General features: G+C 42.0%; 1 protein-coding gene across 1 annotated transcript; it reads left to right on the top strand.

Annotated features, from left to right (window-relative positions):
- The first annotated feature begins 139,594 nt into the window (after window positions 1-139,594).
- Window positions 139,595-141,102, top strand: bhlha9 (basic helix-loop-helix family, member a9). Its single transcript, XM_015960618.3, has one exon. The coding sequence runs from the start codon at window positions 139,784-139,786 to the stop codon at window positions 140,645-140,647; it is 864 nt and encodes a 287-aa protein (XP_015816104.1). The 5' UTR covers window positions 139,595-139,783; the 3' UTR covers window positions 140,648-141,102.
- The last annotated feature ends 3,077 nt before the right edge of the window (window positions 141,103-144,179 follow it).

Below are 144,179 nucleotides of genomic sequence, written 5' to 3' on the forward strand. Positions count from 1 at the left end.
AACACCACGAATATTCACACATCTTCAGAGTCCTCCACAGACTGCTGGTCTGTCCCGGAGGGGCATTCGAGAGCCCCTTCTCCCGTTCTCATCGTTGAAAAAATTTCATCAACCGCGTTGATTGACCAACTGACGAGATCCGTTTGAGTGAATTTCAGTTTCCAGAAAAAATGCAGAAGCAGCCGTGCGCCCAGCACACACGGACAGACAAAGGCCTTTATGATAAGACATGGAGGAGAGGAGAAACAAAGCGTCTGCACCCTCGAAGAGCCGGAAGAAGGGAATTTCAGGTCATTCTAAACATTATTCTATGGTATGTGTATTTAATACTATATCTGGTCATTCTAAACATTATACTATAGTATGTGTATTTTAATGCTATTTCAGGCAATTCTAAATAGTACACTATAGTGTGTGTATTTTAACACTTTTTCAGGTCATTCTAAACATTATACTATAGCACGTGTATTTCAATATTATTTCAGGTCATTCTAAACATTATACTGTAGTATGTGTGTTTTAATGATATTACAGCTAATTCTAAACAATATACTATAGTGTGTGTATTTTAATGCTATTTCAGGTAATTTGAAACAATATACTATAGTGTGTGTATTTTAATACTTTTTCAAATCATTCTAAACATTGTACTATAGTATGTGTATTTTAATGGTATTTCAGGTAATTGTAAATATTATACTATAGTATGTGTAGGGATTTCCCATTCAGCTTCCATTAATTTTCCAACAAATTAAAGGACCTGTTACTTCTATACAATGGCTTTAGAGCAAATAATCATTTGACTTCTCTCATTCTACAGATGAAAAATTAATTTCAACTTCAAATGCAAATGCTATTTTGCCAGTGGAAATATGAAACACAGACCCAGCTATATGCGGCTTGCTGAAATTAAAAACATGCAGATGCAACTTTTCAATCTGCAACAGGAAGTCACAAAAGTCCAAGCCATTGGAGATGACTCCCAGGTGGGAGGGGCTCAAATCCTGTGCTCCGCTGATTTGCCTCCAGATAAGATGGAAACGCTGCAACCGAATGTACTGATTGGCTCTGAACTACAGGAAACGCACAACATGTCCCATATCGCTCCATCCACATTGATGATAAGTGCAACCTCCACGGATAATGGCCCGGTGCCCCCTGGCGTAGAGCCTGACAAACTACTGTTGGGACCTCTCCTGCTACAGGGTGGTAAGCCCACAGTATCTCATGTTGCAACAGGGGCATCCCTGCAACGCACTTTAGATACAGGTTCAGATTTTACAATCATGAGCAAGTCTGTTTTCGACTGCGTCTGCTTGGATGTAGGGGGAGGCGTAAGTCCTCCAGAATTGATTCCCTGTGCATTAACTATCCATGTTTTCTCTGATTCTACAGTGCTCTTCTAAGACTGCTCCAATTCACGATCGGTCCCATGAGCTTGACACACCCCGTGTACATCTGTGAGAGTGGAACCATGCCTTTGCTCATTGGCATAGATGTTTTGAAGTGCTTTGATGCTTTTATCGATATTGGACAAGGGGAACTGAAGGCAGGTGTTAGAAGACCTCTGCCGTTCACTCCACCTTCTTTCCCCGACTCACGCTGCCTTGCGGTAGGTGATTCTGAGCATGGGGGAACTGCATGCTCACTGCCGAGCTCAAAGCCATCAGAGACTCCCTCCGATGTTTTCTCTCGGATTGAACAGGTCGTGGACCAAGAAGATGCTCTTACCAACGATGTCGAGCAAGACAAACTATGACAACTATTGTTTAAATACAAAGATTTTCTTTCACTCGACTCCCTGGACTGTGGTCTAACCACTATCCATGAGGTCAGGATTCCTACACTGCCACATGCTGCGCCGACTTTTGTGCGTCCATACAAGATTCCCCTGGCATCAAACGGGCCAGTCCAGGAAATCATTGAAAGCCTCTTGGCTAAAGGGATCATCCGACCCTGCAACAGCGTCTACTCGGCTCCATTGTGGCCAGTAAAGAAGCCTAATGGTAAGTGGCGACTAACCATTGACTACAGGAAACTCAACAAACAGGTTCCCTCTTCTAGGTAGCCGATGGCGCGCCTGGAACAAGAACTCCCAAAAGTGAAATACGCTAAATACTTCTCCACCCTTGACATTGCGTCTGGATTCTGGACAATTCCTGTCCATTAATCGGACCAACACAAACTAGCCTTCTCCTTTGCCAACTGCCAGTACACCTTAACTCGGTGTCCTTTTGGTTATTCCAACTCACCAGCAGAGTTCAACATCTTCTTGGACAAAGCCTGTCCTGATGCTCGAGAGTGAGGTACCCTCATCTATGTCGATGACAATATTGTTCGTAATCGTACCTTGGATGATAAACATACTATAATATGTGTATTTTAAAACTATTTCAGGTAAGTCTAAACACTATATCATATAATGTGTATTTTAATGCCTTTTCTGGTCATTCTAAACGTTATACTATAGTATGTGTATTTTAAAACTTTAAGGTCATTCTAACCATTATACTATAGTATGTGTATTATAATACTATGTGAGGTCATTCTAAACATTATACTTTACTATGTGTATTTTAAAACCATGTAGGTCATTCTAAACGTTTTACTATAGTATGTGTATTTTAAAACTTTGAGGTCATTCTAAACATAATACTATAGTATGTGTATTATAATACTATGTGAGGTTGTACTAAACATTATACTATAGTATGTGTATTTTAAAACCATTTCAGGTCATTCTAAACATTATACTATAGTATGTGTATATCAAAACTATTAGGGATCATTCTAAACATTATACTATATTATGTGTATTTAATTACTTTTTCAGGTCATTCTAAACATACTATAGTATACTGGGATAGGATACAGAGTTGATTTGCTGTAGCGGCAGCACATTCCACATATTTTCTGAGGGGGGAGTTTTTGTTGTAGCCTTGCAGACTCAAGGGCGCCAGATTCCGATTAGAAATTGTTTTGGGGCCAGACAGAGATAATTTCCTCTCTGTCTTACAGTTTGTTGGTCCTCAACCTCTCAAAATCCCAATAATGGACATTAAACTATCCCAATCCATGCTGATTCATCCACTCTATCATTCATGGCATCCATCTTCTGTGCCAATGAATGAATCTGAGCCAAAGTTCCAAGCTTATATTCATCTCGGCAATAATGTGAGTCTGTGAATTCACAGCGCGGTGCAAGCCATCTCTGAGTTCGGGGATCAGGCCAATATTTCTCTACAGCTCGTTAATTTTCCGGGAAGACAGGAAGCCTCCAAGGCCGATCGGCAGGAAACCCGACACCAACACCACGAATATTCACACATCTTCAGAGTCCTCCACAGACTGCTGGTCTGTCCCGGAGGGGCATTCGAGAGCCCCTTCTCCCGTTCTCATCGTTGAAAAAATTTCATCAACCGCGTTGATTGACCAACTGACGAGATCCGTTTGAGTGAATTTCAGTTTCCAGAAAAAATGCAGAAGCAGCCGTGCGCCCAGCACACACGGACAGAAAAAGGCCTTTATGATAAGACATGGAGGAGAGGAGAAACAAAGCGTCTGCACCCTCGAAGAGCCGGAAGAAGGGAATTTCAGGTCATTCTAAACATTATTCTATGGTATGTGTATTTAATACTATATCTGGTCATTCTAAACATTATACTATAGTATGTGTATTTTAATGCTATTTCAGGCAATTCTAAATAGTACACTATAGTGTGTGTATTTTAACACTTTTTCAGGTCATTCTAAACATTATACTATAGCACGTGTATTTCAATATTATTTCAGGTCATTCTAAACATTATACTGTAGTATGTGTGTTTTAATGATATTACAGCTAATTCTAAACAATATACTATAGTGTGTGTATTTTAATGCTATTTCAGGTAATTTGAAACAATATACTATAGTGTGTGTATTTTAATACTTTTTCAAATCATTCTAAACATTGTACTATAGTATGTGTATTTTAATGGTATTTCAGGTAATTGTAAATATTATACTATAGTATGTGTAGGGATTTTCCATTCAGCTTCCATTAATTTTCCAACAAATTAAAGGACCTGTTACTTCTATACAATGGCTTTAGAGCAAATAATCATTTGACTTCTCTCATTCTACAGATGAAAAATGAATTTCAACTTCAAATGCAAATGCTATTTTGCCGTTGGAAATATGAAACACAGACCCAGCTATATGCGGCTTGCTGAAATTAAAAACATGCAGATGCAACTTTTCAATCTGCAACAGGAAGTCACAAAAGTCCAAGCCATTGGAGATGACTCCCAGGTGGGAGGGGCTCAAATCCTGTGCTCCGCTGATTTGCCTCCAGATAAGATGGAAACGCTGCAACCGAATGTACTGATTGGCTCTGAACTACAGGAAACGCACAACATGTCCCATATCGCTCCATCCACATTGATGATAAGTGCAACCTCCACGGATAATGGCCCGGTGCCCCCTGGCGTAGAGCCTGACAAACTACTGTTGGGACCTCTCCTGCTACAGGGTGGTAAGCCCACAGTATCTCATGTTGCAACAGGGGCATCCCTGCAACGCACTTTAGATACAGGTTCAGATTTTACAATCATGAGCAAGTCTGTTTTCGACTGCGTCTGCTTGGATGTAGGGGGAGGCGTAAGTCCTCCAGAATTGATTCCCTGTGCATTAACTATCCATGTTTTCTCTGATTCTACAGTGCTCTTCTAAGACTGCTCCAATTCACGATCGGTCCCATGAGCTTGACACACCCCGTGTACATCTGTGAGAGTGGAACCATGCCTTTGCTCATTGGCATAGATGTTTTGAAGTGCTTTGATGCTTTTATCGATATTGGACAAGGGGAACTGAAGGCAGGTGTTAGAAGACCTCTGCCGTTCACTCCACCTTCTTTCCCCGACTCACGCTGCCTTGCGGTAGGTGATTCTGAGCATGGGGGAACTGCATGCTCACTGCCGAGCTCAAAGCCATCAGAGACTCCCTCCGATGTTTACTCTCGGATTGAACAGGTCGTGGACCAAGAAGATGCTCTTACCAACGATGTCGAGCAAGACAAACTATGACAACTATTGTTTAAATACAAAGATTTTCTTTCACTCGACTCCCTGGACTGTGGTCTAACCACTATCCATGAGGTCAGGATTCCTACACTGCCACATGCTGCGCCGACTTTTGTGCGTCCATACAAGATTCCCCTGGCATCAAACGGGCCAGTCCAGGAAATCATTGAAAGCCTCTTGGCTAAAGGGATCATCCGACCCTGCAACAGCGTCTACTCGGCTCCATTGTGGCCAGTAAAGAAGCCTAATGGTAAGTGGCGACTAACCATTGACTACAGGAAACTCAACAAACAGGTTCCCTCTTCTAGGTAGCCGATGGCGCGCCTGGAACAAGAACTCCCAAAAGTGAAATACGCTAAATACTTCTCCACCCTTGACATTGCGTCTGGATTCTGGACAATTCCTGTCCATTAATCGGACCAACACAAACTAGCCTTCTCCTTTGCCAACTGCCAGTACACCTTAACTCGGTGTCCTTTTGGTTATTCCAACTCACCAGCAGAGTTCAACATCTTCTTGGACAAAGCCTGTCCTGATGCTCGAGAGTGAGGTACCCTCATCTATGTCGATGACAATATTGTTCGTAATCGTACCTTGGATGATAAACATACTATAATATGTGTATTTTAAAACTATTTCAGGTAAGTCTAAATATAATATGTGTATTTTAAAACTATTTCAGGTAAGTCTAAACACTATATCATATAATGTGTATTTTAATGCCTTTTCTGGTCATTCTAAACGTTATACTATAGTATGTGTATTTTAAAACTTTAAGGTCATTCTAACCATTATACTATAGTAAGTGTATTATAATACTATGTGAGGTCATTCTAAACATTATACTTTACTATGTGTATTTTAAAACCATGTAGGTCATTCTAAACGTTTTACTATAGTATGTGTATTTTAAAACTTTGAGGTCATTCTAAACATAATACTATAGTATGTGTATTATAATACTATGTGAGGTTGTACTAAACATTATACTATAGTATGTGTATTTTAAAACCATTTCAGGTCATTCTAAACATTATACTGTAGTATGTGTATATCAAAACTATTAGGGATCATTCTAAACATTATACTATATTATGTGTATTTAATTACTTTTTCAGGTCATTCTAAACATACTATAGTATACTGGGATAGGATACAGAGTTGATTTGCTGTAGCGGCAGCACATTCCACATATTTTCTGAGGGGGGAGTTTTTGTTGTAGCCTTGCAGACTCAAGGGCGCCAGATTCCGATTAGAAATTGTTTTGGGGCCAGACAGAGATAATTTCCTCTCTGTCTTACAGTTTGTTGGTCCTCAACCTCTCAAAATCCCAATAATGGACATTAAACTATCCCAATCCATGCTGATTCATCCACTCTATCATTCATGGCATCCATCTTCTGTGCCAAGGAATGAATCTGAGCCAAAGTTCCAAGCTTATATTCATCTCGGCAATAATGTGAGTCTGTGAATTCACAGCGCGGTGCAAGCCATCTCTGAGTTCGGGGATCAGGCCAATATTTCTCTACAGCTCGTTAATTTTCCGGGAAGACAGGAAGCCTCCAAGGCCGATCGGCAGGAAACCCGACACCAACACCACGAATATTCACACATCTTCAGAGTCCTCCACAGACTGCTGGTCTGTCCCGGAGGGGCATTCGAGAGCCCCTTCTCCCGTTCTCATCGTTGAAAAAATGTCATCAACCGCGTTGATTGACCAACTGACGAGATCCGTTTGAGTGAATTTCAGTTTCCAGAAAAAATGCAGAAGCAGCCGTGAGCCCAGCACACACGGACAGACAAAGGCCTTTATGATAAGACATGGAGGAGAGGAGAAACAAAGCGTCTGCACCCTCGAAGAGCCGGAAGAAGGGAATTTCAGGTCATTCTAAACATTATTCTATGGTATGTGTATTTAATACTATATCTGGTCATTCTAAACATTATACTATAGTATGTGTATTTTAATGCTATTTCAGGCAATTCTAAATAGTACACTATAGTGTGTGTATTTTAACACTTTTTCAGGTCATTCTAAACATTATACTATAGCACGTGTATTTCAATATTATTTCAGGTCATTCTAAACATTATACTGTAGTATGTGTGTTTAAATGATATTACAGCTAATTCTAAACAATATACTATAGTGTGTGTATTTTAATGCTATTTCAGGTAATTTGAAACAATATACTATAGTGTGTGTATTTTAATACTTTTTCAAATCATTCTAAACATTGTACTATAGTATGTGTATTTTAATGGTATTTCAGGTAATTGTAAATATTATACTATAGTATGTGTAGGGATTTCCCATTCAGCTTCCATTAATTTTCCAACAAATTAAAGGACCTGTTACTTCTATACAATGGCTTTAGAGCAAATAATCATTTGACTTCTCTCATTCTACAGATGAAAAATGAATTTCAACTTCAAATGCAAATGCTATTTTGCCAGTGGAAATATGAAACACAGACCCAGCTATATGCGGCTTGCTGAAATTAAAAACATGCAGATGCAACTTTTCAATCTGCAACAGGAAGTCACAAAAGTCCAAGCCATTGGAGATGACTCCCAGGTGGGAGGGGCTCAAATCCTGTGCTCCGCTGATTTGCCTCCAGATAAGATGGAAACGCTGCAACCGAATGTACTGATTGGCTCTGAACTACAGGAAACGCACAACATGTCCCATATCGCTCCATCCACATTGATGATAAGTGCAACCTCCACGGATAATGGCCCGGTGCCCCCTGGCGTAGAGCCTGACAAACTACTGTTGGGACCTCTCCTGCTACAGGGTGGTAAGCCCACAGTATCTCATGTTGCAACAGGGGCATCCCTGCAACGCACTTTAGATACAGGTTCAGATTTTACAATCATGAGCAAGTCTGTTTTCGACTGCGTCTGCTTGGATGTAGGGGGAGGCGTAAGTCCTCCAGAATTGATTCCCTGTGCATTAACTATCCATGTTTTCTCTGATTCTACAGTGCTCTTCTAAGACTGCTCCAATTCACGATCGGTCCCATGAGCTTGACACACCCCGTGTACATCTGTGAGAGTGGAACCATGCCTTTGCTCATTGGCATAGATGTTTTGAAGTGCTTTGATGCTTTTATCGATATTGGACAAGGGGAACTGAAGGCAGGTGTTAGAAGACCTCTGCCGTTCACTCCACCTTCTTTCCCCGACTCACGCTGCCTTGCGGTAGGTGATTCTGAGCATGGGGGAACTGCATGCTCACTGCCGAGCTCAAAGCCATCAGAGACTCCCTCCGATGTTTACTCTCGGATTGAACAGGTCGTGGACCAAGAAGATGCTCTTACCAACGATGTCGAGCAAGACAAACTATGACAACTATTGTTTAAATACAAAGATTTTCTTTCACTCGACTCCCTGGACTGTGGTCTAACCACTATCCATGAGGTCAGGATTCCTACACTGCCACATGCTGCGCCGACTTTTGTGCGTCCATACAAGATTCCCCTGGCATCAAACGGGCCAGTCCAGGAAATCATTGAAAGCCTCTTGGCTAAAGGGATCATCCGACCCTGCAACAGCGTCTACTCGGCTCCATTGTGGCCAGTAAAGAAGCCTAATGGTAAGTGGCGACTAACCATTGACTACAGGAAACTCAACAAACAGGTTCCCTCTTCTAGGTAGCCGATGGCGCGCCTGGAACAAGAACTCCCAAAAGTGAAATACGCTAAATACTTCTCCACCCTTGACATTGCGTCTGGATTCTGGACAATTCCTGTCCATTAATCGGACCAACACAAACTAGCCTTCTCCTTTGCCAACTGCCAGTACACCTTAACTCGGTGTCCTTTTGGTTATTCCAACTCACCAGCAGAGTTCAACATCTTCTTGGACAAAGCCTGTCCTGATGCTCGAGAGTGAGGTACCCTCATCTATGTCGATGACAATATTGTTCGTTATCGTACCTTGGATGATAAACATACTATAATATGTGTATTTTAAAACTATTTCAGGTAAGTCTAAATATAATATGTGTATTTTAAAACTATTTCAGGTAAGTCTAAACACTATATCATATAATGTGTATTTTAATGCCTTTTCTGGTCATTCTAAACGTTATACTATAGTATGTGTATTTTAAAACTTTAAGGTCATTCTAACCATTATACTATAGTATGTGTATTATAATACTATGTGAGGTCATTCTAAACATTATACTTTACTATGTGTATTTTAAAACCATGTAGGTCATTCTAAACGTTTTACTATAGTATGTGTATTTTAAAACTTTGAGGTCATTCTAAACATAATACTATAGTATGTGTATTATAATACTATGTGAGGTTGTACTAAACATTATACTATAGTATGTGTATTTTAAAACCATTTCAGGTCATTCTAAACATTATACTATAGTATGTGTATATCAAAACTATTAGGGATCATTCTAAACATTATACTATATTATGTGTATTTAATTACTTTTTCAGGTCATTCTAAACATACTATAGTATACTGGGATAGGATACAGAGTTGATTTGCTGTAGCGGCAGCACATTCCACATATTTTCTGAGGGGGGAGTTTTTGTTGTAGCCTTGCAGACTCAAGGGCGCCAGATTCCGATTAGAAATTGTTTTGGGGCCAGACAGAGATAATTTCCTCTCTGTCTTACAGTTTGTTGGTCCTCAACCTCTCAAAATCCCAATAATGGACATTAAACTATCCCAATCCATGCTGATTCATCCACTCTATCATTCATGGCATCCATCTTCTGTGCCAATGAATGAATCTGAGCCAAAGTTCCAAGCTTATATTCATCTCGGCAATAATGTGAGTCTGTGAATTCACAGCGCGGTGCAAGCCATCTCTGAGTTCGGGGATCAGGCCAATATTTCTCTACAGCTCGTTAATTTTCCGGGAAGACAGGAAGCCTCCAAGGCCGATCGGCAGGAAACCCGACACCAACACCACGAATATTCACACATCTTCAGAGTCCTCCACAGACTGCTGGTCTGTCCCGGAGGGGCATTCGAGAGCCCCTTCTCCCGTTCTCATCGTTGAAAAAATTTCATCAACCGCGTTGATTGACCAACTGACGAGATCCGTTTGAGTGAATTTCAGTTTCCAGAAAAAATGCAGAAGCAGCCGTGCGCCCAGCACACACGGACAGACAAAGGCCTTTATGATAAGACATGGAGGAGAGGAGAAACAAAGCGTCTGCACCCTCGAAGAGCCGGAAGAAGGGAATTTCAGGTCATTCTAAACATTATTCTATGGTATGTGTATTTAATACTATATCTGGTCATTCTAAACATTATACTATAGTATGTGTATTTTAATGCTATTTCAGGCAATTCTAAATAGTACACTATAGTGTGTGTATTTTAACACTTTTTCAGGTCATTCTAAACATTATACTATAGCACGTGTATTTCAATATTATTTCAGGTCATTCTAAACATTATACTGTAGTATGTGTGTTTTAATGATATTACAGCTAATTCTAAACAATATACTATAGTGTGTGTATTTTAATGCTATTTCAGGTAATTTGAAACAATATACTATAGTGTGTGTATTTTAATACTTTTTCAAATCATTCTAAACATTGTACTATAGTATGTGTATTTTAATGGTATTTCAGGTAATTGTAAATATTATACTATAGTATGTGTAGGGATTTCCCATTCAGCTTCCATTAATTTTCCAACAAATTAAAGGACCTGTTACTTCTATACAATGGCTTTAGAGCAAATAATCATTTGACTTCTCTCATTCTACAGATGAAAAATTAATTTCAACTTCAAATGCAAATGCTATTTTGCCAGTGGAAATATGAAACACAGACCCAGCTATATGCGGCTTGCTGAAATTAAAAACATGCAGATGCAACTTTTCAATCTGCAACAGGAAGTCACAAAAGTCCAAGCCATTGGAGATGACTCCCAGGTGGGAGGGGCTCAAATCCTGTGCTCCGCTGATTTGCCTCCAGATAAGATGGAAACGCTGCAACCGAATGTACTGATTGGCTCTGAACTACAGGAAACGCACAACATGTCCCATATCGCTCCATCCACATTGATGATAAGTGCAACCTCCACGGATAATGGCCCGGTGCCCCCTGGCGTAGAGCCTGACAAACTACTGTTGGGACCTCTCCTGCTACAGGGTGGTAAGCCCACAGTATCTCATGTTGCAACAGGGGCATCCCTGCAACGCACTTTAGATACAGGTTCAGATTTTACAATCATGAGCAAGTCTGTTTTCGACTGCGTCTGCTTGGATGTAGGGGGAGGCGTAAGTCCTCCAGAATTGATTCCCTGTGCATTAACTATCCATGTTTTCTCTGATTCTACAGTGCTCTTCTAAGACTGCTCCAATTCACGATCGGTCCCATGAGCTTGACACACCCCGTGTACATCTGTGAGAGTGGAACCATGCCTTTGCTCATTGGCATAGATGTTTTGAAGTGCTTTGATGCTTTTATCGATATTGGACAAGGGGAACTGAAGGCAGGTGTTAGAAGACCTCTGCCGTTCACTCCACCTTCTTTCCCCGACTCACGCTGCCTTGCGGTAGGTGATTCTGAGCATGGGGGAACTGCATGCTCACTGCCGAGCTCAAAGCCATCAGAGACTCCCTCCGATGTTTACTCTCGGATTGAACAGGTCGTGGACCAAGAAGATGCTCTTACCAACGATGTCGAGCAAGACAAACTATGACAACTATTGTTTAAATACAAAGATTTTCTTTCACTCGACTCCCTGGACTGTGGTCTAACCACTATCCATGAGGTCAGGATTCCTACACTGCCACATGCTGCGCCGACTTTTGTGCGTCCATACAAGATTCCCCTGGCATCAAACGGGCCAGTCCAGGAAATCATTGAAAGCCTCTTGGCTAAAGGGATCATCCGACCCTGCAACAGCGTCTACTCGGCTCCATTGTGGCCAGTAAAGAAGCCTAATGGTAAGTGGCGACTAACCATTGACTACAGGAAACTCAACAAACAGGTTCCCTCTTCTAGGTAGCCGATGGCGCGCCTGGAACAAGAACTCCCAAAAGTGAAATACGCTAAATACTTCTCCACCCTTGACATTGCGTCTGGATTCTGGACAATTCCTGTCCATTAATCGGACCAACACAAACTAGCCTTCTCCTTTGCCAACTGCCAGTACACCTTAACTCGGTGTCCTTTTGGTTATTCCAACTCACCAGCAGAGTTCAACATCTTCTTGGACAAAGCCTGTCCTGATGCTCGAGAGTGAGGTACCCTCATCTATGTCGATGACAATATTGTTCGTTATCGTACCTTGGATGATAAACATACTATAATATGTGTATTTTAAAACTATTTCAGGTAAGTCTAAATATAATATGTGTATTTTAAAACTATTTCAGGTAAGTCTAAACACTATATCATATAATGTGTATTTTAATGCCTTTTCTGGTCATTCTAAACGTTATACTATAGTATGTGTATTTTAAAACTTTAAGGTCATTCTAACCATTATACTATAGTATGTGTATTATAATACTATGTGAGGTCATTCTAAACATTATACTTTACTATGTGTATTTTAAAACCATGTAGGTCATTCTAAACGTTTTACTATAGTATGTGTATTTTAAAACTTTGAGGTCATTCTAAACATAATACTATAGTATGTGTATTATAATACTATGTGAGGTTGTACTAAACATTATACTATAGTATGTGTATTTTAAAACCATTTCAGGTCATTCTAAACATTATACTATAGTATGTGTATATCAAAACTATTAGGGATCATTCTAAACATTATACTATATTATGTGTATTTAATTACTTTTTCAGGTCATTCTAAACATACTATAGTATACTGGGATAGGATACAGAGTTGATTTGCTGTAGCGGCAGCACATTCCACATATTTTCTGAGGGGGGAGTTTTTGTTGTAGCCTTGCAGACTCAAGGGCGCCAGATTCCGATTAGAAATTGTTTTGGGGCCAGACAGAGATAATTTCCTCTCTGTCTTACAGTTTGTTGGTCCTCAACCTCTCAAAATCCCAATAATGGACATTAAACTATCCCAATCCATGCTGATTCATCCACTCTATCATTCATGGCATCCATCTTCTGTGCCAATGAATGAATCTGAGCCAAAGTTCCAAGCTTATATTCATCTCGGCAATAATGTGAGTCTGTGAATTCACAGCGCGGTGCAAGCCATCTCTGAGTTCGGGGATCAGGCCAATATTTCTCTACAGCTCGTTAATTTTCCGGGAAGACAGGAAGCCTCCAAGGCCGATCGGCAGGAAACCCGACACCAACACCACGAATATTCACACATCTTCAGAGTCCTCCACAGACTGCTGGTCTGTCCCGGAGGGGCATTCGAGAGCCCCTTCTCCCGTTCTCATCGTTGAAAAAATTTCATCAACCGCGTTGATTGACCAACTGACGAGATCCGTTTGAGTGAATTTCAGTTTCCAGAAAAAATGCAGAAGCAGCCGTGCGCCCAGCACACACGGACAGACAAAGGCCTTTATGATAAGACATGGAGGAGAGGAGAAACAAAGCGTCTGCACCCTCGAAGAGCCGGAAGAAGGGAATTTCAGGTCATTCTAAACATTATTCTATGGTATGTGTATTTAATACTATATCTGGTCATTCTAAACATTATACTATAGTATGTGTATTTTAATGCTATTTCAGGCAATTCTAAATAGTACACTATAGTGTGTGTATTTTAACACTTTTTCAGGTCATTCTAAACATTATACTATAGCACGTGTATTTCAATATTATTTCAGGTCATTCTAAACATTATACTGTAGTATGTGTGTTTTAATGATATTACAGCTAATTCTAAACAATATACTATAGTGTGTGTATTTTAATGCTATTTCAGGTAATTTGAAACAATATACTATAGTGTGTGTATTTTAATACTTTTTCAAATCATTCTAAACATTGTACTATAGTATGTGTATTTTAATGGTATTTCAGGTAATTGTAAATATTATACTATAGTATGTGTAGGGATTTCCCATTCAGCTTCCATTAATTTTCCAACAAATTAAAGGACCTGTTACTTCTATACAATGGCTTTAGAGCAAATAATCATTTGACTTCTCTCATTCTACAGATGAAAAATTAATTTCAACTTCAAATGCAAATGCTATTTTGCCAGTGGAAATATGAAACACAGACCCAGCTATATGCGGCTTGCTGAAATTAAAAACATGCAGATGCAACTTTTCAATCTGCAACAGGAAGTCACAAAAGTCCAAGCCATTGGAGATGACTCCCAGGTGGGAGGGGCTCAAATCCTGTGCTCCGCTGATTTGCCTCCAGATAAGATGGAAACGCTGCAACCGAATGTACTGATTGGCTCTGAACTACAGGAAACGCACAACATGTCCCATATCGCTCCATCCACATTGATGATAAGTGCAACCTCCACGGATAATGGCCCGGTGCCCCCTGGCGTAGAGCCTGACAAACTACTGTTGGGACCTCTCCTGCTACAGGGTGGTAAGCCCACAGTATCTCATGTTGCAACAGGGGCATCCCTGCAACGCACTTTAGATACAGGTTCAGATTTTACAATCATGAGCAAGTCTGTTTTCGACTGCGTCTGCTTGGATGTAGGGGGAGGCGTAAGTCCTCCAGAATTGATTCCCTGTGCATTAACTATCCATGTTTTCTCTGATTCTACAGTGCTCTTCTAAGACTGCTCCAATTCACGATCGGTCCCATGAGCTTGACACACCCCGTGTACATCTGTGAGAGTGGAACCATGCCTTTGCTCATTGGCATAGATGTTTTGAAGTGCTTTGATGCTTTTATCGATATTGGACAAGGGGAACTGAAGGCAGGTGTTAGAAGACCTCTGCCGTTCACTCCACCTTCTTTCCCCGACTCACGCTGCCTTGCGGTAGGTGATTCTGAGCATGGGGGAACTGCATGCTCACTGCCGAGCTCAAAGCCATCAGAGACTCCCTCCGATGTTTACTCTCGGATTGAACAGGTCGTGGACCAAGAAGATGCTCTTACCAACGATGTCGAGCAAGACAAACTATGACAACTATTGTTTAAATACAAAGATTTTCTTTCACTCGACTCCCTGGACTGTGGTCTAACCACTATCCATGAGGTCAGGATTCCTACACTGCCACATGCTGCGCCGACTTTTGTGCGTCCATACAAGATTCCCCTGGCATCAAACGGGCCAGTCCAGGAAATCATTGAAAGCCTCTTGGCTAAAGGGATCATCCGACCCTGCAACAGCGTCTACTCGGCTCCATTGTGGCCAGTAAAGAAGCCTAATGGTAAGTGGCGACTAACCATTGACTACAGGAAACTCAACAAACAGGTTCCCTCTTCTAGGTAGCCGATGGCGCGCCTGGAACAAGAACTCCCAAAAGTGAAATACGCTAAATACTTCTCCACCCTTGACATTGCGTCTGGATTCTGGACAATTCCTGTCCATTAATCGGACCAACACAAACTAGCCTTCTCCTTTGCCAACTGCCAGTACACCTTAACTCGGTGTCCTTTTCGTTATTCCAACTCACCAGCAGAGTTCAACATCTTCTTGGACAAAGCCTGTCCTGATGCTCGAGAGTGAGGTACCCTCATCAATGTCGATGACAATATTGTTCGTAATCGTACCTTGGATGATAAACATACTATAATATGTGTATTTTAAAACTATTTCAGGTAAGTCTAAACACTATATCATATAATGTGTATTTTAATGCCTTTTCTGGTCATTCTAAACGTTATACTATAGTATGTGTATTTTAAAACTTTAAGGTCATTCTAACCATTATACTATAGTAAGTGTATTATAATACTATGTGAGGTCATTCTAAACATTATACTTTACTATGTGTATTTTAAAACCGTGTAGGTCATTCTAAACGTTTTACTATAGTATGTGTATTTTAAAACTTTGAGGTCATTCTAAACATAATACTATAGTATGTGTATTATAATACTATGTGAGGTTGTACTAAACATTATACTATAGTATGTGTATTTTAAAACCATTTCAGGTCATTCTAAACATTATACTATAGTATGTGTATATCAAAACTATTAGGGATCATTCTAAACATTATACTATATTATGTGTATTTAATTACTTTTTCAGGTCATTCTAAACATACTATAGTATACTGGGATAGGATACAGAGTTGATTTGCTGTAGCGGCAGCACATTCCACATATTTTCTGAGGGGGGAGTTTTTGTTGTAGCCTTGCAGACTCAAGGGCGCCAGATTCCGATTAGAAATTGTTTTGGGGCCAGACAGAGATAATTTCCTCTCTGTCTTACAGTTTGTTGGTCCTCAACCTCTCAAAATCCCAATAATGGACATTAAACTATCCCAATCCATGCTGATTCATCCACTCTATCATTCATGGCATCCATCTTCTGTGCCAATGAATGAATCTGAGCCAAAGTTCCAAGCTTATATTCATCTCGGCAATAATGTGAGTCTGTGAATTCACAGCGCGGTGCAAGCCATCTCTGAGTTCGGGGATCAGGCCAATATTTCTCTACAGCTCGTTAATTTTCCGGGAAGACAGGAAGCCTCCAAGGCCGATCGGCAGGAAACCCGACACCAACACCACGAATATTCACACATCTTCAGAGTCCTCCACAGACTGCTGGTCTGTCCCGGAGGGGCATTCGAGAGCCCCTTCTCCCGTTCTCATCGTTGAAAAAATTTCATCAACCGCGTTGATTGACCAACTGACGAGATCCGTTTGAGTGAATTTCAGTTTCCAGAAAAAATGCAGAAGCAGCCGTGCGCCCAGCACACACGGACAGACAAAGGCCTTTATGATAAGACATGGAGGAGAGGAGAAACAAAGCGTCTGCACCCTCGAAGAGCCGGAAGAAGGGAATTTCAGGTCATTCTAAACATTATTCTATGGTATGTGTATTTAATACTATATCTGGTCATTCTAAACATTATACTATAGTATGTGTATTTTAATGCTATTTCAGGCAATTCTAAATAGTACACTATAGTGTGTGTATTTTAACACTTTTTCAGGTCATTCTAAACATTATACTATAGCACGTGTATTTCAATATTATTTCAGGTCATTCTAAACATTATACTGTAGTATGTGTGTTTTAATGATATTACAGGTAATTCTAAACAATGTACTATAGTGTGAGTATTTTAATGTTATTTCAGGTAATTTGAAATAATATACTATAGTGTGTGTATTTTAATACTTTTTCAAATCATTCTAAACATTGTACTATAGTATGTGTATTTTAAATGTATTTCAGGTAATTGTAAATATTATAATATAGTATGTGTAGGGGTTTCCCATTCAGCTTCCATTAATTTTCCAACAAATTAAAGGACCTGTTACTTCTATACAATGGCTTTAGAGCAAATAATCATTTGACTTCTCTCATTCTACAGATGAAAAATGAATTTCAACTTCAAATGCAAATGCTTTTTTGCCAGTGGAAATATGAAACACAGACCCAGCTATATGCGGCTTGCTGAAATTAAAAACATGCAGATGCAACTTTTCAATCTGCAACAGGAAGTCACAAAAGTCCAAGCCATTGGAGATGACTCCCAGGTGGGAGGGGCTCAAATCCTGTGCCCCGCTGATTTGCCTCCAGATAAGATGGAAACGCTGCAACCGAATGTACTGATTGGCTCTGAACTACAGGAAACGCACAACATGTCCCATATCGCTCCATCCACATTGATGATAAGTGCAACCTCCACGGATAATGGCCCGGTGCCCCCTGGCGTAGAGCCTGACAAACTACTGTTGGGACCTCTCCTGCTACAGGGTGGTAAGCCCACAGTATCTCATGTTGCAACAGGGGCATCCCTGCAACGCACTTTAGATACGGGTTCAGATTTTACAATCATGAGCAAGTCTGTTTTCGACTGCGTCTGCTTGGATGTAGGGGGAGGCGTAAGTCCTCCAGCATTGATTCCCTGTGCATTAACTATCCATGTTTTCTTTGATTCTACAGTGCTCTTCTAGGACTGCTCCAATTCACGATTGGTCCCATGAGCTTGACACACCCCGTGTACATCTGTGAGAGTGGAACCATGCCTTTGCTCATTGGCATAGATGTTTTGAAGTGCTTTGATGCTTTTATCGATATTGGACAAGGGGAACTGAAGGCAGGTGTTAGAAGACCTCTGCCGTTCACTCCACCTTCTTTACCCGACTCACGCTGCCTTGCGGTAGGTGATTCTGAGCATGGGGGAACTGCATGCTCACTGCCGAGCTCAAAGCCATCAGATACTCCCTCCGATGTTTTCTCTCAGATTGAACAGGTCGTGGACCAAGCAGATGCTCTTACCAACGATGTCGAGCGAGACAAACTATGACAACTATTGTTTAAATACAAAGATTTTGTTTCACTCGACTCCCTGGACTGTGGTCTAACCACTATCCATGAGGTCAGGATTCCTACACTGCCACATGCTGCACCGACTTTTGTGCGTCCATACAAGATTCCCCTGGCATCAAACGGGCCATTCCAGGAAATCATTGAAAGCCTCTTGGCTAAAGGGATCATCCGACCCTGCAACAGCATCTACTCGGCTCCATTGTGGCCAGTAAAGAAGCCTAATGGTAAGTGGCGACTAACCATTGACTACAGGAAACTCAACAAACAGGTTCCCTCTTCTAGGTAGCCGATGGCGCGCCTGGAACAAGAACTCCCAAAAGTGAAATACGCTAAATACTTCTCCACCCTTGACATTGCGTCTGGATTCTGGACAATTCCTGTCCATAAATCGGACCAACACAAACTAGCCTTCTCCTTTGCCAACTGCCAGTACACCTTAACTCGGTGTCCTTTTGGTTATTCCAACTCACCAGCAGAGTTCAACATCTTCTTGGACAAAGCCTGTCCTGATGCTCGAGAGTGAGGTACCCTCATCTATGTCGATGACAATCTTGTTCGTAATCGTACCTTGGATGATAAACATACTATAATATGTGTATTTTAAAACTATTTCAGGTAAGTCTAAACACTATATCATATAATGTGTATTTTAATGCCTTTTCTGGTCATTCTAAACGTTATACTATAGTATGTGTATTTTAAAACTTTCAGGTCATTCTAACCATTATACTATAGTATGTGTATTATAATACTATGTGAGGTCATTCTAAACATTATACTTTTCTATGTGTATTTTAAAACCATGTAGGTCATTCTAAACGTTTTACTATAGTATGTGTATTTTAAAACTTTGTGGTCATTCTAAACATAATAATATAGTATGTGTATTATAATACTATGTGAGGTTGTACTAAACATTATACTATAGTATGTGTATTTTAAAACCATTTCAGGTCATTCTAAACATTATACTATAGTATGTGTATATCAAAACTATTTGGGATCATTCTAAACATTATACTATATTATGTGTATTTAATTACTTTTTCAGGTCATTCTAAACATACTATAGTATACTGGGATAGGATACAGAGTTGATTTGCTGTAGCGACAGCACATTCCACATATTTTCTGAGGGGGGAGTTTTTGTTGTAGCCTTGCAGACTCAAGGGCACCAGATTCCGATTAGAAATTGTTTTGGGGCCAGACAGAGATAATTTCCTCTCTGTCTTACAGTTTGTTGGTCCTCAACCTCTCAAAATCCCAATAATGGACATTAAACTATCCCAATCCATGCTGATTCGTCCACTCTATCATTCATGGCATCCATCTTCTGTGCCAATGAATGAATCTGAGCCAAAGTTCCAAGCTTATATTCATCTCGACAATAATGTGAGTCTGTGAATTCACAGCGCGGTGCAAGCCATCTCTGAGTTCGGGGATCAGGCCAATATTTCTCTACAGCTCGTTAATTTTCCGGGAAGAAAGGAAGCCTCCAAGGCCGATCGGCAGGAAACCCGACACCAACACCACGAATATTCACACATCTTCAGAGTCCCCCACAGACTGCTGGTCTGTCCCGGAGGGGCATTCGAGAGCCCCTTCTCCCGTTCTCATCGTTAAAAAAATTTCATCAACCGCGTTGATTGACCAACTGACGAGATCCGTTTTGAGTGAATTTTAGTTTCCAGAAAAAATGCAGAAGCAGCCGTGCGCCCAGCACACACGGACAGACAAAGGCCTTTATGATAAGACATGGAGGAGAGGAGAAACAAAGCATCTGCACCCTCCAAGAGCCGGAAGAAGGGAATTTCAGGTCATTCTAAACATTATTCTATGGTATGTGTATTTAATACTATATCTGGTCATTCTAAACATTATACTATAGTATGTGTATTTTAATGCTATTTCAGGCAATTCTAAATAGTACACTATAGTGTGTGTATTTTAACACTTTTTCAGGTCATTCTAAACATTATACTATAGCACGTGTATTTCAATATTATTTCAGGTCATTCTAAACATTATACTGTAGTATGTGTGTTTTAATGATATTACAGGTAATTCTAAACAATATACTATAGTGTGAGTATTTTAATGCTATTTCAGGTCATTTGAAACAATATACTATAGTGTGTGTATTTTAATACTTTTTCAAATCATTCTAAACATTGTACTATAGTATGTGTATTTTAATGGTATTTCAGGTAATTGTAAATATTATACTATAGTATGTGTAGGGGTTTCCCATTCAGCTTCCATTAATTTTCCAACAAATTAAAGGACCTGTTACTTCTATACAATGGCTTTAGAGCAAATAATCATTTGACTTCTCTCATTCTACAGATGAAAAATGAATTTCAACTTCAAATGCAAATGCTTTTTTGCCAGTGGAAATATGAAACACAGACCCAGCTATATGCGGCTTGCTGAAATTAAAAACATGCAGATGCAACTTTTCAATCTGCAACAGGAAGTCACAAAAGTCCAAGCCATTGGAGATGACTCCCAGGTGGGAGGGGCTCAAATCCTGTGCTCCGCTGATTTGCCTCCAGATAAGATGGAAACGCTGCAACCGAATGTACTGATTGGCTCTGAACTACAGGAAACGCACAACATGTCCCATATCGCTCCATCCACATTGATGATAAGTGCAACCTCCACGGATAATGGCCCGGTGCCCCCTGGCGTAGAGCCTGACAAACTACTGTTGGGACCTCTCCTGCTACAGGGTGGTAAGCCCACAGTATCTCATGTTGCAACAGGGGCATCCCTGCAACGCACTTTAGATACGGGTTCAGATTTTACAATCATGAGCAAGTCCGTTTTCGACTGCGTCTGCTTGGATGTAGGGGGAGGCGTAAGTCCTCCAGAATTGATTCCCTGTGCATTAACTATCCATGTTTTCTTTGATTCTACAGTGCTCTTCTAAGACTGCTCCAATTCACGATTGGTCCCATGAGCTTGACACACCCCGTGTACATCTGTGAGAGTGGAACCATGCCTTTGCTCATTGGCATAGATGTTTTGAAGTGCTTTGATGCTTTTATCGATATTGGACAAGGGGAACTGAAGGCAGGTGTTAGAAGACCTCTGCCGTTCACTCCACCTTCTTTCCCCGACTCACGCTGCCTTGCGGTAGGTGATTCTGAGCATGGGGGAACTGCATGCTCACTGCCGAGCTCAAAGCCATCAGAGACTCCCTCCGATGTTTTCTCTCAGATTGAACAGGTCGTGGACCAAGCAGATGCTCTTACCAACGATGTCGAGCGAGACAAACTATGACAACTATTGTTTAAATACAAAGATTTTCTTTCACTCGACTCCCTGGACTGTGGTCTAACCACTATCCATGAGGTCAGGATTCCTACACTGCCACATGCTGCACCGACTTTTGTGCGTCCATACAAGATTCCCCTGGCATCAAACGGGCCATTCCAGGAAATCATTGAAAGCCTCTTGGCTAAAGGGATCATCCGACCCTGCAACAGCATCTACTCGGCTCCATTGTGGCCAGTAAAGAAGCCTAATGGTAAGTGGCGACTAACCATTGACTACAGGAAACTCAACAAACAGGTTCCCTCTTCTAGGTAGCCGATGGCGCGCCTGGAACAAGAACTCCCAAAAGTGAAATACGCTAAATACTTCTCCACCCTTGACATTGCGTCTGGATTCTGGACAATTCCTGTCCATAAATCGGACCAACACAAACTAGCCTTCTCCTTTGCCAACTGCCAGTACACCTTAACTCGGTGTCCTTTTGGTTATTCCAACTCACCAGCAGAGTTCAACATCTTCTTGGACAAAGCCTGTCCTGATGCTCGAGAGTGAGGTACCCTCATCTATGTCGATGACAATCTTGTTCGTAATCGTACCTTGGATGATAAACATACTATAATATGTGTATTTTAAAACTATTTCAGGTAAGTCTAAACACTATATCATATAATGTGTATTTTAATGCCTTTTCTGGTCATTCTAAACGTTATACTATAGTATGTGTATTTTAAAACTTTCAGGTCATTCTAACCATTATACTATAGTATGTGTATTATAATACTATGTGAGGTCATTCTAAACATTATACTTTTCTATGTGTATTTTAAAACCATGTAGGTCATTCTAAACGTTTTACTATAGTATGTGTATTTTAAAACTTTGTGGTCATTCTAAACATAATAATATAGTATGTGTATTATAATACTATGTGAGGTTGTACTAAACATTATACTATAGTATGTGTATTTTAAAACCATTTCAGGTCATTCTAAACATTATACTATAGTATGTGTATATCAAAACTATTTGGGATCATTCTAAACATTATACTATATTATGTGTATTTAATTACTTTTTCAGGTCATTCTAAACATACTATAGTATACTGGGATAGGATACAGAGTTGATTTGCTGTAGCGACAGCACATTCCACATATTTTCTGAGGGGGGAGTTTTTGTTGTAGCCTTGCAGACTCAAGGGCACCAGATTCCGATTAGAAATTGTTTTGGGGCCAGACAGAGATAATTTCCTCTCTGTCTTACAGTTTGTTGGTCCTCAACCTCTCAAAATCCCAATAATGGACATTAAACTATCCCAATCCATGCTGATTCGTCCACTCTATCATTCATGGCATCCATCTTCTGTGCCAATGAATGAATCTGAGCCAAAGTTCCAAGCTTATATTCATCTCGACAATAATGTGAGTCTGTGAATTCACAGCGCGGTGCAAGCCATCTCTGAGTTCGGGGATCAGGCCAATATTTCTCTACAGCTCGTTAATTTTCCGGGAAGAAAGGAAGCCTCCAAGGCCGATCGGCAGGAAACCCGACACCAACACCACGAATATTCACACATCTTCAGAGTCCCCCACTGTCTGCTGGTCTGTCCCGGAGGGGCATTCGAGAGCCCCTTCTCCCGTTCTCATCGTTAAAAAAATTTCATCAACCGCGTTGATTGACCAACTGACGAGATCCGTTTTGAGTGAATTTTAGTTTCCAGAAAAAATGCAGAAGCAGCCGTGCGCCCAGCACACACGGACAGACAAAGGCCTTTATGATAAGACATGGAGGAGAGGAGAAACAAAGCATCTGCACCCTCCAAGAGCCGGAAGAAGGGAATTTCAGGTCATTCTAAACATTATTCTATGGTATGTGTATTTAATACTATATCTGGTCATTCTAAACATTATACTATAGTATGTGTATTTTAATGCTATTTCAGGCAATTCTAAATAGTACACTATAGTGTGTGTATTTTAACACTTTTTCAGGTCATTCTAAACATTATACTATAGCACGTGTATTTCAATATTATTTCAGGTCATTCTAAACATTATACTGTAGTATGTGTGTTTTAATGATATTACAGGTAATTCTAAACAATATACTATAGTGTGAGTATTTTAATGCTATTTCAGGTCATTTGAAACAATATACTATAGTGTGTGTATTTTAATACTTTTTCAAATCATTCTAAACATTGTACTATAGTATGTGTATTTTAATGGTATTTCAGGTAATTGTAAATATTATACTATAGTATGTGTAGGGGTTTCCCATTCAGCTTCCATTAATTTTCCAACAAATTAAAGGACCTGTTACTTCTATACAATGGCTTTAGAGCAAATAATCATTTGACTTCTCTCATTCTACAGATGAAAAATGAATTTCAACTTCAAATGCAAATGCTTTTTTGCCAGTGGAAATATGAAACACAGACCCAGCTATATGCGGCTTGCTGAAATTAAAAACATGCAGATGCAACTTTTCAATCTGCAACAGGAAGTCACAAAAGTCCAAGCCATTGGAGATGACTCCCAGGTGGGAGGGGCTCAAATCCTGTGCTCCGCTGATTTGCCTCCAGATAAGATGGAAACGCTGCAACCGAATGTACTGATTGGCTCTGAACTACAGGAAACGCACAACATGTCCCATATCGCTCCATCCACATTGATGATAAGTGCAACCTCCACGGATAATGGCCCGGTGCCCCCTGGCGTAGAGCCTGACAAACTACTGTTGGGACCTCTCCTGCTACAGGGTGGTAAGCCCACAGTATCTCATGTTGCAACAGGGGCATCCCTGCAACGCACTTTAGATACGGGTTCAGATTTTACAATCATGAGCAAGTCCGTTTTCGACTGCGTCTGCTTGGATGTAGAGGGAGGCGTAAGTCCTCCAGAATTGATTCCCTGTGCATTAACTATCCATGTTTTCTTTGATTCTACAGTGCTCTTCTAAGACTGCTCCAATTCACGATTGGTCCCATGAGCTTGACACACCCCGTGTACATCTGTGAGAGTGGAACCATGCCTTTGCTCATTGGCATAGATGTTTTGAAGTGCTTTGATGCTTTTATCGATATTGGACAAGGGGAACTGAAGGCAGGTGTTAGAAGACCTCTGCCGTTCACTCCACCTTCTTTCCCCGACTCACGCTGCCTTGCGGTAGGTGATTCTGAGCATGGGGGAACTGCATGCTCACTGCCGAGCTCAAAGCCATCAGAGACTCCCTCCGATGTTTTCTCTCAGATTGAACAGGTCGTGGACCAAGCAGATGCTCTTACCAACGATGTCGAGCGAGACAAACTATGACAACTATTGTTTAAATACAAAGATTTTCTTTCACTCGACTCCCTGGACTGTGGTCTAACCACTATCCATGAGGTCAGGATTCCTACACTGCCACATGCTGCACCGACTTTTGTGCGTCCATACAAGATTCCCCTGGCATCAAACGGGCCATTCCAGGAAATCATTGAAAGCCTCTTGGCTAAAGGGATCATCCGACCCTGCAACAGCATCTACTCGGCTCCATTGTGGCCAGTAAAGAAGCCTAATGGTAAGTGGCGACTAACCATTGACTACAGGAAACTCAACAAACAGGTTCCCTCTTCTAGGTAGCCGATGGCGCGCCTGGAACAAGAACTCCCAAAAGTGAAATACGCTAAATACTTCTCCACCCTTGACATTGCGTCTGGATTCTGGACAATTCCTGTCCATAAATCGGACCAACACAAACTAGCCTTCTCCTTTGCCAACTGCCAGTACACCTTAACTCGGTGTCCTTTTGGTTATTCCAACTCACCAGCAGAGTTCAACATCTTCTTGGACAAAGCCTGTCCTGATGCTCGAGAGTGAGGTACCCTCATCTATGTCGATGACAATCTTGTTCGTAATCGTACCTTGGATGATAAACATACTATAATATGTGTATTTTAAAACTATTTCAGGTAAGTCTAAACACTATATCATATAATGTGTATTTTAATGCCTTTTCTGGTCATTCTAAACGTTATACTATAGTATGTGTATTTTAAAACTTTCAGGTCATTCTAACCATTATACTATAGTATGTGTATTATAATACTATGTGAGGTCATTCTAAACATTATACTTTTCTATGTGTATTTTAAAACCATGTAGGTCATTCTAAACGTTTTACTATAGTATGTGTATTTTAAAACTTTGTGGTCATTCTAAACATAATAATATAGTATGTGTATTATAATACTATGTGAGGTTGTACTAAACATTATACTATAGTATGTGTATTTTAAAACCATTTCAGGTCATTCTAAACATTATACTATAGTATGTGTATATCAAAACTATTTGGGATCATTCTAAACATTATACTATATTATGTGTATTTAATTACTTTTTCAGGTCATTCTAAACATACTATAGTATACTGGGATAGGATACAGAGTTGATTTGCTGTAGCGACAGCACATTCCACATATTTTCTGAGGGGGGAGTTTTTGTTGTAGCCTTGCAGACTCAAGGGCACCAGATTCCGATTAGAAATTGTTTTGGGGCCAGACAGAGATAATTTCCTCTCTGTCTTACAGTTTGTTGGTCCTCAACCTCTCAAAATCCCAATAATGGACATTAAACTATCCCAATCCATGCTGATTCGTCCACTCTATCATTCATGGCATCCATCTTCTGTGCCAATGAATGAATCTGAGCCAAAGTTCCAAGCTTATATTCATCTCGACAATAATGTGAGTCTGTGAATTCACAGCGCGGTGCAAGCCATCTCTGAGTTCGGGGATCAGGCCAATATTTCTCTACAGCTCGTTAATTTTCCGGGAAGAAAGGAAGCCTCCAAGGCCGATCGGCAGGAAACCCGACACCAACACCACGAATATTCACACATCTTCAGAGTCCCCCACTGTCTGCTGGTCTGTCCCGGAGGGGCATTCGAGAGCCCCTTCTCCCGTTCTCATCGTTAAAAAAATTTCATCAACCGCGTTGATTGACCAACTGACGAGATCCGTTTTGAGTGAATTTTAGTTTCCAGACAAAATGCAGAAGCAGCCGTGCGCCCAGCACACACGGACAGACAAAGGCCTTTATGATAAGACATGGAGGAGAGGAGAAACAAAGCATCTGCACCCTCCAAGAGCCGGAAGAAGGGAATTTCAGGTCATTCTAAACATTATTCTATGGTATGTGTATTTAATACTATATCTGGTCATTCTAAACATTATACTATAGTATGTGTATTTTAATGCTATTTCAGGCAATTCTAAATAGTACACTATAGTGTGTGTATTTTAACACTTTTTCAGGTCATTCTAAACATTATACTATAGCACGTGTATTTCAATATTATTTCAGGTCATTCTAAACATTATACTGTAGTATGTGTGTTTTAATGATATTACAGGTAATTCTAAACAATATACTATAGTGTGAGTATTTTAATGCTATTTCAGGTCATTTGAAACAATATACTATAGTGTGTGTATTTTAATACTTTTTCAAATCATTCTAAACATTGTACTATAGTATGTGTATTTTAATGGTATTTCAGGTAATTGTAAATATTATACTATAGTATGTGTAGGGGTTTCCCATTCAGCTTCCATTAATTTTCCAACAAATTAAAGGACCTGTTACTTCTATACAATGGCTTTAGAGCAAATAATCATTTGACTTCTCTCATTCTACAGATGAAAAATGAATTTCAACTTCAAATGCAAATGCTTTTTTGCCAGTGGAAATATGAAACACAGACCCAGCTATATGCGGCTTGCTGAAATTAAAAACATGCAGATGCAACTTTTCAATCTGCAACAGGAAGTCACAAAAGTCCAAGCCATTGGAGATGACTCCCAGGTGGGAGGGGCTCAAATCCTGTGCTCCGCTGATTTGCCTCCAGATAAGATGGAAACGCTGCAACCGAATGTACTGATTGGCTCTGAACTACAGGAAACGCACAACATGTCCCATATCGCTCCATCCACATTGATGATAAGTGCAACCTCCACGGATAATGGCCCGGTGCCCCCTGGCGTAGAGCCTGACAAACTACTGTTGGGACCTCTCCTGCTACAGGGTGGTAAGCCCACAGTATCTCATGTTGCAACAGGGGCATCCCTGCAACGCACTTTAGATACGGGTTCAGATTTTACAATCATGAGCAAGTCCGTTTTCGACTGCGTCTGCTTGGATGTAGGGGGAGGCGTAAGTCCTCCAGAATTGATTCCCTGTGCATTAACTATCCATGTTTTCTTTGATTCTACAGTGCTCTTCTAAGACTGCTCCAATTCACGATTGGTCCCATGAGCTTGACACACCCCGTGTACATCTGTGAGAGTGGAACCATGCCTTTGCTCATTGGCATAGATGTTTTGAAGTGCTTTGATGCTTTTATCGATATTGGACAAGGGGAACTGAAGGCAGGTGTTAGAAGACCTCTGCCGTTCACTCCACCTTCTTTCCCCGACTCACGCTGCCTTGCGGTAGGTGATTCTGAGCATGGGGGAACTGCATGCTCACTGCCGAGCTCAAAGCCATCAGAGACTCCCTCCGATGTTTTCTCTCAGATTGAACAGGTCGTGGACCAAGCAGATGCTCTTACCAACGATGTCGAGCGAGACAAACTATGACAACTATTGTTTAAATACAAAGATTTTCTTTCACTCGACTCCCTGGACTGTGGTCTAACCACTATCCATGAGGTCAGGATTCCTACACTGCCACATGCTGCACCGACTTTTGTGCGTCCATACAAGATTCCCCTGGCATCAAACGGGCCATTCCAGGAAATCATTGAAAGCCTCTTGGCTAAAGGGATCATCCGACCCTGCAACAGCATCTACTCGGCTCCATTGTGGCCAGTAAAGAAGCCTAATGGTAAGTGGCGACTAACCATTGACTACAGGAAACTCAACAAACAGGTTCCCTCTTCTAGGTAGCCGATGGCGCGCCTGGAACAAGAACTCCCAAAAGTGAAATACGCTAAATACTTCTCCACCCTTGACATTGCGTCTGGATTCTGGACAATTCCTGTCCATAAATCGGACCAACACAAACTAGCCTTCTCCTTTGCCAACTGCCAGTACACCTTAACTCGGTGTCCTTTTGGTTATTCCAACTCACCAGCAGAGTTCAACATCTTCTTGGACAAAGCCTGTCCTGATGCTCGAGAGTGAGGTACCCTCATCTATGTCGATGACAATCTTGTTCGTAATCGTACCTTGGATGATAAACATACTATAATATGTGTATTTTAAAACTATTTCAGGTAAGTCTAAACACTATATCATATAATGTGTATTTTAATGCCTTTTCTGGTCATTCTAAACGTTATACTATAGTATGTGTATTTTAAAACTTTCAGGTCATTCTAACCATTATACTATAGTATGTGTATTATAATACTATGTGAGGTCATTCTAAACATTATACTTTTCTATGTGTATTTTAAAACCATGTAGGTCATTCTAAACGTTTTACTATAGTATGTGTATTTTAAAACTTTGTGGTCATTCTAAACATAATAATATAGTATGTGTATTATAATACTATGTGAGGTTGTACTAAACATTATACTATAGTATGTGTATTTTAAAACCATTTCAGGTCATTCTAAACATTATACTATAGTATGTGTATATCAAAACTATTTGGGATCATTCTAAACATTATACTATATTATGTGTATTTAATTACTTTTTCAGGTCATTCTAAACATACTATAGTATACTGGGATAGGATACAGAGTTGATTTGCTGTAGCGACAGCACATTCCACATATTTTCTGAGGGGGGAGTTTTTGTTGTAGCCTTGCAGACTCAAGGGCACCAGATTCCGATTAGAAATTGTTTTGGGGCCAGACAGAGATAATTTCCTCTCTGTCTTACAGTTTGTTGGTCCTCAACCTCTCAAAATCCCAATAATGGACATTAAACTATCCCAATCCATGCTGATTCGTCCACTCTATCATTCATGGCATCCATCTTCTGTGCCAATGAATGAATCTGAGCCAAAGTTCCAAGCTTATATTCATCTCGACAATAATGTGAGTCTGTGAATTCACAGCGCGGTGCAAGCCATCTCTGAGTTCGGGGATCAGGCCAATATTTCTCTACAGCTCGTTAATTTTCCGGGAAGACAGGAAGCCTCCAAGGCCGATCGGCAGGAAACTCGACACCAACACCACGAATATTCACACATCTTCAGAGTCCTCCACAGACTGCTGGTCTGTCCCGGAGGGGCATTCGAGAGCCCCTTCTCCCGTTCTCATCGTTAAAAAAATTTCATCAACCGCGTTGATTGACCAACTGACGAGATCCGTTTTGAGTGAATTTTAGTTTCCAGAAAAAATGCAGAAGCAGCCGTGCGCCCAGCACACACGGACAGACAAAGGCCTTTATGATAAGACATGGAGGAGAGGAGAAACAAAGCATCTGCACCCTCCAAGAGCCGGAAGAAGGGAATTTCAGGTCATTCTAAACATTATTCTATGGTATGTGTATTTAATACTATATCTGGTCATTCTAAACATTATACTATAGTATGTGTATTTTAATGCTATTTCAGGCAATTCTAAATAGTACACTATATTGTGTGTATTTTAACACTTTTTCAGGTCATTCTAAACATTATACTATAGCACATGTATTTCAATATTATTTCAGGTCATTCTAAACATTATACTGTAGTATGTGTGTTTTAATGATATTACAGGTAATTCTAAACAATATACTATAGTGTGAGTATTTTAATGCTATTTCAGGTCATTTGAAACAATATACTATAGTGTGTGTATTTTAATACTTTTTCAAATCATTCTAAACATTTTACTATAGTATGTGTATTTTAATGGTATTTCAGGTAATTGTAAATATTATACTATAGTATGTGTAGGGGTTTCCCATTCAGCTTCCATTAATTTTCCAACAAATTAAAGGACCTGTTACTTCTATACAATGGCTTTAGAGCAAATAATCATTTGACTTCTCTCATTCTACAGATGAAAAATGAATTTCAACTTCAAATGCAAATGCTTTTTTGCCAGTGGAAATATGAAACACAGACCCAGCTATATGCGGCTTGCTGAAATTAAAAACATGCAGATGCAACTTTTCAATCTGCAACAGGAAGTCACAAAAGTCCAAGCCATTGGAGATGACTCCCAGGTGGGAGGGGCTCAAATCCTGTGCTCCGCTGATTTGCCTCCAGATAAGATGGAAACGCTGCAACCGAATGTACTGATTGGCTCTGAACTACAGGAAACGCACAACATGTCCCATATCGCTCCATCCACATTGATGATAAGTGCAACCTCCACGGATAATGGCCCGGTGCCCCCTGGCGTAGAGCCTGACAAACTACTGTTGGGACCTCTCCTGCTACAGGGTGGTAAGCCCACAGTATCTCATGTTGCAACAGGGGCATCCCTGCAACGCACTTTAGATACAGGTTCAGATTTTACAATCATGAGCAAGTCCGTTTTCGACTGCGTCTGCTTGGATGTAGGGGGAGGCGTAAGTCCTCCAGAATTGATTCCCTGTGCATTAACTATCCATGTTTTCTTTGATTCTACAGTGCTCTTCTAAGACTGCTCCAATTCACGATTGGTCCCATGAGCTTGACACACCCCGTGTACATCTGTGAGAGTGGAACCATGCCTTTGCTCATTGGCATAGATGTTTTGAAGTGCTTTGATGCTTTTATCGATATTGGACAAGGGGAACTGAAGGCAGGTGTTAGAAGACCTCTGCCGTTCACTCCACCTTCTTTCCCCGACTCACGCTGCCTTGCGGTAGGTGATTCTGAGCATGGGGGAACTGCATGCTCACTGCCGAGCTCAAAGCCATCAGAGACTCCCTCCGATGTTTTCTCTCAGATTGAACAGGTCGTGGACCAAGCAGATGCTCTTACCAACGATGTCGAGCGAGACAAACTATGACAACTATTGTTTAAATACAAAGATTTTCTTTCACTCGACTCCCTGGACTGTGGTCTAACCACTATCCATGAGGTCAGGATTCCTACACTGCCACATGCTGCACCGACTTTTGTGCGTCCATACAAGATTCCCCTGGCATCAAACGGGCCATTCCAGGAAATCATTGAAAGCCTCTTGGCTAAAGGGATCATCCGACCCTGCAACAGCATCTACTCGGCTCCATTGTGGCCAGTAAAGAAGCCTAATGGTAAGTGGCGACTAACCATTGACTACAGGAAACTCAACAAACAGGTTCCCTCTTCTAGGTAGCCGATGGCGCGCCTGGAACAAGAACTCCCAAAAGTGAAATACGCTAAATACTTCTCCACCCTTGACATTGCGTCTGGATTCTGGACAATTCCTGTCCATAAATCGGACCAACACAAACTAGCCTTCTCCTTTGCCAACTGCCAGTACACCTTAACTCGGTGTCCTTTTGGTTATTCCAACTCACCAGCAGAGTTCAACATCTTCTTGGACAAAGCCTGTCCTGATGCTCGAGAGTGAGGTACCCTCATCTATGTCGATGACAATCTTGTTCGTAATCGTACCTTGGATGATAAACATACTATAATATGTGTATTTTAAAACTATTTCAGGTAAGTCTAAACACTATATCATATAATGTGTATTTTAACGCCTTTTCTGGTCATTCTAAACGTTATACTATAGTATGTGTATTTTAAAACTTTCAGGTCATTCTAACCATTATACTATAGTATGTGTATTATAATACTATGTGAGGTCATTCTAAACATTATACTTTTCTATGTGTATTTTAAAACCATGTAGGTCATTCTAAACGTTTTACTATAGTATGTGTATTTTAAAACTTTGTGGTCATTCTAAACATAATAATATAGTATGTGTATTATAATACTATGTGAGGTTGTACTAAACATTATACTATAGTATGTGTATTTTAAAACCATTTCAGGTCATTCTAAACATTATACTATAGTATGTGTATATCAAAACTATTTGGGATCATTCTAAACATTATACTATATTATGTTTATTTAATTACTTTTTCAGGTCATTCTAAACATACTATAGTATACTGGGATAGGATACAGAGTTGATTCGCTGTAGCGACAGCACATTCCACATATTTTCTGAGGGGGGAGTTTTTGTTGTAGCCTTGCAGACTCAAGGGCACCAGATTCCGATTAGAAATTGTTTTGGGGCCAGACAGAGATAATTTCCTCTCTGTCTTACAGTTTGTTGGTCCTCAACCTCTCAAAATCCCAATAATGGACATTAAACTATCCCAATCCATGCTGATTCGTCCACTCTATCATTCATGGCATCCATCTTCTGTGCCAATGAATGAATCTGAGCCAAAGTTCCAAGCTTATATTCATCTCGACAATAATGTGAGTCTGTGAATTCACAGCGCGGTGCAAGCCATCTCTGAGTTCGGGGATCAGGCCAATATTTCTCTACAGCTCGTTAATTTTCCGGGAAGACAGGAAGCCTCCAAGGCCGATCGGCAGGAAACCCGACACCAACACCACGAATATTCACACATCTTCAGAGTCCTCCACAGACTGCTGGTCTGTCCCGGAGGGGCATTCGAGAGCCCCTTCTCCCGTTCTCATCGTTAAAAAAATTTCATCAACCGCGTTGATTGACCAACTGACGAGATCCGTTTTGAGTGAATTTTAGTTTCCAGAAAAAATGCAGAAGCAGCCGTGCGCCCAGCACACACGGACAGACAAAGGCCTTTATGATAAGACATGGAGGAGAGGAGAAACAAAGCATCTGCACCCTCCAAGAGCCGGAAGAAGGGAATTTCAGGTCATTCTAAACATTATTCTATGGTATGTGTATTTAATACTATATCTGGTCATTCTAAACATTATACTATAGTATGTGTATTTTAATGCTATTTCAGGCAATTCTAAATAGTACACTATATTGTGTGTATTTTAACACTTTTTCAGGTCATTCTAAACATTATACTATAGCACGTGTATTTCAATATTATTTCAGGTCATTCTAAACATTATACTGTAGTATGTGTGTTTTAATGATATTACAGGTAATTCTAAACAATATACTATAGTGTGAGTATTTTAATGCTATTTCAGGTCATTTGAAACAATATACTATAGTGTGTGTATTTTAATACTTTTTCAAATCATTCTAAACATTGTACTATAGTATGTGTATTTTAATGGTATTTCAGGTAATTGTAAATATTATACTATAGTATGTGTAGGGGTTTCCCATTCAGCTTCCATTAATTTTCCAACAAATTAAAGGACCTGTTACTTCTATACAATGGCTTTAGAGCAAATAATCATTTGACTTCTCTCATTCTACAGATGAAAAATGAATTTCAACTTCAAATGCAAATGCTTTTTTGCCAGTGGAAATATGAAACACAGACCCAGCTATATGCGGCTTGCTGAAATTAAAAACATGCAGATGCAACTTTTCAATCTGCAACAGGAAGTCACAAAAGTCCAAGCCATTGGAGATGACTCCCAGGTGGGAGGGGCTCAAATCCTGTGCTCCGCTGATTTGCCTCCAGATAAGATGGAAACGCTGCAACCGAATGTACTGATTGGCTCTGAACTACAGGAAACGCACAACATGTCCCATATCGCTCCATCCACATTGATGATAAGTGCAACCTCCACGGATAATGGCCCGGTGCCCCCTGGCGTAGAGCCTGACAAACTACTGTTGGGACCTCTCCTGCTACAGGGTGGTAAGCCCACAGTATCTCATGTTGCAACAGGGGCATCCCTGCAACGCACTTTAGATACGGGTTCAGATTTTACAATCATGAGCAAGTCCGTTTTCGACTGCGTCTGCTTGGATGTAGGGGGAGGCGTAAGTCCTCCAGAATTGATTCCCTGTGCATTAACTATCCATGTTTTCTTTGATTCTACAGTGCTCTTCTAAGACTGCTCCAATTCACGATTGGTCCCATGAGCTTGACACACCCCGTGTACATATGTGAGAGTGGAACCATGCCTTTGCTCATTGGCATAGATGTTTTGAAGTGCTTTGATGCTTTTATCGATATTGGACAAGGGGAACTGAAGGCAGGTGTTAGAAGACCTCTGCCGTTCACTCCACCTTCTTTCCCCGACTCACGCTGCCTTGCGGTAGGTGATTCTGAGCATGGGGGAACTGCATGCTCACTGCCGAGCTCAAAGCCATCAGAGACTCCCTCCGATGTTTTCTCTCAGATTGAACAGGTCGTGGACCAAGCAGATGCTCTTACCAACGATGTCGAGCGAGACAAACTATGACAACTATTGTTTAAATACAAAGATTTTCTTTCACTCGACTCCCTGGACTGTGGTCTAACCACTATCCATGAGGTCAGGATTCCTACACTGCCACATGCTGCACCGACTTTTGTGCGTCCATACAAGATTCCCCTGGCATCAAACGGGCCATTCCAGGAAATCATTGAAAGCCTCTTGGCTAAAGGGATCATCCGACCCTGCAACAGCATCTACTCGGCTCCATTGTGGCCAGTAAAGAAGCCTAATGGTAAGTGGCGACTAACCATTGACTACAGGAAACTCAACAAACAGGTTCCCTCTTCTAGGTAGCCGATGGCGCGCCTGGAACAAGAACTCCCAAAAGTGAAATACGCTAAATACTTCTCCACCCTTGACATTGCGTCTGGATTCTGGACAATTCCTGTCCATAAATCGGACCAACACAAACTAGCCTTCTCCTTTGCCAACTGCCAGTACACCTTAACTCGGTGTCCTTTTGGTTATTCCAACTCACCAGCAGAGTTCAACATCTTCTTGGACAAAGCCTGTCCTGATGCTCGAGAGTGAGGTACCCTCATCTATGTCGATGACAATCTTGTTCGTAATCGTACCTTGGATGATAAACATACTATAATATGTGTATTTTAAAACTATTTCAGGTAAGTCTAAACACTATATCATATAATGTGTATTTTAATGCCTTTTCTGGTCATTCTAAACGTTATACTATAGTATGTGTATTTTAAAACTTTCAGGTCATTCTAACCATTATACTATAGTATGTGTATTATAATACTATGTGAGGTCATTCTAAACATTATACTTTTCTATGTGTATTTTAAAACCATGTAGGTCATTCTAAACGTTTTACTATAGTATGTGTATTTTAAAACTTTGTGGTCATTCTAAACATAATAATATAGTATGTGTATTATAATACTATGTGAGGTTGTACTAAACATTATACTATAGTATGTGTATTTTAAAACCATTTCAGGTCATTCTAAACATTATACTATAGTATGTGTATATCAAAACTATTTGGGATCATTCTAAACATTATACTATATTATGTGTATTTAATTACTTTTTCAGGTCATTCTAAACATACTATAGTATACTGGGATAGGATACAGAGTTGATTTGCTGTAGCGACAGCACATTCCACATATTTTCTGAGGGGGGAGTTTTTGTTGTAGCCTTGCAGACTCAAGGGCACCAGATTCCGATTAGAAATTGTTTTGGGGCCAGACAGAGATAATTTCCTCTCTGTCTTACAGTTTGTTGGTCCTCAACCTCTCAAAATCCCAATAATGGACATTAAACTATCCCAATCCATGCTGATTCGTCCACTCTATCATTCATGGCATCCATCTTCTGTGCCAATGAATGAATCTGAGCCAAAGTTCCAAGCTTATATTCATCTCGACAATAATGTGAGTCTGTGAATTCACAGTGCGGTGCAAGCCATCTCTGAGTTCGGGGATCAGGCCAATATTTCTCTACAGCTCGTTAATTTTCCGGGAAGACAGGAAGCCTCCAAGGCCGATCGGCAGGAAACCCGACACCAACACCACGAATATTCACACATCTTCAGAGTCCTCCACAGACTGCTGGTCTGTCCCGGAGGGGCATTCGAGAGCCCCTTCTCCCGTTCTCATCGTTAAAAAAATTTCATCAACCGCGTTGATTGACCAACTGACGAGATCCGTTTTGAGTGAATTTTAGTTTCCAGAAAAAATGCAGAAGCAGCCGTGCGCCCAGCACACACGGACAGACAAAGGCCTTTATGATAAGACATGGAGGAGAGGAGAAACAAAGCATCTGCACCCTCCAAGAGCCGGAAGAAGGGAATTTCAGGTCATTCTAAACATTATTCTATGGTATGTGTATTTAATACTATATCTGGTCATTCTAAACATTATACTATAGTATGTGTATTTTAATGCTATTTCAGGCAATTCTAAATAGTACACTATATTGTGTGTATTTTAACACTTTTTCAGGTCATTCTAAACATTATACTATAGCACATGTATTTCAATATTATTTCAGGTCATTCTAAACATTATACTGTAGTATGTGTGTTTTAATGATATTACAGGTAATTCTAAACAATATACTATAGTGTGAGTATTTTAATGCTATTTCAGGTCATTTGAAACAATATACTATAGTGTGTGTATTTTAATACTTTTTCAAATCATTCTAAACATTTTACTATAGTATGTGTATTTTAATGGTATTTCAGGTAATTGTAAATATTATACTATAGTATGTGTAGGGGTTTCCCATTCAGCTTCCATTAATTTTCCAACAAATTAAAGGACCTGTTACTTCTATACAATGGCTTTAGAGCAAATAATCATTTGACTTCTCTCATTCTACAGATGAAAAATGAATTTCAACTTCAAATGCAAATGCTTTTTTGCCAGTGGAAATATGAAACACAGACCCAGCTATATGCGGCTTGCTGAAATTAAAAACATGCAGATGCAACTTTTCAATCTGCAACAGGAAGTCACAAAAGTCCAAGCCATTGGAGATGACTCCCAGGTGGGAGGGGCTCAAATCCTGTGCTCCGCTGATTTGCCTCCAGATAAGATGGAAACGCTGCAACCGAATGTACTGATTGGCTCTGAACTACAGGAAACGCACAACATGTCCCATATCGCTCCATCCACATTGATGATAAGTGCAACCTCCACGGATAATGGCCCGGTGCCCCCTGGCGTAGAGCCTGACAAACTACTGTTGGGACCTCTCCTGCTACAGGGTGGTAAGCCCACAGTATCTCATGTTGCAACAGGGGCATCCCTGCAACGCACTTTAGATACGGGTTCAGATTTTACAATCATGAGCAAGTCCGTTTTCGACTGCGTCTGCTTGGATGTAGGGGGAGGCGTAAGTCCTCCAGAATTGATTCCCTGTGCATTAACTATCCATGTTTTCTTTGATTCTACAGTGCTCTTCTAAGACTGCTCCAATTCACGATTGGTCCCATGAGCTTGACACACCCCGTGTACATCTGTGAGAGTGGAACCATGCCTTTGCTCATTGGCATAGATGTTTTGAAGTGCTTTGATGCTTTTATCGATATTGGACAAGGGGAACTGAAGGCAGGTGTTAGAAGACCTCTGCCGTTCACTCCACCTTCTTTCCCCGACTCACGCTGCCTTGCGGTAGGTGATTCTGAGCATGGGGGAACTGCATGCTCACTGCCGAGCTCAAAGCCATCAGAGACTCCCTCCGATGTTTTCTCTCAGATTGAACAGGTCGTGGACCAAGCAGATGCTCTTACCAACGATGTCGAGCGAGACAAACTATGACAACTATTGTTTAAATACAAAGATTTTCTTTCACTCGACTCCCTGGACTGTGGTCTAACCACTATCCATGAGGTCAGGATTCCTACACTGCCACATGCTGCACCGACTTTTGTGCGTCCATACAAGATTCCCCTGGCATCAAACGGGCCATTCCAGGAAATCATTGAAAGCCTCTTGGCTAAAGGGATCATCCGACCCTGCAACAGCATCTACTCGGCTCCATTGTGGCCAGTAAAGAAGCCTAATGGTAAGTGGCGACTAACCATTGACTACAGGAAACTCAACAAACAGGTTCCCTCTTCTAGGTAGCCGATGGCGCGCCTGGAACAAGAACTCCCAAAAGTGAAATACGCTAAATACTTCTCCACCCTTGACATTGCGTCTGGATTCTGGACAATTCCTGTCCATAAATCGGACCAACACAAACTAGCCTTCTCCTTTGCCAACTGCCAGTACACCTTAACTCGGTGTCCTTTTGGTTATTCCAACTCACCAGCAGAGTTCAACATCTTCTTGGACAAAGCCTGTCCTGATGCTCGAGAGTGAGGTACCCTCATCTATGTCGATGACAATCTTGTTCGTAATCGTACCTTGGATGATAAACATACTATAATATGTGTATTTTAAAACTATTTCAGGTAAGTCTAAACACTATATCATATAATGTGTATTTTAACGCCTTTTCTGGTCATTCTAAACGTTATACTATAGTATGTGTATTTTAAAACTTTCAGGTCATTCTAACCATTATACTATAGTATGTGTATTATAATACTATGTGAGGTCATTCTAAACATTATACTTTTCTATGTGTATTTTAAAACCATGTAGGTCATTCTAAACGTTTTACTATAGTATGTGTATTTTAAAACTTTGTGGTCATTCTAAACATAATAATATAGTATGTGTATTATAATACTATGTGAGGTTGTACTAAACATTATACTATAGTATGTGTATTTTAAAACCATTTCAGGTCATTCTAAACATTATACTATAGTATGTGTATATCAAAACTATTTGGGATCATTCTAAACATTATACTATATTATGTTTATTTAATTACTTTTTCAGGTCATTCTAAACATACTATAGTATACTGGGATAGGATACAGAGTTGATTTGCTGTAGCGACAGCACATTCCACATATTTTCTGAGGGGGGAGTTTTTGTTGTAGCCTTGCAGACTCAAGGGCACCAGATTCCGATTAGAAATTGTTTTGGGGCCAGACAGAGATAATTTCCTCTCTGTCTTACAGTTTGTTGGTCCTCAACCTCTCAAAATCCCAATAATGGACATTAAACTATCCCAATCCATGCTGATTCGTCCACTCTATCATTCATGGCATCCATCTTCTGTGCCAATGAATGAATCTGAGCCAAAGTTCCAAGCTTATATTCATCTCGACAATAATGTGAGTCTGTGAATTCACAGCGCGGTGCAAGCCATCTCTGAGTTCGGGGATCAGGCCAATATTTCTCTACAGCTCGTTAATTTTCCGGGAAGACAGGAAGCCTCCAAGGCCGATCGGCAGGAAACCCGACACCAACACCACGAATATTCACACATCTTCAGAGTCCTCCACAGACTGCTGGTCTGTCCCGGAGGGGCATTCGAGAGCCCCTTCTCCCGTTCTCATCGTTAAAAAAATTTCATCAACCGCGTTGATTGACCAACTGACGAGATCCGTTTTGAGTGAATTTTAGTTTCCAGAAAAAATGCAGAAGCAGCCGTGCGCCCAGCACACACGGACAGACAAAGGCCTTTATGATAAGACATGGAGGAGAGGAGAAACAAAGCATCTGCACCCTCCAAGAGCCGGAAGAAGGGAATTTCAGGTCATTCTAAACATTATTCTATGGTATGTGTATTTAATACTATATCTGGTCATTCTAAACATTATACTATAGTATGTGTATTTTAATGCTATTTCAGGCAATTCTAAATAGTACACTATATTGTGTGTATTTTAACACTTTTTCAGGTCATTCTAAACATTATACTATAGCACGTGTATTTCAATATTATTTCAGGTCATTCTAAACATTATACTGTAGTATGTGTGTTTTAATGATATTACAGGTAATTCTAAACAATATACTATAGTGTGAGTATTTTAATGCTATTTCAGGTCATTTGAAACAATATACTATAGTGTGTGTATTTTAATACTTTTTCAAATCATTCTAAACATTGTACTATAGTATGTGTATTTTAATGGTATTTCAGGTAATTGTAAATATTATACTATAGTATGTGTAGGGGTTTCCCATTCAGCTTCCATTAATTTTCCAACAAATTAAAGGACCTGTTACTTCTATACAATGGCTTTAGAGCAAATAATCATTTGACTTCTCTCATTCTACAGATGAAAAATGAATTTCAACTTCAAATGCAAATGCTTTTTTGCCAGTGGAAATAAGAAACACAGACCCAGCTATATGCGGCTTGCTGAAATTAAAAACATGCAGATGCAACTTTTCAATCTGCAACAGGAAGTCACAAAAGTCCAAGCCATTGGAGATGACTCCCAGGTGGGAGGGGCTCAAATCCTGTGCTCCGCTGATTTGCCTCCAGATAAGATGGAAACGCTGCAACCGAATGTACTGATTGGCTCTGAACTACAGGAAACGCACAACATGTCCCATATCGCTCCATCCACATTGATGATAAGTGCAACCTCCACGGATAATGGCCCGGTGCCCCCTGGCGTAGAGCCTGACAAACTACTGTTGGGACCTCTCCTGCTACAGGGTGGTAAGCCCACAGTATCTCATGTTGCAACAGGGGCATCCCTGCAACGCACTTTAGATACGGGTTCAGATTTTACAATCATGAGCAAGTCCGTTTTCGACTGCGTCTGCTTGGATGTAGGGGGAGGCGTAAGTCCTCCAGAATTGATTCCCTGTGCATTAACTATCCATGTTTTCTTTGATTCTACAGTGCTCTTCTAAGACTGCTCCAATTCACGATTGGTCCCATGAGCTTGACACACCCCGTGTACATCTGTGAGAGTGGAACCATGCCTTTGCTCATTGGCATAGATGTTTTGAAGTGCTTTGATGCTTTTATCGATATTGGACAAGGGGAACTGAAGGCAGGTGTTAGAAGACCTCTGCCGTTCACTCCACCTTCTTTCCCCGACTCACGCTGCCTTGCGGTAGGTGATTCTGAGCATGGGGGAACTGCATGCTCACTGCCGAGCTCAAAGCCATCAGAGACTCCCTCCGATGTTTTCTCTCAGATTGAACAGGTCGTGGACCAAGCAGATGCTCTTACCAACGATGTCGAGCGAGACAAACTATGACAACTATTGTTTAAATACAAAGATTTTCTTTCACTCGACTCCCTGGACTGTGGTCTAACCACTATCCATGAGGTCAGGATTCCTACACTGCCACATGCTGCACCGACTTTTGTGCGTCCATACAAGATTCCCCTGGCATCAAACGGGCCATTCCAGGAAATCATTGAAAGCCTCTTGGCTAAAGGGATCATCCGACCCTGCAACAGCATCTACTCGGCTCCATTGTGGCCAGTAAAGAAGCCTAATGGTAAGTGGCGACTAACCATTGACTACAGGAAACTAAACAAACAGGTTCCCTCTTCTAGGTAGCCGATGGCGCGCCTGGAACAAGAACTCCCAAAAGTGAAATACGCTAAATACTTCTCCACCCTTGACATTGCGTCTGGATTCTGGACAATTCCTGTCCATAAATCGGACCAACACAAACTAGCCTTCTCCTTTGCCAACTGCCAGTACACCTTAACTCGGTGTCCTTTTGGTTATTCCAACTCACCAGCAGAGTTCAACATCTTCTTGGACAAAGCCTGTCCTGATGCTCGAGAGTGAGGTACCCTCATCTATGTCGATGACAATCTTGTTCGTAATCGTACCTTGGATGATAAACATACTATAATATGTGTATTTTAAAACTATTTCAGGTAAGTCTAAACACTATATCATATAATGTGTATTTTAACGCCTTTTCTGGTCATTCTAAACGTTATACTATAGTATGTGTATTTTAAAACTTTCAGGTCATTCTAACCATTATACTATAGTATGTGTATTATAATACTATGTGAGGTCATTCTAAACATTATACTTTTCTATGTGTATTTTAAAACCATGTAGGTCATTCTAAACGTTTTACTATAGTATGTGTATTTTAAAACTTTGTGGTCATTCTAAACATAATAATATAGTATGTGTATTATAATACTATGTGAGGTTGTACTAAACATTATACTATAGTATGTGTATTTTAAAACCATTTCAGGTCATTCTAAACATTATACTATAGTATGTGTATATCAAAACTATTTGGGATCATTCTAAACATTATACTATATTATGTGTATTTAATTACTTTTTCAGGTCATTCTAAACATACTATAGTATACTGGGATAGGATACAGAGTTGATTTGCTGTAGCGACAGCACATTCCACATATTTTCTGAGGGGGGAGTTTTTGTTGTAGCCTTGCAGACTCAAGGGCACCAGATTCCGATTAGAAATTGTTTTGGGGCCAGACAGAGATAATTTCCTCTCTGTCTTACAGTTTGTTGGTCCTCAACCTCTCAAAATCCCAATAATGGACATTAAACTATCCCAATCCATGCTGATTCGTCCACTCTATCATTCATGGCATCCATCTTCTGTGCCAATGAATGAATCTGAGCCAAAGTTCCAAGCTTATATTCATCTCGACAATAATGTGAGTCTGTGAATTCACAGCGCGGTGCAAGCCATCTCTGAGTTCGGGGATCAGGCCAATATTTCTCTACAGCTCGTTAATTTTCCGGGAAGACAGGAAGCCTCCAAGGCCGATCGGCAGGAAACCCGACACCAACACCACGAATATTCACACATCTTCAGAGTCCTCCACAGACTGCTGGTCTGTCCCGGAGGGGCATTCGAGAGCCCCTTCTCCCGTTCTCATCGTTAAAAAAATTTCATCAACCGCGTTGATTGACCAACTGACGAGATCCGTTTTGAGTGAATTTTAGTTTCCAGAAAAAATGCAGAAGCAGCCGTGCGCCCAGCACACACGGACAGACAAAGGCCTTTATGATAAGACATGGAGGAGAGGAGAAACAAAGCATCTGCACCCTCCAAGAGCCGGAAGAAGGGAATTTCAGGTCATTCTAAACATTATTCTATGGTATGTGTATTTAATACTATATCTGGTCATTCTAAACATTATACTATAATATGTGTATTTTAATGCTATTTCAGGCAATTCTAAATAGTACACTATATTGTGTGTATTTTAACACTTTTTCAGGTCATTCTAAACATTATACTATAGCACGTGTATTTCAATATTATTTCAGGTCATTCTAAACATTATACTGTAGTATGTGTGTTTTAATGATATTACAGGTAATTCTAAACAATATACTATAGTGTGAGTATTTTAATGCTATTTCAGGTAATTTGAAACAATATACTATAGTGTGTGTATTTTAATACTTTTTCAAATCATTCTAAACATTGTACTATAGTATGTGTATTTTAATGGTATTTCAGGTAATTGTAAATATTATACTATAGTATGTGTAGGGGTTTCCCATTCAGCTTCCATTAATTTTCCAACAAATTAAAGGACCTGTTACTTCTATACAATGGCTTTAGAGCAAATAATCATTTGACTTCTCTCATTCTACAGATGAAAAATGAATTTCAACTTCAAATGCAAATGCTTTTTTGCCAGTGGAAATATGAAACACAGACCCAGCTATATGCGGCTTGCTGAAATTAAAAACATGCAGATGCAACTTTTCAATCTGCAACAGGAAGTCACAAAAGTCCAAGCCATTGGAGATGACTCCCAGGTGGGAGGGGCTCAAATCCTGTGCTCCGCTGATTTGCCTCCAGATAAGATGGAAACGCTGCAACCGAATGTACTGATTGGCTCTGAACTACAGGAAACGCACAACATGTCCCATATCGCTCCATCCACAATGATGATAAGTGCAACCTCCACGGATAATGGCCCGGTGCCCCCTGGCGTAGAGCCTGACAAACTACTGTTGGGACCTCTCCTGCTACAGGGTGGTAAGCCCACAGTATCTCATGTTGCAACAGGGGCATCCCTGCAACGCACTTTAGATACGGGTTCAGATTTTACAATCATGAGCAAGTCCGTTTTCGACTGCGTCTGCTTGGATGTAGGGGGAGGCGTAAGTCCTCCAGAATTGATTCCCTGTGCATTAACTATCCATGTTTTCTTTGATTCTACAGTGCTCTTCTAAGACTGCTCCAATTCACGATTGGTCCCATGAGCTTGACACACCCCGTGTACATCTGTGAGAGTGGAACCATGCCTTTGCTCATTGGCATAGATGTTTTGAAGTGCTTTGATGCTTTTATCGATATTGGACAAGGGGAACTGAAGGCAGGTGTTAGAAGACCTCTGCCGTTCACTCCACCTTCTTTCCCCGACTCACGCTGCCTTGCGGTAGGTGATTCTGAGCATGGGGGAACTGCATGCTCACTGCCGAGCTCAAAGCCATCAGAGACTCCCTCCGATGTTTTCTCTCAGATTGAACAGGTCGTGGACCAAGCAGATGCTCTTACCAACGATGTCGAGCGAGACAAACTATGACAACTATTGTTTAAATACAAAGATTTTCTTTCACTCGACTCCCTGGACTGTGGTCTAACCACTATCCATGAGGTCAGGATTCCTACACTGCCACATGCTGCACCGACTTTTGTGCGTCCATACAAGATTCCCCTGGCATCAAACGGGCCAGTCCAGGAAATCATTGAAAGCCTCTTGGCTAAAGGGATCATCCGACCCTGCAACAGCATCTACTCGGCTCCATTGTGGCCAGTAAAGAAGCCTAATGGTAAGTGGCGACTAACCATTGACTACAGGAAACTCAACAAACAGGTTCCCTCTTCTAGGTAGCCGATGGCGCGCCTGGAACAAGAACTCCCAAAAGTGAAATACGCTAAATACTTCTCCACCCTTGACATTGCGTCTGGATTCTGGACAATTCCTGTCCATAAATCGGACCAACACAAACTAGCCTTCTCCTTTGCCAACTGCCAGTACACCTTAACTCGGTGTCCTTTTGGTTATTCCAACTCACCAGCAGAGTTCAACATCTTCTTGGACAAAGCCTGTCCTGATGCTCGAGAGTGAGGTACCCTCATCTATGTCGATGACAATCTTGTTCGTAATCGTACCTTGGATGATAAACATACTATAATATGTGTATTTTAAAACTATTTCAGGTAAGTCTAAACACTATATCATATAATGTGTATTTTAATGCCTTTTCTGGTCATTCTAAACGTTATACTATAGTATGTGTATTTTAAAACTTTCAGGTCATTCTAACCATTATACTATAGTATGTGTATTATAATACTATGTGAAGTCATTCTTAGGGCTGGGGGTAAACGATTATTTTTAAAACGATTATTCTGACGATTATTTTATCGAATAGTCGACTATTCTAATGACTATTTAGAAAATTAATCTAGTGATTATTTTTCTATTGCACAATTAACAAAAACCAGAAAATCTCAAATAAATTCCTCAAAAAAATTGATAAATTGTTACTGTAAGAGAATAAACACTACAGGCCTTCCATTTTGTATAACACTGCTTTTATTGTGTTGGTTGGTTATGTTCTGGTGACGTGTAGAACTTGGGAGTGCAGGCTGCTGCCTGAGAGGTGGTTGAAGATAGAGTGTCTCCATACTGCTTTGTTTTGGTCACTTATGTGCGTGAGGCGAGTGGTGTTACGGGTTAAACCAAACTCAAGGTGATATTTTAAACTAAACCGAAAACCCACAACACTCTAAATGTAATAAAAGGGAGATCTACACCACAAAAAAGATGAACTCTAAACCAAAACGTAACAGCTTATCCCAACGCAAGACGCTGTTAGCGAAGATGCTAACAGTAGCTTTACCAACGTTTAGTTCAAGTTACCAAGTTTAAATAAACCAAAAACACCCAGCAGCAAACAGTCCAGCACGGAGGAGAGACTGCTACCACCAAAACAGCTCTCCTCATGTCTGAAAGAAGCTCCTTAATGAAGGGAGAAGCGCTCCAGGTGATGTTCTACATCTGCGATAGAGACGAAGCAGCGCATCTGACCCCGGAAGTTGTTGTCCGTTGCCGGGAGACGAAGGCGGGCAAAACAGGAAAATAATCTAGTAGTGGACAGACGTTGTTCCGGGTCTTCGGTATTTGGCGGAGATGTTAGTGAAGGCGGAGAAGAGAGCGAACTACAGGAAAAACAGGCAGATTCCTCCTCTATTTACAAACTCCTGGGGATGCAACAAGTGGGCGCGGTGCGTCGACTTCCGGATCTGATGTCGACAAATTTTTAGAATCGAGCCGTCGACTTAGTCGAGGCTTCGCTACAGCCCTAGTCATTCTAAACATTATACTTTACTATGTGTATTTTAAAACCATGTAGGTCATTCTAAACGTTTTACTATAGTATGTGTATTTTAAAACTTTGTGGTCATTCTAAACATAATACTATAGTATGTGTATTATAATACTATGTGAGGTTGTACTAAACATTATACTATAGTATGTGTATTTTAAAACCATTTCACGTCATTCTAAACATTATACTATAGTATGTGTATATCAAAACTATTTGGGATCATTCTAAACATTATACTATATTATGTGTATTTAATTACTTTTTCAGGTCATTCTAAACATACTATAGTATACTGGGATAGGATACAGAGTTGATTTGCTGTAGCGACAGCACATTCCACATATTTTCTGAGGGGGGAGTTTTTGTTGTAGCCTTGCAGACTCAAGGGCGCCAGATTCCGATTAGAAATTGTTTTGGGGCCAGACAGAGATAATTTCCTCTCTGTCTTACAGTTTGTTGGTCCTCAACCTCTCAAAATCCCAATAATGGACATTAAACTATCCCAATCCATGCTGATTCGTCCATTCTATCATTCATGGCATCCATCTTCTGTGCCAATGAATGAATCTGAGCCAAAGTTCCAAGCTTATATTCATCTCGACAATAATGAGAGTCTGTGAATTCAAAGCGCGGTGCAAGCCATCTCTGAGTTCGGGGATCAGGCCAATATTTCTCTACAGCTCGTTAATTTTCCGGGAAGACAGGAAGCCTCCAAGGCCGATCGGCAGGAAACCCGACACCAACACCACGAATATTCACACATCTTCAGAGTCCTCCACAGACTGCTGGTCTGTCCCGGAGGGGCATTCGAGAGCCCCTTCTCCCGTTCTCATCGTTAAAAAAAATTCATCAACCGCGTTGATTGACCAACTGACTAGATCCGTTTTGAGTGAATTTTAGTTTCCAGAAAAAATGCAGAAGCAGCCGTGCGCCCAGCACACACGGACAGACAAAGGCCTTTATGATAAGACATGGAGGAGAGGAGAAACAAAGCGTCTGCACCCTCCAAGAGCCGGAAGAAGGGAATTTCAGGTCATTCTAAACATTATTCTATGGTATGTGTATTTAATACTATATCTGGTCATTCTAAACATTATACTATAGTATGTGTATTTTAATGCTATTTCAGGCATTTCTAAATAGTACACTATATTGTGTGTATTTTAACACTTTTTCAGGTCATTCTAAACATTATACTATAGCACGTGTATTTCAATATTATTTCAGGTCATTCTAAACATTATACTGTAGTATGTGTGTTTTAATGATATTACAGGTAATTCTAAACAATATACTATAGTGTGTGTATTTTAATGCTATTTCAGGTAATTTGAAACAATATACTATAGTGTGCGTATTTTAATACTTTTTCAAATCATTCTAAACATTGTACTATAGTATGTGTATTTTAATGGTATTTCAGGTAATTGTAAATATTATACTATAGTATGTGTAGGGGTTTCCCATTCAGCTTCCATTAATTTTCCAAAAAATTAAAGGACCTGTTACTTCTATACAATGGCTTTAGAGCAAATAATCATTTGACTTCTCTCATTCTACAGATGAAAAATGAATTTCAACTTCAAATGCAAATGCTATTTTTCCAGTGGAAATATGAAACACAGACCCAGCTATATGCGGCTTGCTGAAATTAAAAACATGCAGATGCAACTTTTCAATCTGCAACAGGAAGTCACAAAAGTCCAAGCCATTGGAGATGACTCCCAGGTGGGAGGGGCTCAAATCATGTGCTCCGCTGATTTGCCTCCAGATAAGATGGAAACGCTGCAACCGAATGTACTGATTGGCTCTGAACTACAGGAAACGCACAACATGTCCCATATCGCTCCATCCACATTGATGATAAGTGCAACCTCCACGGATAATGGCCCGGTGCTCCCTGGCGTAGAGCCTGACAAACTACTGTTGGGACCTCTCCTGCTACAGGGTGGTAAGCCCACAGTATCTCATGTTGCAACAGGGGCATCCCTGCAACGCACTTTAGATACGGGTTCAGATTTTACAATCATGAGCAAGTCTGTTTTCGACTGCGTCTGCTTGGATGTAGGGGGAGGCGTAAGTCCTCCAGAATTGATTCCCTGTGCATTAACTATCCATGTTTTCTTTGATTCTACAGTGCTCTTCTAAGACTGCTCCAATTCACGATTGGTCCCATGAGCTTGACACACCCCGTGTACATCTGTGAGAGTGGAACCATGCCTTTGCTCATTGGCATAGATGTTTTGAAGTGCTTTGATGCTTTTATCGATATTGGACAAGGGGAACTGAAGGCAGGTGTTAGAAGACCTCTGCCGTTCACTCCACCTTCTTTCCCCGACTCACGCTGCCTTGCGGTAGGTGATTCTGAGCATGGGGGAACTGCATGCTCACTGCCGAGCTCAAAGCCATCAGAGACTCCCTCCGATGTTTTCTCTCAGATTGAACAGGTCGTGGACCAAGCAGATGCTCTTACCAACGATGTCGAGCGAGACAAACTATGACAACTATTGTTTAAATACAAAGATTTTCTTTCACTCGACTCCCTGGACTGTGGTCTAACCACTATCCATGAGGTCAGGATTCCTACACTGCCACATGCTGCACCGACTTTTGTGCGTCCATACAAGATTCCCCTGGCATCAAACGGGCCATTCCAGGAAATCATTGAAAGCCTCTTGGCTAAAGGGATCATCCGACCCTGCAACAGCATCTACTCGGCTCCATTGTGGCCAGTAAAGAAGCCTAATGGTAAGTGGCGACTAACCATTGACTACAGGAAACTCAACAAACAGGTTCCCTCTTCTAGGTAGCCGATGGCGCGCCTGGAACAAGAACTCCCAAAAGTGAAATACGCTAAATACTTCTCCACCCTTGACATTGCGTCTGGATTCTGGACAATTCCTGTCCATAAATCGGACCAACACAAACTAGCCTTCTCCTTTGCCAACTGCCAGTACACCTTAACTCGGTGTCCTTTTGGTTATTCCAACTCACCAGCAGAGTTCAACATCTTCTTGGACAAAGCCTGTCCTGATGCTCGAGAGTGAGGTACCCTCATCTATGTCGATGACAATCTTGTTCGTAATCGTACCTTGGATGATAAACATACTATAATATGTGTATTTTAAAACTATTTCAGGTAAGTCTAAACACTATATCATATAATGTGTATTTTAATGCCTTTTCTGGTCATTCTAAACGTTATACTATAGTATGTGTATTTTAAAACTTTCAGGTCATTCTAACCATTATACTATAGTATGTGTATTATAATACTATGTGAGGTCATTCTAAACATTATACTTTTCTATGTGTATTTTAAAACCATGTAGGTCATTCTAAACGTTTTACTATAGTATGTGTATTTTAAAACTTTGTGGTCATTCTAAACATAATAATATAGTATGTGTATTATAATACTATGTGAGGTTGTACTAAACATTATACTATAGTATGTGTATTTTAAAACCATTTCAGGTCATTCTAAACATTATACTATAGTATGTGTATATCAAAACTATTTGGGATCATTCTAAACATTATACTATATTATGTGTATTTAATTACTTTTACAGGTCATTCTAAACATACTATAGTATACTGGGATAGGATACAGAGTTGATTTGCTGTAGCGGCAGCACATTCCACATATTTTCTGAGGGGGGAGTTTTTGTTGTAGCCTTGCAGACTCAAGGGCACCAGATTCCGATTAGAAATTGTTTTGGGGCCAGACAGAGATAATTTCCTCTCTGTCTTACAGTTTGTTGGTCCTCAACCTCTCAAAATCCCAATAATGGACATTAAACTATCCCAATCCATGCTGATTCGTCCACTCTATCATTCATGGCATCCATCTTCTGTGCCAATGAATGAATCTGAGCCAAAGTTCCAAGCTTATATTCATCTCGACAATAATGTGAGTCTGTGAATTCACAGCGCGGTGCAAGCCATCTCTGAGTTCGGGGATCAGGCCAATATTTCTCTACAGCTCGTTAATTTTCCGGGAAGACAGGAAGCCTCCAAGGCCGATCGGCAGGAAACCCGACACCAACACCACGAATATTCACACTTCTTCAGAGTCCTCCACAGACTGCTGGTCTGTCCCGGAGGGGCATTCGAGAGCCCCTTCTCCCGTTCTCATCGTTAAAAAAATTTCATCAACCGCGTTGATTGACCAACTGACGAGATCCGTTTTGAGTGAATTTTAGTTTCCAGAAAAAATGCAGAAGCAGCTGTGCGCCCAGCACACACGGACAGACAAAGGCCTTTATGATAAGACATGGAGGAGAGGAGAAACAAAGCATCTGCACCCTCCAAGAGCCGGAAGAAGGGAATTTCAGGTCATTCTAAACATTATTCTATGGTATGTGTATTTAATACTATATCTGGTCATTCTAAACATTATACTATAGTATGTGTATTTTAATGCTATTTCAGGCATTTCTAAATAGTACACTATATTGTGTGTATTTTAACACTTTTTCAGGTCATTCTAAACATTATACTATAGCACGTGTATTTCAATATTATTTCAGGTCATTCTAAACATTATACTGTAGTATGTGTGTTTTAATGATATTACAGGTAATTCTAAACAATATACTATAGTGTGAGTATTTTAATGCTATTTCAGGTCATTTGAAACAATATACTATAGTGTGTGTATTTTAATACTTTTTCAAATCATTCTAAACATTGTACTATAGTATGTGTATTTTAATGGTATTTCAGGTAATTGTAAATATTATACTATAGTATGTGTAGGGGTTTCCCATTCAGCTTCCATTAATTTTCCAACAAATTAAAGGACCTGTTACTTCTATACAATGGCTTTAGAGCAAATAATCATTTGACTTCTCTCATTCTACAGATGAAAAATGAATTTCAACTTCAAATGCAAATGCTTTTTTGCCAGTGGAAATATGAAACACAGACCCAGCTATATGCGGCTTGCTGAAATTAAAAACATGCAGATGCAACTTTTCAATCTGCAACAGGAAGTCACAAAAGTCCAAGCCATTGGAGATGACTCCCAGGTGGGAGGGGCTCAAATCCTGTGCTCCGCTGATTTGCCTCCAGATAAGATGGAAACGCTGCAACCGAATGTACTGATTGGCTCTGAACTACAGGAAACGCACAACATGTCCCATATCGCTCCATCCACATTGATGATAAGTGCAACCTCCACGGATAATGGCCCGGTGCCCCCTGGCGTAGAGCCTGACAAACTACTGTTGGGACCTCTCCTGCTACAGGGTGGTAAGCCCACAGTATCTCATGTTGCAACAGGGGCATCCCTGCAACGCACTTTAGATACGGGTTCAGATTTTACAATCATGAGCAAGTCTGTTTTCGACTGCGTCTGCTTGGATGTAGGGGGAGGCGTAAGTCCTCCAGAATTGATTCCCTGTGCATTAACTATCCATGTTTTCTTTGATTCTACAGTGCTCTTCTAAGACTGCTCCAATTCACGATCGGTCCCATGAGCTTGACACACCCCGTGTACATCTGTGAGAGTGGATCCATGCCTTTGTTCATTGGCATAGATGTTTTGAAGTGCTTTGATGCTTTTATCGATATTGGACAAGGGGAACTGAAGGCAGGTGTTAGAAGACCTCTGCCGTTCACTCCACCTTCTTTCCCCGACTCACGCTGCCTTGCGGTAGGTGATTCTGAGCATGGGGGAACTGCATGCTCACTGCCGAGCTCAAAGCCATCAGAGACTCCCTCCGATGTTTTCTCTCAGATTGAACAGGTCGTGGACCAAGCAGATGCTCTTACCAACGATGTCGAGCGAGACAAACTATGACAACTATTGTTTAAATACAAAGATTTTCTTTCACTCGACTCCCTGGACTGTGGTCTAACCACTATCCATGAGGTCAGGATTCCTACACTGCCACATGCTGCGCCGACTTTTGTGCGTCCATACAAGATTCCCCTGGCATCAAACGGGCCAGTCCAGGAAATCATTGAAAGCCTCTTGGCTAAAGGGATCATCCGACCCTGCAACAGCATCTACTCGGCTCCATTGTGGCCAGTAAAGAAGCCTAATGGTAAGTGGTGACTAACCATTGACTACAGGAAACTCAACAAACAGGTTCCCTCTTCTAGGTAGCCGATGGCGCGCCTGGAACAAGAACTCCCAAAAGTGAAATACGCTAAATACTTCTCCACCCTTGACATTGCGTCTGGATTCTGGATAATTCCTGTCCATTAATCGGACCAACACAAACTAGCCTTCTCCTTTGCCAACTGCCAGTACACCTTAACTTGGTGTCCTTTTGGTTATTCCAACTCACCAGCAGAGTTCAACATCTTCTTGGACAAAGCCTGTCCTGATGCTCGAGAGTGAGGTACCCTCATCTATGTCGATGACAATCTTGTTCGTAATCGTACCTTGGATGATAAACATACTATAATATGTGTATTTTAAAACTATTTCAGGTAAGTCTAAACACTATATCATATAATGTGTATTTTAATGCCTTTTCTGGTCATTCTAAACGTTATACTATAGTATGTGTATTTTAAAACTTTCAGGTCATTCTAACCATTATACTATAGTATGTGTATTATAATACTATGTGAAGTCATTCTTAGGGCTGGGGGTAAACGATTATTTTTAAAACGATTATTCTGACGATTATTTTATCGAATAGTCGACTATTCTAATGACTATTTAGAAAATTAATCTAGTGATTATTTTTCTATTGCACAATTAACAAAAACCAGAAAATCTCAAATAAATTCCTCAAAAAAATTGATAAATTGTTACTGTAAGAGAATAAACACTACAGGCCTTCCATTTTGTATAACACTGCTTTTATTGTGTTGGTTGGTTATGTTCTGGTGACGTGTAGAACTTGGGAGTGCAGGCTGCTGCCTGAGAGGTGGTTGAAGATAGAGTGTCTCCATACTGCTTTGTTTTGGTCACTTATGTGCGTGAGGCGAGTGGTGTTACGGGTTAAACCAAACTCAAGGTGATATTTTAAACTAAACCGAAAACCCACAACACTCTAAATGTAATAAAAGGGAGATCTACACCACAAAAAAGATGAACTCTAAACCAAAACGTAACAGCTTATCCCAACGCAAGACGCTGTTAGCGAAGATGCTAACAGTAGCTTTACCAACGTTTAGTTCAAGTTACCAAGTTTAAATAAACCAAAAACACCCAGCAGCAAACAGTCCAGCACGGAGGAGAGACTGCTACCACCAAAACAGCTCTCCTCATGTCTGAAAGAAGCTCCTTAATGAAGGGAGAAGCGCTCCAGGTGATGTTCTACATCTGCGATAGAGACGAAGCAGCGCATCTGACCCCGGAAGTTGTTGTCCGTTGCCGGGAGACGAAGGCGGGCAAAACAGGAAAATAATCTAGTAGTGGACAGACGTTGTTCCGGGTCTTCGGTATTTGGCGGAGATGTTAGTGAAGGCGGAGAAGAGAGCGAACTACAGGAAAAACAGGCAGATTCCTCCTCTATTTACAAACTCCTGGGGATGCAACAAGTGGGCGCGGTGCGTCGACTTCCGGATCTGACGTCGACAAATTTTTAGAATCGAGCCGTCGACTTAGTCGAGGCTTCGCTACAGCCCTAGTCATTCTAAACATTATACTTTACTATGTGTATTTTAAAACCATGTAGGTCATTCTAAACGTTTTACTATAGTATGTGTATTTTAAAACTTTGTGGTCATTCTAAACATAATACTATAGTATGTGTATTATAATACTATGTGAGGTTGTACTAAACATTATACTATAGTATGTGTATTTTAAAACCATTTCACGTCATTCTAAACATTATACTATAGTATGTGTATATCAAAACTATTTGGGATCATTCTAAACATTATACTATATTATGTGTATTTAATTACTTTTTCAGGTCATTCTAAACATACTATAGTATACTGGGATAGGATACAGAGTTGATTTGCTGTAGCGACAGCACATTCCACATATTTTCTGAGGGGGGAGTTTTTGTTGTAGCCTTGCAGACTCAAGGGCGCCAGATTCCGATTAGAAATTGTTTTGGGGCCAGACAGAGATAATTTCCTCTCTGTCTTACAGTTTGTTGGTCCTCAACCTCTCAAAATCCCAATAATGGACATTAAACTATCCCAATCCATGCTGATTCGTCCATTCTATCATTCATGGCATCCATCTTATGTGCCAATGAATGAATCTGAGCCAAAGTTCCAAGCTTATATTCATCTCGACAATAATGAGAGTCTGTGAATTCAAAGCGCGGTGCAAGCCATCTCTGAGTTCGGGGATCAGGCCAATATTTCTCTACAGCTCGTTAATTTTCCGGGAAGACAGGAAGCCTCCAAGGCCGATCGGCAGGAAACCCGACACCAACACCACGAATATTCACACATCTTCAGAGTCCTCCACAGACTGCTGGTCTGTCCCGGAGGGGCATTCGAGAGCCCCTTCTCCCGTTCTCATCGTTAAAAAAAATTCATCAACTGCGTTGATTGACCAACTGACTAGATCCGTTTTGAGTGAATTTTAGTTTCCAGAAAAAATGCAGAAGCAGCCGTGCGCCCAGCACACACGGACAGACAAAGGCCTTTATGATAAGACATGGAGGAGAGGAGAAACAAAGCGTCTGCACCCTCCAAGAGCCGGAAGAAGGGAATTTCAGGTCATTCTAAACATTATTCTATGGTATGTGTATTTAATACTATATCTGGTCATTCTAAACATTATACTATAGTATGTGTATTTTAATGCTATTTCAGGCATTTCTAAATAGTACACTATATTGTGTGTATTTTAACACTTTTTCAGGTCATTCTAAACATTATACTATAGCACGTGTATTTCAATATTATTTCAGGTCATTCTAAACATTATACTGTAGTATGTGTGTTTTAATGATATTACAGGTAATTCTAAACAATATACTATAGTGTGTGTATTTTAATGCTATTTCAGGTAATTTGAAACAATATACTATAGTGTGCGTATTTTAATACTTTTTCAAATCATTCTAAACATTGTACTATAGTATGTGTATTTTAATGGTATTTCAGGTAATTGTAAATATTATACTATAGTATGTGTAGGGGTTTCCCATTCAGCTTCCATTAATTTTCCAACAAATTAAAGGACCTGTTACTTCTATACAATGGCTTTAGAGCAAATAATCATTTGACTTCTCTCATTCTACAGATGAAAAATGAATTTCAACTTCAAATGCAAATGCTATTTTTCCAGTGGAAATATGAAACACAGACCCAGCTATATGCGGCTTGCTGAAATTAAAAACATGCAGATGCAACTTTTCAATCTGCAACAGGAAGTCACAAAAGTCCAAGCCATTGGAGATGACTCCCAGGTGGGAGGGGCTCAAATCCTGTGCTCCGCTGATTTGCCTCCAGATAAGATGGAAACGCTGCAACCGAATGTACTGATTGGCTCTGAACTACAGGAAACGCACAACATGTCCCATATCGCTCCATCCACATTGATGATAAGTGCAACCTCCACGGATAATGGCCCGGTGCCCCCTGGCGTAGAGCCTGACAAACTACTGTTGGGACCTCTCCTGCTACAGGGTGGTAAGCCCACAGTATCTCATGTTGCAACAGGGGCATCCCTGCAACGCACTTTAGATACGGGTTCAGATTTTACAATCATGAGCATGTCTGTTTTCGACTGCGTCTGCTTGGATGTAGGGGGAGGCGTAAGTCCTCCAGAATTGATTCCCTGTGCATTAACTATCCATGTTTTCTTTGATTCTACAGTGCTCTTCTAAGACTGCTCCAATTCACGATTGGTCCCATGAGCTTGACACACCCCGTGTACATCTGTGAGAGTGGAACCATGCCTTTGCTCATTGGCATAGATGTTTTGAAGTGCTTTGATGCTTTTATCGATATTGGACAAGGGGAACTGAAGGCAGGTGTTAGAAGACCTCTGCCGTTCACTCCACCTTCTTTCCCCGACTCACGCTGCCTTGCGGTAGGTGATTCTGAGCATGGGGGAACTGCATGCTCACTGCCGAGCTCAAAGCCATCAGAGACTCCCTCCGATGTTTTCTCTCAGATTGAACAGGTCGTGGACCAAGCAGATGCTCTTACCAACGATGTCGAGCGAGACAAACTATGACAACTATTGTTTAAATACAAAGATTTTCTTTCACTCGACTCCCTGGACTGTGGTCTAACCACTATCCATGAGGTCAGGATTCCTACACTGCCACATGCTGCACCGACTTTTGTGCGTCCATACAAGATTCCCCTGGCATCAAACGGGCCATTCCAGGAAATCATTGAAAGCCTCTTGGCTAAAGGGATCATCCGACCCTGCAACAGCATCTACTCGGCTCCATTGTGGCCAGTAAAGAAGCCTAATGGTAAGTGGCGACTAACCATTGACTACAGGAAACTCAACAAACAGGTTCCCTCTTCTAGGTAGCCGATGGCGCGCCTGGAACAAGAACTCCCAAAAGTGAAATACGCTAAATACTTCTCCACCCTTGACATTGCGTCTGGATTCTGGACAATTCCTGTCCATAAATCGGACCAACACAAACTAGCCTTCTCCTTTGCCAACTGCCAGTACACCTTAACTCGGTGTCCTTTTGGTTATTCCAACTCACCAGCAGAGTTCAACATCTTCTTGGACAAAGCCTGTCCTGATGCTCGAGAGTGAGGTACCCTCATCTATGTCGATGACAATCTTGTTCGTAATCGTACCTTGGATGATAAACATACTATAATATGTGTATTTTAAAACTATTTCAGGTAAGTCTAAACACTATATCATATAATGTGTATTTTAATGCCTTTTCTGGTCATTCTAAACGTTATACTATAGTATGTGTATTTTAAAACTTTCAGGTCATTCTAACCATTATACTATAGTATGTGTATTATAATACTATGTGAGGTCATTCTAAACATTATACTTTTCTATGTGTATTTTAAAACCATGTAGGTCATTCTAAACGTTTTACTATAGTATGTGTATTTTAAAACTTTGTGGTCATTCTAAACATAATAATATAGTATGTGTATTATAATACTATGTGAGGTTGTACTAAACATTATACTATAGTATGTGTATTTTAAAACCATTTCAGGTCATTCTAAACATTATACTATAGTATGTGTATATCAAAACTATTTGGGATCATTCTAAACATTATACTATATTATGTGTATTTAATTACTTTTTCAGGTCATTCTAAACATACTATAGTATACTGGGATAGGATACAGAGTTGATTTGCTGTAGCGGCAGCACATTCCACATATTTTCTGAGGGGGGAGTTTTTGTTGTAGCCTTGCAGACTCAAAGGCACCAGATTCCGATTAGAAATTGTTTTGGGGCCAGACAGAGATAATTTCCTCTCTGTCTTACAGTTTGTTGGTCCTCAACCTCTCAAAATCCCAATAATGGACATTAAACTATCCCAATCCATGCTGATTTGTCCACTCTATCATTCATGGCATCCATCTTCTGTGCCAATGAATGAATCTGAGCCAAAGTTCCAAGCTTATATTCATCTCGACAATAATGTGAGTCTGTGAATTCACAGCGCGGTGCAAGCCATCTCTGAGTTCGGGGATCAGGCCAATATTTCTCTACAGCTCGTTAATTTTCCGGGAAGACAGGAAGCCTCCAAGGCCGATCGGCAGGAAACCCGACACCAACACCACGAATATTCACACTTCTTCAGAGTCCTCCACAGACTGCTGGTCTGTCCCGGAGGGGCATTCGAGAGCCCCTTCTCCCGTTCTCATCGTTAAAAAAATTTCATCAACCGTGTTGATTGACCAACTGACGAGATCCGTTTTGAGTGAATTTTAGTTTCCAGAAAAAATGCAGAAGCAGCCGTGCGCCCAGCACACACGGACAGACAAAGGCCTTTATGATAAGACATGGAGGAGAGGAGAAACAAAGCATCTGCACCCTCCAAGAGCCGGAAGAAGGGAATTTCAGGTCATTCTAAACATTATTCTATGGTATGTGTATTTAATACTATATCTGGTCATTCTAAACATTATACTATAGTATGTGTATTTTAATGCTATTTCAGGCATTTCTAAATAGTACACTATATTGTGTGTATTTTAACACTTTTTCAGGTCATTCTAAACATTATACTATAGCACGTGTATTTCAATATTATTTCAGGTCATTCTAAACATTATACTGTAGTATGTGTGTTTTAATGATATTACAGGTAATTCTAAACAATTTACTATAGTGTGAGTATTTTAATGCTATTTCAGGTCATTTGAAACAATATACTATAGTGTGTGTATTTTAATACTTTTTCAAATCATTCTAAACATTGTACTATAGTATGTGTATTTTAATGGTATTTCAGGTAATTGTAAATATTATACTATAGTATGTGTAGGGGTTTCCCATTCAGCTTCCATTAATTTTCCAACAAATTAAAGGACCTGTTACTTCTATACAATGGCTTTAGAGCAAATAATCATTTGACTTCTCTCATTCTACAGATGAAAAATGAATTTCAACTTCAAATGCAAATGCTTTTTTGCCAGTGGAAATATGAAACACAGACCCAGCTATATGCGGCTTGCTGAAATTAAAAACATGCAGATGCAACTTTTCAATCTGCAACAGGAAGTCACAAAAGTCCAAGCCATTGGAGATGACTCCCAGGTGGGAGGGGCTCAAATCCTGTGCTCCGCTGATTTGCCTCCAGATAAGATGGAAACGCTGCAACCGAATGTACTGATTGGCTCTGAACTACAGGAAACGCACAACATGTCCCATATCGCTCCATCCACATTGATGATAAGTGCAACCTCCACGGATAATGGCCCGGTGCCCCCTGGCGTAGAGCCTGACAAACTACTGTTGGGACCTCTCCTGCTACAGGGTGGTAAGCCCACAGTATCTCATGTTGCAACAGGAGCATCCCTGCAACGCACTTTAGATACGGGTTCAGATTTTACAATCATGAGCAAGTCTGTTTTCGACTGCGTCTGCTTGGATGTAGGGGGAGGCGTAAGTCCTCCAGAATTGATTCCCTGTGCATTAACTATCCATGTTTTCTTTGATTCTACAGTGCTCTTCTAAGACTGCTCCAATTCACGATCGGTCCCATGAGCTTGACACACCCCGTGTACATCTGTGAGAGTGGATCCATGCCTTTGTTCATTGGCATAGATGTTTTGAAGTGCTTTGATGCTTTTATCGATATTGGACAAGGGGAACTGAAGGCAGGTGTTAGAAGACCTCTGCCGTTCACTCCACCTTCTTTCCCCGACTCACGCTGCCTTGCGGTAGGTGATTCTGAGCATGGGGGAACTGCATGCTCACTGCCGAGCTCAAAGCCATCAGAGACTCCCTCCGATGTTTTCTCTCAGATTGAACAGGTCGTGGACCAAGCAGATGCTCTTACCAACGATGTCGAGCGAGACAAACTATGACAACTATTGTTTAAATACAAAGATTTTCTTTCACTCGACTCCCTGGACTGTGGTCTAACCACTATCCATGAGGTCAGGATTCCTACACTGCCACATGCTGCGCCGACTTTTGTGCGTCCATACAAGATTCCCCTGGCATCAAACGGGCCAGTCCAGGAAATCATTGAAAGCCTCTTGGCTAAAGGGATCATCCGACCCTGCAACAGCATCTACTCGGCTCCATTGTGGCCAGTAAAGAAGCCTAATGGTAAGTGGCGACTAACCATTGACTACAGGAAACTCAACAAACAGGTTCCCTCTTCTAGGTAGCCGATGGCGCGCCTGGAACAAGAACTCCCAAAAGTGAAATACGCTAAATACTTCTCCACCCTTGACATTGCGTCTGGATTCTGGATAATTCCTGTCCATTAATCGGACCAACACAAACTAGCCTTCTCCTTTGCCAACTGCCAGTACACCTTAACTTGGTGTCCTTTTGGTTATTCCAACTCACCAGCAGAGTTCAACATCTTCTTGGACAAAGCCTGTCCTGATGCTCGAGAGTGAGGTACCCTCATCTATGTCGATGACAATCTTGTTCGTAATCGTACCTTGGATGATAAACATACTATAATATGTGTATTTTAAAACTATTTCAGGTAAGTCTAAACACTATATCATATAATGTGTATTTTAATGCCTTTTCTGGTCATTCTAAACGTTATACTATAGTATGTGTATTTTAAAACTTTCAGGTCATTCTAACCATTATACTATAGTATGTGTATTATAATACTATGTGAAGTCATTCTTAGGGCTGGGGGTAAACGATTATTTTTAAAACGATTATTCTGACGATTATTTTATCGAATAGTCGACTATTCTAATGACTATTTAGAAAATTAATCTAGTGATTATTTTTCTATTGCACAATTAACAAAAACCAGAAAATCTCAAATAAATTCCTCAAAAAAATTGATAAATTGTTACTGTAAGAGAATAAACACTACAGGCCTTCCATTTTGTATAACACTGCTTTTATTGTGTTGGTTGGTTATGTTCTGGTGACGTGTAGAACTTGGGAGTGCAGGCTGCTGCCTGAGAGGTGGTTGAAGATAGAGTGTCTCCATACTGCTTTGTTTTGGTCACTTATGTGCGTGAGGCGAGTGGTGTTACGGGTTAAACCAAACTCAAGGTGATATTTTAAACTAAACCGAAAACCCACAACACTCTAAATGTAATAAAAGGGAGATCTACACCACAAAAAAGATGAACTCTAAACCAAAACGTAACAGCTTATCCCAACGCAAGACGCTGTTAGCGAAGATGCTAACAGTAGCTTTACCAACGTTTAGTTCAAGTTACCAAGTTTAAATAAACCAAAAACACCCAGCAGCAAACAGTCCAGCACGGAGGAGAGACTGCTACCACCAAAACAGCTCTCCTCATGTCTGAAAGAAGCTCCTTAATGAAGGGAGAAGCGCTCCAGGTGATGTTCTACATCTGCGATAGAGACGAAGCAGCGCATCTGACCCCGGAAGTTGTTGTCCGTTGCCGGGAGACGAAGGCGGGCAAAACAGGAAAATAATCTAGTAGTGGACAGACGTTGTTCCGGGTCTTCGGTATTTGGCGGAGATGTTAGTGAAGGCGGAGAAGAGAGCGAACTACAGGAAAAACAGGCAGATTCCTCCTCTATTTACAAACTCCTGGGGATGCAACAAGTGGGCGCGGTGCGTCGACTTCCGGATCTGATGTCGACAAATTTTTAGAATCGAGCCGTCGACTTAGTCGAGGCTTCGCTACAGCCCTAGTCATTCTAAACATTATACTTTACTATGTGTATTTTAAAACCATGTAGGTCATTCTAAACGTTTTACTATAGTATGTGTATTTTAAAACTTTGTGGTCATTCTAAACATAATACTATAGTATGTGTATTATAATACTATGTGAGGTTGTACTAAACATTATACTATAGTATGTGTATTTTAAAACCATTTCACGTCATTCTAAACATTATACTATAGTATGTGTATATCAAAACTATTTGGGATCATTCTAAACATTATACTATATTATGTGTATTTAATTACTTTTTCAGGTCATTCTAAACATACTATAGTATACTGGGATAGGATACAGAGTTGATTTGCTGTAGCGACAGCACATTCCACATATTTTCTGAGGGGGGAGTTTTTGTTGTAGCCTTGCAGACTCAAGGGCGCCAGATTCCGATTAGAAATTGTTTTGGGGCCAGACAGAGATAATTTCCTCTCTGTCTTACAGTTTGTTGGTCCTCAACCTCTCAAAATCCCAATAATGGACATTAAACTATCCCAATCCATGCTGATTCGTCCATTCTATCATTCATGGCATCCATCTTCTGTGCCAATGAATGAATCTGAGCCAAAGTTCCAAGCTTATATTCATCTCGACAATAATGAGAGTCTGTGAATTCAAAGCGCGGTGCAAGCCATCTCTGAGTTCGGGGATCAGGCCAATATTTCTCTACAGCTCGTTAATTTTCCGGGAAGACAGGAAGCCTCCAAGGCCGATCGGCAGGAAACCCGACACCAACACCACGAATATTCACACATCTTCAGAGTCCTCCACAGACTGCTGGTCTGTCCCGGAGGGGCATTCGAGAGCCCCTTCTCCCGTTCTCATCGTTAAAAAAAATTCATCAACCGCGTTGATTGACCAACTGACTAGATCCGTTTTGAGTGAATTTTAGTTTCCAGAAAAAATGCAGAAGCAGCCGTGCGCCCAGCACACACGGACAGACAAAGGCCTTTATGATAAGACATGGAGGAGAGGAGAAACAAAGCGTCTGCACCCTCCAAGAGCCGGAAGAAGGGAATTTCAGGTCATTCTAAACATTATTCTATGGTATGTGTATTTAATACTATATCTGGTCATTCTAAACATTATACTATAGTATGTGTATTTTAATGCTATTTCAGGCATTTCTAAATAGTACACTATATTGTGTGTATTTTAACACTTTTTCAGGTCATTCTAAACATTATACTATAGCACGTGTATTTCAATATTATTTCAGGTCATTCTAAACATTATACTGTAGTATGTGTGTTTTAATGATATTACAGGTAATTCTAAACAATATACTATAGTGTGTGTATTTTAATGCTATTTCAGGTAATTTGAAACAATATACTATAGTGTGCGTATTTTAATACTTTTTCAAATCATTCTAAACATTGTACTATAGTATGTGTATTTTAATGGTATTTCAGGTAATTGTAAATATTATACTATAGTATGTGTAGGGGTTTCCCATTCAGCTTCCATTAATTTTCCAACAAATTAAAGGACCTGTTACTTCTATACAATGGCTTTAGAGCAAATAATCATTTGACTTCTCTCATTCTACAGATGAAAAATGAATTTCAACTTCAAATGCAAATGCTATTTTTCCAGTGGAAATATGAAACACAGACCCAGCTATATGCGGCTTGCTGAAATTAAAAACATGCAGATGCAACTTTTCAATCTGCAACAGGAAGTCACAAAAGTCCAAGCCATTGGAGATGACTCCCAGGTGGGAGGGGCTCAAATCATGTGCTCCGCTGATTTGCCTCCAGATAAGATGGAAACGCTGCAACCGAATGTACTGATTGGCTCTGAACTACAGGAAACGCACAACATGTCCCATATCGCTCCATCCACATTGATGATAAGTGCAACCTCCACGGATAATGGCCCGGTGCCCCCTGGCGTAGAGCCTGACAAACTACTGTTGGGACCTCTCCTGCTACAGGGTGGTAAGCCCACAGTATCTCATGTTGCAACAGGGGCATCCCTGCAACGCACTTTAGATACGGGTTCAGATTTTACAATCATGAGCAAGTCTGTTTTCGACTGCGTCTGCTTGGATGTAGGGGGAGGCGTAAGTCCTCCAGAATTGATTCCCTGTGCATTAACTATCCATGTTTTCTTTGATTCTACAGTGCTCTTCTAAGACTGCTCCAATTCACGATTGGTCCCATGAGCTTGACAAACCCCGTGTACATCTGTGAGAGTGGAACCATGCCTTTGCTCATTGGCATAGATGTTTTGAAGTGCTTTGATGCTTTTATCGATATTGGACAAGGGGAACTGAAGGCAGGTGTTAGAAGACCTCTGCCGTTCACTCCACCTTCTTTCCCCGACTCACGCTGCCTTGCGGTAGGTGATTCTGAGCATGGGGGAACTGCATGCTCACTGCCGAGCTCAAAGCCATCAGAGACTCCCTCCGATGTTTTCTCTCAGATTGAACAGGTCGTGGACCAAGCAGATGCTCTTACCAACGATGTCGAGCGAGACAAACTATGACAACTATTGTTTAAATACAAAGATTTTCTTTCACTCGACTCCCTGGACTGTGGTCTAACCACTATCCATGAGGTCAGGATTCCTACACTGCCACATGCTGCACCGACTTTTGTGCGTCCATACAAGATTCCCCTGGCATCAAACGGGCCATTCCAGGAAATCATTGAAAGCCTCTTGGCTAAAGGGATCATCCGACCCTGCAACAGCATCTACTCGGCTCCATTGTGGCCAGTAAAGAAGCCTAATGGTAAGTGGCGACTAACCATTGACTACAGGAAACTCAACAAACAGGTTCCCTCTTCTAGGTAGCCGATGGCGCGCCTGGAACAAGAACTCCCAAAAGTGAAATACGCTAAATACTTCTCCACCCTTGACATTGCGTCTGGATTCTGGACAATTCCTGTCCATAAATCGGACCAACACAAACTAGCCTTCTCCTTTGCCAACTGCCAGTACACCTTAACTCGGTGTCCTTTTGGTTATTCCAACTCACCAGCAGAGTTCAACATCTTCTTGGACAAAGCCTGTCCTGATGCTCGAGAGTGAGGTACCCTCATCTATGTCGATGACAATCTTGTTCGTAATCGTACCTTGGATGATAAACATACTATAATATGTGTATTTTAAAACTATTTCAGGTAAGTCTAAACACTATATCATATAATGTGTATTTTAATGCCTTTTCTGGTCATTCTAAACGTTATACTATAGTATGTGTATTTTAAAACTTTCAGGTCATTCTAACCATTATACTATAGTATGTGTATTATAATACTATGTGAGGTCATTCTAAACATTATACTTTTCTATGTGTATTTTAAAACCATGTAGGTCATTCTAAACGTTTTACTATAGTATGTGTATTTTAAAACTTTGTGGTCATTCTAAACATAATAATATAGTATGTGTATTATAATACTATGTGAGGTTGTACTAAACATTATACTATAGTATGTGTATTTTAAAACCATTTCAGGTCATTCTAAACATTATACTATAGTATGTGTATATCAAAACTATTTGGGATCATTCTAAACATTATACTATATTATGTGTATTTAATTACTTTTTCAGGTCATTCTAAACATACTATAGTATACTGGGATAGGATACAGAGTTGATTTGCTGTAGCGGCAGCACATTCCACATATTTTCTGAGGGGGGAGTTTTTGTTGTAGCCTTGCAGACTCAAGGGCACCAGATTCCGATTAGAAATTGTTTTGGGGCCAGACAGAGATAATTTCCTCTCTGTCTTACAGTTTGTTGGTCCTCAACCTCTCAAAATCCCAATAATGGACATTAAACTATCCCAATCCATGCTGATTCGTCCACTCTATCATTCATGGCATCCATCTTCTGTGCCAATGAATGAATCTGAGCCAAAGTTCCAAGCTTATATTCATCTCGACAATAATGTGAGTCTGTGAATTCACAGCGCGGTGCAAGCCATCTCTGAGTTCGGGGATCAGGCCAATATTTCTCTACAGCTCGTTAATTTTCCGGGAAGACAGGAAGCCTCCAAGGCCGATCGGCAGGAAACCCGACACCAACACCACGAATATTCACACTTCTTCAGAGTCCTCCACAGACTGCTGGTCTGTCCCGGAGGGGCATTCGAGAGCCCCTTCTCCCGTTCTCATCGTTAAAAAAATTTCATCAACCGCGTTGATTGACCAACTGACGAGATCCGTTTTGAGTGAATTTTAGTTTCCAGAAAAAATGCAGAAGCAGCCGTGCGCCCAGCACACACGGACAGACAAAGGCCTTTATGATAAGACATGGAGGAGAGGAGAAACAAAGCATCTGCACCCTCCAAGAGCCGGAAGAAGGGAATTTCAGGTCATTCTAAACATTATTCTATGGTATGTGTATTTAATACTATATCTGGTCATTCTAAACATTATACTATAGTATGTGTATTTTAATGCTATTTCAGGCATTTCTAAATAGTACACTATATTGTGTGTATTTTAACACTTTTTCAGGTCATTCTAAACATTATACTATAGCACGTGTATTTCAATATTATTTCAGGTCATTCTAAACATTATACTGTAGTATGTGTGTTTTAATGATATTACAGGTAATTCTAAACAATATACTATAGTGTGAGTATTTTAATGCTATTTCAGGTCATTTGAAACAATATACTATAGTGTGTGTATTTTAATACTTTTTCAAATCATTCTAAACATTGTACTATAGTATGTGTATTTTAATGGTATTTCAGGTAATTGTAAATATTATACTATAGTATGTGTAGGGGTTTCCCATTCAGCTTCCATTAATTTTCCAACAAATTAAAGGACCTGTTACTTCTATACAATGGCTTTAGAGCAAATAATCATTTGACTTCTCTCATTCTACAGATGAAAAATGAATTTCAACTTCAAATGCAAATGCTTTTTTGCCAGTGGAAATATGAAACACAGACCCAGCTATATGCGGCTTGCTGAAATTAAAAACATGCAGATGCAACTTTTCAATCTGCAACAGGAAGTCACAAAAGTCCAAGCCATTGGAGATGACTCCCAGGTGGGAGGGGCTCAAATCCTGTGCTCCGCTGATTTGCCTCCAGATAAGATGGAAACGCTGCAACCGAATGTACTGATTGGCTCTGAACTACAGGAAACGCACAACATGTCCCATATCGCTCCATCCACATTGATGATAAGTGCAACCTCCACGGATAATGGCCCGGTGCCCCCTGGCGTAGAGCCTGACAAACTACTGTTGGGACCTCTCCTGCTACAGGGTGGTAAGCCCACAGTATCTCATGTTGCAACAGGGGCATCCCTGCAACGCACTTTAGATACGGGTTCAGATTTTACAATCATGAGCAAGTCTGTTTTCGACTGCGTCTGCTTGGATGTAGGGGGAGGCGTAAGTCCTCCAGAATTGATTCCCTGTGCATTAACTATCCATGTTTTCTTTGATTCTACAGTGCTCTTCTAAGACTGCTCCAATTCACGATCGGTCCCATGAGCTTGACACACCCCGTGTACATCTGTGAGAGTGGATCCATGCCTTTGTTCATTGGCATAGATGTTTTGAAGTGCTTTGATGCTTTTATCGATATTGGACAAGGGGAACTGAAGGCAGGTGTTAGAAGACCTCTGCCGTTCACTCCACCTTCTTTCCCCGACTCACGCTGCCTTGCGGTAGGTGATTCTGAGCATGGGGGAACTGCATGCTCACTGCCGAGCTCAAAGCCATCAGAGACTCCCTCCGATGTTTTCTCTCAGATTGAACAGGTCGTGGACCAAGCAGATGCTCTTACCAACGATGTCGAGCGAGACAAACTATGACAACTATTGTTTAAATACAAAGATTTTCTTTCACTCGACTCCCTGGACTGTGGTCTAACCACTATCCATGAGGTCAGGATTCCTACACTGCCACATGCTGCGCCGACTTTTGTGCGTCCATACAAGATTCCCCTGGCATCAAACGGGCCAGTCCAGGAAATCATTGAAAGCCTCTTGGCTAAAGGGATCATCCGACCCTGCAACAGCATCTACTCGGCTCCATTGTGGCCAGTAAAGAAGCCTAATGGTAAGTGGCGACTAACCATTGACTACAGGAAACTCAACAAACAGGTTCCCTCTTCTAGGTAGCCGATGGCGCGCCTGGAACAAGAACTCCCAAAAGTGAAATACGCTAAATACTTCTCCACCCTTGACATTGCGTCTGGATTCTGGACAATTCCTGTCCATTAATCGGACCAACACAAACTAGCCTTCTCCTTTGCCAGTACACCTTAACTCGGTGTCCTTTTGGTTATTCCAACTCACCAGCAGAGTTCAACATCTTCTTGGACAAAGCCTGTCCTGATGCTCGAGAGTGAGGTACCCTCATCTATGTCGATGACAATCTTGTTCGTAATCGTACCTTGGATGATAAACATACTATAATATGTGTATTTTAAAACTATTTCAGGTAAGTCTAAACACTATATCATATAATGTGTATTTTAATGCCTTTTCTGGTCATTCTAAACGTTATACTATAGTATGTGTATTTTAAAACTTTCAGGTCATTCTAACCATTATACTATAGTATGTGTATTATAATACTATCTGAGGTCATTCTAAACATTATACTTTACTGTGTATTTTAAAACCATGTAGGTCATTCTAAACGTTTTACTATAGTATGTGTATTTTAAAACTTTGTGGTCATTCTAAACATAATACTATAGTATGTGTATTATAATACTATGTGAGGTTGTACTAAACATTATACTATAGTATGTGTATTTTTAAACCATTTCAGGTCTTCTAAACATTATACTATAGTATGTGTATATCAAAACTATTTGGGATCATTCTAAACATTATACTATATTATGTGTATTTAATTACTTTTTCAGGTCATTCTAAACATACTATAGTATACTGGGATAGGATACAGAGTTGATTTGCTGTAGCGACAGCTCATTCCACATATTTTCTGAGGGGGGAGTTTTTGTTGTAGCCTTGCAGACTCAAGGGCGCCAGATTCCGATTAGAAATTGTTTTGGAGCCAGACAGAGATAATTTCCTCTCTGTCTTACAGTTTGTTGGTCCTCAACCTCTCAAAATCCCAATAATGGACATTAAACTATCCCAATCCATGCTGATTCGTCCACTCTATCATTCATGGCATCCATCTTCTGTGCCAATGAATGAATCTGAGCCAAAGTTCCAAGCTTATATTCATCTCGACAATAATGTGAGTCTGTGAATTCACAGCGCGGTGCAAGCCATCTCTGAGTTCGGGGATCAGGCCAATATTTCTCTACAGCTCGTTAATTTTCCGGGAAGACAGGAAGCCTCCAAGGCCGATCGGCAGGAAACCCGACACCAACACCACGAATATTCACACATCTTCAGAGTCCTCCACAGACTGCTGGTCTGTCCCGGAGGGGCATTCAAGAGCCCCTTCTCCCGTTCTCATCGTTGAAAAAATTTCATCAACCGCGTTGATTGACCAACTGACAAGATCCGTTTGAGTGAATTTCAGTTTCCAGAAAAAATGCAGAAGCAGCCGTGCGCCCAGCACACACGGACAGACAAAGGCCTTTATGATAAGACATGGAGGAGAGGAGAAACAAAGCGTCTGCACCCTCCAAGAGCCGGAAGAAGGGAATTTCAGGTCATTCTAAACATTATTCTATGGTATGTGTATTTAATATATCTGGTCATTCTAAACATTATACTATAGTATGTGTATTTTAATGCTATTTCAGGCAATTCTAAATAGTACACTATAGTGTGTGTATTTTAACACTTTTTCAGGTCATTCTAAACATTATACTATAGCACGTGTATTTCAATATTATTTCAGGTCATTCTAAACATTATACTGTAGTATGTGTGTTTTAATGATATTACAGCTAATTCTAAACAATATACTATAGTGTGTGTATTTTAATGCTATTTCAGGTAATTTGAAACAATATACTATAGTGTGCTTATTTTAATACTTTTTCAAATCATTCTAAACATTGTACTATAGTATGTGTATTTTAATGGTATTTCAGGTAATTGTAAATATTATACTATAGTATGTGTAGGGGTTTCCCATTCAGCTTCCATTAATTTTCCAACAAATTAAAGGACCTGTTACTTCTATACAATGGCTTTAGAGCAAATAATCATTTGACTTCTCTCATTCTACAGATGAAAAATGAATTTCAACTTCAAATGCAAATGCTATTTTTCCAGTGGAAATATGAAACACAGACCCAGCTATATGCGGCTTGCTGAAATTAAAAACATGCAGATGCAACTTTTCAATCTGCAACAGGAAGTCACAAAAGTCCAAGCCATTGGAGATGACTCCCAGGTGGGAGGGGCTCAAATCCTGTGCTCCGCTGATTTGCCTCCAGATAAGATGGAAACGCTGCAACCGAATGTACTGATTGGCTCTGAACTACAGGAAACGCACAACATGTCCCATATCGCTCCATCCACATTGATGATAAGTGCAACCTCCACGGATAATGGCCCGGTGCCCCCTGGCGTAGAGCCTGACAAACTACTGTTGGGACCTCTCCTGCTACAGGGTGGTAAGCCCACAGTATCTCATGTTGCAACAGGGGCATCCCTGCAACGCACTTTAGATACGGGTTCAGATTTTACAATCATGAGCAAGTCTGTTTTCGACTGCGTCTGCTTGGATGTAGGGGGAGGCGTAAGTCCTCCAGAATTGATTCCCTGTGCATTAACTATCCATGTTTTCTTTGATTCTACAGTGCTCTTCTAAGACTGCTCCAATTCACGATTGGTCCCATGAGCTTGACACACCCCGTGTACATCTGTGAGAGTGGAACCATGCCTTTGCTCATTGGCATAGATGTTTTGAAGTGCTTTGATGCTTTTATCGATATTGGACAAGGGGAACTGAAGGCAGGTGTTAGAAGACCTCTGCCGTTCACTCCACCTTCTTTCCCTGACTCACGCTGCCTTGCGGTAGGTGATTCTGAGCATGGGGGAACTGCATGCTCACTGCCGAGCTCAAAGCCATCAGAGACTCCCTCCCGATGTTTTCTCTCGGATTGAACAGGTCGTGGACCAAGCAGATGCTCTTACCAACGATGTCGAGCGAGACAAACTATGACAACTATTGTTTAAATACAAAGATTTTCTTTCACTCGACTCCCTGGACTGTGGTCTAACCACTATCCATGAGGTCAGGATTCCTACACTGCCACATGCTGCGCCGACTTTTGTGCGTCCATACAAGATTCCCCTGGCATCAAACGGGCCAGTCCAGGAAATCATTGATAGCCTCTTGGCTAAAGGGATCATCCGACCCTGCAACAGCATCTACTCGGCTCCATTGTGGCCAGTAAAGAAGCCTAATGGTAAGTGGCGACTAACCATTGACTACAGGAAACTCAACAAACAGGTTCCCTCTTCTAGGTAGCCGATGGCGCGCCTGGAACAAGAACTCCCAAAAGTGAAATACGCTAAATACTTCTCCACCCTTGACATTGCGTCTGGATTCTGGACAATTCCTGTCCATTAATCGGACCAACACAAACTAGCCTTCTCCTTTGCCAGTACACCTTAACTCGGTGTCCTTTTGGTTATTCCAACTCACCAGCAGAGTTCAACATCTTCTTGGACAAAGCCTGTCCTGATGCTCGAGAGTGAGGTACCCTCATCTATGTCGATGACAATCTTGTTCGTAATCGTACCTTGGATGATAAACATACTATAATATGTGTATTTTAAAACTATTTCAGGTAAGTCTAAACACTATATCATATAATGTGTATTTTAATGCCTTTTCTGGTCATTCTAAACGTTATACTATAGTATGTGTATTTTAAAACTTTCAGGTCATTCTAACCATTATACTATAGTATGTGTATTATAATACTATGTGAGGTCATTCTAAACATTATACTTTACTATGTGTATTTTAAAACCATGTAGGTCATTCTAAACGTTTTACTATAGTATGTGTATTTTAAAACTTTGTGGTCATTCTAAACATAATACTATAGTATGTGTATTATAATACTATGTGAGGTTGTACTAAACATTATACTATAGTATGTGTATTTTAAAACCATTTCAGGTCTTCTAAACATTATACTATAGTATGTGTATATCAAAACTATTTGGGATCATTCTAAACATTATACTATATTATGTGTATTTAATTACTTTTTCAGGTCATTCTAAACATACTATAGTATACTGGGATAGGATACAGAGTTGATTTGCTGTAGCGACAGCTCATTCCACATATTTTCTGAGGGGGGAGTTTTTGTTGTAGCCTTGCAGACTCAAGGGCGCCAGATTCCGATCAGAAATTGTTTTGGGGCCAGACAGAGATAATTTCCTCTCTGTCTTACAGTTTGTTGGTCCTCAACCTCTCAAAATCCCAATAATGGACATTAAACTATCCCAATCCATGCTGATTCGTCCACTCTATCATTCATGGCATCCATCTTCTGTGCCAATGAATGAATCTGAGCCAAAGTTCCAAGCTTATATTCATCTCGACAATAATGTGAGTCTGTGAATTCACAGCGCGGTGCAAGCCATCTCTGAGTTCGGGGATCAGGCCAATATTTCTCTACAGCTCGTTAATTTTCCGGGAAGACAGGAAGCCTCCAAGGCCGATCGGCAGGAAACCCGACACCAACACCACGAATATTCACACATCTTCAGAGTCCTCCACAGACTGCTGGTCTGTCCCGGAGGGGCATTCAAGAGCCCCTTCTCCCGTTCTCATCGTTGAAAAAATTTCATCAACCGCGTTGATTGACCAACTGACAAGATCCGTTTGAGTGAATTTCAGTTTCCAGAAAAAATGCAGAAGCAGCCGTGCGCCCAGCACACACGGACAGACAAAGGCCTTTATGATAAGACATGGAGGAGAGGAGAAACAAAGCGTCTGCACCCTCCAAGAGCCGGAAGAAGGGAATTTCAGGTCATTCTAGACATTATTCTGTGGTATGTGTATTTAATATATCTGGTCATTCTAAACATTATACTATAGTATGTGTATTTTAATGCTATTTCAGGCAATTCTAAATAGTACACTATAGTGTGTGTATTTTAACACTTTTTCAGGTCATTCTAAACATTATACTATAGCACGTGTATTTCAGTATTATTTCAGGTCATTCTAAACATTATACTGTAGTATGTGTGTTTTAATGATATTACAGCTAATTCTAAACAATATACTATAGTGTGTGTATTTTAATGCTATTTCAGGTAATTTGAAACAATATACTATAGTGTGCGTATTTTAATACTTTTTCAAATCATTCTAAACATTGTACTATAGTATGTGTATTTTAATGGTATTTCAGGTAATTGTAAATATTATACTATAGTATGTGTAGGGGTTTCCCATTCAGCTTCCATTAATTTTCCAACAAATTAAAGGACCTGTTACTTCTATACAATGGCTTTAGAGCAAATAATCATTTGACTTCTCTCATTCTACAGATGAAAAATGAATTTCAACTTCAAATGCAAATGCTATTTTTCCAGTGGAAATATGAAACACAGACCCAGCTATATGCGGCTTGCTGAAATTAAAAACATGCAGATGCAACTTTTCAATCTGCAACAGGAAGTCACAAAAGTCCAAGCCATTGGAGATGACTCCCAGGTGGGAGGGGCTCAAATCATGTGCTCCGCTGATTTGCCTCCAGATAAGATGGAAACGCTGCAACCGAATGTACTGATTGGCTCTGAACTACAGGAAACGCACAACATGTCCCATATCGCTCCATCCACATTGATGATAAGTGCAACCTCCACGGATAATGGCCCGGTGCCCCCTGGCGTAGAGCCTGACAAACTACTGTTGGGACCTCTCCTGCTACAGGGTGGTAAGCCCACAGTATCTCATGTTGCAACAGGGGCATCCCTGCAACGCACTTTAGATACGGGTTCAGATTTTACAATCATGAGCAAGTCTGTTTTCGACTGCGTCTGCTTGGATGTAGGGGGAGGCGTAAGTCCTCCAGAATTGATTCCCTGTGCATTAACTATCCATGTTTTCTTTGATTCTACAGTGCTCTTCTAAGACTTCTCCAATTCACGATTGGTCCCATGAGCTTGACACACCCCGTGTACATCTGTGAGAGTGGAACCATGCCTTTGCTCATTGGCATAGATGTTTTGAAGTGCTTTGATGCTTTTATCGATATTGGACAAGGGGAACTGAAGGCAGGTGTTAGAAGACCTCTGCCGTTCACTCCACCTTCTTCCCCCGACTCACGCTGCCTTGCGGTAGGTGATTCTGAGCATGGGGGAACTGCATGCTCACTGCCGAGCTCAAAGCCATCAGAGACTCCCTCCCGATGTTTTCTCTCGGATTGAACAGGTCGTGGACCAAGCAGATGCTCTTACCAAAGATGTCGAGCGAGACAAACTATGACAACTTTTGTTGAAATACAAAGATTTTCTTTCACTCGACTCCCTGGACTGTGGTCTAACCACTGTCCATGAGGTCAGGATTCCTACACTGCCACATGCTGCGCTGACTTTTGTGCGTCCATACAAGATTCCCCTGGCATCCAACGGGCCAGTACAGGAAGTCATTGAAAGCCTCTTGGCTAAAGGGATCATCCGACCCTGCAACAGCACCTACTCGGCTCCATTGTGGCCAGTAAAGAAGCCTAATGGTAAGTGGCGACTAACCATTGACTACAGGCAACTCAACAAACAGGTTCCCTCTTCTAGGTAGCCGATGGCGTGCCTGGAACAAGAACTCCCAAAAGTGAAATACGCTAAATACTTCTCCACCCTTGACATTGCGTCTGGATTCTGGACAATTCCTGTCCATAAATCGGACCAACGCAAACTAGCCTTCTCCTTTGCCAACTGCCAGTACACCTTTACTCGGTGTCCTTTTGGTTATTCCAACTCACCAGCTGAGTTCAACATCTTCTTGGACAAAGCCTGTCCTGATGCTCGAGAGTGAGGTACCCTCATCTATGTCGACGAAAATCTTGTTCGTAATCATACCTTGGATGATAAACATACTATAATATGTGTATTTTAAAACTATTTCAGGTAAGTCTAAACACTATATTATAGTATGTGTATTTTAATGCCTTTTCTGGTCATTCTAAACTTTATACTGTAGTATGTGTATTTTAAAACTTTCAGGACATTCTAACCATTATACTATGGTATGTGTATTATAATACTATGTGAGGTCATTCTAAACATTATACTATAGTATGTGTATTTAAAAACTTTTTCTGGTTATTCTAAACGTTTTACTATAGTATGTGTATTTTAAAACTATTTGTGGTCATTCTAAATATTATACTATAGTATGTGTAGTATAATACTATGTGAGGTTATTCTAAACATTATACTATAGTATGTGTATTTTAAAACCATTTCAGGTCATTCTAAACATTATACTATAGTATGTGTATATCAAAACTATTTGGGATCATTCTAAACATTATACTATATTATGTGTATTTAATTACTTTTTCAGGTCACTCTAAACATACTCATACAGAGTTGAGTTGCCGTAGCAACGGCACATTCCTCATATTTTCTGAGGGGGGAGTTTTGGTTGTAGCCTTGCAGACTCAAGGGCGCCAGATTCCGATTAGAAATTGTTTTGGGGCCAGACAGAGATAATTTCCTCTCTGTCTTACAGTTTGTTGGTCCTCAACCTCTCAAAATCCCAATAATGGACATTAAACTATCCCAATCCATGCTGATTCATCCACTCTATCATTCATGGCATCCATCTTCTGTGCCAATGAATGAATCTGGGCCAAAGGTCCAGGCTTATGATTCATCTTGACAATTATGTGAGTCTGTGAATTCACAGCGTGGTGCAAGCCATCTCTGAGTTCGGGGATCAGGCCAATATTCCTCTACAGCTCGTTATTTTTCCGGGAAGACAGGAAGCCTCCAAGGCACATCGGCAGGAAACCCGACACCAACACCACGAATATCCACACATCTTCAGAGTCCTCCACAGACAGCTGGTCTGTCCCGGAGGGGCATCCAAGAGCCCCTTCTCCCGTTCTCATCGTTGAAAAAATTTCATCAACCGCGTTGAGTGACCAACTGACGAGATCAATTTAAGTGAATTTCAGTTTACAGAAAAAAATGCAGAAACAGCCGTGCGCCCAGCACACACGGACAGACAAAGGCCTTGAGGATAAGACATGGAGGAGAGAAGAAAAGCGTCTGCACCCTCCAAGAGCTGGAAGAACAGAATTTCAGGTCATTCTAAACATTATACTATAGTATGTGTATTTTAATACTATATCTGGCCACTCTAAACATTATACTATAGTAAGTGTATTTTAATGCCATTTCAGGTAATTCTAAATAGTATACTATAGTTTGTGTATTTTAATACTTTTTCAGGTCATTCTAAACATTATACTTTAGTATGTGTATTTTAATACCATATCTGATCATTCTAAACATTATACTATTGTATGTTTATTTTAATGCTATTTAAGGTAATTCTAAATAGTATACTATAGTGTGTGTATTTTAATACTTTTTCAGGTCATTCTAAACATTATACTATAGCATGTGTATTTCAATACTATTTCAGGTCATACTAAACATTATACTGTAGTATGTGTATGTTAATGCTCTTTCAGGTATTCTAAACAATATACTATAGTGTGTGTATTTTAATGCTATTTCAGGTAATTCCAAACAATATACTATAGTGTGTATATTTTAATATTTTTCAGATCATTCTAAACATTATACTATAGTATGTGTATTTTAATGCTATTTCAGGTAATTGTAAACATTATACTATAGAATGTGTAGGTTTTTCCTATTCAGCTTCCATTAATTTTCCAACAAATTAAAGGACCTGTTACTTCTATACAATGGCTTTAGAGCAAATAATCATTTGACTTCTCTCATTCTACAGATGAAAAATGAATTTCAACTACAAATGCAAATGCTATTTTGCCAGTGGAAATATGAAATGCAGACCCAGCTATATGCAGCTTGCTGAAATGAAAAACAAGCAGATGCAACTTTTCAATCTGCAACAGGAAGTCACAAAAGTCCAAGCCATTGGAGATGACTCCCAGGTGGGAGGGGCTCAAATCCTGTGCTCCGCTGATTTGCCTCCAGATAAGATGGAAACGCTGCAACCGGATGTACTGATTGGCTCTGAACTACAGGAAACGCACAACATGTCCCATATTGCTCCATCCACCCTGATGATAAGTGCAACCTCCACGGATAGTGGCCTGGCGCCCCCTGGTGTCGAGCCTGAAGAACTACTGTTGGGACCTCTCCTGCTACAGGGTGGTAAGCCCACAGTATCTGTCATATTGCAACAGGGGCATCCCTGCAATGCACTTTTAGATACTGGTTCAGATTTTACAATGATAGGCAAGTCTGTTTTCGACTGCGTCTGCTTGGATGTAGGGGGAGGCGTACGTCCTCCAGAACTGATTCCCTGTGCATTAACTACCCATGATTTCTCTGATTCCACGGTGCTCTTCTAAGACTGCTCCAATTCATGATCGGTCCCATGAGCTTGACACACCCCGTGTACATCTGTGAGAGTGGAACCATGCCTTTGCTCATTGGCATTGATGTTTTTAAGTGCTTTGATGCTTTTATCGATATTGGAGAAGGGGAACTGAAGGCAGGTGTTAGAAGACCTCTGCTGTTCACTCCACCTTCTTTCCCCGACTCACGCTGCCTTGCGGTAGATGATTCTGAGCATGGGGGAACCGCATGCTCACTGCCGAGCTCAAAGCCATCAGAGACTCCCTCTGATGTTTTCTCTCAGATTGAACAGGTCGTGGACCAAGCAGGTGCTCTTACCAACGATGTTGAGCGAGACAAATTATGACAACTTTTGTTGAAATACAAAGATTTTCTTTCACTCGACTCCCTGGACTGTGGTCTAACCACTATCCATGAGGTCAGGATTCCTACAATGCCACATGCTGCGCCGACTTTTGTGCGTCCATACAAGATTCCCCTGGCATCCAACGGACCAGTCCAGGAAATCATTGAAAGCCTCTTGGCTAAAGTGATCATCCGACCCTGCAACAACACCTACTCGGCTCCATTGTGGCCAGTAAAGAAGCCTAATGGTAAGTGGTGACTAACCATTGACTAGGGGCAATCATTGTACTATAGTATGTGTATTTTAATACTTTTTCAGGTCATTCTAAACACAGGGTTACCCTCACGGCTGAAATCCCACCGCCACGCCTCCAAGATCCCAAGTTTTTTTCTTTTTTTTTTGCCGTTTCCCAAAGAAGCAACGGGAACTACTATGTTGTCTGTTGTGATCACAGCCGTCAGGCAGAAAGGAGGAGTAGGCAGGGCAAGGTGAAGTTACAGCCATTGTCGGAGATCCCAGGGGGGACACAAAGTTGTCGCCCCCACAAAAGTTGTTGTGAACACAAATGCTATCAGTAAACCTGTATTGTCTTCTAAAACCAAAACTTAAAAGTTCGTCTGCAAATACAAGACAATGTGTTTTTAATTGTTGAGAAATTGTAGTCCACACCCCCACCCCGCTCACAGCTTCACAACAGCCCTCCGGCTCACAGGAGGTGGGAATCAAAAGTCAGCGGTTTCCAGCAGTAAGTCATTTATCACACGCTTGTTCTACAAACTTAAATATGTATGTCAGATGTGGTCATAAATGTCAAACATAGACACTGATTATCTTTAGATTTTGATCACCGGTCGGAGATCCCTTTGACAGACCACCACCACCACAATAAAAAAAAAGTTGTCACTTCATGTTCTCTGGTCATTCCAGGATGATTCCACTATTATTATTCCATTCACTAAGGTGATCAAAAGTTCCTTTCTCCGGACAAGTACGCTTTCACGGTCAGCCCCTTGAATCTGCGGAGCATTTATAGATAGATTAAAATGTCCGCGTTTCATCCTATTTAGCAGATGAATATGGTAGAATCAAAACTAACTGGTCCGATGTGTTGAAAACCACAGCGTTTAACCACTCTTATCCCATCTTCCCCAGGCTCTGCAGTTGTTTACAACATGTCAAAGTGCAGGTGCACCGTGCAGCTTATGGATGAACTGTTTCCAGCAAATGTGTGGTGGAGGCACGTTGCTCAAAGCTCTCAGTGTAAAACAGAGCCAAAAATCCCGTTGGCCACACAGACCCAATAACACTATGAAAACTGAGAAAAGTCACAGATCGATTAAACTGAGAGATAAACTAGAGTATGTATATGTTTAGTGTATTTGTAAAGTAAATGTTTTTAATTTTTATTATTACAATGAAACAAATATTTCAAGAGTATATATTTAGATTGGGATGCTGCCCCCGCGACCCGGACCCGGTTAAGTGGAGGAAGACGAAGACGACGATATATTTAGATTTTGTGTATCTTTCGTTCAGTAGGACTTAAAGTTATTAAATATCACAGAGTTATTCTCTAATAGCCTACAAACATTTCTATGATTTATTAAAGAGATTTCAGTCATACTTGACTTGTGAAAGCTGATTTGAAGTTTGTTATTTTTTCTAGCCGTATTTAGAAGGAACATTTCAAATATATTAAAATCAATATGGAACTATTTGGATTTTAGTAGCTTTCATGTTATGTGATTTAATAAATTTTTAATTTGACATTTTATGTTCTCTCTCTTTGTTGTGAAAAAGTTAGATATGTTTTAGTACTTAAAATTAATGCTTTGCATCCATCCACACGTGTAGTTGTTGGTCAGCTAATAGCCATGTCATTTCAGGACATGTTGCTTCAACTATTAACAATCTACTTTTAAATCTTTATTCTGAATTGCTTATTCTGTTTTAGGCCATAGTCTTATTATTGAAATGAAAACAAAAAGAAAGGATGCTTATGGAGATATACAAAATTGGCAAGATATTATTGTTGATCAATATCCTCCAGCTCCGTTCTAATGACAATATCCCATCTGTGTGTGTGTTGCTGTCCAACTGACAGCAGACCAGGTCGGTTGAAATGGCAGAGGAACGAAAAACGGCAGACATCAGGTCGTTTTTTAATGCTCCAGAACGTCAAGTAGAAACTTGCATTTTGACATCTATAAGAAAGAAATGAAGTGCCTATTAAATTGTTTCTAAATGGTTTCATTAGGCAATGTCCTGTCACTTGAGCACAGGCAGCCAGAGCCTGTCAGACACAGGCACAGAGTCACAGGTCAGTCTCTTATAAGGACATACAGTGTTGTATGTAGAGAGTTTTTTTCATGTCCCCCCCAAAAATTACTTTCTGAAGTTTTACTGTTTATTGTCCCCCCCAAAACTGAAATGGGATTTCCGCCCTTGGTTACAGCATAAGTTACTGAGTTTAAAATTAGAAAGGTAGCAGTGGATATAATGCTTTTTGGTTTACATGTTTCAATAGCATTAAGTTAAACGAGTGTTGACAATCTTCATGTGCTTAATAGGCCAGGTTTCCTCCCCCCACCAGGCTAAGCATCACTTATTCATGTAAAATTTATTTATATTTTCATGTCTGACTTTAACCGCATCTAATACTGTAATACGGCGTGAGCGCAACAGCAACAACTTAAGATTGATGTGTGAGCAGGGCCGTGTGTTTCATCTGAACCCTTAAAACCTCCAGCAGGCTACGCTGCACTATTGACGTGTTAGCGCGCGGCACTAACAACTTAGCGACGTGACATGTCTTGGAGAAAACGTAAAAACACGTTGGAAGCTTCTTCTGAAGCGGGAAAGAAACACTTCTTAAGCAGAGCACGACATCGCCTCGGCTTGTTCACGGCCGAGCTGGACTGAGCTCGATAACATTGACCCACCACAGCCACTGGGTCATTGGAGCTGCCCCGTGACTGCCTGATGGAAAACCAGCGGGTTTCATCAGACTCGTAATGTTTCTTGTTTTGCTGGGGACCCCCTGTATTTTACCACTGCCTCCTGCAGTCTTCCCCTATTAAAATTTTAAATGATTCTGTAAATTCCGTGTATCAATAGAAAAAATCTCTGCCTCTGCCAGCTGCAGTAAATGTAGTTTCCAAATAATAAATAAGAGGTGCATTCATCTATGTATCTCCTTTGATCCGCATTAGTGATATTCTCAGCACCAGAACAGTGAAGCAAAGAAACAGATTCCTGAGTTTGTTAGTAATTTTATTTATTGTTATTGCTATCATGCCAACATTTTGTTGTGTTGTTGGTTGCACCAACCGTTACGATAAAAACAACAAAACTTGCAAGTTTTACTGAATTCCATCAACTCTGATCCCTTTCAAGGCAAACAGAAGACATCTTGGTTTCAAGCCATCAGAAGAAGCGACTGGAATGAAGACATAATCGAAAATGCATCGATCTGCAGTGACCACTTCACATGAAGTAAGCACAACTTGAGCTTAAAAGTATCGCTGGTTAACACAGTCCAGGGTCGGTTTAACACACTTAGGATACGGTTAACAAAGGATAGGGTTTTGGTTGCAACCGATGGCGTTATTATTATACCAACGCCAGAGTAGAGACTCTTCCCTTGTCTTTGACTAGGCAGCACCTCAGTCTTCAGAACCACGAAATTTTCAGTGTTGTAATCATGTAATAGTCCTGAACATGATTGTCTGTCAAGCAGCTGTAGGCATGCTGTGTTGTTAAGGACTCAGGCGCTCTCAGGAGCAGAGACTCGGTGTGTTGATCGTAAGAGTGGATATGTGGCCATTGCAGTTAGGGCCATCTAGTCTCGCCGTTTATCCACTCACCTGCATGTAATGCGTAGGGGTCTTTAAGTTGTTTCCCATTCACAAAAGTTAACTTTGCTGCATAATCCTTCTGGTCACTTCGTGACAAACTGCTGTAGTATGCTGCATCATCTAGCTAACAACATACAGCAACTCCAACACAATGACAGCTGAAAACATAACTGTCTTAAAGGGCCGGCGCACATCCGCCGTGTTTGTAAACAAATAAGGGGTCTACAAACATGTATGTATATGTATATGTATATATATATATATATATATATATATATATATATATATATATAAGTTAGGGCCGGGAACATTTGTGCGTTAGTTATTAACGTTAATTTTGTTATTTTAACGTGTTAAAAGTAAATGACGCAATTAATTTGACCATCTCTCCGACCCGGAGCCACCATTCTCCAAAATTTCTCCATATTTCCCCCTGGACAATATTGCTAAACCATCATTTACTTAGCCCGAAAAATGTGCGCAACTTTAAGTTGACTAAGGACCTGGCTTACGCACATTTTGGACATGGAGAGCACCTGCAGTGCTGCTGCTGAGAAGGATACAATTATGAAGTCGTGCAGCATTATCACTTGTACTGCTTCGTTTTCACACAGAACAAGACCCCCCACACGCACACACATGTGCGCGTACACACACGCGCGTGCACACACTCACACACACACACGCACACACACAAACACAGCCTGTAGGGCAGAATACGGACAGGGGGACAGAGTTTGACAGAATGCCATGCGTCTGTGACAGTGTGCGTCCTGTGACCCGATTGATGATACGCCCTGGCTACTTGTACAGGAGGGATCTCTGTTTGGCTGACTAGTTAGTGCGTGTGACTTTCACCCGGAAGTCTGGGGATCGAATCCCGATTGGACCTTTTTTTTTTTTATATCTGCCACAGATCTCTCTGAAGAAATCACAACACTGACGGCTTCAGCAACGCTGTGCCACTCTGTGGATTTTCTCTTATTTGTTTTGCAAAAGCACTTCCTTTCATTTCTGCACCTCACCCTCAAGTACCTCAATATCTGCTTCTGTGAAATTGCACTTCCTTAATCTGCCATGATCTACGGTTGCCATGTCATTGGCGGAGCGCTGCAACAGCCGGCTTATGTAAATGCATGGGATCCACAAGGCACTTTGCATTGACTATTTATGGCAGTAAGTGGATATGGTGAGGGCGGGATGTGACTAAAATGCAGCTGAGAACCTTTCTAGATAATCTCTGATTGATGAAGCGGAGATTGCGTGCAGTTGTGCGTACTCCATGTTTGATAGATCACAAACCTGCTCGGCGTAAGTACATTTTTTTGCTGAGATTAAGTACAGTTTTCGTAAGGATTCTACGCAATGTTTGATAAATGAGACCCCTGAACCATCAGGATTGAGCAACAGCAGCAGGGAAAACCACTTTACACATTGAACATCTATCTCATTAGCTACCACAGGGCAAAAATCTAAAAGAACGACCTAAACATTAACAACCGCTTCACAGTGAAGCGAAGACATGTGGGATTGTTTCATTGCTACATTTTAAGCCTCTTTAGTTAGCTGTTGGCTTGTGTTTGTGCTCTGTAACCAAACAAACTTTTCCCTCTGCACTCTCAGAGTGGAAGTTCAGTACGTGGAGGTGGGTAAATGTCACTGTGAGCCTTCTGTTCCAGATCTGACTAAGCGAACAGGGAAAAAACATCCATCAGTGTATCCATCACTTTGTCAGATGCAGTCAGAGACAGACAGACATGAAGAAGACGACAGGACTGTCGTTAAGTGGTTTGCCATCGTTTCAAGTTGACATGAGCAGCGGCTGTGTGAGAGCTATGTTTTTCTTAATGTTAAATGAACCAAACAAGAACTCAGTTTCCACATAATTGGCTTCAGCCTCATTCCAAAGTGGTCTGAGTTCACTTTACAGTATCTCTTCCTTTTCTAGTGGGTACATTGTGGACTCGGTCACCCACTGGCTGCTGCAGACATAGGGCATGCTTTCTGATTTTGTGTCTGTTGTCACACTCGAATCATGTGGGACAAACAGAGGGGATGGAAGGGTTCTGATGGTGTCACTAAGTCAGGGCTGAGCTGAAACAAAAAACAAATGCTTCTTCTTTAAAAGAGAAATATTAAAAAAGTTCTTTGATGCTGTCAGTTTGACCTAAAAAGCTCATTAATATGGTCTGAAATGGTCATTAATATATGAACAACCACACAGAACAGGTTCAACAGAGACACTAGGCCGTCCATCCATCCATCCATCCATCTATCTGTACATTGACTGATTCATTCACCTGTTCGTTCATCTGTTTTCTACCTCATATCCAAGTTTGAGATGCAGACATCAGAAATCCAGACATCACTCTCCCAGCTCTTCTTGGTATTCCTAGGTGTTCCCAGCCCACAGAGGACTAAGTGTCAAGAACAGTAATTAGATCTTCTCAGAATAGGAACAGCAGTAGCCTTCCTTCTCCAGAGCATGGATTTTTATTTAAGGGGACACTACACCAACGTGAGTCACTAAACACTGTTTGGGGTCTTGAGTTGATTTCCTGAAATCAAGTAAAATTTGAAAACTTGACCCTTTTCCAAGAAATGTATGTAAAAACTCAACATATTTGCCAAAAATAGACAGAAAATGTGCAGTAGAGGAAGCTGTTGTTCTTCATTTTGTTCTTTGTTAAGATTGTTTTCGCGTTGCATTCAACTAAAGAAAAATGAGAAAGAAAGAAAACGATCTTTTATATAACATCTCTTAAGATAACAATCAAGAGGCTATATGTGTGTGTGTATATATATATATATATATATATATATATATATATATATATATGTATATATTTGTATGTATATATATATATATATATATGAATATATATAAACATTTAAAAAAAGATAAACTATGTTTCAAATGAGAAGAAAACAATTGTGATTAAAACTGTAAGGAAAGGGAGAGAGAAAATGGATAGGAAAGAGGGAAATCAGTGGATCGTGGGAAAGGCGGAATAAGAGCAGAATAAGGAGAGGGTGATGATGAAGGTCACACAATGATCTGCCACCTTTGGTCTTTAGCCTGGTGCTGCACAACCAGTAGGCTTTGGTCACTGGACCTCAGGGACCTGCTGGGGGTGTAGGCACTGAGAAGATCACCAATGTAAGATGGTGCTTGTCCATGTATATCAGGGGTGTCAAACTCAAATTCACACTGTGCCGAAATGAAAATCTGCGACAAAGTCGGGGGCCAAACTTAATATCTTTTGAAAAAGTGATGGCAAATTTGCTCATTTTCTTTACCAACATATGTGCAATTTTGAACCTTTTAATTTGGAAACAAACTTATTTTTGCATTAACACTGAATGTGGAAAAACCAAATTACACACAAGCAAGTCAGTCTTAAATAAACGCATCAGTGGAATTCATTACTTGTGGTATGTTCAGCATTTTTAAAATCTATTCAGGATTTATGTTTTCTCTTTGTTTATTCATTTTTCTTATTTTTTTATTCTCCCTATTTTCTCCTGTAAAAAGTGCCATCGCTGCTGTGACATCTAGCTTTCCCACTGAGGAACAATAAAGGGATTTTCTATTCTATTCATCTATCTGCAACCTTTCCACTTCCTATTTACTGTAGGTTAAATCTTTTCTCACCGGCCATCGGTGTCTAAGTGCGGTTTAAAATAAATATATCATTTTATCTTAAATGAAAATGCAAAATCTCACCTTTTAACTTTCATGTTTTGGAGCAGAAAAAGAGCATAAAACCAAAATATTTAAAGCTCCGTTTGCTCCACTGATTTACTATGATGCTCACCTGTTCCAGCCAGATACCTGCATCATGGGGCTGATCTGAGCTGAGGAGGAGACTCCTGTTGTTTTGTTCATCTTCGTCATAATAATGACAACATTAGATGACAACAGGTGCTCACATAGGTTTGTGCTGCTGAACATGTCTAAGCAGCTTGACCACGTTGTTGTGTGTCGGGGAGGAAAAATAAAAACTACAGCAGCCACAGAGTCATGCTGATTTGAGTGTGTCGCTGCCCGTTGGAGTTATATCAGCTCTGTCTGGAAGTTAGTTGGAAAACTTTCTCTTTCAGTCGTGAACACATTACTGAACAGTTAAAATCTCCGTTTCTGGGCTTCAACGTCGGCAAATAGCTGAGTAAGCTCGACGCTGAGTGAGAGGAGTGTTTAGCTTGTCCGAGACAGCGGAGCTGCAGACACCGGTGTCGGTAAAGGATCTGCTCGGATGCATGATCTGCTCGGGGTCCTTTGACTGCCGATGACGTCAAAGTAGTTGATTGGCTGAACATGAAGCTTACGGAAGTTACGTTATCACGTTATGATTTTGATTGGTCAGAACAAATTTGCGGTCGTAGTCTTAGCTGTTGTAGTCCTGTAGTCCAAAAATCAACACTTTTTGGAGAAAATGTGTTTGAATTTCTAAAGGAAATGTAAAATATAAGCAATTGATAAACGGTGACCCTCAAAAGCTCTTGATGTTGATGAAATGGGGCAAAATAAAATATAAGAACTTTATTGAAGCAATATTTTGAGTGATTGAATGTATTTAGAGAACAACTAAGGAAATACAGACTCCACATTAATACAAAGAGATATGGCTTCACATATAAGTACTGTTCTATTTTTTGTCAGTCCGATGTTGGTTTTATGCAGTTTCACATTCTTTACAAAACAAAGATAATATGGTGTTTTATTAACAAATCACAATTATAAAGAAAACATTTAGGTGTTAACAAACAAGAATTTATTCACAATACTGCTGATGTCTTTCCAAAACGTGTGTGAAAGCCGAGTAGATTTGCAGTAATGTGACGTCATCGGCAATCGAAGGACCCCGAGCCGATCCTGCACCCGAGCAGATCCTGTACCGACACCGGCAGCAGACTCTGGAAAAAACACAAAGAAGGGGGTGCTTCGGCTCCATGCTAACACCGCAAAGCATCATGGGAGTTGTAGTCTTTGTGGTAAAATCGGCCAGCGGGTCAGTTTCAATATGCTTTTGAAATTTATCTCGCGGGCCACATAAGAATGCTTAGCGGGCCAGGCCTTGTGCCTGACACATGCGATGTAAGGCCCTAAAGACCAGAATCAGGATCTTGAAATTAACCCGCAAGTTGTCTGGCAGCCAGTGAAGCTGGAGAAGTAGGGTGATGTGGGTGTATTTGGAGGACTTGTCACAAGCATTCTGAACCACCTGCAGTTAAAGATAACTGGGATCACAACTCTGGTAATCTTGTTTGAGGGCCAGAGAAGATTTGGGAACATATTCTCTAGAAACTCTAGAGAATGACATTTGTGTCTAAATCAAAGTTACAACCCAGCAGATAGAATCCCATTTAAATGGTTTAAAAGGGATAAAAGCTGTTTGGTTTAATTATTGGTTTGTCAGCTGTGGGGCCACAGAACAATACCTTTTAGAGGTTGAGAAATGTCAGTGTTTTGCTCTCGGTAAATGTCAACAAAATCCATTTTAGGGGACATTTATTGTCTGGACTGCTTGAAAAGAAGCATCTCTTGAAAATAATTTGTAGGGAAGCTTTCACTAGTCTCATGAGTTCTGGTTTCAGACTTGGAATGATTGTTTTTTTTACAAAGGACCGTGAAGAGCTTTGTCCACCAAAAATAACCCAGCTAGAGGATGTAAGGATTCTCTTACTTTTCGCCTCTTTGCCATCACTGCCGTTTCCGAGATCAGGCTGTCTCCCGGGCAGCCAATGGCAAGACAAAATCCCGCAAACCAGAGAAAACAAAAAATATATATATATATATATATATATATATATGTGTGTGTGTGTGTGTGTGTGTGTGTGTGTGTGTGTGTGTGTGTGTGTGTGTGTGTGTACTTGTCTTTATATGTTTGAGTGGACAAATATTAACTGTAATGTGTGGACAATTTTTCATTGTTGGGACATTTTGCTGGTCCACACAATGCTGACTATCCTAGAACTTGTTTTAGAGGTAAGGTGTGAATTAACCTTTTGTTTAGATTAGTTTAAGTTAGGATTAGGAATAGAACCACATTGGTTGGGGTACGGTATGGGTTAGGCATAGTGGAGTCACTAAAATGAATGGAAGTTAAAAGAGGTCCACACAAACATATAGATACAAGTGTGTGTGGCCTTATGAGGGCAGAAGGTGGTATTCAGTCTGATATTGTGTAAATTGTGTTGTTAGGTTGGTAGCAGAGCTCTCAGGTTTAGTGTAAAGTTTAGAGTGAGATCATGGTAATGGATCAAGAATTTTCTACAGACAGGAAAAGATCTCAGCTACCATAGCTGTAGATCACGCTGGATAAACTTTCTGTGGTTGCATTTATTTTACTTACTTTATTTTACTCATATGTACCACCTCTTACATTAGCTGTATTTAGTGAGCGCAAAGTCAATTTCGTTACACACCTGTGTGATGACAATTTATCTTGAGTCTTGAATACTGTTCAATGTACTTCCTGAATGATAGTAAAATAACGAATGCTGACAGAAGGACATCTTGGGCGTTCTTTTTTTTCTTCTTTTGTAAGGCATTGCATCACCACCTGGTATGAGAACAGGACTCAGTATTGAAAGATAATCAAAAATCAAACAACTTGGATTCAGATCAGGGGCAAAAATGTGGTTGTAACATCTCTAGATATAAGTCAGCTTTAGAAACTAAAGCTATTATTTATGAACTAACATTACCTTCAATTAATATCACTAAATGACATACCTGACATTATCTGAATTTTCAAACTTGTTGGATCTTAAATATTTAAAAAAAATAGCTCTATATGTGCCCTTTTTGCCTCAATTCCACTAGTACCCGCTATGCAGGACACCACTCTAATCTAGTTTAATCTACGCTACACTACACGTGAGGGTTGTGTTTCCATTGCAACGGAGAAAAGACGCTTCTGGGCAGAGTTATTTATTTATTTATTTAGTTTTTACCATGTCCTGTCTGGCTGCGAAGCAAACAGAGTTGATGTCTGAATGCTGGCAACAAGCCTTACAGATTTACTCTCAGGTGGAGCATCAAAGTGTGCTTTTAATGTCACGCCTGATACTTAAAACTTTATTGTTATTGTTTTTGAATGCTTTGTAGTTCCGACCAGACACTGAGACAGAGGTGAAAGAGAAAGGAAAAGACAAAAAAAAGGGGGGGGGGGGGGGTTTCCACAAAAATAAACAATAATAAACAAGAGTCTGCTTCTAGACCTGCAGAAAAAGACAAAAAAAAATCAAAAGCACAAAAAATGGGAATCAACAACAATACAACAAGATCAAGCTATCACTGCGTCAACTTGAAGAAATATATAATTAACATTGTTTAACTGAAGAATCATGATAATAAATCACAGTGCATTAAGTGCCCACCATAGTCTTAAGACCTGTGTTTAACGTGCCCAAGCCCATACTTTTGAGAGCACCATGTGAGCACCTGTGTGTGTACACACGCTTGCTTATGTAAGGTTTCTCTATAGGAGCGTCCAACAGAGAGTGTGAGGGACCACAGATCCGCCCCCCCAAAGATGCGTAGGAGCTCCAAGTCCCAGAGATCCAGGCGCTGCCCCAGAACACAGGAAACCCAAGGAGACTGCAACCAGAAAGGCTCCCGCCCCCCTCGAGAGGCACACAGGATCACCCCGGGGGGCAACAACCAGCAGCCGGCAGAGTCCCGGGAGACATCAGCGGCAAGCCCACAGGACCGCCCGCAGCCTCCCACCCCCTAGCCAGCCGAGCCCGGGACCCAGGGGCGACCACCTCCGCCGGGGACCCAGCAGAGCCCAGGGACCCAGACCCCACCAGGCAGCCACCGGGATTGATCAGGCAGATGCCACAAATCTTAAACCCCCTGACCCGGTTGCCACGAACACTCAGGCAGACCAAGGCACAACCCCCCACACCAGGTGTGGTAGGGGGAGGGGGGACGAAGATCTACATCATCAAAAGAAGTTCCTGGAGAGGGAAGGAGTCAAAGGCCCCACCTGACATTTACAGTCATACACAAACACAGTCACACACTCCCTCCCTCATGCTCGCACATGCACATACAACCCAAGACTTACAAAAATGCACGCCGGACAAACACTCATCCTCCCCATACACACCCTATTCACTCTGGTCCCGGTACTGCTGCACATTGGGTACAACCATCACCGGTAACCAGAGTTTGACCCTTTCAGCTGGGGTGCTGATGAGCAGGCTCCCCCGCCCAACGCTGAGCACAGCAACCCACCACCCCAGACCCCAACCAGACGGCCAGATCTCCCTCCTAGCCTCCAGCCCCAGGGAGCCAAGCAACAACAGGTGTGCTCAGACCCCTAGTCTCCCTCCACCTGCTCCAATATAGTGTTGTGTGATCATGAGGTGTATTCCATGGCTGTGGTGAGCGGGCAGTGCGGGCATCATCCGGCCTATGCCAGCTGATGCCACCGCACAACCCCACTTAAACCCTCAGCCATCGGTGTCTAAGTGCGGTTTAAAATTGGAAGTGGGCACCTGCACCCGGGAGGAGGCTGAGATATCCCCCTGCCAAATGCCATTGAATGTGCTCACTCCCAAGGCCCTAAGTGTGTGTTTGTGTGGAATGTCGTCAGTGGAAGTGTATAAGGTGCAAATAAAATTGGGTTAGGTTGCCACAGGAATGCGGAAATGGGGTCCATACCCGCACTCCCTGACTTGCCCACCCCCCAAGGTCCTATGTGTATGTTTGTGTGATGATGTGAGGGAGCAGGAGGAGAGAAATATGCGGGGATGGGGAGGAATGGCTGGTTGGGCTTAGCCCTCCAGGGAGCCAGCTCCCCTACTGGCCCCAATAGGCACCTCTGTTGTCAAACTGCCACCCAGAGCATGGAGACCCCAGCCCATCCTGCCAGGGCCCAAAGCAGCAGCATCACAGAGCCTCACCGAGTCCGAGGGCACCAGCCCAGCCCCACCCCAGCAGAATATCTATGCCCATCCCTGCATTTGCACAACTTCCAGAATATATAAGACATGGGACATCCAGGTTGGATCCTCCCCCTCCTGGACCTCCCCCTCTCCTGTGATGGAACGGCAGAGGAGCCAAGGTCTACCTGAGGCCCCCGAACCCCGGCCAGGCACTGCTGCATGAAAATGCATGCTGCATGTTCCTGCCATCTTCCCGGCAGCATAAATGTCAGGACCCGATCCCCAAGGCCCCGCCCGGATCCCTACACGGGGCCGGCCACCCCCAAACCCCGAGCCCCCAGGCCCCCACCCAGACCCGGCCAGGGGCAATGCAGCTGCCAGGCAGTGACCCATGGTCGCCGCCAAGATCCTCAAGGGGCCCCACTCACAACCGCCAGTAGTCCACCCCCCGAGGCAACCCAAGCACCTCCAGAGGGGGGCAACGGCCCCCAGTCCCAGACACCCCCAGTGAACCCACCTCCAGGGAACATCCGGATACTCCAAACTCAGACCCCCACCCCCCCCCACCCACCCACCCACACCATCCCGCAGGACAACATCAACGGCCCCCCACCCTCGCTATGTGATGGAACTGATCAAAGGAGCCCAGAGAGATTGATCTGAAGTGGAAGCAGAGGCTAAATCAAGTGTAATATGATCTAACAAAAGATCTCTATACTGGTTAATGCAGAGTTTCTCTATTTTTCCAATTCAAGAGGATAGTTTTTTTAGCGATGCATATGACAGTCAGAACCACGTGAACCACAGATGTTTCAATCGGGACATCGTCCAGGTTTCCCAGTAAACAAAGAGAGGGGGTGGTTGGGACATGACATTTCAGAGACTGACAGGTCTTCACACACACTACCCCAAAATTCCTGGACAGGTGGACAGGACCACAGTGCATGAATGTAATTGTCAGGAACGTTGTTTGTGCTGTGTGTACAGGTGTGAGACGACACAAACCCCATCTTGAACATCCGATGACCTGTATAGTGTACTCTGTGTAGAAATTTGTACTGAATTAATTGTAAATTGGAGTGCCTGATCGTTTTAAAAGTTTTTAAACAAGTTTGGGACCAGAAGTTCTGGTCAAAGCTGACTGATAGATCCACCTCCCATTTTTCAATAGGGATTACTATTCTATCGTCTATTTTGGACAGTGTCTTATATACTTTAGACAGTAGTTTGGGGGGTTTGAGATTATAGAAGTCTAATACCCTTGGTGGTGTTTGTAATTCTATTTTATTGAGCTTAAATTTTTGTTTGACTGCAGATTTAATTTGGTGGTATTCTAAAAAGCTATTCTTATCTATTCCAAATTGGGAGACTATTCTATTAACCCTCTGGGGTTAATAGAACAGGTCTGATTTGAGACGCAGTAGCAGCAAGACTCCGCCTCCCTGAGTTTCTGTTTGAATTCAGCTTTAAAAAGGAGATTATAAACTACACCCCAGTTTTAAAATTTTGTTAATAGGCAACGTAACAGCGGAGTTATACTAAACTAAAAATCGACCTATTTTTAGACATTCTGACAACTTGTCAAAACAGCAGTTTAGTAATCCGTGAGAGGGAATGTGCTTGTGAACATAAAAAACCCCACAAAAACATGAGATCCTTTTGCTGTTGGTGGAAGTCTCACATATTCAATTGATAAAAACTATCATTATGTAGCTGAGAGAGAGAGGAAGGCCGAACGAGTAACGAGATGTGCGCAAAAAGGAGCCGCTTCACGGGGAAAGGAGTGGCGCGAACGGAGTAACACAAACAGACAGATATTGACGGTAAACTTCATATTTTGGAGCGATCCGGACAGATATATTGTCACTGCAGTTTAGTAGGCTTTTATTAGGCTTCTATAAAGGATGATGAGAAGGATAAATCTCCACCAGGCAGTTCAGATAGTACGGCTGTTTTTTGAACTGGAAGCAGAGGAAGTGGACGGAGACTCGCAGCCGGAGTCTGAGGCAAATAGTGAGGATGTTGATGAGGATGTGGCAGATCCATCCTTCCTCATAGAAGAGTTGGGTCATGATGAGGTAGAGGACGAAGGCAGAGATGCAGCTCCTCGGAGATCCAACAAGAGGAGTGGGCGGCGCCGCGCAGCTGTCATATCTTGGCGTGAGACAGAGCCACTCCCCACTCCAAAATGCATGTACATTATTGCCAAATTAATAAAATAAGTAGAAATTCAGATAGTCCAGGTTGTCCTGAAAAAAAAAGATACCCCATAAGGCAATATTTATTGTTTTTATTAGAAAATACAAAAGAAAAACCAAAATGAGTCAAAAACGGTGATTTACACCCTGGACCACACAGGGCTAATAATTTTTAAAAAAAAGTTATTTGTTATATTCATATTTTTTATAAATGTACAGTCTATATTACCATTCTAAATTATAAAAAATATTCGTCATAAATGTTTGTTGGTTTCAAAGTAAAATAAACAACTTTTTTCCTATTCGGATTTTATGTTTTTGAGTGATTTAAGGTCTAATATGCAACCCCTTTATGTCCAAATATAAAAAATAAGTATAAATTCATAAAGTCCAGGTTGTGCTGAAAAGATTGATACCACATAAGGCAGTGGTTATGGTTTTTATTTTGGAAATACAAAGGAAAACTCCAAATTAGTCAAAAACTGCTGAATACACCCTGGACCCCAGAGGGTTAAATGGGATGAAGTCCAGTCCTTCATATATGTGTTCCAGGTATAGGATTCCTTTATTTTTCCAGTCCGGAATGTTCATCATTTTATTTTGCAAAATATCAGGATTATTCCAGATAGGTGTGCGTCTGCATGGTACTAGTGAAGACTCTGTCAATTTAAGATACTCCCACCATGCTGTCAGAGGGGTGCTGACACTTTTGAAGCCTTCATGTTTTCTTATGCTTGAGCTAATAAATGGTAAGTCTGAAAGCTCTATCATATTGCAAAGTGCCTGTTCTATGTCTAACCAAGACTCATCTAGTGGGTTATCTTGCAACCATCTTGGTATATATTGCAGCCTGTTGGCTAAGAAATAATAATAAAAGTTGGGTAGATCCAGTCCTCCTCTGTCTTTAGTCTTCTGAAGCGTTTTTAAGCTAATTCGTGGAGGTTTATCCTGCCAAAGGAATTTGGTAATTGAGGAGTCCAGAGATTTAAACCAGTCAGCTGGTGGTTTGTTTGGGATAATTGAAAATAAGGAATTTATTCTGGGTAAGACGATCATTTTAATTGTAGCAACTGTCCCCATGAGTGATATTGGTAAGAATTTCCATCTTGCAAGATCATCTTCCACTTTCTTTAAAAGTAGGAAGTAGTTTAGTTTGGTTAGATCTGCTAACTTGGGAGAGACATTAACTCCCAGGTATGTGATATTCCCTGACTCAAAATGTGTATTAAGTAAATTGACAAATGAGAAATTAATTGGTAGAACTGTGGATTTTAACCAGTTTATAGAGTAATCTGAAACTTTTGAAAAAGAGTTTATCAGTTCTATTGAATGAGAGTGAGGCGATTAAGAATTCTGGAGAAAGAGTAAAACATCATCTGCATAAAGATTGATCTTATGTTCTATTTTCTTACACTTTATTCCTTTAATACCTGCTGTTTGCCTAATTGCTGCCGCTAGTGGTTCGATAAAGATAGCAAACAGTGAGGGAGAGAGTGGGCATCCCTGCCTGGTCCCCCTCTGAAGACAGAAGCTACCTGATATTTGGTTGTTCGTCCTTACACGTGCAGTTGGCGAACTGTATAATGTTTGTAGCCAGTTTATGAAGAAGTTCCCAAAACCAAATTTATGTAAAGTTGCAAATAAGAACTTCCAGTTAACTCTATCAAAAGCCTTTTCTGCATCTAGAGATAATATACTAGTTTCTATGTTTCTACTGTAAGAGAAATCTATCAAATTAAGTAATTATGTGAGTTTGTGGATGACTGTCTACCCTTAATGAAACCAGTTTGGTCAGGGTGTATTATGAAGGGGGTTACCTTCTCTAATCTTTTTGCCAGGGCTTTACAAATTATTTTGAGATCAACATTAATAAGGGAAATTGGGCGATAGCTGGTATGAAATGCAGGGTCTTTCCCTGGTTTTAACAACAGACTAATATTGGCGGAATTCATGTTTGGCTGTAATCTGCCGCTCTCTTCGATTTCCCTCACCATTCTGAAAAATATTGGAGCCAGAATGATACAGAATTCTTTGTAGAACTCTACTGGGAACCCGTCTGGACCTGGAGCTTTCCTATTAGTCATGGATTTAAGGGCTTCCTGGAGCTCCGCTGATGTTAGTGGCGAGTCCAGGACTGTAACTTGGCTGTCTGATAATTTAGGAAGTGTTATCCTGTCAAGGAACTCATCGATCTCGTTATCTGATGGGTTTATCTGTGGTGAGTACAAAGTTTGGTAAAAGTCTGAAAGTTGTTTATTCTTTCAGGGTCATAAACTATATTCCCGGTTGAGTCTTTTAACAGCAGATATGGTAGTTTTCTCTTTATTTATTTTTAACTGGCTAGCCAAAAATTTACCTGATTTATTACTGTGTTCAAAGTTTTCTATTCGTAGTCTTTGTGCTAAAAATTGTGTCTTTTTGTCAATAATTCCATGAAGTTCTAATTTAGCTTTACGTAATTTGCTCATTAACTCTTCTTCTGTGGATACCTCTAAAGACTTAATGATTTCTTCTAACTCCTGAATACGTTTGTTTTCCGTTTTTTTCTTATGGGATGAGAAAGAGATTATTTTACCTCTCATCACTGCCTTTCCTGCCTCCCAGACAATAGATGCTGATGTTCCAGGCAGGTCATTATGTTCTAAATATAAAGCCCACTCCTTTTTAAAAAATTCTATAAAACCTTCGTCTTTGAGCAGTGATGTATTAAACCTCCAGTTTTTGCTTGGTGGGATTGTCTTCTTGTTTACCAGAGTTAAAGAAACCGGAGCATGGTCGCTGACAACAATAGGATGTATCTCAGTGTCTGAAATGTCAGCCACCAATGAGCTGCTGACTAGAAAATAATCCAAACGTGAATGAGAGTGATGGACGTGTGAGAAAAAAAGTATACTCTCTACGGTTAGGATGAAGAGATCGCCATGCATCACAAAGCCCATAATCACTCATGTACTGTTTAACTATATTAGTGGATTGCGCTGAGTCCCAGCTGTATTGAGCCTGTCTGTTAAGGAATTCATCCAAAAATTAAAATCAACTCCAAGTATAAGTGGACAGTCCAAGTGTTCGGAGAGTACAGAGAAAAAATTATGAAAGAATGGAGGGTCATCAATATTTGGACAGTATATGCTGACAATGCATAAGCTTTGGTTCTGTACAGATATTTTTAACATTATAAATCTACCCTCTGGATCAGAGACTGTGTCCAATACTGTGAAATTGATGTTTTGGTGTAGTAAAATAGGTACACCTCTTTGTCTAGATTTATAGCAGGCAGATAACATGCTGGGAAACTCAGGTGTTTTAATTTCATCTGCAAATGTGGCAGATCTATGAGTCTCTTGTAATAATATTATGTCTGCTTGCACTCTCTTTAGCTGATCAAAAATCTTTAATCTTTTCTCTATAGAGCCAGCTCCATGTACGTTCCATGAGACAAATCTTAGTGCACCCATAGATGTGTGTGTGAGTAGCTAAAATATGACGCCTTCATGTGAATAAGATGGAATAAGTATCTAAATGTATAAAATAGTATGTTAATAAATAACAGAAAAGTAAATAATAATAAAGATCCAACAGTGGTTGTGGTTGTATTATTTGACGCATAAATTATGATATTGTGCTGTGAATTTAATGTGTGTGTGTGTGTGTGTGTGTGTGTGTGTGTGTGTGTGTGTGTGTGTGTGTGTGTGTGTGTGTGTGTGTGTGTGTGTGTCGAGTCTGACGCAGTGTTGGAAAGTTGTGTGGTTGTGCCATACAGGTGTAAAGGATACTGAAGCAGGTAAAGAGGAAAGGAAAATACAGATACGGGTTAAAAAAAGAAGAAAGAATTAAAGCTGCAAGCAGCGTCGTTCGGCCCTCGCAGCGAAGCTGCTCGCCCTCCTTCTGCACCCCCTCCGCTCCATCCCCGACGCTCTCCAAACCCGGCTCCGCGCTTTTCCATCCTGGCCGGCAGCCGAGGGCACCAGGGCATGCCTGGCGGAACAGAAACTCAGCCACCCCGACACCGGAAACAGTAAAAGGCCTCCTCGTCCACACCTCACCCTGACTCAGCATCCCTTCTGAGCCCACCATTACATGTCTCACCACTAGGTGATACTCTATCTTTACCACACTGGTGATGTGATGTTCAGTCTCGGGCAAATCGGAGGCTGTTTGTGGAAGTTACAGTCAAACGTAAGGTCACAGCGTCACGCCAGAAATCGCCATGGCATCAAAGCCCCTCACTTTCTAAAAAGCTATCAGATCTGAATGGTCATTACAACATCATGAAGACAGTGCATGACCTTAGTGTCATCTTGACTAAATTAGAGGGGACAAATATGGGCAGTTCACCATAAAACAATAGACTTCCTGTAGTCAGGGGGCGGGGCTTAGGTGATGTCAGCTCTCCACATTGTCACTGTCTTCAGATGTGGTCAGTGATCACATAGACAAAGTATGAAATTGATCTGATCATGCACATGGGAGTTGTTAAGTCAAATAAGGTAATGGCGACTGGTCAAAGTTTGAGGCTTAGCCACGCCCACACCTTTATACTTATTTAAAATCCGACGGTTGAATTTTTTCCTCTATGTCCTAAGAGTATATAGCAGAAGTTTGAAGGAGATCGGTGGAAAGGGCGAGGAGATATCATTCTCCTAATAACGTGTGCGAAAAACACTAAATTGAGTACTTGGACCAAAATGGCCGACCTCCTGTAGGACATTGCTCTTGGCTCCAAGAGACTTTTTTGTAGGTCCTGATACACTACATTAGTGTGCCAAATTTTGTGATCCTCAGTCAAAGCATGGCTTGGGGCTGACTGTTTTAATGGTCCTAGGGGGCGGTGTTTCAGAAAATAGGTCACGCCCACAAACTTCAGCTGTCCAATTCTATTAGGGGTCAGAGTAGGATCACTCTTCAGAACTTGTGTGGCGATGTCACAATGACTGAAGAAATGAGAGACAAACGTATTTCCATGGCGTGATGGCAAATTTCGCCATGCTCCCAAAGCCCCGCCTTTATTCGAAACCTGCCAGTACTATAAACCAAGTGACCTCAACTTGTCTGCTGCTATTTGCCAGTGTTTGCTGGTGATTGGTTAAAAGGAGTCCAATAGGGAGCTGTGAAAATAAGAGTGGCGTGGTGACAGGTCAAAGTTTGAGGCTTAGCCACGCCCACATCTTTATACTTATTTAAAATCCGACGGTTGAATTTTTTCATCTATGTCTTAAGAGTGTATAGCAGATGTTTGAAGGTGATTGTTGAAAAGGGTGATGGAGAATCCTTATCCAAACAATGTGTGCGAAAACCACTAAATCGAGTACTTGGACCACAATGGCCGACTTCCTGTGCGACTTTGCTCTTGGCTCCAAGAGACTTTTTTGTAGGGCCTGAGACACCACATTAGTGTACCAATTTTCGTACTCCTCAGTCAAAGCATGGCTTGTGGCTGGCAGTTTTATTGTTCCTAGGGGGCGCTATTTCAGAAAATAGGCCACGCCCACAAATTACAGCTGTCCAGTTCTATTGGGGGTCAGACTAGGATCACTCACCAGACATTTTGTGGCAATGGCACGATAATTGAAGAAATGAGAGGCAAACGTATTGCCATGGCGTGATGGCGAATTTCGCCATGCTCCCAAAGCCCCGCCTTTATTCGAAACCTGCCAGGACTAAAGACCAAGTGTCCTCAACTTGTCTGCTGCTATTTGCCAGTGATTGCTGGCGATTGGTTAAAAGGAGTCCAATAGGGAGCTGTGAAAAAAAGAGTGGCGTGGCGACAGGTCAAAGTTTGAGGCTTAGCCACGCCCACACCTTTATACTTATTTAAAATCCGACGGTTGAATTTTTTCCTTTATGTCTTAAGAGTGTATAGCAGAAGTTTGAAGGCGATTGGTGAAAAGGGCGATGGAGCATCACTCTCCAAACAACGTGTGCGAAAACCACTAAATCGAGTACTTGGACCAAAATGGCCGACTTCCTGTGCGACTTTGCACTTGGCTCCAAGAGACTTTTTTGTAGGTCCTGAGACACCACATTAGGAAACCAAATTTCGTACTCCTCAGTCAAAGCATGACTTGGGGCTGACAGTTTTAATGGTCCTAGGGGGCGCTATTTCAGAAAATAGGCCACGCCCACTGGATGTTCACATCACATTTTGTGGGGGGCCGAACTAGGATCACTCCCAAGAGGTTTTGTGGCGATATCGCTAGAAATGACGAAATGGGAGGCAAACGTAAGGCCACATCGGTACGCCTGACTTCGCCGCGCCGCCACAGCCCCGCCTTCTGCAGAAAACTTCCATAAAGTGACGCCAAGCAACCCCAACTTGTCTTCAGTTACCTGCTACAAATTTGGGGTGATTAGTTGAAAGGGCGAATTTTGGAAAATTTCCCAGTAAAACTTGACCTTTTAAGGCCTGAGGGGGCGGTGCTTATGTAACATCATCAATCGACCATTCATTTGTCTTTGGGGGGCGATTCCGATTGTCCATAGATAATTACTTTAACTGTAATTCTTTCATTTATGAAATTAAAGCAATTTGAATTTTTTTGGCGAGTGCTTGAACTTTGAGGCCTGGCCCCGCCCCTTCAGTATTTACGAAAAGTCAACTTTATTTGCTCATTTGATTCATCCATCGCTTCTGTTCGATCGCACACTATTTTTGAGACAATCGTGCGAAAAATGACCAAACTGTTCAACCAAATGTAGACCCTAGAAATGGCCAAAACGGGGTCAAAATGGCCACTTTAGTCCAAAATGACCGACTTCCTGTTTGATATTGACCATGGGTGCAAGAGGCTTTTCTGTGCGTATTGTTGAGTTCTACAAGTGTACCAAATTTCATCGTTCTACTATGAAAAAAGGTCAAAGCAGAGGGGTATTTTTAATTTTCTAGGGGGCGCTGTCGAAACATTTTTGTACCAACGTTCACGTTGCCAGTGAAATACGTAAATTTCACGCACTTTCTATATTGGGCCAGAATTTGGTGAGTTTTTGGATATGCTAAGACCCCCTAAAGGCCACCCAAAGACGCGGAAGAAAAAGAAAAAAAAAAAAAAAAAAGAAAAAAAAAAAAGAATTAAAGCTGCAAGCAGCGTCGTTCGGCCCTCGCAGCGAAGCTGCTCGCCCTCCTTCTGCACCCCCTCCGCTCCATCCCAGACGCTCTCCAAACCCAGCTCCACGCTTCTCAATCCTGGCCGGCTGCCGGGGGAACCAGGGCTCGTCTGGCAGAAAAGAAAGTCAACCACCTCGACACCAGAAACCGTGAACGGCCTCCTCGTCCACACCTCACCCCGACTCAGCATCCCCTCTGAGCCCACCATTACACGTCTCACCACTAGGAGATACTCTATCTTTACCACGCTGGTGATTTGATGTTCAGTCTCGGGCAAATCAGAGGTTGTTAGTGGAAGTTACAGTCAAACGTAAGGTCACAGGGTCACGCCAGAAATCGCCATGGCATCAAAGCCCCTCCCTTTCTGAAAAGCTATCAGATCTGAATGGTCATTACAACATCATGAAGACAGTGCATGACCTTAGTGTCATGTGGACTAAATTAGAGGGGACAAATATGGGCATTTCACCATAAAACAGTAGACTTCCTGTAGTCAGGGGGCGGGGCTTAGGTGATGTCAGCTGTCCACATTGTCACTGTCTTCAGATGTGGTCAGTAATCACACAGACAAAGTTTGAATTTGATCTGATCATGCACATGGGAGTTATTAAGTCAAGTAACGTAATGGCGACTGGTCAAAGTTTGAGGCTTAGCCACGCCCACACCTTTATACTTATTTAAAATCCGACGGTTGAATTTTTTTCTCTATGTCTTAAGAGTATATAGCAGGAGTTTGAAGGTGATCGGTGGAAAGGACGACGAGACATCATTCTCCTAAGAACGTGTGCGAAAACCACTAAATCGAGTACTTGGACCAAAATGGCCGACCTCCTGTGCGACATTGCGCTTGGCTCCAAGAGACTTTTTTGTCGGTCCTGAGACACTACATTAGTGTGCCAAGTTTCGTGATCCTCAGTCATAGCATGGCTTGGGGCTGACAGTTTTAATGGTCCTAGGGGGCGCTATTTCAGAAAATAGGCCACGCCCACAAACTTCAGCTGCCCAATTCTATTGGGGGTCAGAGTAGGATCACTCACCTGACATTTTGTGGCGATGTCATGATAATTGAAGAAATGAGAGGCAAACGTATTGCCATGGCGTGATGGCGAATTTCGCCATGCTCCCAAAGCCCCGCCTTTTTTCAAAACCTGCCAGTACTATAGACCAAGTGACCTCAACATGTCAGCTGCTATTTCCCAGAGATTGCTGGTGATTGGGTAAAAGGAGTCCAATAGGGAGCTGTGAAACAAAGAGTGGCGTGGCGACATGTCACAGTTTGAGGCTTAGCCACGCCCACATCGTTATACTTATTTAAAATCCGACGGTTGAATTTTTTCCTTTATGTCTTAAGAGTATATAGCAGAAGTTTGAAGGCGATTGGTGAAAAGGGCGATGGAGCATCACTCTCCAAACAACGTGTGCGAAAACCACTAAATCGCGTATTTGGACCAAAATGGCCGAATTCCTGTGCAACTTTACACTTGGCTCCAAGAGACTTTTTTGTAGGGCCTGAGACACCACATTAGTGTACCAAATTTCGTACTCCTCAGTCAAAGCATGGCTTGGGGCTGACAGTTTTAATGGTCCTAGGGGGCGCTATTTCAGAAAATAGGCCACGCCCACCAGATGTTCACATCAAAATCTTTGGGGGGCCAGACTAGGATCACTCCCAATAGGTTTCGTGGCGATATCTCTAGAAATAACTAAATGGGAGGCAAACGTAAGGCCACGTCCGTACGCCTGACTTCGCCGCGCCGCCACAGCCCCGCCTTCTGCAGAAAACTCCCATAAAGTGACACCAAGCAACCCCAACTTGTCTTCAGTTACCTGCTACAAATTTGGGGTGATTATTTGAAAGGGCGAATTTTGGAAAATTTCCCAGTAAAACTTTACCTTTTAAGGCCTGAGGGGGCGGGGCTTATGTGACATCATCAATCAACCATTCATTTGTCTTCGGGGGGCGATGACGATTGTCCATAGAAAATTACTTTAACTGTAATTCTTTCATTTATGAAATTATAGCAATTTGAATTTTTTTGGCGAGTGCTCGAACTTTGAGGCCTGGCCCCGCCCCTTCAGTATTTACGAAAAGTCAATTTTATTGTCTCATTCGACTCGACCATCGCTTCTGGTCGATCGCACACTATTTTTGAGACAATCGTGCGAAAAATGACCAAACTGTTCAACCAAATATAGACCCTAGAAATGGCCAAAATGGGGTCAAAATGGCCACTTTAGTCCAAAATGGCCGACTTCCTGTTTGATATTGACCATGGGTGCAAGAGGCTTTTCTGTGCGTATTGTTGAGTTCTACAAGTGTACCAAATTTCATCACTCTACTATGAAAAAAGGTCAAAGCGGAGGGGTATTTTTAAATTTCCAGGGGGCGCTGTTGAAACATTTTTTTACCAACTTTCACGTTGCCATTGAAATACGTAAATTTCACACACTTTCTATATTGGGCCAGAATTTGGTGAGTTTTTGGATATGCTAAGACCCCCTAACCGCCACCCAAAGACGCGGAAGAAAAAAAAAGAAAAAAGAATTAAAGCTGCAAGCAGCGTCGTTCGGCCCTCGCAGCGAAGCTGCTCGCCCTCCGTCCTTACCCCCTCCGCTCCATCCCCAATGCTCTCAAAACCCAGCACCCCGCCGCTCCTTCCTGACCAGCAGCCCGGGACAACAGGGCGCGTCAGCAGAACAGAAACGTCCACCAGAACAGAATTCACCATGGCATCAAAGCCCCTCCCTTTCTGAAAAGCTATCAGATCTGAATGGTCATTACAACATCATGAAGACAGTGCATGACCTTTGTGTCATGTTGACTAAATTAGAGGGGACAAATATGGGCATTTCACCATAAAACAGTAAACTTCCTGTAGTCAGGGGGTGGGGCTTAGGTGATGCCAGCTGTCCACATTGTCACTGTCTTCAGATGTGGTCAGTGATAACACAGACAAAGTTTGAAATTGATCTGATCATGCACATGAGAGTTACTAAGTCAAGTAACGTAATGGCGACTGGTCAAAGTTTGAGGCTTAGCCACGCCCACATCTTTATACTTATTTGAAATCCGACGGTTGAATTTTTTCCTCTATGTCTTAAGAGTATATAGCAGGAGTTTGAAGGTGATCGGTGGAAAGGTCGACGAGACATCATTCTCCTAATAACGTGTGCGAAAACCACTAAATCGCGTACTTGGACCAAAATGGCCGACCTCCTGTGCGACATTGTGCTTGGCTCCAAGAGACTTTTTTGTAGGTCCTGAGACACTACATTAGTGTGCCAAATTTCGTGATCCTCAGTCAAAGCAAGGCTTGGGGCTGACAGTTTTAATGGTCCTAGGGGGTGCTATTTCAGAAAATAGGCCACGCCCACAAACTTCAGCTGTCCAAATCTATTAGGGGTCAGAGTAGGATCACTCATCAGAAATTGTGTGGCGATGTCACAGTGATAGAAGAAATGAGAGACAAACGTATTTCCATGGCGTGATGGCGAATTTCGCCATGCTCCCAAAGCCCCGCCTTTATTCGAAACCTGCCAGTATTATAGACCAATTGACCTCAACTTGTCTGCTGCTATTAGCCAGTGATTGCTGGTGATTGGTTAAAAGGAGGCCAATAGGGAGCTGTGAAAAAAAGAGTGGCGTGGCGACAGGTCAAAGTTTGAGGCTTAGCCACGCCCACACCTTTATACTTATTTAAAATCCGACGGTTGAATTTTTTCATCTATGTCTTAAGAGTGTATGACAGAGGTTTGAAGGTGATTGGTGAAAAGAGTGATGGAGCATCCTTCTCCAAACAACGTGTGCGAAAACCACTAAATCCAGTACTTGGACCAAAATGGCCGACTTCCTGTGTGACTTCGCACTTGGCTCCAAGAGACTTTTTTGTAGGTCCTGAGACACCACATTAGTGTACCAAATTTCGTACTCCTCAGTCAAAGCATGGCTTGGGGCTGACAGTTTTAATGGTCCTAGGGGGCGCTATTTCAGAAAATAGGCCACGCCCACCGGATGTTCACATCAGATTCTTTTGGGGGCCAGACTAGGATCACTCCCAAGAAGTGTCGTGGCGATATCTCTAGAAATGACGAAATGGGAGGCAAACGTAAGGCCACGTCGGTACGCCTGATTTCGCCGTGCCGCCACTGCCCCGCCTTCTGCAGAAAACTCCCATAAAGTGACGCCAAGAAACCCCAACTTGTCTTCAGTTACCAGCTACAAATTTGGGATGATTATTTGAAAGGGCGAATTTTGGAAAATTTCCCAGTAAAACTTGACCTTTTAAGTACTGAGGGGGCGGGGCTTATGTGACATCACCAATCAACCATTCATTTGTCTTCGGGGGGCGATGACGATTGTCCATAGAATGTTACTTTAACTGTAATTCTTTCATTTATGAAATTATAGCAATTTGAATTTTCTTGGCGAGTGCTCGAACTTTGAGGCCTGGCCCCGCCCCTTCAGTATTTACGAAAAGTCAATTTTATTTTCTCATTTGAATCGGCCATCGCTTCTGTTCGATCGCACACAATTTTTGAGACGATCGTGCGAAAAATGACCAAACTGTTCAACCAAATATAGACCCTAGAAATGGCCAAAATGGCTAAAAATCGCCATTTCAACCTAAAATGGCCGACTTCCTGTGTGATATAGACCATGGTTGCAAGAGACTTTTCTGTGCGGACTGTTGAGTACTACAAGTGTACCAAATTTCATAACTGTACGATAAACTAAGCTTTATGGAGAGGGGTATTTTTCACTTTCTAGGGGGCGCTGTTCAGCCAATTTTTTACGAACTTTCACATCGCCAGTGAAATACGTAAATTTCACGCACTTTCTATATTGGGCCAGAATTTGGTGACTTTTTGGATATGCTAAGACCCCCTAAAGGCCATTCAAAGACGCGGAAGAAAAAAGAATAATAATTAAAGCTGCAAGCAGCGTCGTTCGGCCCTCGCAGCGAAGCTGCTCGCCCTCCTTCCGCACCCCCTCCGCTCCATCCCCGACGCTCTCCAAACCCAGCTCCGCGCTTGTCCATCCTGGCCGGCAGCCGGGGGCACCAGGGCACGTCTGGCAGAACAGAAAGTCAACCACCCCAACACCAGAAACCGTGAACGGCCTCCTCGTCCACACCTCACCCTGATTCAGCATCCCCTCTGAGCCCAGCATTACACGTCTCACCACTAGGAGATACTCTATCTTTACCACACTGGTGATGTGATGTTCAGTCTCTGGCAAATCGGAGGCTGTTTGTGGAAGTTACAGTCAAACGTAAGGTCACAGCGTCACGCCAGAAATCGCCATGGCATCAAAGCTCCTCCCTTTCTGAAAAGCTATCAGATCTGAATAGTCATTACAACATCATGAAGACAGTGCATGACCTTAGTGTCATGTTGACTAAATTAGAGGGGACAAATATGGGCATTTCACCATAAAACAGAAGACTTCCTGTAGTCAGGGGGCGGGGCTTAGGTGATGCCAGCTGTCCACATTGTCACTGTCTTCAGATGTGGTCAGTGATCACACGGACAAAGTTTGAAATTGATCTGATCATGCACAAGGGAGTTATTGAGTCAAGTAACGTAATGGCAACTGGTCAAAGTTTGAGGCTTAGCCACGCCCACACCTTTATACTTATTTATAATCCGACGGTTGAATCTTTTCCTCTATGTCTTAAGAGTATATAGCAAGAGTTTGAAGGTGATCGGTGGAAAGGGCGACGAGACATCATTCTCCTAATAACGTGTGCGAAAACCACTAAATCGAGTACTTGGACCAAAATGGCCGACCTCCTGTGCGACATTGCGCTTGGCTCCAAGAGACTTTTTTGTAGGTCCTGAGACACTACATTAGTGTGCCAAAGTTCGTGATCCTCAGTCAAAGCACGGCTTGGGGCTGACAGTTTTAATGGTCCTAGGGGGCGCTATTTCAGAAAATAGGCCACGCCCACAAACTTCAGCTGTCCAATTCTATTAGGGGTCAGAGTAGGATCACTCATCAGAAATTGTGTGGCGATGTCACAATGATTGAAGAAATGAGAGACAAACGTATTTCCATGGCGTGATGGCGAATTTCGCCATGCTCCCAAAGCCCCGCCTTTATTCGAAACCTGCCAGTACTATAGACCAAGTGACCTCAACTTGTCTGCTGCTATTTGCCAGTGATTGCTGGTGATTGGTTAAAAGGTGTCCAATAGGGAGCTGTGAAAAAAAGAGTGGCGTTGCGACAGGTCAAAGTTAGAGGCTTAGCCACGCCCACACCTTTATACTTATTTAAAATCCGTAGGTTGAATTTTTTCCCCTTTGTCTTAAGAGTCTATAGCAGAAGTTTGAAGGTGATTGGTGAAAAGGGCAATGGTGTAACACTCTCCAAACAACGTGTGCGAAAACCACTAAATCGACTACTTGGACCAAAATGGCCGACTTCCTGTGCGACTTTGCACTTGGCTCCAAGAGACTTTTTTGTAGGACCGGAGACACCACATTAGTGTACCAGATTTCGTACTCCTCAGTCAAAGCATGGCTAGGGGCTGACAGTTTTAATGGTCCTAGAGGGCGCCATTTCAGAAAATAGGCCACGCCCACAAACTACATTTGTCCAAATCTATTGGGGGTCAGACTAGGATCACTCACCAGACATTTTGTGGTGATGGCACGATAATTGAAGAAATGAGAGGCAAACGTATTGCCATGGCGTGATGGTGAATTTTGCCATGCTCCCAAAGCCCCGCCTTTTTTCAAAACCTGCCAGTACTGGAGACTAAGTGACCTCAACTTGTCAGCTGCTATTCGCCAGAGATTGCTGGCGATTGGGTAAAAGGAGTCCAATAGGTAGCTGTGAAAAAAAGAGTGGCGTGGTGACAGGTCAAAGTTTGAGGCTTAGCCACGCCCACACCTTTATACTTATTTAAAATCCGACGGTTGAATTTTTTCCTTTATGTCTTAAGAGTCTATAGCAGAAGTTTGAAGGCGATTGGTGAAAAGGGCGATGGAGCATCACTCTCCAAACAACGTGTGCGAAAACCACTAAATCGAGTACTTGGACCAAAATGGCCGACTTCCTGTGCGACTTTGCACTTGGCTCCAAGAGACTTTTTTGTAGGTCCTGAGACACCACTTTAGTGTGCCAAATTTCATAATCCTCAGTCAAAGCATGACTTGGGGCTGACAGTTTTAATGGTCCTAGGGGGCGCTATTTCAGAAAATAGGCCACGCCCACCGGATGTTCACATCACATTTTGTGGGGGGCTGAACTAGGAGCACTCCCAAGAGGTTTTGTGGTGATATCTCTAGAAATGACGAAATGGGAGGCAAACGTAAGGCCTAAGCGGTACGCCTGACTTCGCCGCGCCGCCACAGCCCCGCCTTCTGGAGAAAACTCCCATAAAGTGACGCCAAGCAACCCCAACTTGTCTTCAGTTACCCGCTACAAATTTGGGGTGATTATTGGAAAGGGCGAATTTTGGAAAATTTCCCAGTAAATCTTGACCTTTTAAGTCCTGAGGGGGCGGGGCTTATGTGACATCATCAATCGACCATCATTTGTCTTCGGAGGGCGACGACGATTGTCCTTAGAACATTTCTTTAACTGTAATTCTTTCATTTATGAATCTATAGCAATTTGAATTTTTTTGGCGAGTGCTCTAACTTTGAGGCCTGGTCCCGCCCCTTCAGTATTTACGAAAAGTCAATTTTATTGTCTCATTTTAATCGTCCATCGCTTCTGTTCGATCGCACACTATTTTTGAGACGATCGTGCGAAAAATGACCAAACTGTTCAACCAAATATAGACCCTAGAAATGGCCAAAACGGGGTCAAAATGGCCACTTTAGTCCAAAATGGCCGACTTCCTGTTTGATATTGACCATGGGTGCAAGAGGCTTTTCTGTGCGTATTGTTGAGTTCTACAAGTGTACCAAATTTCATCACTCTACTATGAAAAAAGGTCAAAGCGGAGGGGTATTTTTAATTTTCCAGGGGGCGCTGTTGAAACATTTTTTTACCAACTTTCACGTTGCCAGTGAAATACGTAAATTTCACGCACTTTCTATATTGGGCCAGAATTTGGTGACTTTTTGGATATGCTAAGACCCCCTAAAGGCCATCCAAAGACGCGGAAGAAAAAAAAAGAAAGAAAGAAAGAAAAAAAATAATAATAATAAACGGAGCAGATACAATAGGCCTTCGCAGCTTCACTGCTCGGGCCTAATAATTAAAGCTGCAAGCAGCATCGTTCGGCCCTCGCAGTGAAGCTGCTCGTCCTCCGTCCGTACCCCCTTCGCTCCATCCCCGACGCTCTCCAAACCCAGCTCCGCGCCCCTTCCTGGCCGGCAGCCCGGGACACCAGAGCACGTCCGCGGAGCAGAAACGTCCACCAGAACAGAATTTGCCGTGGCATCAAAGCCCCTCCCTTTCTGAAAAGCTATCAGATCTGAATGGTCATTACAGCATCATGAAGACAGTGCATGACCTTAGTGTCATCTTGACTAAATTAGAGGGGACAAATATGGGCAGTTCACCATAAAAAAATAGACTTCCTGTAGTCAGGGGGCGGGGCTTAGGTGATGTCAGCTGTCCACATTGTCACTGTCTTCAGATGTGGTCAGTGATCACACAGTCAAAGTATGAAATTGATCTGATCATGCACATGGGAGTTGTTAAGTCAAATAAGGTAATGGCGACTGGTCAAAGTTTGAGGCTTAGCCACGCCCACAACTTTATACTTATTTAAAATCCGACGGTTGAATTTTTTCCTCTATGTCTTAAGAGTATATAGCAGAAGTTTGAAGGTGATCGGTGGAAAGGGCGAGGAGATATCATTCTCCTAATAACATGTGCGAAAACCACTAAATTGAGTACTTGGACCAAAATGGCCGACCTCCTGTGCGACATTGCGCTTGGCTCCAAGATACTTTTTTGTAGGTCCTGATACACTACATTAGTGTGCCAAATTTTGTGAACCTCAGTCAAAGCATGGCTTGGGGCTGACTGTTTTAATGGTCCTAGGGGGCGCTGTTTCAGAAAATAGGCCACGCCCACAAACTTCAGCTGTCCAATTCTATTAGGGGTCAGAGTAGGATCACTCATCAGAACTTGTGTGGCGATGTCACAATGATTGAAGAAATGAGAGACAAACGTATTTCCATGTCGTGATGGCGAATTTTGCCATGCTCCCAAAGCCCCGCCTTTATTCGAAACCTGCCAGTACTATAGACTAAGTGACCTCCACTTGTCTGCTGCTATTTGCCACTGTTTGGTGGTGATTGGTTAAAAGGAGTCCAATAGGGAGCTGTGAAAAAAAGAGTGGCGTGGCGACAGATCAAAGTTTGAGGCTTAGCCACGCCCACACCTTTATACTTATTTAAAATCCGACGGCTGAATTTTTTCATCTATGTCTTAAGAGTATATAGCAGAAGTGTGAAGGCAATTGGTGAAAAGGGCGACGGAGCATCACTCTCCAAACAACGTGTGCGAAAACCACTAAATCGCGCACTTGGACCAAAATGGCCGACTTCCTGTGCGACATTGCACTTGGCTCCAAGAGACTTTTTTGTAGGTCCTGAGACACCACATTAGTGTACCAAATTTTGTACTCGTCAGTCAAAGCATGGCTTGGGGCTGGCAGTTTTAATGGTCCTAGAGGGCGCTATTTCAGAAAATAGGCCACGCCCACCGGATGTTCACATCACATTTTTGGTGGGGCCGGACTAGGATCACTCCAAAGACGTTTCGTGGCGATATCTCTAGAAATGACGAAATGGGAGGCAAACGTAAGGCCACGTCGGTACGCCTGACTTCGCCGCGCCGCCACAGCCCCGCCTTCTGCAGAAAACTCCCATAAAGTGACGCCAAGCAACCCCAACTTGTCTTCAGTTACCTGCTACAAATTTGGGGTGATTATTTGAAAGGGCGAATTTTGGGAAATTTCCTAGTAAAACTTGACCTTTTAAGTCCTGAGGGGGCGGGGCTTATGTGACATCATCAATCGACCATTCATTGTCTTCGGAGGGCGACGACAATTGTCCATAGAACATTTCTTTAACTGTAATTCTTTCATTTATGAATCTATAGCAATTTGAATTTTTTTGGCGAGTGCTCGAACTTTGAGGCCTGGTCCCGCCCTTTCAGTATTTACGAAAAGTCAATTTTATTGTCTCATTTTAATCGTCCATCGCTTCTGTTCGATCGCACACTATTTTTGAGACGATCGTGCGAAAAATGACCAAACTGTTCAACCAAATATAGACCCTAGAAATGGCCAAAATGGGGTCAAAATGGCCACTTTAGTCCAAAATGGCCGACTTCCTGTTTGATATTGACCATGGGTGCAAGAGGCTTTTCTGTGCGTATTGTTGAGTTCTACAAGTGTACCAAATTTCATCACTCTACTATGAAAAAAGGTCAAAGCGGAGGGGTATTTTTAATTTTCCAGGGGGCGCTGTTGAAACAATTTTTTACCAACTTTCACGTTGCCAGTGAAATACGTAAATTTCACGCACTTTCTATATTGGGCCAGAATTTGGTGAGTTTTTGGATATGCTAAGACCCCCTAAAGGCCATCCAAAGACGCGGAAGAAAAAAAAAGAAAGAAAAAAAAAAAGAAAAAAAATAATAAACGGAGCAGATACAATAGGCCTTCGCAGCTTCACTGCTCGGGCCTAATTAAAGCTGCAAGCAGCGTCGTTCGGCCCTCGCAGCTCCGCGCCGCTCCGGCCTGGCCGGCAGCCCAGGGCACCAGGGCATGTCCGCGGAACAGAAACGTCGACCACCCCAACACCAGAAACCGCTAACGGTCACCTCGTCCGCACCTCACCCTGACTCAGCATCCCCTCTGAGCTCACCATTAAATTGAATTGTAAGGTTACGGCGTTACGCCAGAATTCGCCATGGCATCAAAGCCCCTCCCTTTCTGGAAAGCTATCAGATCTGAATGGTCAATACAGCATCATGAAGACAGTGGATGACCTTTGTTTCGTGTTGACTAAATTAGAGGGGACAAATATGGGCAATTCACCATGAAACAATAGGCTTCCTGTAGTCAGGGGGTGGGGCTTAGGTGATGTCAGCTGTCCACATTGTCATTGTTTACAGATGTGGTCAATGATCACACAGACAAAGTTCGAAAAAGATCTGATCATGCACATGGGAGTTATTAGGTCAAGTAAAGTAATGGCGAAAGGTCAAAGTTTGAGGCTTAGCCACGCCCACACCTTTCAACTTTTGCAAAATCCGACGGTTGAATTTTTCCCCCCATGTCTTAAGAGTATATAGCAGAAGTTTGAAGGAGATTGGCGAAAAGGACGATGGAGCATCACTCTCCAAACAACGTGTGCGAAAACCACTAAATCGAGTACTTGGACCAAAATTGCTGACTTTCTGTGCGACTTTGCACTTGGCTCCAAGAGACTTTTTTGTAGGTGCTGAGACACGACATTAGTGTACCAAATTTCGTAATCCTAAGTCAAAGCATGGCTTGGGGCTGACAGTTTAAATTGCTCTAGGGGGCGCTATGTAAAAAAAATAGACCACGCCCACAATTTTCAGCTTTCTATTTCTCTTGGGGGTCAGACTAGGATCACTCACCAGAAGTTTCGTAGCAATATCACGATAACTGAAGAAATGAGAGGCAAACGTATTTCCATGGCGTGATGGCGATTTTCGCCATGCTCCCGAAGCCCCGCCTTTTTTCGAAACCTACCAGTACTGGATACCAAGTGATCTCAAGTTGTCTACTGCTATTTGCCAGAGATTCCTGGTGATTGGGTAAAAGGAGTCCAATATGGAGCTGTGAAAATAAGAGTGGCATGGCGAAAGGTCAAAGTTTGAGACTTAGCCACGCCCACATATTTCAACTTTTGAAAAATCCGACGGTTGAATTTTTTCCCCTATGTCTTAAGAATATATAGCAGAAGTTTGAAGGAGATTGGTGAAAAGGGCGACGGAGCATCACTCTCCGAACAACGTGTACGAAAACCACTAAATCGCGCACTTGGACCAAAATGGCCGACTTTCTGTAAGACTTTGCGCCTTGCTCCAAGAGACTTTTTTGTAGGTCCTGAGACACCACATTAGTGTACCAAATTTCGTAATCCTCAGTGAAAGCATGGCTTGGGGCTATTAGTTTAAATGGTCCTAGGGGGCGCTATTTCAGAAATTAGGCCACGCCCACATATTTCAGCTGTCTATGTCTCTTGGGGGTCAGACTAGGATCACTCACCAGAAGTTCCGTAGCGATATCACGATAACTGAAGAAATGAGAGGCAAACGTATTTCCATGGCGTGATGGCGATTTTCGCCATGCTCCCAAAGCCCCGCCTTTTTTTGAAACCTTCCAGTACTGGAGACCAAGTGACCTCCAGTTGTCTACTGCTATTTGCCAGAGATTCCTGGTGATTGGGTAAAAGGAGTCCAGTAGGGAGCTGTGAAAAAAAGAGTGGTGTGGCGACAGGTCAAAGTTTGAGGCTTAGCCACGCCCACACCTTTCAACTTTTGAAAAATCCGACGGTTGAATTTTTTCCCCTTTGTCTTAAGAGTAAATAGCAGAAGTTTGAAGGAGATTGGTGAAAAGGACGATGGAGCATCACTCTCCAAACAACGTGTGCGAAAACCACTAAATTGCGCACTTGGACCAAAATGGCCGACTTCCTGTGCAACTTTGCACTCGGCTCCAAGAGACTTTTTTGTAGGTCCTGAGACACCACATTAGTGTACCAAATTTCGTGATCCTCAGTCAAAGCATGGCTTGGGGCTGACAGTTTTAATGGTCCTAGGGGGCACTATTTCAGAAAATAGGCCACGCCCACCGGATATTCACATCAGATCTTTTGCGGGGCCAGACTAGGATCACTCACAAGAAGTTTCGTGACGATGTCTTTAGAAATGACGAAATGGGAAGCAAACGTAAGGCCACGGCGGTACGCCTGACTTTGCCGCGCCGCCACAGCCCCGCCCTCTGCCGAAAACTCCCATAAAGTGACGCCAAGCAACCCCCAGTTGTCTTGAGTTACCAGCTGCAAATTCTAGGTGATTAAGTGAAATGGGGCAATTTGGGACCTTTCACAGTAAAACTTGACCTTTTTGGTCCTGAGGGGGCGGGGCTTGTGTGATGTCATCATCCGACCTTTCAATTTACTTTGTGGGGAGATGACGAATGACCACAGATTGTTTGCTAACTCTATTCCATTCAGTTACGAAGTTATAGCAATTTAAATTTTTTTGGCGAGTAGTCAAATTTCGAGGCCTGGCCCCGCCCCTTCATCATATACGAAAACTCAGAATCCTTGTCTCATTTTGTTCGCCCATGTCTTCTGAGCAATTTTACACCACTTTTGAGATGATCATGCAAAAAATGATCGAGCAATCCAATCAGAAACGGACCCTAAAAACGGCAAAAACGGCAAAAAAATCGCCAATTCAACCCAAAATGGCCGACTTCCTGTTTTATATTGACCATGCTTGCAAGAGACTTTTCTGTGCGGACTGTTGAGTACTACAAGTGTACCAAATTTCATCACTCTACTATGAAAAAAGGTCAAAGCGGAGGGGTATTTTTAATTTTCCAGGGGGCGCTGTTGAAACATTTTTTTACCAACTTTCACGTTGCCAGTGAAATACGTAAATTTCACGCACTTTCTATATTGGGCCAGAATTTGGTGACTTTTTGGATATGCTAAGACCCCCTAAAGGCCATCCAAAGACGCGGAAGAAAAAAAAAGAAAGAAAGAAAGAAAAAAAAAAATAATAATAAACGGAGCAGATACAATAGGCCTTCGCAGCTTCACTGCTCGGGCCTAATAATTAAAGCTGCAAGCAGCATCGTTCGGCCCTCGCAGTGAAGCTGCTCGTCCTCCGTCCGTACCCCCTTCGCTCCATCCCCGACGCTCTCCAAACCCAGCTCCGCGCCCCTTCCTGGCCGGCAGCCCGGGACACCAGAGCACGTCCGCGGAGCAGAAACGTCCACCAGAACAGAATTTGCCGTGGCATCAAAGCCCCTCCCTTTCTGAAAAGCTATCAGATCTGAATGGTCATTACAGCATCATGAAGACAGTGCATGACCTTAGTGTCATCTTGACTAAATTAGAGGGGACAAATATGGGCAGTTCACCATAAAAAAATAGACTTCCTGTAGTCAGGGGGCGGGGCTTAGGTGATGTCAGCTGTCCACATTGTCACTGTCTTCAGATGTGGTCAGTGATCACACAGTCAAAGTATGAAATTGATCTGATCATGCACATGGGAGTTGTTAAGTCAAATAAGGTAATGGCGACTGGTCAAAGTTTGAGGCTTAGCCACGCCCACAACTTTATACTTATTTAAAATCCGACGGTTGAATTTTTTCCTCTATGTCTTAAGAGTATATAGCAGAAGTTTGAAGGTGATCGGTGGAAAGGGCGAGGAGATATCATTCTCCTAATAACATGTGCGAAAACCACTAAATTGAGTACTTGGACCAAAATGGCCGACCTCCTGTGCGACATTGCGCTTGGCTCCAAGATACTTTTTTGTAGGTCCTGATACACTACATTAGTGTGCCAAATTTTGTGAACCTCAGTCAAAGCATGGCTTGGGGCTGACTGTTTTAATGGTCCTAGGGGGCGCTGTTTCAGAAAATAGGCCACGCCCACAAACTTCAGCTGTCCAATTCTATTAGGGGTCAGAGTAGGATCACTCATCAGAACTTGTGTGGCGATGTCACAATGATTGAAGAAATGAGAGACAAACGTATTTCCATGTCGTGATGGCGAATTTTGCCATGCTCCCAAAGCCCCGCCTTTATTCGAAACCTGCCAGTACTATAGACTAAGTGACCTCCACTTGTCTGCTGCTATTTGCCACTGTTTGGTGGTGATTGGTTAAAAGGAGTCCAATAGGGAGCTGTGAAAAAAAGAGTGGCGTGGCGACAGATCAAAGTTTGAGGCTTAGCCACGCCCACACCTTTATACTTATTTAAAATCCGACGGCTGAATTTTTTCATCTATGTCTTAAGAGTATATAGCAGAAGTGTGAAGGCAATTGGTGAAAAGGGCGACGGAGCATCACTCTCCAAACAACGTGTGCGAAAACCACTAAATCGCGCACTTGGACCAAAATGGCCGACTTCCTGTGCGACATTGCACTTGGCTCCAAGAGACTTTTTTGTAGGTCCTGAGACACCACATTAGTGTACCAAATTTTGTACTCGTCAGTCAAAGCATGGCTTGGGGCTGGCAGTTTTAATGGTCCTAGAGGGCGCTATTTCAGAAAATAGGCCACGCCCACCGGATGTTCACATCACATTTTTGGTGGGGCCGGACTAGGATCACTCCAAAGACGTTTCGTGGCGATATCTCTAGAAATGACGAAATGGGAGGCAAACGTAAGGCCACGTCGGTACGCCTGACTTCGCCGCGCCGCCACAGCCCCGCCTTCTGCAGAAAACTCCCATAAAGTGACGCCAAGCAACCCCAACTTGTCTTCAGTTACCTGCTACAAATTTGGGGTGATTATTTGAAAGGGCGAATTTTGGGAAATTTCCTAGTAAAACTTGACCTTTTAAGTCCTGAGGGGGCGGGGCTTATGTGACATCATCAATCGACCATTCATTGTCTTCGGAGGGCGACGACAATTGTCCATAGAACATTTCTTTAACTGTAATTCTTTCATTTATGAATCTATAGCAATTTGAATTTTTTTGGCGAGTGCTCGAACTTTGAGGCCTGGTCCCGCCCTTTCAGTATTTACGAAAAGTCAATTTTATTGTCTCATTTTAATCGTCCATCGCTTCTGTTCGATCGCACACTATTTTTGAGACGATCGTGCGAAAAATGACCAAACTGTTCAACCAAATATAGACCCTAGAAATGGCCAAAATGGGGTCAAAATGGCCACTTTAGTCCAAAATGGCCGACTTCCTGTTTGATATTGACCATGGGTGCAAGAGGCTTTTCTGTGCGTATTGTTGAGTTCTACAAGTGTACCAAATTTCATCACTCTACTATGAAAAAAGGTCAAAGCGGAGGGGTATTTTTAATTTTCCAGGGGGCGCTGTTGAAACAATTTTTTACCAACTTTCACGTTGCCAGTGAAATACGTAAATTTCACGCACTTTCTATATTGGGCCAGAATTTGGTGAGTTTTTGGATATGCTAAGACCCCCTAAAGGCCATCCAAAGACGCGGAAGAAAAAAAAAGAAAGAAAAAAAAAAAGAAAAAAAATAATAAACGGAGCAGATACAATAGGCCTTCGCAGCTTCACTGCTCGGGCCTAATTAAAGCTGCAAGCAGCGTCGTTCGGCCCTCGCAGCTCCGCGCCGCTCCGGCCTGGCCGGCAGCCCAGGGCACCAGGGCATGTCCGCGGAACAGAAACGTCGACCACCCCAACACCAGAAACCGCTAACGGTCACCTCGTCCGCACCTCACCCTGACTCAGCATCCCCTCTGAGCTCACCATTAAATTGAATTGTAAGGTTACGGCGTTACGCCAGAATTCGCCATGGCATCAAAGCCCCTCCCTTTCTGGAAAGCTATCAGATCTGAATGGTCAATACAGCATCATGAAGACAGTGGATGACCTTTGTTTCGTGTTGACTAAATTAGAGGGGACAAATATGGGCAATTCACCATGAAACAATAGGCTTCCTGTAGTCAGGGGGTGGGGCTTAGGTGATGTCAGCTGTCCACATTGTCATTGTTTACAGATGTGGTCAATGATCACACAGACAAAGTTCGAAAAAGATCTGATCATGCACATGGGAGTTATTAGGTCAAGTAAAGTAATGGCGAAAGGTCAAAGTTTGAGGCTTAGCCACGCCCACACCTTTCAACTTTTGCAAAATCCGACGGTTGAATTTTTCCCCCCATGTCTTAAGAGTATATAGCAGAAGTTTGAAGGAGATTGGCGAAAAGGACGATGGAGCATCACTCTCCAAACAACGTGTGCGAAAACCACTAAATCGAGTACTTGGACCAAAATTGCTGACTTTCTGTGCGACTTTGCACTTGGCTCCAAGAGACTTTTTTGTAGGTGCTGAGACACGACATTAGTGTACCAAATTTCGTAATCCTAAGTCAAAGCATGGCTTGGGGCTGACAGTTTAAATTGCTCTAGGGGGCGCTATGTAAAAAAAATAGACCACGCCCACAATTTTCAGCTTTCTATTTCTCTTGGGGGTCAGACTAGGATCACTCACCAGAAGTTTCGTAGCAATATCACGATAACTGAAGAAATGAGAGGCAAACGTATTTCCATGGCGTGATGGCGATTTTCGCCATGCTCCCGAAGCCCCGCCTTTTTTCGAAACCTACCAGTACTGGATACCAAGTGATCTCAAGTTGTCTACTGCTATTTGCCAGAGATTCCTGGTGATTGGGTAAAAGGAGTCCAATATGGAGCTGTGAAAATAAGAGTGGCATGGCGAAAGGTCAAAGTTTGAGACTTAGCCACGCCCACATATTTCAACTTTTGAAAAATCCGACGGTTGAATTTTTTCCCCTATGTCTTAAGAATATATAGCAGAAGTTTGAAGGAGATTGGTGAAAAGGGCGACGGAGCATCACTCTCCGAACAACGTGTACGAAAACCACTAAATCGCGCACTTGGACCAAAATGGCCGACTTTCTGTAAGACTTTGCGCCTTGCTCCAAGAGACTTTTTTGTAGGTCCTGAGACACCACATTAGTGTACCAAATTTCGTAATCCTCAGTGAAAGCATGGCTTGGGGCTATTAGTTTAAATGGTCCTAGGGGGCGCTATTTCAGAAATTAGGCCACGCCCACATATTTCAGCTGTCTATGTCTCTTGGGGGTCAGACTAGGATCACTCACCAGAAGTTCCGTAGCGATATCACGATAACTGAAGAAATGAGAGGCAAACGTATTTCCATGGCGTGATGGCGATTTTCGCCATGCTCCCAAAGCCCCGCCTTTTTTTGAAACCTTCCAGTACTGGAGACCAAGTGACCTCCAGTTGTCTACTGCTATTTGCCAGAGATTCCTGGTGATTGGGTAAAAGGAGTCCAGTAGGGAGCTGTGAAAAAAAGAGTGGTGTGGCGACAGGTCAAAGTTTGAGGCTTAGCCACGCCCACACCTTTCAACTTTTGAAAAATCCGACGGTTGAATTTTTTCCCCTTTGTCTTAAGAGTAAATAGCAGAAGTTTGAAGGAGATTGGTGAAAAGGACGATGGAGCATCACTCTCCAAACAACGTGTGCGAAAACCACTAAATTGCGCACTTGGACCAAAATGGCCGACTTCCTGTGCAACTTTGCACTCGGCTCCAAGAGACTTTTTTGTAGGTCCTGAGACACCACATTAGTGTACCAAATTTCGTGATCCTCAGTCAAAGCATGGCTTGGGGCTGACAGTTTTAATGGTCCTAGGGGGCACTATTTCAGAAAATAGGCCACGCCCACCGGATATTCACATCAGATCTTTTGCGGGGCCAGACTAGGATCACTCACAAGAAGTTTCGTGACGATGTCTTTAGAAATGACGAAATGGGAAGCAAACGTAAGGCCACGGCGGTACGCCTGACTTTGCCGCGCCGCCACAGCCCCGCCCTCTGCCGAAAACTCCCATAAAGTGACGCCAAGCAACCCCCAGTTGTCTTGAGTTACCAGCTGCAAATTCTAGGTGATTAAGTGAAATGGGGCAATTTGGGACCTTTCACAGTAAAACTTGACCTTTTTGGTCCTGAGGGGGCGGGGCTTGTGTGATGTCATCATCCGACCTTTCAATTTACTTTGTGGGGAGATGACGAATGACCACAGATTGTTTGCTAACTCTATTCCATTCAGTTACGAAGTTATAGCAATTTAAATTTTTTTGGCGAGTAGTCAAATTTCGAGGCCTGGCCCCGCCCCTTCATCATATACGAAAACTCAGAATCCTTGTCTCATTTTGTTCGCCCATGTCTTCTGAGCAATTTTACACCACTTTTGAGATGATCATGCAAAAAATGATCGAGCAATCCAATCAGAAACGGACCCTAAAAACGGCAAAAACGGCAAAAAAATCGCCAATTCAACCCAAAATGGCCGACTTCCTGTTTTATATTGACCATGCTTGCAAGAGACTTTTCTGTGCGGACTGTTGAGTACTACAAGTGTACCAAATTTCATAACTGTACAATAAACTAAGCTTTATGGAGAGGGTTTTTTTTCACTTTGTAGGGGGCGCTGTTCAGCCAATTTCTTTGCGATTTTTTTGCGACCTTTATAATATCACATTTTTCACCAGACCTGACAAGTGTGCAAAATATTGTGAGTTTTGGGGTATGTTAAGGTCCCCAAAAAGCCGTTCAAAGGGGGCACGGAATAACAAAAAAAGAATAATCAGAGCAAAAACAAGAGGCCTTCGCAGCGCTTTCGCTGCTCGGGCCTAATAAGAAGAAGAAGAAACGGAGCAGATACAATAGGCCTTCGCAGCTTCACTGCTCGGGCCTAAAAATAAGAAACGGAGCAGATACAATAGGCCTTCGCAGCGCTTCGCTGCTCGGGCCTAATAAACGGAGCAGATACAATAGGCCTTCGCAGCTTCACTGCTCGGGCCTAACTATAAAGAAAAGGTGATGGGGTGTGAGGTGGTGATGAACAGGTGATCTCATCATCTAGAAAACGGATTTAGCAGCTGTTTAATCCTGACGTGATCAAACCCAGTGAATCTTCATAAGAATAATAAATGTCTGACTTGATGTTGGGCTAATACAGCCAGTCAGTCACTCCTCGCTCCTTGTAAATCTTATTGTCCACGTAAAGCTTATCCACCGAGATGACAGCTCTCTTCCCATCCTGGATAAACTTTTAGAGTAGTGGAAAGAGAACTCGGCACCGATCCAGGATTTCCATAGGGAACTGGTCATTAACGCTGAAGTCTTTTCCTTTGAGCTCTCTTCCGTGACTTTTAACAAGATTCTTCTGCTTAAAATGTTCAAATTTAGCCACGATGGGACGAGGTCTTCTGCTGTCCACTCTTTTAGCTCCAAGGCGATGTACCCGGTGAAATGTGCTTTTTACCGTTTCTTCGGGTATCTTCATTTGGGTCTGGAGAAAGTTTTTTATTGTTTGCTCGCAGTTCTCCGCCCCTCCCGCCTGCTCCGGCAGGCCTGCGAACACCAGATTATCCCTCATGCTACGGGCCTGAAGGTCCAAAACCGTCCCCTTCAGAGTTTTGTTGTCCTCGGTGATCTGCGTCATTCCCTCTTCCAGGGAAGAAACGGACTCCCGCAGAGACGCGTTCTCAGCAGCAAGCCGCTCCACCTGCTCCTGGCTGAACTCCAGAGACTGACGGAGGTTCTGAAACTCCTGGTGTAGAACTTCAAGCAGATGAAGACACCCCTCAAATCCCAGAAGCCGTTTATCAATAGAATCTAATAATTCTAATATGTCCTTCTGGGGAGATGAGGCCTCAGGCGAGTCCTGAGGACGGCACCTCTTGATCCTAGGTGTTTCAGCCTCAGCTGCTGATTTCTTCGGACCCATGACGAAAACTTCAAAAACTTCGTCAATATAATTTAGCAAACTTTCTAAATTTCCTTCACTTACCTCCAGATTGAGCGAGTTATACTTACCAGATAATTTTTGCGTTGTCAGTAGTTAAATTAGGCAAAAATGCATCTGAATTGTTTGTGGATGTTTGCTAACGAGCTGCCATCAGCTTCAAACGCTGCTGTGTCCGGTGATCGGCCGTCAGCGCATGGGCATCTCCCTCAATGGGCAGAGTTATTTATAACAAGGCGGTCCTTGTGTTGTGCAACGCGATATGTCGGCGACTCAGACATGTAAACAATAACAATGGTGGACACGGTGACTCTTCTAGGAGCAATGTTCAACATTTGCTCACTCTGGTGCAGAGAGCCCGTGATGAGAACACGCTAGGAGAAGGCTGCACTGGAGAGATGGGATGATGGCAAGCTAATGCCAATGCTACACTGCTACAGCGAGCTGTAAATATGCAGAAGGTCCAGCTTAAATCTGTAATGTGAGTTAACTATTATTTAGCAATATATGTTGTGTGTGTTTCAGATGAGCCCAGTGGAGCAGTCACAGCAAACCTTCAGTCTTTAACCAGGCCTCTGAGAGCTGGGATGTTTATAGTTCCTGTTTGATATTTTCTGTCAAAATAAATCTATGAACCACAGGCAAAGTGTGTCACTTTATCTAGTAGCAGAATGCTATTTCTATTACTTCTGTTATTCTTTCCTAATCAGTAAATGCTGAAACAAAAATGCAAATCATGAGTCAAACACATAAGATATAAATATTTATTAGACATTCTAAAACAGTATACAGCCATCATGTTCGTTTAAAAAACACATAATGTTTATTTAAAAACTGATTATATAGGCCTATATATGCCATGTTTGTCTTTTACTGGCATTCTATTTTTTGTGTGTGCTGCAGTAAGCTGCTGACTCAGATTGCAAGTTTAATTCAACACATTCTCACACACACAGATATACATGTGTGTGTGTTTGTGTGTGTGTGTGTGTGTGTGTACATTATTTAAAGCGCAAGTCACCCCAAATCAACATTTTTTTGCTGAAAAACTATATAAATGAGTGTCTTGATTGTGCTGTAGACAAATGCAGTCAATAATTTGGCACTTTAGTGCATCTTAGGTAAAATTTAAATATTCTGCCTAAAACTGTCAGTGTTGCACCCTCTTCAGGTAAAAATGCAGCACTGCATTTTAATTTAAATCTGCCATCGCTACTGGCTAAGTGGTACACTATGATGTTAGCTGGTACATTATGATGTCACAATGTCGTGATTGTGTGTATTTGTTAGTGGCTCCACCCACTCGTTCTGCTAGGCAACAGCATTTGTTGCATTTTTCAAACAGGAAGTGGGAGTTGAGTTAGAATCTGGTAGGGGGTGACTTGCTCTTTAACAGCATTTTTTCAAAACAGTTTTGAAGAAATGCTGTTAAAGAATGTTTTCAGAAATGGAACTTATTTTTTTATTAATTCACAAAATGCAAAGTGAGTGACTTTAAACATCCAGCCAAGTCATCAGAGCTATCTTTATTGTAAAGATGAACCAGAAGTCCAGGAAGTGATGGTCTGTTCCCACAGAGCCTTAATCTCAACATCATGGAGGAGTTTTCCCCAACAACTGTGTTCAAGTGCACCTAGAAGAGTTGATGCTGTTTTGGAGGCAGAAGGTGGTCACACTAAATACGTGTTTGATTTACATTTGCCTTTTTTTCAGTCACTGCTTTTTGTTCATTGATAAAAATAAATACACACACTAAATCAGAGCAATCAAGGCCCAATTCAATACAGCATCCTGCTCGGTCTCTGGGCTGCTTCCTGGTCCCTTGCCTGCTGTAATAAAAAAATAAAAAGGAGGTAGATATGTTGGTTCTCCTGGTCCTGGTCAGGATCTGCTTGTGCCCACCAAGCCATGATGACTAGCTGGTCTTCAGAGATTCTCTTCCTTCTCACTACACAGAAGGAAGAAGAAGTGGAGATGGTTAACAGAACAGTACAGAAAATAGTAAATGAAACAAAAGATGCTGCAACAGGAGGACGTGCTTTGTTGTTCACAAGAGCAGTGAAAACATGATCAGTGCTATTTTTTAATTAAAATAGTTTATAAACATAACTGTGAGCATCAAGGGTAACTGGAACAAGAAGGACAACAACCAGAGGTCTCAGAGTGAGCCTGCTCATTTCCATGTGATTATGACCACAACTTGTGCTGATTTTCTATCATGTTTGTAGTTCTTGTTGCTTTAGTAGTGTGTAGTTTTACTAACATGTAGCAACAGTTTAGCTCTACAGCAGAAGCTCAAAAGCATGGCTCAGAACCAGTGCATTTACATTAGTGGATGTAGAATTCATCCAGCTGAACAATAATGGTGAGCAGACTTTCTATTCCACACAAGATATAACTGAACACAAACGCATCAGGCTAAGCATTAACACCAGACTTTCTGTAGTTTACCAGTTTAGGTTTGTGTGAAAACAATTAAAGAACAAATGAAAAACTAAGTTTGATCAGCAGAAGACACGTTTCATATTATTATCGATGGAATCTTTCAAATATATATTTGATAAATTTGAAGTTTTATAGGAAACCTCTTTTACTTTGTTTATAGAATATTTAGGAAAGATTTTTGTAGCTTTTACCCATCTCAACACTACCCAAAGACCTCCTTACCGATGACAGCAGGCTGCAGTGCGGTGCTTAGAGGCCCTGGCCCGCAGCGTGGAGGTTCTGCCGGCGCTGCTACAGGTCAGGCCGGGAGCTCGGTTGTTAAAAAATACAGAGTATTTGAATACTCCTCGCATGTCGGGAGTGGTCAAAAATGTGCTCACCACTGATGGGATTAGTAACTTCAAATAAAAATAAAGTCACAAAACACTCACCATCATCAATTGTGGAGTCTGAAATAGCAGAGGATGCGTCCAGAATGCTCCTGCTGCTGCTCTGTGTCCTAAATCACCTCCATTTGCTCAAACCACTTTCAGCTGTCTGACCCGCTCCTTCCATCCAGGTCCTTTATTGGTAATAGTGCTTTATTTTTATTTGTTATTTGTTACCACGTTGTCTGCGTGTTCGCCGGTAGCTGCTAGACCATAGTAAGACAACCAGTGACTCCACCCCCCCCAGCCAATCGACAGCCTTTTGAATATGCATCATGGTAGCTAATCTGAGCGAAAAGAACTCCTCGGCGAATGGTTCTGAAAATTTGAGCTAGAGCTGATACTAGGTACTAGTGGAGACACAATCTTATCGTACAGATTAGAGTGGTGTCAATCAAAGCAGGTACTAGAGGAACTGAGGCTTTTTTGAACTTTGAGCACCCGCCTCTTCAAAGATCTCTGCACAGCCCTGCTAAACAAATCTTCTTTGTACTCCAGGGTTACTTGTGGAGTACCACAGGTTTTAGTGCTTGGACCAATTCTTTTTACTATATATATGCTCCCAATTGGTAAAATCATTAGACAGCATGGGATAAGCTTCCACTGTTATGCTGACGATACTCAACCCTGATGATGAATACAGCAACCCTGATGATCCTAATCGGTTAGTCAGATTACAGGCTTGTCTTTAAGACATAAAAAGTTGGATGACTCAAAACTTTTTGCTTTTAAATCAAAACAAGACTGAAGTTCTCATATTTGGACCTGAAATTCAGGAAAGGAAATGACCTTACCTGAATGGACTTAAATTAAACTTCGAGATCACCCAAAGCATTTGTTGTAGATTCAGTAAAAATCTCTTACACAATCGGATTACTCCGAGGCAAGGCGTTAGACTGGGCCGAAATTAGGAGTCATGACGCCGGTTTTCTGCGCGGTCCCCTCTCACGGTTTCTGACTGAATTTAATCATTCGATCATTCTGAGTCCCCAGCTGAGATAGCTAAACGGCTGTGGAATCTCCATCAGGGAAAACAGACCGTAGCCAAATTCTCTATAGAGTTTTGCACGCTGGCAGCAGTTTCCTCTCTCAATCATGGTTCACGCCTCGGAGCATTCACCCAGGCATTAAATGATCGCCTCCAGGATCAGTTGGCGTTATGCCAAGAACCCCCCGACCTAGAATCTCTCATAGCCTTGTCATTAAAAATAGAAAAATGACTCAAGGAGCGTTCTAAGAGTTCTCAAGTGTCCCATCCACCGCTAACCCAGACTAATAATTTTCTACCACCAGATACAGCACCATCTGGAGACGAGCCCATGCAGATAGGCAGAACTAAATTAACCCCAGAGGAGAGGCAACGCAGCTTCACCGCTAACCTCTGCCTCTATTGTGGTCAACCTAGTCACCGACTATCAAGTTGTGCTCTTCGTTTAAAAGGGCAAGCCCACCAGTAGTTCCGGGAATACTGGTGGGTGGTAATGGTGTCTCTGAATCCCGCTGTACACTTTCCTGTACCATCATGCTTAACCAAAAGAGTTGTATGTTGAAGGCCCTGCTGGATTCTGGCTGTGAACGTAATATGCTGGATCAAACAGTCGTGCAGAAGCTGGATATGCCCACTATTCCCCTTCCGACTTCCCACCGGACTGTGCCAGTGAACTTACAGGCATCAGGCAACCACCAGCAGAGTATTTCATTTTTTGTGTTCCTTCTCCACACTCCTGTTGTCTTAGGACATGACTGGCTTGTCACCCATAATCCCAAAATAAATTGGAAAACGTCCCAGGTTACCGTTTGGAGTTCTCACTGTTTGACTAATTGCCTTCACTCTGTTTCACCTACCAGTTCTGCATAAAGCCCCGATCCACAGGTTCCCCCCGACCTTTCTGGAGTACCGGAAGAGTACCACGACCTCTCCCTTGTTTTCAGTAAGGACCGTGCCTCCTTACCGACCGTACGACTGTGCCATCGACCTCCTGCCTGGCGCCACACTTCCATCCAGCAGATTGTATAATCTGTCCAAACCAGAACAACTCAGTATGTCCACTTACATAAATGAATGTTTGGGGGTGAAACTTGATGTAGGACTTAAATTTGATGCTCACATCAATTCTGTGATCCGGTCCAGTTTCTTTCACCTGAGACGCCTTGCTAAAATCAAGCATATGCTGTCGAGAGCCCACCTGGAGCGGGTACTGCATGCCTTTGTAATTTCTCGGCTTGACTACTGCAACTCTCTCTATGCAGGGTTGTGTCAGTCAACACTGCGTCGCCTACAGGTTGTGCAGAACAGCGCTGCCAGGTTCCTGACTGGGACCAGGAAACGGGACCACATCAGTCCAGTTCTGGCCTCCCTGCACTGGCTTCCGATTTCCTATCGCTCACAATTCAAAATACTCATCTTTGTTTATCATTTCTTCCAGGGTGGTGCTCCCCCCTATCTGGCCACACTCCTGAACAGACATTCCCCATCACGCGCTCTGCGCTTCTCTGACCAAGGCCTGCTCGCTGTCCCTCGGTCTAGGTGTCGTACCCGTGGGGACCGGGCTTTCTCAGTCCTAGCACCGTTACTCTGGAACCAGTTGCCACCCTCAGTCAGGCTGTCCCCTTTTCTGCCAGTCTTTTAAGAATCACCTAAAAACACACCTCCTCCGCTTGGCGTTTCCAGAACATGTTTGATTATGGCCCTCTATTATGTTGAATCCATTCCACAGTTTTCATTGGTACACTCAATCCATCCACTCAATCCAATTGTGTTTCACACATTTGTATTTTACCGGAATGTTTCATCTATTTTGTTATTTCCATTTTGTATTTTGTAATTTGTATTTTGTAATTTGAATTTCTTTTATTGTTGATTTATTCAGTATAATTACTTACAACTGTACCATGTTCAGCGCTTTGGGCTTCCTGACAGGGTTGCGGAAGGCGCTTTATAAATAAAGCTTTGATTGATTGATTGATTGATTGATTGAATCGCTAGCATCCGGTATAATCAGACCATCCACTTCACCCCTGGGTGCAGGTTTTTTCTTCGTCTCCAAAAAAGATGGCTCTCTTAGGCACTGTATTGACTACAGAGGTGTCAGTCAAATCACCGTTAAGAACAAATATCCACTCCCATTACTTTCCTCTACTTTCAAACCGGTACAAGATGCAACTATTTTTACTAAACTAGACCTATACAACGCCCACTACCTCGTCTGCATCAGAGAAGGCGATGAATGGAAAACAGCATTCAAGACTCCCTTAGGCCATTTCAAGTACTTAGTCATGCCTTTCGGCCTCACAAATGCTCCTGCCGTTTTCCAGTCCCTGTTTACTCTGTCCTCAGAGACTACCTCAACCAATTCGTCACTGTGTACCTGGATGACATTCTTTTCCAGATCTCCAGCATAACATCGTCAACACGTCAGAGCCATACTTCAACGCCTCCTGTGTTGGGATTTTTATAATTGTATGTTTTTGAGGCCTAAAAGATGCCCAATTTGTTTTATTAACACTTCATGAATCTCTGTTTGCCAACTGTGGCTGTTCATGAAAGGTTGAGCAGAGTCGATCATTTGCAGTCAAGGATTTTGATTGTGGGTTTCCAACTGAAAACTCTGTACCTCTGTAACCTGAGAAGGCCCCGCCTTCTCCATCCTTTGCTAAATAAAACCCCTGGGAAACTAAGGACAGGGGGGAGTAACGTGGGGACAGCCTCGGAGGAGGTTCCTCTGCGTTAACTCTCCATTATTATGGGGACTCAGGGTAAAATGTCTTCCTTTTGTCATGTGTGTTAATTTCAGGGTTATGGAGATTAAATATTTCCCACATTTAATTACCTAACATTTTGGTGGAGAATGTGGGCACACAGAGCTGGTGAGCTAATGGCTTTGTCCAGAGCAGAGGGGGGCTGGTTAGCTCCATGGAGGGGTTTCTGCACCCAGCTCTCGCATGACGATTCATGGACATTACGAATCATCAATCTACTCTCTCTCTGTGTGTCGTCCTTTAAGGTAATATGAGATAAATGAAAAATTACCTATCCTGGAGAACCGTCTGTATGTTAAAGCGGAATAATGTGAGTTCCACGTTCCATCAGTAAATTTCCTCGGTTTCATCCTCGAGAGCGGGCGGTTAAAGACAGTTCCGGACAAGATCCAATCAGTTCTCTCCTGGCCGACTCCCACTACACGTAAGCAACTTCAATGTTTTCTGGGTTTTGCAAATTTTTACCGCCAATTCATTAAGAATTACAGTCAGACTGCTGCCCCAGTCACTCAACTCTCTTCCATAAATAAACCTTTTATCTGGTCTCCTGCTGCTGAAAAGTCCTTTCAGGACTTAAAAGACAAGTTCACCCAAGCACCAATTCTTACCTGTCCCGACACCTCCGCCCAGTTTACCCTGGAGGTTGATGCCTCAGACTCTTGTGTCAGTGCTGTCCTCTCACAAGTCTCTCCCTCAGATCGCCGTCTCCATCCATGCGCCTTCTTCTCTCGACGCCTCTCACCTGCTGAGCAGAATTACAACGTTGGGGATCGGGAACTGCTGGCCATTTAATTGGCTCTGGAGGAGTGGCCGCATTGGCTGAAAGGAGCAGAACACCCCATCATCATCTGGACCAACCATAAGAACCTGGCATACTTGAAGGAAGCAAAAAGACTAAACCCCGACAGTCCCGCTGGTCCCTATTCTTTTCCCGTTTTCATTTCCTTATCTCTTTCAGACCTGGTTCCAAGAACACCAAGCCAGACGCTCTATCCCAATTGTACTCTCCCGACAAGGACCCTGAACTCGCACCAATCCTGCCACCATCCTGCATCGTGGGCGCAGTAGCCTGGGACATCACCAGAAAGGTTTAGGAGGCCCAACAAACCGAACCAGACCCAGGTACCGGTCCACCTCAGAAGATGTATGTTCCAACCAGAGTCCGTGGTGACCTGATCCATTGGGCCCACACTGCAAAATTCTCAAATCACGCAGGGGTCGGCCGTACTCTAGCTCTCATCCGCAGAACCTTCTGGTGGCCATCCTTGTATAAAGACGCCTGTGATTATATCAACGCCTGTTCCATCTGTGCCCGTAAAAAATCAAATAACCAACCTCCAGCCGGACTCTTCAACCCTCTTCCTGTACCCACTCACCCTTGGTCTCACATAGCTTTAGATTTCGTTACTGGTTTTCCCCCCTCTAATGGTTTTTCTGTCATCCTCACAGTTGTTGATCGTTTTTCTAAATCCTGTCACCTGGTCCCTCTCAAAGCACTCCCATCCTCTGCCGAAGCAGCCCAACTACTAATCAAACATGTTTTCCGTCTTCATGGCATCCCCTCTGAAATATTATCTGACTGTGGCCCCCAATTCCTGTCCCGTGTTTGGAAGGAATTCGCTGATCACCTGGGGGCTCATGTTGCCCTGAGCTCCGGATTCTACCCTCAGACGAATGGACAATGTGAGAGGATGAATCAAGAGCGCGAGGCCATGCTAAGGTGCGTCTGTTTGTCCAACCCCTCTGGTTGGAGTTCCCAACTTCCCTGGGTGGAGTGTGCCCATAATGCTCACACATCTACATCCACTGGCCTGTCCCCATTTTAAACCGTACTTGGCTACCAACCCCCTCTGTTTCAGTCAACTCAAGATCCTCCTGCTACCGCTCCCCAGTTCATTCGCCGTGCCAGGCGCACCTGGGCCCAGACCATGGCGGTCAGTTTCCTTCTCTGTAAATAAACTATTTTATTTTACCCCCATTCTTGGTCTGTGTGTTCTGCATGTCTTGGGTTAGGCGCCTTTCCCCAATTATGAGAATATGATTCTCATCAAAAGTTGCTTCACATTTTATGATGGTGAATCGAAAGACGGAGATCATGGTCTGATGAAGCCAACAGGACCACATCATCTGCAAAAGCAGAGACCTGATCCCTAGGCCAGCAAATACAGATCCCCTCAATATAGCTATGCCTAGAAATAATGTCTTCTTCTTCTTCTCTACCAAATCCACAGTCAGTCAGTTGGCTTGTTCAAGATCAGTAAATCACAATAATCTCTTCTCGGTTCGCTGTCCGGTGTTGGAGGCTAGGAGTGGGAGCTGGTCATCTGGTTGGGTTCTGAGGTGGTGTGTTACTTTGCTCTGCATTGAGCGGGGGTACCTGCTCATCATTACCCCAGCAGAACAGGGCTAAATCTGGTATCCGGGAATGTTTGTGTGCCCTCTGTGCTGCAGTACCGTAACTAGAGTGAGCAGGGTGTGTATGGTGAGCGTGAGTGGCTGTATGAACATCTTTGGAGTTACAACATCTTCACATACCCTCCCCCTGCCACTTTTTCTGCTGGTGGGTGGTGCCTTGGTCTGCCTGCATATCTGCAGCTCCCATGTCAGTGGCTGGAAGTTGTTTGGGATCTGTCAGGTCGCTCCAGGTGGCTTCTTGGTGGGATTTGGATCCCTGGGCTCTGTCAGGTCCCCCAGTGGGGTTGGTCGCCGTTGGGTCCCGGGCTGTTGTGTTCCGAGCTCGACCAGCTCGGGGGTGGGCGGCTGCAGGCGGGCCTGGGGGCTTGAAAATAAGGTTTTTAATCTCAATGAGACCTTCATGGTTAAATAAAGAATAATTAAATAATATCCACATAGCTAGAACTGAGTATTATTCATTAACAGAGTTGATCAATGACATTCAGGTTTCTTTTCAGTTTTGTGGCCAGACTAATGAAGAGAATGTGGGCAATGGTGGCACATGAGTTAAGTGCTCACTGGTCACAGGTTTGAGCCCCGCTCAGTCTGTCACTGTCATTGTGTCTTTAGGCAACACACTCAACCCACCTTGCCAGCTGGTGGTGTTCGGAGGGACAAGTGGCGCTTGTGTACAGCAGACTCTGTTGTCAGTGTGCCCCAAGGCAGCTGTGGCTACAATGTAGCTCATCACCAGAGTGTGAATTGGTGAATGACTGATTGTGTTGTAAAGTGCCTTGAAGGGTTCTAGGACTCTAGAAGGCGTTATATCAGATACAGGCCATTTAAGAGCTGAACTTCTGTTCAGCCATTTTTCCCTACAAATCAACTGGTGTTTATATACGGTCCAAACAGTAGTACTGGTCTAGACAGATTACTGAAGTCTGTACTGGTCTAGATAGTGGTTGTCTTCTACTGCTCTCTGGTACTTTTTATTCATAAATATACTGGAAATCATCCAATGAATTTACGATTAGGACTAAGGTCACCCGCTGAAGGAGGAATTGTTCTTCATAATTAGAGAAAACATAGAAAATATAAATCAAAGATGAATTTGGTGATTTTAGTGAAAGAAAATACATTTTGATAAAAGAGTTAACATCTGTGAACTTGAGCTGCTTTTTTGTGGAGAGAATTTTGGCCAGAGGCCCGACAAGGTGATCCCGTGACCTGAGGAGCGAAGCAGCAATTATCAGTGACCAAATGATGACAAAAAAATTGTAGTTTTACTTTCTCATGGCCAGACTTACATCGTTCAGGACATTTGTCTCAATTTGAATAGGTTTTCTGTCCAACTTGAACTGCATTTTGACCCCTCACTTTATCAAAGTTGAGATTTTAAACAACTGTCAAACAGCCCTTTTCTTCCTGATGAAGCACTTTACACATCCCTCAAATAGACCACTGTAAAGTTATTGGACTCATTTAAAACCAGTTTTACTGTGAGGCTTTTTTACCTCTTCAGTGGTCAGAAGGCATTATTTTAACTACCTGGGCTTGTGTGGGAACCAGCCAACAGACATGTAACCTTGACCACATGTTCCAGCACTCCCAATGGACTCTGTAATGATAACCCAGCATAATGACTGACTCGTCTTTAGAAGGAATGTTGTATGAAAGCACAACATGGTCTTTTGTGCATTTTTGTTTTAATGCAGAAAAAAACAGAAAACATAACTGTGCACAAGTTAAAATAAGACTAGGTTAGTCCTATCATAGGTGCAGAAACTATACTTAATTTCAACACTGCTTTCAGACTGCAGTCAATATTTGTGCACATTATCTAGTAAAAAAAACAATGATTCATATGATTCAAGTAGTTAGTGCTGGGGAGGAAACGTTCTAACATTCCAGTGTGGAGAGAAATGTTAGACATGTCATGACATCAGTGCTGACAGATTTGCATGGTTTTGCTACAGAATATAAATCACTAGAAGGAAAGGCTGTAGTAATGTTCTGCTTATGGCTAAATTACAGACCTCAGGAGTTTTAGTGGCCAAAGTTTTACGTGTGCTGTTTTTCTTTAGATGGCAACTAGCCTGCCTTTATGACTTGGCCCAACAAACATGTCTCATTAATCAGTTGGCTTCTTTTTGAACTTGAATTTACACAAGAGAATATGTTACGAATACACATCCAGTCAAATAATTCATGGTAAATCTGAAGGATCGCTTGTTGTCTTAATGTCTGTGCTTTGACTTAGTCACAGGACCACTTGGCATTGACATCAGAATAATTGAATATCTGTCTCAAGTGTGGATTTTGAAAAAGGTGCCTTGCAAGTTCTTTCTTGGAGATCCCAAACAGCAAGATAACATTCAAAACTGTTGGAAAAGTCAGACTCCGTCATCAAGGACAAGTGCAGTTGGAGGAAACCACTTTAACATGGGTCATCAAACACCAAGTATCTGGGTTGGAGAAAACATCACGTTTTCAGAGCTATGCATGTTGAAATATGCTTGGCGTACTTCAGCCTGCTGACTACTGTGATTTTGTAGCTGACGTGTACGTTGGAAGTGGCTGCTGCAGCCAACTGCATGTAACTGCAAGACACTTCACACAGAATGATTCATAATTGTTGTGACAGCACACTCACTGTCTTCTCCTTTTGTTAGTCACATACTATGTATATAAAAAACAGGTCTGTTACGTAGATATGTCCAAGTCAATAAATATTGTTTTTGTTTAAATATTTTGCATAGCTGCTCACCTAACCTGACTTAGGTTAAAAATTATATTGCTTCTGTATATGTACACACACACATGCATGCACACACACACACACACACACACACACACACACATATATATATATATATATATATATATATATATATAACGTTCCGGGTGCGCTTTTCTTGTTGTTGGCTCTCCACCCGGTTCATGTTTGCGACCCAGCAGCGATACCTCCCTGTGGCCCATCACGCCCACTTCGCAGGCAAGGGCAGAAGAAAACCTCTACCTTGATCCAGTCTGCTGTGCAATCAGTCAACCTTCTCCTCTGCAGGACTCTGCATCTTCATGGCGTGCTCCTGGCAACATCTCTAACCGGCTTGCTCCTTTTCTTCTGCAGCTCCCTGGCACAGCTGTGCTTTTTAGGCACATCGCCCTCCTCGGCCCAAGGCCCTGACCGGACACAGAGGCACCAGCTCTGCGCCGCTCACACATGTGGAGAGAGGGACACCCATGCTCCTCTGCAGTAGGCCGCCCATCCATCCTCCAGGACTGTGCTCTGGGTTTTTGATTGCTTGGATCAATGCACTCATTCCCATAGCTTGCCAGTGAGCTGATCTGTGTCGGGTCCACGTGTCCCTGCCGAGACTCCACCGTCCTGGGCACGTCTCTACCTCTTAGCCAGCTCCCATTCAAATTGCAACAAAACATAAGAAATCATGCAAATATAAACAAAAACTGCCAAAATGAATTAAATCATGCAACTTAATTCTACTGAAACACAACAATTTCCCACTGGTCAACATCAGGTATGAAAGGAGGATGCTGAGCTCACATCTGTGTTGAAGTTTAGGTTTGAATTTGTTAATACCCCACCCTGTAAACGTCTCATGTTCATGTCACATAATGCAGAATCGGTGAACTTGTTTTTGCTGTGACTGAGTCAGATACTCACAATGACTAGGAACAGAAACGGAGAATATAAGCTGTATTTAAAACATGGAGGATTATTCCTGAAACTTGTTTTGGGCCAGAAGTGACCCGAGAGACTGTGCTGAGAACCTGATGGCTGTACTGGGTCCAAAGGCACACAGATCTCCACAGACCCATCACATGCTCTCCACTCCCATTACACCCGGTTACCATCAGGCCGGTGGTTCAGGGCCCTACCAGTGAAGACAAAAAGGGCTTCCTCCAGCTTCCATCCCTCTTAAATCTGCCCGTTAAATAGCATGCCCCAGCAAAAATGACTGTGACCAACACTACGGTAAATCTAGATAGAACTGGTCATCTTTTATTATCGTATTACTTTTTAAATTCCTTTAATTAAGTGTATGTAGATGTGAGGAGTCTGTTAAATTTATTATACGTGTACGTGCATTTTGATGCTGCTTTTATGTGTTGTGCTGACGCTCTCACTGCGAATGACATTCCTAACGGATTAATAAAGTGAATTGATTGATTGACTGACTGGGAGGTGGAGATGTGTTTCATGGTGTTTCATGAACTTTCATTAGTGCCTAAACCCTACATCATCACAACCATAGTGTTAAATTTTTATTGATATACAAGTTTTTCAGACTTTTCCAGATTTTTTTAACCCACAGGACTTTAGTGAGGTGAGAAAATTCCGTGTCAACAACAAAAACATGCATTAACATACCAGTGCAAAGCCAAGGTTAGCGAACCTGGGCTTACTCACTTATTACCCATAACTACCCCTTTGGGAATATACTTCTATAACTTTTGGCTCACAGACCTCTAATAATGAACACCTAACAACCGGTCATTATGGGGGCTAGAGCAGGAGATTTACAAATCTTAGGTTCAGTGGAGTTGGACAGGTTTCCCTTCCTTGAAAATGGTTATTTCATCAAGGGCATGGCTAACAGCATGATAAAATCTGTGTGATTTATTCTTGGCGGCTGATAATTACTAGTGTCTTTTTACCTGTCAAAATGAATGGACAGGGAGCGTCCGAGGCTTCAGTTTTCATGCTTTGTGCACCAGAGCAGTAAATCTGACATGTTTGTGAAGTCATAAACCTCTACTTCTGATAAAGCCCTTAATCTCCTTGCAGCTGAGTGACATGGGCTGAACATTTAAAACTGTTTAACTATACAAGTATTCAAAATATTAGCTGGAAAATGGTGTCGCAAGCAAGCCGTTTAGCAGCTGTGGAGCTTTGTAGATGAGACCGATGAAATACCAAACAACATTTTTGTGGTTCAGCTTGTTAATGTGAACGAGAGATGTATCCCCACAAACAAGATGTAGCACAACCAAGGCTGCCAACTCTCACGCACTGAGCGTGAGACACACGCATTTGACCCTCTTCACACTGTCTCACGCCACACCTCCAATCTCTCACGCTAAACCAGTGCCTGCGCTCCCCAAAAGCGCATCACGCACAGTTTGTAGGGCCTATGAAAAAAACCACATGATAGTATTTATAGCTTTAGCTACTAAACAACATGCACACAAACAACACTTAAGTAATAATTTAACTGGCTTTATTTCACACACAGAATCCCATCTGTATAACCCAAGCCGATGGGTTTTTTCCGCTCTGGTTGTGAGATGGGCGGAGCGGTGAGCTCCACCTGCTGTTGATGGGACGGGCATGCCCGGTTCTTTCTCCTAGAACCGTGAGCTGCAGCTGCGCGCGCTGCCAAAATGAATGCAGCCACGTCGCGGTCGTCAGCCGGTGTTGACAAAGCTTCAGTCCCGAATGTTTTTCTTTTGTTTTCACTCATCAGCCACAGATCCTCGCTTACAGCAAGCTGGGCTTCCTACCGTGGTGACTCATTCACATGTTCTCTCTCCTACATTAGTTGGTGACACAGTGAATTAAAACATTATAAATCCTAGTATTTTAATTCACCGCTTCACCAGTGCATTTTTCCTGTTTGTGAGACGAACCCCTCCTCCATAGCCAGGTTACTGGTACGGAAGCCTGGAAAGGCCAAAATTCCTCAAACATCTTTTTTCCTACTGGCTGATATGAATTAATACCGTAAATCCTCTAATACAGGCCCGGGTATGTATTTGACTCAAGCTCATCAAGCTCCCGGCCTTTATTGGAAGGATGGCCAGAATTAGAGGCAGGCCTCAATTTCTATTTGAGCAAAATGAACTAATGGTTCGCTGGAGTTTTTGACAATTAAAATTGCGCCCACATTTTCAAAGTTAAACACATTTCTTTTAACAACGGTAGTTTCTGCTTAAGCCCTCTCCCCCTGCGCAGTGGCCGCAAACTCACTGATGCGCCTGCAGCCTCTCGGAGTTCCTGCTGCTTTAAACATTAAAATAATTATTTCATTTTCTGTTCCTCACTTCTGATTACGTTCAATGGTGTCTGTTTGTTGCAACCACCAGGTACAAAAACTAACTTGTTTTTATTTGACTATTTTTCTGTCCTGCCTGTTTATTATCTTCCTGCATCTCCTCTCAATCCTAAAGAAAAACTGCTTCCTGGGTTCATATATATTCACCTTATGAGTTACCTTTGAACTGCAGCTCTAAAAGATCTACCGACCGCAAAAACAGCGGAGTGCGCGCTGCTTGCCGGCCACGGGAGGCAACGCGCTGTGCCAGCGTAAAACGGACATTTAACCAAATTGTGACGTTTACCCTCTTGCAATTTAACCTTCCCCTCACCCCCATCCTAACCTTAACCAGCTTGCGCATGCAAAGCTCTGATTGTTGACGCGCTCCAGACATCTGCGTCCTGAGCACGGCCACAGTAACATTATCAAATCAGGTGTCGCAACCTCAAAAACTAATTTAACACGCGATCGTTCATGTCGGCTCATTTCCTTTTATGTTTTTTGTTTTTTTATTCTTTTATTTGTGCCTGATGCGTTTCGCTGCTGTGGATCGGGGCGCATCACCTGTCACCTGCTGACAGCAGGCTGCTGTCTTTTCCGTGGACTGCATCTTGCCGGTCATTATCACGTGACAGCGACTAGTCGATGACAGGCATAAAAAGTCACTATAGTGAAGTCGACTAGTGACTAGTTCATACAACCCCTGCCACTGCTCCACAGAGTGTTCTGCAGCTTAATCAGCACGTTCTCTTTGAACTTGATATCAAATTTTCGCCTCCTCTTCGTCTCTGCACGGTTAAAGTTACCTTCCAGTTTATCACTGGCAAATCAAAAGTGAGACGGATGACACAACTGCCCCCCGTACTTGCTTGTTACCACATTCCACCCGGCCGCAATAAAAAACCGGCCATTATTCACCGACTCCGACACCGGCCAAAATATGATACCCGGCAGTTAATTAAATACAGGCTAATATTAGAGGATTTACGGTATAATAGAATAGAGTAAATGTTATTAGTCCCACAGTGGGGACATCCACTCATTACAGCAGCACACACACTTGGAGACACAGATTACAGGTAAAACTGATTCCAGCCATGTTTGCTTTGATAACTTCAATAACTTTATGCTAATGACCTACATGAACACAATCCTGTTTAGTGGATGCAACTACATCATGAAGTTAGCTTAGCATGATAGATTTTTATTCTTGGAAGGAAATAATAACTGGTAATATTATGAATGACATGATATTGCCCACCCCTAGATGGAAATTTAAATCATTTACATTATTTATAATTAAAAGTTCCATTTGTGACATGTAGCTGTAACTCTTTACGGCTGAAAGACAGACAGACAGACAGACATAGAGTGAAGAAGTTCAGGAGAGTTGGATGTTAAATTGTCCTCATGAAAATAAATTTTGTATTAAACAAAGGTCAGTTCCCTCTCTATATTCAGAGGTACGAAAGAGGATTAGGGCCACTGAAAAAATAAATAAATAAAGAGAATTCTGACTTTTCCCCCTGAATTCCCTGTCAGAATTCCGAGATTAAAAGTCAGAATTCTGAGAAAAATGAGAGAATTCTCTCTTTTCTTTTTTTTTCTTGTCAGTGGCTCTTATCCTCTTCCATACAGAAAATAAATAAATAGATAAAATATAGAGCACAAAAAGTCTCAATATTAATCCCCCCCCCACACACACACACACGATCGGCGAATTGTCCGCTCCCAACCCCATGACCCCGTCTCACTCTTTAAAATGTTCAAAAGTTGGCAGCCCTGACCACAACAAAAACAATCAGAAGCTCATAGTCACACAAGTGAGAAGGATCATCTCACTTTATTCAATGTCTACAAACACGAGCTGCACTAAAGGTTTTACTCATGCTAGCGTTTGCTTTCACTGAAATTCTAAATTGCCAGCCTAATATTTTGTGGCTAATGTAGAGCCAGAAGTTTAGAGGATGACAGAAAGTTGTCTTTGGTCATTTGTAACATCTTCAAAGCTTCTGTAGATTTGAGCTTAGAAACACGATACTGGTGTGGAATACTGTTACCATAACAGCTACAGAGAGTAGACATTCGAAGAACGTTTATAGCAAAAACTGCAACAAAAAAAGAAAACAAATTTGTTTATTTTGAGCTTCTTGTGCTTTTTAAGTTACAAAATTTAAAAGCATACATCAGAAAATGTTTTAAAGATTCATTTTCAGCTAGCTGTTTGTTCACTTTAACAGTAAAAATCAGTCTCATGCATCTAAAGATGCTCATCATAAAATTTGAAAATCATGACAAAGTTTATTTATTTCAATAATTCCATTCAAAAAGTGAAACTTGTATAATAGATTCATTCGTTACACGGACTGATATATTTCAGATGTTTTTTTTTTCTTTAATGTTGATGAATGTAACTGACAACGAATGAAAATCCCAAATCCAGTATTTCAGAATATTGTGAAATGGTTCAATATTGAAGACCCCTGGTGCCATACTCTAATCAGCTAATGAATTCAAAACACCTGCAAAAGCCTTTAAATGGTCTCTCAGTCTAGTTCTGTAGGCTATACAGTCATGTGGAAGACTGCTGACTTGACAGATGTCCAAAAAACAACCATTAACACCTTACAGGTTTTAGAGGTTTGCAGGTTTTGTTTGCTGGTTCAAGATGGTGCCAGTGGGCTTGGCTGGCCGTCTTTCTCTGCAAATACTGCTTGTGTTTTTAATGTTTTTTTTTTTTGTTTGTTTGTTTAATGAGCCATGTTGCTGACTCTCTGCTGGTGTTTGAGTGCCATACGCTTCTGGACCTTCATTTTTCTTCTGTGTCCCTGCGTGGACTGGTGGGTGACTGTAGGCCCCACCCTGTCAAAGAAACGCTGGTGAAGCGACTCTCAGAGTCCAAATGAGTCTGCTTCACCAAACCTTATGAGGGGAGGAGACGTTGGATCTGGAGATTACCCCCACAGGCAGGATTAGAAAGTTTAGAGTAATCCAATTTTTTATGTCTTCAAGACAAGCCTGTAATCTAACTGATTAGGTTCATCAGGGGGCATGGGCTTTTCTGGTTACAGTCTACCTGGGGTCCCTGTGCTCTAGGGTAGCTCCTGGATCTCTGGGACTTGGAGCTCCCTCCATTTCCTACACATCTTTGGGGGACAGATCTGTGGCTCCTCACATTCTCTATTGGACGCTCCTATAGAGAAACCTTACATATACAAGCGCAGGTATGCACACAGGTGCTCACATGGTGCTCATAAGTATAGACTTGGGCACGTTCGACACATGTCTTAAGGCTGTGGTTGGCCCTAATTGCACTGTGATTTATTATTGTATGATTGTTCAGTAAAACAATGTTTATTTTATATTTCCTCATCAGGTTGATGCAGTGATAGCTTTCTCTTGTTGTATTGTTGTGTGTCCCCTTCTTTTTTTTCTCCTTCTGCAGGTCTAGAAGCAGACTCTTGTTCATCATTGACTGTTTATCAGGGCCTGCAGTAATCACAGGGTCTAATTGTGAAATTTTTACTCTTTGTCCCTTTCTGAAGTCTAAGGCTCACTTTGGTCTTGTCCTCGGGGGCTGCCAACTCCTGATTTATGGGGAAGGGTTCCAGGACAGCTACTTTAAATTACACGGCCCTTAAAGCAGAGCAAAGAGAGACAGCAAGAGGCTGAATCGCCACTCTGAAAGCAGTTAATTGCCAGGATGAGTCCAACCTGCAAGAGATAAGAAGGTTCGTGGATAACTGCAGACAAACCATTATTAAGTAAAGAAATTCTAATCAATACTTCTATGGAGCACAATATATAATGGTGAATTTGAGGTCTTGCACACTTATGTCAATTAGCTTTATGTAATTTAATACATTTTTATTTTTTTATTTACAAAACTACTCAATTATTTTAAATGTTTTGGCAAAAAAAATTATAATAAAGACAAAGATTTTAACCATGTAATGCAGATGAATGACACACTTTAAAAAGTATTCAGGTATAAAGGTACATGTTTTCAGACATCAGGGGTTACGACGCCTTTGAATGATGTGAGGAAGAGTCAGAGCAGTAAGAGGAGGAGGTGACAGTGCCATTTCCCCGCAGGCCACCCATAAACCTGGAAAACGAGAGGAGTGCATCATTCCTCACAAGTGATTGTACCATGTGACTTCAAGAGCTTTAAAAAGCAGACCAACCTGTCTTTTTCAGGTACAAGTAATCACAGTTGAACCGAGGAGTCAGAGGAAGAAACTGTCTGGGCTGTCAGGGCAGCAGCAACCACGACAGCCCCCCAGAAAGTTGAGGGAGTGCTTGTAGGATCAACCTCTCATCACAGTATCTGCAAAATTATCAGGACAAACCAGCACTGATTTGTGTAGAGGATCCATTTACACAATGAGCTGCAGCAGCGTTGAAGGCTCTGAGTTTTCAGAGGAAGACCTTGAGATTGACATGCTGGGACACGGTGACGATGAGGGAACTTCCAAGGCATCTTTCCAAGACAGCGAGAATTCAACTAACAGCCCCAGCGATCCGGAGGAAGGTCAGACCAAAAAGCGCAATCGACCAGTTCGCTCAAAAGCTCGAAGGATGGCTGCTAATGTACGTGAGCGAAAGCGCATACTGGACTACAACCAAGCCTTCAATGCTCTTCGTGTTGCGCTGAATCATGATCTTAATGGTAAACGACTTTCTAAAATTGCCACACTTCAAAGGGCTATCAATCGCATCTCTGCTCTTTCAGTTTTTCTAAGTTCAAATCCTCCCAACAAGCCTTGCATGCATCGGGAGTGCCACAGGCCATCTGGGGGACAAGCTGTGATGGGAGCATCCCGACTAGAGCAGACCAGAGTTACTCTTCCCCGCTTGGAGCATCAAGTCTACATCCCTTGGCATGCATCTCATTCTCAACAGATGCAGCCACAACAAGGAGTCCACATGCACCATTTTTCCATGGATCCACATGTTTACATGGAGAACACTTTGTCATCATGTCCACCGTCACCACACTACCCTTGTTATCCCACTGAGGGACACTTCCACCCTTCACACGGACACTGCAGCAGCCCAGACGATCACCGACCTAGTCCACTGCACTACCCTCAGGTGTGTGAGGGGTTGGGGTGTCAGCCTGGGATGTGGGCCTCCTGTTCTCAGGGATATCTGGACAACTTTGTGGAGCCAACTCACACTCTTGGACTTCCGTGGCAAGTGGGCTACCTGGAGGAGTCAGAGCACAGCCTTCCCTCTGTGTCCTGATGTACTGTAGCAAGTATTAACCCTTTTGGTGAGCCCTTGAGATCAGACTCAGAAAGAATGTAAAGAGTTTCTGTGACATAACACTACAACTGTCAAACAGAGATAGGTTTGAATACATGTCTGCAGAATGCTGCACATGCTGGAAACACTTTTCTGACCTGAATCTGACTGCAGCAGGAAGTTTAAATCACTGTATGCTCTAGTCATCAAAGAATCGTTTTAGTTTTTAACTAAATGTCCCACTGCTGAATGAACAAACATAACAAAAAAATCGACTGGTTTCTTCACTGTTCGTCATCTTAAAGTTGCATCTAATATTAGCAAATTAATATTTATTTTTGTTTTATTAAAATTACCTGCTGTTTTATTCATGTAAACAGTTTCATTTTCACTGCAGAACTTTAAAATGCAAAATGTTCAGCCGTGATTGTTTTTAATAAAAGTGTTGACGTAAACCTCATGTGGTTCTCTGAATTCCCTAATCCAACAACACATAGTAAATCTGCAGGTGTGTGTGTGTGTGTGTGTGTGTGTGTGTGTGTGTGTGTGTGTGTGTGTGTGTGTGTGTGTGTGTGTGTGTGTGTGTGTGTGTGTGTGTGTTTGATTATAGCCTAAGGATGGTAGTTTCTGCTCCTCTGAGTATGAGATGACAGAGGTCCTTGGCTCAGTTGTAATGTCCTTACAAGTCCACTCTTGTCATTTTTCTAAGAAGAGAAGTCAAGGTAGAATTTACACACAGCTAAACAGAAGCTCAAACACACAGCAGGAACAAATCTGACAGGGTTTGGCCTATAAATCAATAACAAGAGTGTGAACAGTGCATTGGCAACTCTTGCACAACATGCTTGATTTAAGAATAACATTTCAGTGAAAACAGCTTAACGAGACAAAAAGGTCAGATGGCTTTTATAATAAGGAAGAGTGACGTGTAACCACAGCTTAAGCTTCCATCATGTTAGTCAACAATAGCTTTCCCTTCCCTTCCCTGCAGAGCAATGTGTGATGGAAAACAGCTTTAATATCAGACTACAGGACAGAAGCCACCGACAGATTTATGTGGGTTCAGGAAGGAAGAGTGTGCTCCGTCATCAGGGTGGTGAAATCCCCTGTCGGGCTGCCCTGGCCCGCAGGTGGAATTGGGTGTGTTAGGAGTTTTTTTTAACATCCTGGAGGTCTAACAACATGGGCCATGAGAAGCTGCAGAGGTGTGTTGGCCCAGGGAGAACTTCTGCAGGATGAGTGGAGAAATAATGGGTGTTGTACAGCGACAATTAGCAGGCAGGAAGGAGACGGTGGACAGACAAAAAGATGAATGGTGAGGAGGAGTGAAATAAGAGGAAAAGGGGGGATGCAGGTGGCGAGAAAAAGAATAGTGACACCACCTTAGGCTCGTAGTCTCTGCACAGACGTGAATCACTGGGAAACCTTGAATCACCTGTAAGAGACAAATATGGCTGACAGTAATCAGTGACGGCATGTCTCTTTTCTCCTCCTGTTTTGGCTCAAACATTGATGTGCACACACTCCAGCGCCAGTTTGTCAGCCTGTTTGGGCCTTCTTAGTGAAAGTGGACTGGTGGAACACTAATTCTGCTCCCATGTTGTTTTTTGATGCCTGTAAAAGTTCTGTTTTGCTAATAAAATTTGAAAACAAATCTAAATCATCTTTGTTCTGCAAAGGAGTTGTCATCAGTTTAGTGGAACATTTTGAATCAGCCCACAAACTCAAGGAAACAATAAACCCCAAACCTTCCACACACGCAAACAAACACAAGGAGAGCTCTGCTTTGTCGTTTTTTTTTTTTTTTTTCGGGTCGGTGTTAACTCGTGGTACACTGTTGATCACCTGCTGCTGATGAGAGGATTTCTCCAGTCAGTGTGGAAGGAAAAGGTGAGCTTCTGAACAAGATTTAGTTCTTAGAAACACTTAAAGCCAATAAGCTTTTGTTAGAAACACTTTCTATGCCCAGACTGTAGTGACCTGTTATTTATAGTTTTATAATTAAAATAAGTGAATGCACTAAACCCACAGGTGATGGAAAATAAGATTAAAGGGGCATTATGGAAGTTTGACAGCCAAAACATGTATAGAAATAATACATTTCTTCTTCATACATTCTCCTGCAATACCCTGGTCCTGTAGAATGAGCCCTGGCTTTTTTACTGTGATTGCCTGTTTTTCTGTAAAATCACAGAAAAAGAGAGCTGCTCGGGTCGAGCAGGCTGCTTCATGCGCGTTCACGCTCAGGCATAGCCCGTAGCATTTGCTATCAGTAGCTTTAGCAGCAGAGAGTGAGGTAGTGCCAACTCAGCGACTTTGTCGCTATTCCTAACACCTAGTGATGAATCTAGCTACATTTCTGAGGACCCTTAGCTACTTTCTTCTAGATATTTCCTGCAAATTAGCAACAAAATAGCCATTTTCGCTCCGAACTGTTCATTGAACGTTGTGTCAGCTGTCATCAAGGATATAAATGTTACAGATACCACAGATATTGCTGGTGCTTTAGCTCACCTGGTAAGACGTTGGACTGTTGTGCAGAAGACCCAGGTTCAATTTTGTATGTGAATATGGTTTAGTTAGAGTTTATTTTTTACATTAATGGTATATTTTTTACGGTAAGATGCCCAAATTTTTATTTGAGACTCGCCAAACATCATTGAATTCACAGGTAAAAAAGATGTGGGTTCAACTTTCATGGACTTCCGCTTCCGGTCGGCAACAAGATGGTGCCTGTGCTTGGGTTAGCAGTGGTCACTGGCCACTTTTTCAAACTTTTCTCCACTAACCTCCTCTTTTCCACCTTGCTCCTGTCTGCGGTCCTCTTCAGTAGTGTCCCTGCTGCCATCTCCTATGATCGCCAGACTCTTTTGTCCTTCCGTTCGTTCACGATCGCCGAAGATGCACCGAGGACGTATCATCCTGTTTGTTTACCTGAGCGGCGCACTGGTCCGGAACCAAACGACGATCCAGAGCTGCGCACCTCTAGCAATGTTTGTCCGGTCCCGGGAAAACGTCGGAGGAAAAGAGGTAAACGAGCAGGAATCCAGGTGAGAATAAGACTTCTCTTAAAGCGTGGTTTATCTAATAAACATCGGCGCGATCTTCTAGCTTCTTGTCCTTTGTTTGGTGACCTGAGCGCCACTTCCGCTTTCCCGCCAGGATGCATTGGGACGCGGTTCATCCGTCCAAGTTTTTTAAGGTCGGTTTATCCTCATTCCTCAGTGGTTTCTCCTCCTGTTCCCTCCATAAGTGGTTTTTATAAACACCGTGGATCTAACCCTGCTAACTTACGTCCACTAACTCCAGCTGTTTTTGTAGTTTCTGATTCCTCCACCTCACTCAGCATGGCTCTATTAAATACCCGCTCTGTTAACAATAAGACCTTCCTGCTCAATGATCTAATTCTCTCTAAATGCGCGTTCTCTTGTCCTCTGTCTTCCGGGCCACACACACACACACACACAGGACTGTCTCAGCTGTTATTTTCATTAAGGAGTGTGCACGTACAGCATGCGTGCCTCATGCACAA

Source organism: Nothobranchius furzeri, chromosome 10 (assembly GCF_043380555.1).
Source record: "Nothobranchius furzeri strain GRZ-AD chromosome 10, NfurGRZ-RIMD1, whole genome shotgun sequence".
NCBI lineage: Eukaryota > Metazoa > Chordata > Actinopteri > Cyprinodontiformes > Nothobranchiidae > Nothobranchius > Nothobranchius furzeri.

What these genes read in the sequence shown, in the direction of transcription:
- bhlha9 (XM_015960618.3), top strand. Translation starts at nt 139,784, where the DNA reads ATGAGCTGCAGCAGCGTTGAAGGCTCTGAGTTTTCAGAGGAAGACCTT.